The sequence below is a fragment of the Nyctereutes procyonoides genome, unplaced genomic scaffold (genome assembly GCF_905146905.1).
Source record: "Nyctereutes procyonoides isolate TBG_1078 unplaced genomic scaffold, NYPRO_anot_genome, whole genome shotgun sequence".
Classification (NCBI taxonomy): Eukaryota; Metazoa; Chordata; class Mammalia; order Carnivora; family Canidae; genus Nyctereutes; species Nyctereutes procyonoides.
The window spans coordinates 10,835,667-10,944,936 of NW_026575122.1; the positions used below are offsets into that span (position 1 = coordinate 10,835,667).

The 109,270-nt window shown below is 39.3% G+C and overlaps 1 protein-coding gene and 1 pseudogene across 1 annotated transcript; one reads left to right on the forward strand and one right to left on the reverse strand.

Moving 5' to 3' along the window:
- Window positions 1-18,342: 18,342 nt before the first annotated feature.
- On the forward strand, window positions 18,343-21,530 carry LOC129516808 (trifunctional enzyme subunit beta, mitochondrial-like; annotated as a pseudogene).
- Window positions 21,531-32,113: 10,583 nt separating this feature from the next.
- Window positions 32,114-79,183, reverse strand: GUCY1B1 (guanylate cyclase 1 soluble subunit beta 1). Its single transcript, XM_055336208.1, has 13 exons — window positions 79,113-79,183; window positions 78,556-78,629; window positions 62,440-62,540; window positions 60,847-60,965; window positions 45,037-45,267; window positions 43,481-43,597; window positions 42,409-42,542; window positions 39,061-39,258; window positions 36,793-37,030; window positions 35,637-35,777; window positions 34,935-35,089; window positions 34,480-34,606; window positions 32,114-33,292 (listed from the first exon to the last, which is right to left on the reverse strand). Exons 1-13 carry the CDS (start codon window positions 79,113-79,115, stop codon window positions 33,269-33,271), a joined length of 1,662 nt encoding a protein of 553 aa, XP_055192183.1. The 5' UTR covers window positions 79,116-79,183; the 3' UTR covers window positions 32,114-33,268.
- Window positions 79,184-109,270: the final 30,087 nt, after the last annotated feature.

Sequence of the window (109,270 nt, forward strand, 5' to 3'; positions counted from 1 at the left end):
CGCAGAATATCGACAATAGGGGGAAGGGGAAGTGCTGGGAGGAGGTGTATAGTGGAATTTTGTACTTCCCACTCAATTTTTCTGGACACATAAAACAGCTAAGAATAAATAAATAAAGTGTATTATTTTTTTAAGGGGCCATGGCTTAAGGGATGCCAGACTCAGGCTAGAGGAATGTATTTGTGGAAACACTATGTATAGACTAAAATGAGATGTGTTTCTGGTAGGTAGGAATGCACGATATATCATTGTTACTTCCTGGCCATAATGCCATGAATCAACCAAGAACTTTCCCCATGGTGCATCCAAATGCATCCAGATGTCAGGTTGGTCAGGAGGCAGAGGGTCAGCCCTTCAAAGTGTTACCTGGAATCCTATGTTGTTGAAAAGTGCTTCTTAAATTTTGCTCCCCTTATCCCAGATGGGACCTGAAGTTTAGTGAGCAGTGGCCTCTGGTATCTGTTTTTGTAATAGGAAATGCATTTTTATACAGAAAGAAATCTTTGGGGGAAGATTTGTAGAATAACATGGTAATCTTGAGGGAGATATAGTAAACAAAGCTGATTTTTAATCTCTCCACCACAGCTATATGTTACAATGAAAGATTTAGAGTTTTAATTATGGATTTAAAGCTACATGAAACTTGACAGGCAATGATCCCAGGATGAGGCTGTATTTTCAGAAGTTAACTGAAAATTCCCCAGTGATGTCATACTCATGGAAATTGAGTATTAAATGTCATTTAAATGTTTCATATGCTGACAAATCACAGTATACCATTCAGTTCAATATGAATTCTGTCGGTGACCTGGATGTGTTGAATACATTAGTACATTCTTCTAAGGCACCGGCATAGTTTCTCTCTCTATTAGAAGTAAATTAAAATCACCTTCAGGTTATTTTCTTTATTCTCCTGAACCCAAAAGGAGACTTCCTACAAAAAAATGCACTAAATCAGGGGCGCCTGAGTGGCTCAGGCAGTTAGGCATCTGCCTTTGGCTCAGACAATGATCCCAGGAGTTTGGGATCAAACCCCACATTGGGCTCCCTGCTGGCAGCCTGCTTTTCCTTCTCTCCTTGCCACTCCCTCTACACGGTCTCTCTATGTGTGTCAAATAAATAAATAAAATCTTCAAAAAATGCACGAAATCATTTGTTTTGAAAGACAGAGAAAAAATTTAGTACATGATGATATATGTACATATATATATTCTAATACTATGATTATATAGTATCTAATACATATGATTATATGCATAAATATACTAATACGTGGTTAAGTTTCAGAATGCTTACTGAAAGAAAATAGTTCAGAGAAGGTGAGAAGAAATAACTTTGCATTGTTGGTAATATCAAAACAGAGCTGAATCCTGTGGATCAGATTGGTAGAACTTGGGTAACAGAGAGAAAGCAAGGCCTTCAGCATAGAGGCTTGGAACAAAAGCTTACAGCTGCAGATTTTTACAGTGTGTTTGCCAAATATCAAGATTAGTTTAGAGAGAGTGGAAGGCAAATCAAGTTGAACTGGAGATCCTTTTGAATAAAAAAGAGTGGTTAGAGTGGTTAGGTTATAGGGCTCCTTGAATTCTTATCTAAGGTCATTGAACTTCACCCTATAGAAATTGAGAAAGAGCCACTATTGCTTCTCGAATGAAGTGGTTAGATTGTGGTTGGAGACAGAATGAGCAGAAAAAAATTGAAATCTCCATGCACTGCCAATAGTACTGTTAACAGATAAAATTCTGGAGATCAATATGCAAGTACTTAGGCAGATTAAATATACACATTATTATGACCCAACAATTTTACTCTTAGAGACATAAATATGTATTATATATAACATATATTTGATATTATGTAGCATATTATGTTTGTATTATGTATATATCATATATATCACAAATATCATATATAAAATCTCTAAAAGTAAATATATAAGTATTTCTTCCAAAAGTACATATATTAAAAAAATAAAATAAGTAGAATAAAAAATAAATAAAAAATAAAAATAAAGAAGTACATATATATCTCTATATAAGTGTTTATGTATATGTGTGTGTGTACATGCTTGCATAAAATCTCCTAAGAGAGGAATTGTCACATAAAAACATGAAGAGACATATACATCACAACAGTGGGAGTTGGGGATATTTTGGAAGTCCATTAGTAAAGAAATATTATTTTGTGGGCTCATATTCATGACCCCCAATAAACCACCCCTCAAAGTAGTCATACCCATGGATAGTGTTCTCCCACACCGCGCTTACTATATGATTTGCTTTGACTGAGTCAAAGTGTAATATAAATAGAAGTCTTTTATGTTGGGGCTTGTCCCTTTGGAACACTGAGAGTCCAGCTGCCATGTGTAGGACACACAGAGAGAAAAAAGTCGTAGAGGAGGACCAAGATACCTAATAAATGAATAAACTCTTCTTAGTGTCCAGTTAAGAGCCACATGGAGTAGGAGAAGCACAAAGATGAATATGTTGTTTTAAGCCCTAAAGTTTAAATAAAGAGGATTAAATTTATGTAGATACGTGTGAATAATCAGAAAACAAGAGAGAAGAAAGAAAGTGAGAGAGACAAAGAAAGGGAAGAAGAAGGAAAGAAGGAAGAAAGGAAGGAGGAATGAAAGGGAGGAAGGAGGAAACTAGATGGCTACCTCTACTACATGGGAACTGCATGATTGTTATTATTCAGGATTCTTTAAAAGCTGTCTACAGCACTCATTTTTTAAACATGATTTAGAGAAGGAAAGGACACGAAGTTGCATGCTGCACGGTGGGACACATGGTCTCATAAATATGATGCAGACAACTGTAGAAGAAATCCATCTCTGTGATCTGGGCATGCTGGAGACAGAGAACTGAATGTAAAATACTTCTACTACACAGAGTATGACTCTCCACAGGTCAGAGGTTGTCAGAAAATCTAAATGACAAGGAAGAAAAAATAATAATAAGAAAAAAATAAATAAGTAAAAGACAAGGAAGAGAAATCCACTTCAGGATACATACTAGTAGTAAATGCTCAACTGCAAATAAAAATTATGAAAGAAATAGAATAAAAAAAATGTCCATATTAACAGAGTACCCATATCTCTATTACGTAGTATGTCCTAAAGAGTTTGTAAAAACAAACATTCCACTCATTGGGGGCTTGTCATACCCCCGAGAAGGAATAAGAATGATCTGGAAATACATGCAAATGTACTCAGCTTCACTAATCCTCACAGAGACACAGACAATTAATGAGGGCCTTAGAGATTTAATAAATATAAAAATACTAACAACACTACTTGAAGTTACTGACAGTACAGGAACACAGACCTATTTTTAAACTACTAATTCATCTCATTATGAAGGTAATTTGGAAACACATTAAGCATTGTCAAGAAATTTCTCTTCTTGAAATTTATTCTCTGAAACCAAGAAGAAATGGGCACCAAAATTTATGATTAAGGAGGCTTATGGTAGCATTATTTGTAATGGTTAAAAAATGGAAACAAATTTAATTTTAAAAAATTTGTTAAATTAAATTTAATTAATTAAAATTAATTAATTTAAATTAATTTGTTAATTAATGATTATCCAGAGATATTTTGGATTGATATTGGAAAATTCTCACAGATTATAAATGGTATATATAATATTATTCAAATTTTATCAAAGACTATATAAAATTTGATTATATGTGAGGCTTAATTAGAAGACAAATTTCAGTATTTGTCAAAGCATATAGAATATGGAGAATAGAAAACAGGAACTGAATGGTAGTTTAGGCATACAAGCTAGAGAAGCCTCCAGAACAAATATACAGTATGCTATATTTTGATTAAATATAAGAAAAATCATCAACAAATTAATAAAATTAAAAGTATTATCACATTAATTACCTAATTAAAAGATTAATCAACTGTGGCCAAGTAGATTTTTATCTCAAGAAGGCAAGAGTAGTTTAATATGTAGTAGTTCATTGATACGGTATAAGATTTCAAAGCATATAAACAGCTGATTATCTTAATCAATGCTAAGCAAGTTATTTGATAAATGTCAACATCTTTGCCTGGATATACAAAGGGCTTAAAAAAACTAAGAAGGAAATTTTGATAACATTGTAGAAAAAAACAAACTTGAGCTGCTGGCGAGGGTTACACTTCGTGCTGAAAGTCCAGAAGCTTTGCCATTAAAATTGGGACATAACAGAGAAGCACATTAATGTTTCACCGTGTGTGGGAAGTCCTGACTAATTCAGTGAGTCACTAAAAAGATAATTATTAGATATAGCGATTGAAAACAGGAAAAAAACAATATTATTTGTAAAGGTAATGATTACCTAGAAAAAAATAATCTAGTGCAAATTATGAAAACTAACATACAGAATGTACAGAAACTAACTTCAGAAATATTCAGGATTTTTATGATGAAAGTTATGAAAATATATTGAAAGATGTAAGATAAACACATATAGAATGAGACAAAGGAATTGAAAAATTGCGTTTTGCTAAATTATTAAATAGGTTTATTATTCTAATCAATAGCCTGTTGGGCTCATGGTTTTGTTTTGTTTAGAAATTTAATAATACTAAGATTTATCTTTATCTAATAATATAAACATAGTTATATTTCAGAGGGAAAAAAAAGCAGTAAGTTTTGAGGTAAGGGGTAGTGAATCTTTCTTACCAGATGTTTAAAAGTATTTTAAGAATTTATGTAAAGAGGGGGCACCTGGGTTGCTCAGTGGTCGAGCATCTGCCTTTGGCTCAGGTCATGATTCCAGGGTCCTGCAATCGAGTCCCACAACAGGCTCCTCCCTCTGCCTAAGTCTCTGCTTCTTTGTCTCTCTTGAATAAATAATAAGATAAAATATTTTTAAAAAAGAATTTGTGGAAAGAACACCATAGTACTGTTGGAGAGATGACCAGCAGGTACATGGCAAAGCTGGATAACCCTAAAACAAAACCCAGTAAAAGTTCAGTACCTAATAAATCAGCGTTACAACACATTAGGGGAAAGAAGCATATTTGAATTTGCAGCCAGCTAATTGGATTTTACAATTTCAATTCTTATTTCTTATATACCATCATAAACTCAATATCAATCAAGATGAATACAAGAGGGAAGAGGAAAACCATAAAATGTAAAAGACTACAAATATACACTCTTCAGATGATTAAAAACTTCCTACATGTAGAGGCAAAGAAACATCATAGAGGTAAAAATGGTATATTTAACAACATAGAAATCCTGTATATGAGATATATGATGAAGTGTATTCAACAACAACCAAGCAACTGAGAAAAATATTTGCCACAACTATGACGAAGAAGCCAATGCTTTATAAGCAAGGACATCATTGTAGCGTTATTCACGATAATGTAAAAGTTGGATTTCCAATACCCAGCAAGTGACGAACTATGAATAAATTGTGGATCAGCTATATAATGAAAAAATAACTAGTCATTAAAAACCATGACCAGATATGCTATATGTTGGCAAATTGAACTCCAATAATAAACAAATAAATACATTAATTGATTAATTAATTAAAAATAAAAACCATGACCAGGAGCTAGGGGACAGGTAGTTGCCAAAAGCATGCAGTTTCCATGCCGAGGGTAGCAGTGCATGCTGGGTATCTTAAAAATCTCTTACGCTGGATCAAGGGATAATTATGAACTGTGTCAGACACCCTGGCATGTACATTCTTTCTCATACTGCTTTCTCATACTTAAGGAAACTAGAAAGACCTAGAAGGCCTGGTTGCTCCAGGTACACTATTCTTCTGATTTCTGGAATGCATGTCACTTGAACTTGCCATAGGTCAAGCACTGGGGTGTTCTTCCTTCAAAAATTTGCAATAATTACCTCATATCATTCAAGTATTTGCTCATGTGCCTCTCACGGAGGCCAATCTCAACTCCCATTTTCAAATTGCAAGCAGCCCCAGCCCCATTCCTGTACTCCTGATCTCCTTTATTCTGTTATTTTTTTTTTTTACCCATTAAACATATCACCTTCTATTCTTTAGTATACTTTTGTATTAGTAAATGCTCTACTTCTTGTCTGTCACCTTTTCCCAGAATGTAGTCTCCCAGGGTATAAGGAACGTTGCCCATTTTCCATTGATCTATCCCTTCCTCTTAGACTATAGTCTGGCTTATTGTGGGAGCTCAGTTAACATGGGCTGAGTGAGGGAGCAGGTCCCACTTCAATGTAGTAGGGTAACCCACATGCACCAGAAAAAATGGGCTGGATCTCACTACTCCCTCTGTCTCCAGTGTCTTAGTGCTGAGGCCTGGCTCTGCTAATCCAGTTGAGAAAAATCATAGTTCATCCATTAGATGAAATTTTATGTAAACATTATATAGCCACTTTATGAAAAATGTTAAAGACAAGGAAAAATGCTTGTATATAACATTGAGTAAAAAGGGTAGGTACAAATTTTTGTAATTCTTAAAAAAAATTTTTATTTATTTATTCATGAGAGACAGAGAGAGAGACACAGAGAGAGAGAGGCAGAGACACAGGCAGAGGGAGAAGCAGGCTCCATGCAGGGAGCCCGATGTGGGACACGATCCCAGGACCCCAGGATGAGGTCCTAGGCTGAAGACAGCGCTAAACCACTGATCCACCCTGTACAAGGCTCCCCCTGTAATTCTTAATACAAAAAATATAAACAGAAAAATACTGCTAATATATATATAGCAAGCGTACTTTCTGAGAAATAATTTTTTTTTACTAAACGAAGTAGAGCATAACACAGTAAGCTGTTTTTAAGTGTTTAAATTACTTTTTATAGTTAAGGGAATCTCCTAGCCAAAAATATGGAATAGTTTTGCTCCAGGTACCTGTTGGTTAATTTGATTTCATTTTATTTTTTTTTATTTCATTTTAGATCTAGTACTTAGACTCTAGATTCTTCCTTTCTCTCCCTAAGTAGTTGATCCATTAATAATTATTTCTACTGACATTACTCTGGGAGGAAGAGCTGTCTCTTCTCCCTCATTTATTTGATTTATTCAGTCATTTATTTATATGAATATGGATTCAGGAAGTTTGTTCTTATAGCCTTGCTTATAATCTAATATAATTTACTTTGCTGCTCAAGTCAGAGTCATAATATGAATCACTAAAGAAATCAGGTCCTTTCTTCACTTGGAACCTGCTCAACACCAGAAGAATGAGTAAGGATTTCATATTTCAGTGTCATAGAGATATTTGTTTTTAGTCAAGTTTGGCTGCATAAATAACTTATGCCTGGGAAATGGAACTTTTCTGTTATGGAAATATATTATTCCAGTTAATGATATTAAATTAATGTTGATACTTTTGTTTTTGTTGCTATTTAGCTTGATTCATGCTTTAATTTAATAAGGAGTAACGTTTCAAAAGTGATTTTTAACAATATGATGATTTTTGAATTATTAACATAATATAGTAGAAAATAATTGAAAAATCTACTTAAATTGTGTCATTAAAATGTGGATGAAGATATATAATCCCATGTAAACAATGTGTAATTCCTAAGTAAATTTCTGCGTAAGAACCAGGAGGACAATATGCTTCATCTTCACACTTAAAGTAGTTGTTGTTTATGGCAAACACCTGAAAAAAATTACCAGGGGAAAAAAGACAAGTGCATTGGCAAATCCAGTTTATCACATTTAAAAATTTTTGAGAAAAACCATGGGTGAATAAATTTCTGAGATAACCTAATAGATGTTTTAGTTCTAGAATGAAGGTCAGCATAATTTTGATTTTTTTTTTGACAAAAGAAAATGTTGAATACAATAAAATATTTTAAGTATACAGAATACTAATTAAAGTGCTAATCCATTAGCAAATTGTCTGTTGGGAGCTCATATATTTAAAAGTTTTAGGAACTTGTTAAGACTTGGCCTTTTTGTCCTTTGCTCTCTATGTTAAATATAGATTTATGGGAATGCCTGGTTGGCTCAGTTAAACAACTGCCTTGAGCTTGGGTCAAGATCTCAGGATCCTGGGATGGAGCCCCTCCTGGGGCTTCCTGCTGTGCAGGGAGTCTGCTTCTCCCTCTACCTCTCTTTCTGGCCCTCCTCCCCCACTCAGGTGCACATGCACTCTCTCAAATAAATAAACAAAATCTTTTAAAAAATAAAATGAAATTCAAATCTTTGTGTCTGTGATTCAATTTCTTTAGTACCTACAATTACAATTTTAAATCCAGCGGGAGGTGGGTGGAGGGATGGAGTAACTGGATGATGGGCATTAAGGAGGGCATGTGATATGATGAGCACTTAAATGCAAGTGATGAATTATGGAAAACTCTATAACTAATAATGTACTATATGTTAGCTAATTGAATTTAAATTCAAAAAATAAAGCAAATAAAAATGTGATTAATAACATCTTATAAATTTTCTAAGATACATATATTCACATATGTACACACTTGCACTAGTGGGGAAAGTGGAAGGTGTTTATAGGGAAATCTAGGTGAATTTAAATGAATAACAACAGATTGTAGAATCTGTATGTGGAGAAAAGGCTGTAATAAATAAATCCACAATCACTCAAAGAACAAAGTGCTAAGTGGAAAACACAGATGTTTTATAAATTATGCAAATATCATACCTCCTTCCCAGTGGATTCTCCAGTATTTGGAAGAAGGACACACAACAATCCGGAACTCCTACTGTGTGACAAAGCTGTAGCCTGGCTGTGGGGACTAGACTGGATACGCAGGCTTGAACCTGCATTCTCTCAGTCTATTTGACAAGAAAGCAAGTCAACAAAATTTTAGCAAATAGAAGAATGGCCATGGATTATGCCCAAGTACGATGGAAGCAAAGCCCTAAATTAAGGGATGGGAAATCAGGACAATTTCTTCTGTATTTCTGAGACACTTTGCTAGAGGACATAAGGAGGAAAATAAATATGACTTCTTCTTTTTTTTTTTTTTTTTTTTATAAATATGAGTTCTTTGGGTCAGCAACCCCTACAAATAAAACGAAAATGCTCCGGGATGTAGGCAAGGCGCGTGAGAGTGAGTTGGATGCGTTCACAGAGCATTCACTCAACATCCAAGGAGCCCGCACTCCTAGAAAGTGCCTTAATGGGGGATACAGTAAATGACTTTCTATCCCTACCTGTACGGCCCATCAGAGCGTAGTACTGGCATAAAACACTCCTACAACCTGAAAAGTCTAGGGGAAATCTGGTTTGCAGGCAAAACATAAGCCTATTGTCCTTAGATGGGCCATGGTGCTCTTCCAGCCAATCTCCTGCTGCAAAGCAGATGATCCTCTTGGTCTATATGTGTGATCATTGTCTTGTGACCTACTCGGAGTTTCATCATGTGTCCCTTCTCTGGACCTGCTTTTGCCCCTTGCCAGTGTCCCCAATGCCTCCAAATCCTGCCATTCAGTGTTAGTCTGAAGATTTGAGGCTAAAACCACCCGTCATATGTCCCTACACTCCATGCTCACTTGTCCAACGAGAACTCTATCACCTGACAGATAATAATCTAATGTTAAAACTCCCATCAGAAGCTGACCTCTCGCCAACTGCTCTGCTTCCCTATAATTTGGCAGTCACCAGAGCATGCTGGTTGGCAGCCTGGGTTCTGGCGTCTAGTTGCCATGTGTAATTATTCGCTCTTCCACTCACTTTGCTTGACTTCTGGCGAGTTATGCAAACTTGGTGTGCTGCATTTCCTTTTAAGTAAAATGGAGGTACAGCAGTGTGAAGAGCAAGAGGCAGGAATGAGCCCAGGGCAGCCAAAATGCCATGTGCCACTGCCTCCCCATGTCCAGTGCCAAGGTTCTGCTGCCACTGTCACCAATCTCAGCCCAAAGGCTGAAGAGGATGCTAAAGGACATAAAGTCAGAGTGAAGGATGAGAGATCTGCAAGGTAGCCTTAACCTGCACCTCCAAAGCCCAAGCCCAAGCCTAAAAAGGCCCCTGCAAAGAAAGGAGAGAAGGTGCTCAAGGGGAAAGAAGGTGAAAGTTGATGCTGGCAAGAGGAAATAACCGTACAGAAAATGAGGGTGGCCAAACAGACCAGACACAGAAAGCTAAGCGCGCAGGCCGTGCCACGTAAAATGTGTGCACTTTTGATAACTGTGTACCTCTGGTGACTGTATAGTTTGAAATACTGTTTTTTATCAAATTATATAAAAATGTGGGATTGTTTTAAGCTACGTGGGATTTTTTTTTTTTTTTTTTTTTTTTAGCACACAGAGCATTTCATTGCCGTTTTGGAGGAAAGGCATATGTCACTATTACCATATCCCCCAAGCTAGATTGATATGGGGGAAAACTCCTCTTCCCTTCTAGTTTTGAGAAACTTCCTTTGGGTTTCCAGGAGGAGGGATTCCTTAATATTGACACACATTAGCCACGTTGGCACAAACGTATTATAGTGTGAAAAAACAAAATTCATTATTTATGTTCTCTTCTTCTTCTCTGCCTTCACCACAGACTTGACTCCCTTAAACCCAGAGGCCTGATGGAACCTGACCCCCAGACATGGTTCCCAGTATGTCAGGCGATCTGGACTTTGCAGTGTCACCACAGAGATGTCATTCCCTCAAAGGATTTCCTTTTTTAGCTTGTGGATCTTCAAATTGGTGATTCTGCTACTTTCATTTCCCCAAAGGCAGGATTGGCTTGTGGAAAGTTGTTCAACAACATGCTAAATGTGAAACTGTGAACCCTCATTCTGATGTTCAAAGCATCCGATGAAGACTTCACTGGGCTTTCTAGTGGCTCACTGATTTCGCTAGCCCACTGAAGAAGGGAGTGCGAAAGTAGTTGTATGCTGTTAAGGATTGTCTGCTCGTGTCCTGCCTGAAGTACCATGATTGTTTATGACAAGTATCTTTAATAAAGCTGGATACCATTTGAAAAAATGAAATAAAATACACTGGAGGTGAGAATAACGGTATTGACCGATGGGTTACTGTAAGGATCAGCACATGTGTAATGTTCAAAATACTTTTGGGCTCATAAGGGAACCAGTGACAGGGATAGTAGGTGGTATTACCCCTCACTGTCATCAGTAGCATAGGTTTTTTTTATTTTATTTTTTATTTTTAGAGATATTTATTTATTTATTTATTTATTTATTATTATTTATGAGAGACAGAGACATAGGCATGAAGAAACCTCCCCCCTTGTAAGTAGGGCCAGCCCTAATCCAGAGGCAGCCCATCCAGTCTTCCTGAAATTTTAGCAACTAAAAGCATTCTGTTTACAATAAGAAAACCGTTTCCCCCCCACACACACCCTGATTGGAATGTCCCTGAATAGGTTCATGTTGACCCTCCCCAAAATCAACCTGGAGGCCATGCGACTCCCGCGGTTCTTTTGTCTTTAGGCAGTTTCTTTCCTTTTGCCTTTTAAAAGATCCCTGTAATTGCTAATCGGGGCTCTTTTCCTCCTCGGAGGCGGAGAGCCCGTTTGCCCAAACGTTCAATAAACCCTCTTGCTAATTGCATTTGTCTGTCTGGGGTCTGGGTCTCTGGGGCGTCCACCGGGCCACGTTGGCACCCGTGAGCCAGGGTCCAACAGGCAGAGGGAGGAGAAGGCTCCTCGTGGGGAGCCTGATGTGGGACTTGATCCCAGAACCCTAAGATCACAACCTGAGCCAAAGGGAGATGCTCAACCACAGAGTCCCCCAGGTGTCCCAAGGTTTGTAGCATTTATTCCACTTTTAACACTATTTTTAAAAGAACTTTTAAAAGAGATTAACATTTTAACAAATGCAATGAGTTATATATAAGAGCTGCGAATCTCCAAAAATTTGTAAATCAGGAACAACTTTTTAGCATGAGAGAGAAGAGCATGTGGTCGGTATGATAGGCACATTTTATCCCACTAATGTCTGAAGAGCTCCTACATTTCAGGGATATTTTATTGAGCCCAAGTGAAGTAAAAATTGCTTCCACAAGTGTGCAAAATGGCTAGTAGTTATCCGTTGCATAATTCATTTTCAGTCAGTACTTTGGTAATATTCTTGTCAGGTGTAAAAATAGGCTCAGTCGACAGGGAAAGAGCAACTTTTAACAGGAATACAAATGAAAAGGAGAAATGGAATGTGGGTGGTTACTCAATGAGAAACTAGGTCTTCACTGTCTTAGCTTTGTCAGAAGACAATAGGTGCTGCTTGGTGCTTTATTATTTCTTCTTGCAAACCTTGCAAGAGAATTGTCAAGTGAAAATGCAACATTCTTTATAATTTTTATAATATTAGAACATTAAGTTGCTTCTGTTAGCAACTTATGAAAAGGTCCAATTTCTCTTTCCTTAAATATTTTTCTAAGAATCTCTCAGCTAGAGCTCATTTTCCTTTATTACTCTTATCACCATTTATATTATGTTATAATACGAGGAGTGTTAAAGTTCAAAGGCTCTATTCAAAACTGAATATTATAAATTAAATTAAAAAACATAAGCATGTATATACTTTTTTTTCTTTATCCCATGACCCCTTTCTCTTTCAACAATTCAGCAATTTTTTTGTTTTGTTTTCATAAATAACAAGGTATGATTCAATGTGCTGGCAAGGAAGAAACAAAACAACCAAATATTTCAGGTGAATATTCACTTTTTACAGAAGATCCATCAATATCCTGTGTAGTTAGACCTGAATTGTGCGATAATGGCCATCAGCTTCTAGTAACCACTGAGTACTTGTGTTGGACCCTGGCTCACGGGTGCCAACGTGGCCCGGTGGACGCCCCAGAGACTCAGACCCCAGACAGGCAGATGCAATTAGCAAGAGGGTTTATTGAGCGTTTGCGCAAACGGGCTCTCCACCTCCGAAGAGGAAAAGAGCCCCGATTAGCAATTACAGGTGTCTTTTAAAGGGCAAAAGGAAAGAAACTTCCTAAAGACAAAAGAACCGCGGGAGTGGCATGGCATCCAGGTTGATTTTGGGGAGGGTCAACATGAACCTATTCAGGGACATTCCAATCAGGGTGTGGGGGGGGAAACGGTTTTCTTATTGTAAACAGAATGCTTTTAGTTGCTAAAATTTCAGGAAGAAGACTGGATGGGCTGCCTCTGGATTAGGGCTGGCCCTACTTACAAGGGGGGGAGGTTTCTTCATTCCCTCCTCTTGTTTGGGCTGATTTTAACCTTAAAATCTTAGGGAACATTTTTTTTTTTTTTTTCAGTTTGGTGGGCCCGACATTGCTGAGTTAATACCAGAGCTTGGGTAATAGACAATCTTTCTCGGATGAACTGGAGCAGCCGGTTGAGGACGCAGGGGCCGAAAGTTAGCAGCAGGAGCAGGATAACTAGAGGGCCCAGAATGGTAGAGATTAGGGTGGTCAACCAGGGAGACTGGTTAAACCAGCTTTTAAACCAGCCCTGCTGGGCCTCCCGGTCCCTTTGTCTTTTATTTAACCTTTCCCTGAGTTTGGCCATGGAGTCTCTGATGACTCCAGAATGGTCTGCATAGAAACCGCATTCCTCTCCCAGGGCCGCACACAGTCCTCCCTCTTTCAGGAATAGTCAATCCAAGCCTCTCCTGTTGTGAAGTGCTACTTCTGAAAGTGGGGTGAGGGACTGTTCTAGCTTAGAAACGGACTGCACTAGTGTCCGTAGATCCTCATCTACAGCTGTTTGGAGTTCTATATAACGTTGTGAGCCCGGATCAGAGCAGCTGCACCAGTACCCACCCCGGCAGCGACCCCTAGTCCCAACATAACGGCTAAGGTTAGGGAGACAGGTTCGCGCCGAAAACGGGTGGGATGTTTATCATACTGATTTTCTAGAGTTTCAGCAGGGTGATAGAACACCCTGGGTATGATCTGCACCAGGACACAGAAGTCGTTTGAGCTATTTAGAACCTTAGCCGACACACAGGGGGTGAGGCCTTTGTTGCATGCCCACCAAGTTCCCGGCTGGGGCTCCAGGTAAGAATCAGTCCCCAAAATCGGGGTGGTAGTGTTGCAGAGTCTCTGGTAGCCCCGGGGGGGTGTTCCTATGCAGGTTCCCTGTCCTGTAACTTCTGTAAGGGTGAATTGTGGTTGGGAGTCGGGTGTGCATCCCTGAGTGCTAGTGATGTTATTATAGGTCCCTGAAGTAGCAATTCCCTCATAATAAGGGGGAGAGGAAGCAAGGCAGAGCCAACAGGATTTAGTTACATCGGGGCTGGTTCGATGAAGGGCCAGGAATGCCCCTATGATAAGATTAAACAGTCGTTGTCCCGTCTCGGGTGACGACCGAGGGGTTGGAGTGACCGCGGAAGTTAGTGGGTGCGGCGCTCCCTGCGGCTAGGGCCAGGGCAGCTCTTTGTTCCCCGAGGACCGCGTTAGGCCCGATCGCCACGGGGTCTGGGGATTCTATTTTTAGTTTAATTCTGAATATAAAACCATCATCTGTTCTTTCTTTGTATAACCTGAGTCCCCACGTATATCCATTGGCCCAGTAAGTAGCCCTTTTTCCGGGCTCCGTGAAGGATATCCGTAGGGGATGACACCACCCTTGGCAGGGCCCATAATTAAGGGTTTTCCATTTGCTAAATGTCGGGTGAGTATAGTTAGCCTTGACAGTGATATAATCCCAGGAGGAGGAGGGCCTCCATTCTGTATCCCCCGTAGTTTCACACCCCCAATTTTTACAATAAAAATATTCCCCTCCTCCACAGGTGGGATTTAGCCTGCGATCTCTGTGGTTCCCGGGACAGACATAAAAGGGAAGAGTGCTTAGTATGGCCCTTCTGTCAGGCGTGCCACATCCTCCCCATGGGTCTAATCCCAGTCGCCCTGGAGGGCTTTCTTGGTTAGGGGCTCTAGAGGTGTCGAAGTATCCCTCTAGGTCCCATGGGCTAGGGGCCCCTATGGTTAGCTTGCATAGGTCAGGATATAGGTCAGGCCACCAGGTTCCCACGGGGGCGGTCTTAGTTATAGACCAGACCTCGTCACCCCCAGACGTTAGTACCTGCCAGGTTAACCTTTTGAGGGCATGAGGGTCACCTCTGGCGGAGGTGAAGAGCGCTAGGAGAGGTAGGAATATAACAACTGTCATTGAACAATTTTTGAAAGTCTTATCTTGAGCGGGTTTTGGGTGCGGTGGAGCTTCCATTGGAGTGGCTCGTCCGGTCCGTCCTGGCTGGCGTCAGCGGTGCTCGTTGATGGGGCGCGCTGGACGTGTGAGGCGTGGACCCAAGCAGCAATGCCGTCTACCTTTAAGGCGGTTGGGGTGGTCAGTAGTACAGTATATGGGCCCTTCCAGCGGGGCTCAAGCGTCCTGGACTGATGTCTCCTGACGTAGACGGAGTCCCCGATCTGGAACGGGTGTGGGCCGGTTGTGTCTCTGGGGCGGTAGACAGCCGCAAGGGGTTTCCAGATCTGGTGCTGGATAATCTGGGGCGCCTTTAGCCTGTCCTGTAAACCGGGAGTGTTAGCAAGAGGGTCAATAGCAGAATCTAGTAAGTCCGTTACTGGTGGGGGACCTCCATAGAGAACCTCGTAAGGAGTTAGCCCATGGCGCGCGGGAGTGTTCCGGACTCGGAACAGAACCATAGGGAGGAGTTGGACCCAGTCTCTAGTGCCAGTCTCCAATGTCAATTTAGTTAGGGTCTCTTTATTGTTCTTTTCATTCTTTCTACCTGACCTGAGCTCTGGGGTCTGTATGCACAATGTAATTTCCAATTTATCCCCAGTAATCTGGCCACCAACTGACTTACCTGGGAGACGAAGGCGGGGCCGTTGTCCGACCCTATTACCTTGGGCAGTCCAAACCGGGGGAAAATTTCTTCCAGGATTTTCTTGACAACCACCTGGGCGGTTTCTCGCTTGGTGGGGAAAGCTTCTGTCCAGCCATTTCGTAGAAAGCTACTCCCATTGGTGTACCAGGTTGCTTCAGCATCTGGCAAAGGCTGGTCCGTCAAGTCCCCTCTGGTGCCATGGACTTCAGCTAGGATCTTTTACACAATCCTGTTCTGTCCTAGCCGCCAGGAGCAAATCATCCACGTACTGCAGAAGGACAAGGTCCGGATGGCCAACTCGGAAATCTGCCAAATCCCGATGCAAGGCCTCATCGAACAAAGTGGGGGAGTTTTTGAATCCCTGCGGCAGCCTTGTCCAAGTGAATTGTCCTGAGAATCCCGTCTCAGGATCTTTCCATTCAAAAGCAAAAATAGGCTGGCTTTGAGAGCTTAACCTTAGGCAAAAGAATGCATCTTTTAGATCTAACACCGTATACCAGACATGGCTTGGGGGTAAGGTGCTGAGCAAGTTGTAGGGATTTGGCACCGTGGGATGTATGTCCTCTGTCCTCCAGTTAACCTCTCGTAAATCTTGTTCCGGCCGGTAATCTCCTGTGCCGGGTTTTTTTTACGGGTAATAGAGGAGTATTCCAGGGCGACTGGCAAGGTATTAAAATGCCCAATTGTAATAGTCTCTGTATATGTGGCCGAATGCCTTCTTTGGCCTCTTTGCTCATTGAATATTGCCGGATCGATATGGGGGTGGCCGAGGGTTTTAAGTTTATAATTATGGGCGGCTGGTTTACAGCTAGTCCCATTCCGGCCGTTTCCACCCAGGCCTGAGGGTAGTTAGTGAGCCATTCAGAATCTAGGGGCTGCACGGCCGGTGGAGAGTCCTCGTGCAGCCGGTGTTCATCCTCTAGGCGCAAGGTCAGTACCTGGAGGGGCTGCCCTGCCGCGCCAGTAATAGTGGCCCCTTTTTGCTGAAAATGTATCTGGGCCCCTACTTTTGAAAGAAGGTCTCTGCCTAGGAGAGGGTAAGGGCAGTCTGGGACCAGTAAGAAGGAATGCGTTACTTGCCCAGTGCTCAGGTGGACCTTCCGTTCGGTTGTCCATCGATATAACTTGCCTCCAGTTGCCCCCTGAACCCAAGACGTTTTAGAGCTCAAGGGTCCTTTTGCCTCAGTTAAAACTGAATGTTGAGCTCCCGTATCGACCAGGAAGGTCACCGGCTGTCCCCCCACTTTAAGGGTTATCCGAGGCTCAGGGGGGGTTCCTGGCCCTGACACCCCTAATCTTCATCTTCTAGGGACAAAACAGGAATGGGCTTCTTTTTAGGTCCCTGCGTTTGGCCCTTCCTTGGGCAATCTTTAACCCAATGTCCTTTTTCCTTGCAGTAGGCACACTGGTCTCGTTCAACCCGTGGTCCTCTTTTGTCTCCCAGGTCCCTACTCTGTCCTGACTTACTCTGCCCTGAGCCCTGTACTACGGTGGCCAGTATCCTAGTCAGCTCTTTGTTACGTCTTTTATCTCTCTTATCCTCCCGTTCCTCTTGCTCTTTACGGATCCTTTCCTCCCTTTCCTCTAGGGTTTCTCGCTTGTTAAAAACCTCTTTCACTAAGTCCTGTAAGGTGTACCCCTGAAGTCCCTCCAACCGTTGTAACTTATTACGAATATCCGAGGCCGACTGTCCAATGAAGGACATAATTACATCTGGTTGGGGGTCAAAGGGAGTATACATGCGGTAGCCTTCTATTAACCTCTGCAGAAAACCTGCCGGCGTCTCCTCTTTTCCCTGCACTATAGCACGTACCTTTGCCAAATTGGTGGGGCGACGCCCTGCCCCTTTGAGACCCGCTAGGAGTACCTGGCGATAGAGACGGAGCCGCTCCCTACCAGCAACAGTGTCGTAGTCCCAGGTCGGGCGAACCAAGGGGAAAACATCCTCAATCTCATTAGGCAGCTGGGTCGGCCTCCCGTCCGCTCCCGGGACGTTTTTCCGAGCTTCGAGGTAGACGCGCTGTCTCTCCTCCGTGGTGAGGAGAGTCTGCAGGAGCTGTTGGCGGTCATCCCAGGTCGGCTGGTGGGTCAACAGAATTGACTCAATTAATCCGGTTAGCGCCTGGGGGTCTTGGGAGAAGGAGGGGTTATGAGTTTTCCAGTTGTAAAGGTCAGAGGCAGAGAACGGCCAATATTGCATCTGGCCGCCTGCTGACCGGAGGGGAAATGCCTGGGAGGTCCAGACGTCTTCCGACTCTCCCCCGCGCTCTCGCCGAAAGCGGAGGCGACTGGCGAGCGGGGGTGAAGCGAGGGGTTGCCCCTCTGCCCCCGTAGAGTCGGGGGACGGAGCTGAGGGAGCGGAGGGAGAGGTAGGGCCTCCGAGCGGGGCGTTGGGGGTTGGGCATAAGGGGGAGGGGAGGAGTCCAAGAGAAGGAGACTGTCCTGGTCCCCTGGGAGCACAGGCGGCTCCTTAGGTTTTGATTCAGGAAATTTTAGGGGGCAAAGGGTGGATGGAGAGGAGGGACGGGGAATTGGGGGAGTGTGGCAGGGAGGGAGTGAGGGTCTCGGGCCCGGTCCCCCTTGAGAAGGGATAAAGCAATTTATCCGGGGGGGGGATTCTTAGCGAGATCCTCCCATACTATGATGTACGGCACCTGATCGAGGTGTCCATTGGGTCCTGGCTGGAAGACCAGGGCCTTCACCTGCAAGATAATATCAATATTAAAAGTTCCGTTCCTGGGCCACCCGACGTTGAAAGCCGGCCACTCTGAGGAGCAGGTGACCCATCTTCATCTTCTGACTTCGACCGAAAGATTGTGTGTCCGGCCGGCGACTTCTTTCCAGTGATCTAGAGTGAGGCTTAAAGGGGTGGTTACAGTCTGCCCCATGGGTGTAGAGAAGGGGTGAGCGGTGAGGAGGAGGACAGGAAAGGAAGAAAAACACGGAACGAACAGACGCACACGAACGACAGGACTGGCGCGGCAGATTCAGATGGGAGCGGTCGCGAACCACGACCCTTCCCGAAGAGGAGGGAGTGCCGGGGCTCCGTTCCTCTTCCAGACCACTCCGGAGTCCGACTCCGGAGGGGGACCAGGGGTCTCGGGCACGTCTGCCTCCCCCGCTGGTCCAAATACAGAATACAGAGTACAGCGTCCTGCAGGCACAATACAGACCCGGCACAACACAGACCCGGCCAGTCAGACAAACGGACGAGACAGATATGACATTTAGCGAGCTCGGTCTTACCTCCTGCCGGTTTTAGGATTGAGTCTGGGGCGTCTCAGATCCCGGACGAGCCCCCAAATGTTGGACCCTGGCTCACGGGTGCCAACGTGGCCCGGTGGACGCCCCAGAGACTCAGACCCCAGACAGGCAGATGCAATTAGCAAGAGGGTTTATTGAGCGTTTGCGCAAACGGGCTCTCCGCCTCCGAGGAGGAAAAGAGCCCCGATTAGCAATTACAGGTGTCTTTTAAAGGGCAAAAGGAAAGAAACTTCCTAAAGACAAAAGAACCGCGGGAGTGGCATGGCATCCAGGTTGATTTTGGGGAGGGTCAACATGAACCTATTCAGGGACATTCCAATCAGGGTGTGGGGGGGGAAACGGTTTTCTTATTGTAAACAGAATGCTTTTAGTTGCTAAAATTTCAGGAAGAAGACTGGATGGGCTGCCTCTGGATTAGGGCTGGCCCTACTTACAAGGGGGGGAGGTTTCTTCACTTGAAAAGTGGCTGGTGTTAAGTTAATTAAATGAGGAGGCCATAGACTGATGTGGCTAGAATGCCATAGAAGCTTGCATGAACAACCGGAGATTCTAATCCTTTAAATGCCTGTAGGTCATGAAATTGTGATTGGTTAATCACAAACAGCTATGTAGGCTTTAAACTATACCCAATCAATAATTTCCTTACTTTGCCTCCACTGTCTCTCTAGAAAAGCCTCCTATCAGTGGAGTGCTCCTAACCACTCTCAGAATGGTGCTACCCATTTGGAATAGATTTTTGTTTAAATAAATTTTCAAAATATTTAATAAACCTTAGTTTACCTTTTAACACTAGTCTGAACTGAGATGTATTGCACATATAAAATACACACTGGATTTCAAAGTTTTAGGTTGAGATAAGGAATAATATCATATATGGATTACATGTATAGATTGGGTTAAATAAAACATATTATTCAAATCACTTTCACCTGTTTCTTTCTACTTTTTAAAGTGTGGTCACCAGACATTTTCTAATTTAAAATTTCACGTATCTAATGCGACTCAAATTTACATCTGACCTTATATTTATTTTTGACTATGCTGATAGAGACCAACCCTTGCAATTTCTAAACAAACTTTAAAAATATGGTGCTTTGGATGCCTAGTTCTGGGACTTGAGGCTGAACCTTTGGTGCCTGTAGCAGGAGGAGCCTGAGAGGACAGAGCTAAGATTTCAGGGTGACTTCCGTCTTGATTTACACATTTAAAAGTCTTCCCAATGCATCAAAATGGGCCTTTGGGTTTTCTGTTAGACCCTAAACTGTTCCTCCCAGCTAGGAGCTGCCCCAGCCATCCAGACCAAATCAAAGAAAACCTTAGCCAAACCCAACATAAGGAATATAGTGGTGGGTGGTGTTTGCATTCCATTTTTTGCAGTCATGCACATCATATATGGATCTGATGCCACCTAATTTGGCTAGAGTGGGACTTTCTGGTTTGTTGCATTGGACCAATGTTCCAAAGGATGTTGCTGATTATAAGATCTTTGGCACAGTTATACAGGAAGTGAAAACTAGCAATGTGGCTAGAGAGGCTGCCCTTGGAGCTGGTTCCCCTGACAAGACTCCTGCTCTCTGCCAACCAAGCCAACATAGCTGTTGGCTTGATCATTTCTGGGCAGTGTGATGTGGTCATGGTAGGTGGTGTAGAGTTAATATGCGACATCCCTATTTATCATTCAAGGAAAATGGTACTTGAGTTCAGTAAGACCAAGACTTTGGGTCAGTGACTATCTTTAATCTCGAAATTCAGACTGAATTTCCTATCACTTGAGTTCCCCACAGTGGCTGAGTTTTCCACTAGTGAGACACGGGGTCACTCTACAGACCAACCTGTCATTGCCTTGACTGTTTCTCGACTGGACCAGGATAAGTACACACTCACGCAGGATGGCCAAGAAGGCACAGGGTGAAGGATTCCTGTCTGGTATTGTACCCTTCAAAGTACCAGGAAAAGAGACAGTTACCAAAGATAATGGTATTGGTCCTTCCTCCTGGGAACAGATGGTCAAACTAAAACCTGCATTCATCAAGCCCTCTGGCACTGGGACAACTGCAAATTCTGCTTTCTTATCTGATGGTCCACCTGCAATGCTGATGGTGGCAGAGGAAAAAGCTCTGGCCATGGGTTGTAAGCTGAAGGCGTATCTGAGGGATTTTGTGTATGCGTCTCAGAATCGAAAAGATCAACTTTTACTTGGGCCAACATATGCTGCTCCGAAAGTTCTGGAAAGGGCAGGATTAAGGATGAATGATATTGATGCCCTTGAATTTCATGAAGCATTCTCAGGTCTGATTTTGGCTAATTTTAAAGCCATGGATTCTAACTGGTCTTCACAAAACTACATTGGTAGAAAAACCAAGGTTGGATCACCTCTTCTGGAAAAGTTTAACAACTGGAGTGGATCGCTGTCCCTGCGACACCCATCTGGAGCTACCGGCTGCCAGGTGGCCATGGCAGCTGCCAAAAGATTACAGAAGGAGGGGGACCAGTATGGCTTGGTGGCTGCCTGTGTAGCTGGTGGGCAGGGCCACGGCAGGATTGTGAAAGCTTATCCAAAATAATAGACGAAGAAGAGGTGACCAGGAGTTTCTGTGCAGCTCTCGCACTAGGCAATGCCATTCCGATGCATTACTAAATGACATTCATAGTTCCTTGTTCCTCTTAGGAAAACACGATTTGTGGCCTTCTGCTAAAATACTTCACAATGAAGCCTTGCTGGTGTTCTGAGGTTGCTGAATCACAGCTTACTGCTTGAATGTCAGGGATTTCTTAGTCACCGGAATCACACAGTGATAACGTTTAGGCAATTGTTTTTGGTCTCTATTTTCATTAAATAATAAGAGTGGTTGCAATTTGGGAAACCGGCCAGCTGAGGTTTGGAATCATCTTTGCACCACTCGCAGATTATCCTCTTTCCTGTTTGTGACCTGAGGATAAGTGTTTTCTATAAAACGCAAAGCACTGGGCCTAAAGAAACTTAATTATGGAAAGATAATTCAGAATTTAAATGTCACTGAAAACTTGTAAACATTTCGATATATAAGTACCCTGTTAACCTTAATAAAGTAAGGAAGTATCCACAAAACGGTGCCTTGGTGGAAGAAATAGTTATACTAATGCATCAAGGAATTATGAACACCCTGTTATTTTGCAGCCTGCTGTATGTTTAAAATTGATGTTATAAAATCATTAAACATATATGTTTCAAAAATATCAATGCACGTACACACTGGCACAGTGCTTTTAAAAGGTTTTGATTCCAGACACAAATCTTTCCTGTCTCAAACTCTCTAGGTTGCTGGCTTCTATCTGTAAGACACTAGGCTTTCTTGTCAGATCCTAAATTTGATTTCTACATACTCCCCGACACTGATATTTTCCCCAGACCCTGTCTTCACCTGGTCCCAGATTCCAGGAAACAAACCCCTCATTCCTAGAGAAGCACCATAATCACTCCCATTCAGAATGCCAATTGCCCAGGAGCTGGCTCAGCCTTGCCTCTCACTGTAATGATTTTTACACAAAAATAACCCAAATCCCTTTGGTTATGTTTGAACTACAATACCAGATTTTAGTGCTGTGGTTGCCCAGAACTTTATAATCGTATTATATTCATGAGTGTATATAAATTATATTGAACCTTATTCATGTGACTCAGGAAACCACAATAGGGAAAGTATTTAAGAATTTTTTTAACTTATTTTTTTTAAGTTGACAAAACCATATCTCCCCAGCTTTATTGAGATATATAAATGATAAATTAAAATTGTACACCTTTAAGGCATGCAACATGACTTTTTGATGTATGTATGTATAGATTATGAAATGATTACCACAATCAAGCTAATTAACATACCTATCACTTCTAATATTTACCTTTTGTGTGTGTGTGTGTGTGTGTGTGTGTGTGTGTAGCAATCCTTAAGATCTTGGCAAATTTCAAGTATACAATACATCGTTATTGTTATTATGCTGTGCCTTAGGTCTCTAGAATTTACTCATCTTAAGTTTGTACCTTTGTGGTTTTTTTTAGTTTTTATTTATTTTAGAGAGAGAGAGAGAGACAGAAAGAGAGTGAGCGGGGATGGGGGGTAGAGAGAGAGTGAGAATCTCAAGCAGACTCCCTCCTGAGCTCAGTTACCAACACTGAGCTTGATCCCCCCAGATCTAGAGACCATAACCTAAACCAAAAATCAAAAGTGAGATGCTTAACCAACTGAGCCACCCAGGTGTCCCAAGTTTATATCTATAAACATCTCCCCATTTCCTCCAGTCCCTGTTCCCTGGTAACCAACCTTCTACTCCCTGTTTCTAGGAGTTCACCTTCCTTAGATTCTGTATGTAAGCTGAATAATGCATTATTTGCCTTTCTGTGTCTGGCTTATTTCACTTATCATAATGACCTTAATGCCTTCAAAGTCTATCCATGTTGTCACAAATGGTAGATTTCTCTTTTTTAAAGACTGATAATATTCCACTTTATATGCATATATCACATTTTATTTATCCATTCATCCACTGAGGGTCACAGATTGTTTCCATGTTTTATAGAGTTCTCCCTTTTTAGGGGAAGTGCTTCTTAAGACAAAATGAGCAATAAATTTCACTAGTAATAATTTTAAAAATCTTACATGTAAAACTGGTAGTTCCTGTTTTTAACTTTTAAGAGGTAATTTTCTATTCAAAGGATCACTGCTCAAAATAGAGGTACATTTACTCTCCTTATTTTTTAGAGAATCAAAAACACAACTCTTTATTAAAAAATGTGAACTTATGTAACATAATTAAATAACATGAGGCCAATTTTTAACAGATGCACATAGGTTAATATTTTCATACACTAATCAGGATCTAGTCATTCTGATTATAGCTTGCAGCCAAAAGTCCACAGCAGGCCTATGCCTTGGATTTGTTTATTTACCCTTAAAATCTCTCAGTGAGGGGCACCTGTGTACCTCAGTAGTTGAGCATCTGCCTTTGGCTCAGGTCATGATCCCCAGGTCCTAGGATTGAGTCCATATTGGGCTCCCTGCAGGGAGCCTACTTCTCCCTCTGCCTATGTCTCTGCCTCTCTCTGTGCGTCTCTCATGAATAAATAAAATCTTTAAAAAACAAATAATAAAATCTTTCAGCTGGTTTACTCAATATTCCTTAACTATCAAAGTGAGTACAGTTAAGGACAGATTGTGTATGTATTTTCAAAAGGACAAGGCCAAAGTTGCATCACTGCACTGGAATTTTTACCAAAGAAATAGTGGAATTTTAGAGTAATAATTAACTTTAGATATCATCTTATCCAACTTCTTTTTTTGGAGATTAGGAAAATAAATCCTAAGAAGGTAAATGATTTTTCAAGACCACAGGCTTCACCTTGCAAGAACTAGACCCAAATTCTTAACTTTCTGTCTAGTATTTTTTGTTGTTGTTGTTGTTTTTTGTTTTAAATCTACCCTAGACTATATCCTCTCTCCATTTGGTAGAGGTAGCAAGGAAGAATCACTTAAATATACCCTTAATTAATACAAAAGAAGTTTTCTAATTTTCTCCCTGTAAGTAAATAGCACTTTCTTATTTGTATTTGTTATTTAACATGAGACAAATACAGCTTAGTTTGTCTATAATAATTCTGTACAAAATTATAGCTTCTGTCATAATTGTCTGTTTTAATAAATTTGGACAGCTTCCTACAGAATTAGCAGGAAGTACTTGGGTGAAATTTTAGAACAAGATATGTGTGAATAGGTTCCATGCTACACAAATGGTTATAATGACATAGAAATGATTATTTTTATGACATTCTTTAAACCTGGGAGAGGACGGATGGGTGGAAGGGATGGATTCAAGGCTGTACACAGGAAGTGACAGTCAGGTGGGAGCCAAGGCGGTGGACTGCACTTTTGAGAGATACCCTGTGTCCCTCCCATTTTTCCAGACTTCTATTCTAAATAGCATTCTCTGCTGCCCTCTAGAGTTTCTAAGAGTCATTAGTGAGGACAGCAAAAAGAAACCTATTTAGGGGTAAGCAGATAAATGACTTTTCCCCTTTAAGAATTCTGCACTCATTCACAATCTGGGTTTTGTTTTTGCTTTTTTCCCCCCATACCACCAAGTAATTCTCAGGGAATCAACTGAGTGTCTTACAATTCAACTCAACTCTGACACTATCTACTCAGAGACAGCATCAGAATCCACAGGACAAGGGCTCAGTCCTACAAGACTGTCCCCAGAAAAGTATTTCCTTACTAGATTATCAGTTTATTATAAAAGGAGATTAACTCAGGAACAGTCAAATGGAAGAGATGAATAGGGCAAGATGGTGAAGGGGGAAGGGCAGAGCTTCCATGCCCTCTCCCAGGGCACCACTAACCCTTTATCTTCACACGTTCACCAACTCAGGAGCTCTCTGAACCCTGTCCTTTCGGGGTTTTATGGAGGCTTCATTACATAGGCATGATTGATGAAATCATTGGCCATTTGGCAATTCGATTCAACCTCCAGCCCTTCTGTCTTCCCTGGAGTTCGGAGCACAGGTGTGGTACTGAAAGTGGAACCCTTTAAGCAGTGGTTGGTTCCACTGGCAACTGGCCTTCATCTGTGGCTGTGATCTAAAAGTCACCTCATTAATGTAGAAAAGACACCTTCTTCACTCTCATCACTTAGGAAATTCAGAGATGAACTATATATTCTTATTATCGATTACAATATCTCATACTTCAATGACAAAGAAAACATAGCATGTCATTTGATGAATCATTTCATATATCTAAATGAAATAAAATAAAGAATTAGTTCTGAAAGATATTTGTGTGTGTAAAAAAATTGGCACTCTACTGTGAAAGTTTTAAAACATGTATTTACATCTTCAATTCAAAGCATGTACTTCTATCTTCAATCAAGCATTCCGCTTTAATTTTTTTGAGGTGGTTTTCATTGGATTTGTTTCACTGAACTTTGATCAGTCTTCAATAAACCTTCGGTCCTGCCACCACATTAAAGCAGACCCATACACTCCTGTATGAGAGCTTCCCCAGTTCCAATCCTGATTCTTCTTTAAATCAGCCCCTACACCAATGACATTATGGTTTCCTTCAAGTACAAATTGAAATATGGCATTTTTTGAAGTCTTTTTTGGCTTCCTTTTTTGTCCAGTCCTCATTTGTCATGCCCTTGTATTCTGGTTTTTGCCCCCACCAAAGAGACTGCTCTCTCCCTTCCTTCACTCGACAAATACTGAATGCCCATTTTGTGGTGGGCTCAAGTAATAAATCTAAGAAAGGAGGAACTATTTTAGCCTTCAAAAAACTTAAAGTCTAATATAGAAACACACATATAAACAATGTGCTAACAACCATGGTAAGTACTGTGAAGTACTAAGCTAAGGAAGAACTAAATTTGTCTAGGAAATCTCCAATGGCTGAACTGAGTGCCAAGAAAATTAGGAATTTGCTGGAAGAGTATGGGTACAAGACATTCCAGAAAGAGCTAAGTAGAAAATTACAAAGGCAGAGACTAACAGATAAATCTGGTAACGGTGATAATTGTGTATACTTTCCTAGGGTGTCTAGACAATGACTAACAATTAAGTGATTTAGGCAAGAGAGTAATTTTGATTTGAGAAAGACTGCTCTGGCAGCCTCCTGGGAGTGACGAATGGAGAGGGGAAAGACAGGAAGTAGAAAGACCTATAAAGAAGATCTTGTAATTATCCGGGTTAGAGATGATGAATGCCTGAAGTAGGATGGTAGAATAGATTTTTAAAATATTCAAGATCAAAAAACTGGAATTTAAGTGCTTCAAACACAGGGAAGATTGTTCACTGATGCATCCCCAATACCAAGAACAGTGCCTGCCACAAGTAGATGCTCTGAAAATGCATGCTGGGTTCTGGAAAGATGGCAGCTTGCTGTAGTTTTTGACTCTTCCTGAATGTCCCTTCAAAACAGGCATATCAATTAAAATTGCAAAGTCAAAAACTCACAGATGCCTAAACCAAAACAAAAACACTTAATTGCAACCCAAATATACCCCAAACCTACAGGTTGGGAACCAAAGATAGCTAAAACCATCAGATGGTGTTATTATCTATGAGGCAAGAAATAGGAGGAAGGACCTGGTGCTCCAACTCAGAGAATCTGGATATCACAAATACATACTTACTGGAAAGCCCAGTTGACCCACCTGAGGCTATAGCAACCAAAACAGAACAGCAATCTACAGACACCAATTACTGAGTTGAGTATAAGGAGACCAGGGGAAGGTCTGATGATGATGGGGTGGGACGGGAATCTATGAAACGAAAAATAACCTACAAATTCTCCTTCCCAGGACAAATACCAGTACAGAAAAGAAAGCACTAGAGACAGAATCCATACTGAGCAGGACAAAACAGTTGGGGCAAAGGAAAGAGAAGATACAGAAAACTTAAAACATGATGAAACAAGTCCTGGAACAAAAGGAAAATACCAAGTAAAATTGGAGAATTAAAAAATAATAATAATGAAAAAATACTAATAGCTAAAATATGATCTATCAGAATACTTGGTCCAAATGTTTTTATCAGAGGACATTTTATAGCATTTGATTTTGAAGACAAACATATAACTCAAGAAAGTGGTACCAAAAAAAAAAAAAACCCTGAATTAACTAAAACAGAAGAAATTAGTGATTAAAAAAGAAAATTAAAAGTTGGAAAATAGTAAAACTCACCAATCCAATAGCCAGTTGTATGAAACAGAAAAAAGTCACTAATTAACAGGCCTAAAGGACAAATGAAGTGAACAAACACTCTTCGAGGCAAAACAATCTTCAAAAGTGAGAAAAAACTTCAATATCATAAGTTCACTTTGTACATCTATGAAATACTTTTAAAAATCTGAATGAAATGGATGGGTTTTTCTTTTATAAAAAACCTAACAGTAAGTCTAATAAGTTAAAAACTTAAAGAGATCAGTTCCCAGAAAAGCGACAGAGAAAATTGTGGAGTAGAGAGCTATTCCACAGGAAACAAACAAACAAACAAACAAACTAAAACAACCAAAAAACCAAAAAACCAAAGGCACTAAATCTGAAGATGTTCACAGGAAGTTGTTTCTCAGGTAATGAAAATGTTAAACTATTCCAGAAAAAATTAAGCAAACTTTCACATTTGTTATATGGGGAAATCTATGATCTGTTCTCCAAACCTGACCAAGACAGCATCAAAACATACAAAACTACAGACTCTTCTTGCTTATAAAAATGACGTAACAATCAAAGTGAAATGTTAGCAAACAAAATACAGTGGCATAGTAAAAAATAAAACACACTTTTTTTAAACAACACTTTTATTTTTTAAAGATTTTGTTTATTTATTCATGAGAGACAAGGAGAGAGAGAGAGGGAGGCAGAGACCCAGGCCGAGGGAGAAGCAGGCCCCATGCAGGAAGCCCGATGTGGGACTCCATCCCGGGTCCCCAGGATCACGCCCTGGGCTGAAGGCGGCGCTAAACCGCTGAGCCACTCAAGCTGCCCAAACACACTTATTTATTATTTAGGTTATTAGGATCTTGGTAAAATAAACCATATAAAGTGGCAAGAATAAAATCTCGCACAAAGTCAATGTGCAACCACTGTGAGTCATGACTCTTAGTAGTCACAGATTTGACAAGTGAGTTTATTAAAGAAGATGAGGAAGAAATCAAGGAATATCAATGCTTAACCAGCCACTAGAGAACAAAGTTGGAAAATTCGTATTTCCCAACCTCAAAAGTCACTACAAAGCTACAGTAAACAAGTCTGTGTGGTACTGGCATAAGGATAGACATAAATCGATGAGAGAGAATTGAGAGTCAGAAAATGAACCCTTACATTTATGGTCAATTTACTTTCGAGAAGGATACCAAGACAATCCAATGAGGAAAGAATGTTCTTCCTGACAAATGACACTGGGAAAGGTGGACTTCCACAAGCAGAAGAAAGAAGTTGGTCCCCTAGGGCCACTATATACAAAAACCGACTCAGGATGTACCAAATACCTAAATGTAAAGAGCTAAAACTATAAAGCTTTTGGTCACAGTTTCGTGACCTTGGATCAGGCAATGGCTTCTTAAAGATATCCAAAGCATAAGCTACCAAAGAAAAAGAGAGAAATTTAACTAGGTCAAAATTTAAAAAATTGAGCTTTGAGATACCCGGGTGGTTCAGTGGTTGAGCATCTGCCTTCTGCTTGGGTCGTGATCCCCAGGTCCCGGGATGGAGTCCTGCACCCGGCTCCCTTCAAGGAGCCTGCTTCTCCCTCTGCCTATGTCTCTGCTTCTCTGTGTGTCTCTCATGAGTAAATAAGTAAAATCTTAAAAAAATAATAAAAAATAAAATACAATCGAAATAAACAAACAAAACTTGAGCTTCAAAGTGCACTACCAAGAAAGTGAAAAAACCCACATGCTAGGTGAAAATATTTGCAAACCATGATCTGTTAGGTCTAGTGTACAGAATATAAAAACGCCTACAACTCTACAATTAAAAATAATAACTCAATGTATAAAGGGGCAAATAATTTTTCCCCCAACTTCTCAATAGCCAAATATCTTTTATTGGTACTATTATCAAGCTTATAATTTGCAGAATAGACACAAGAATAGGAAAAATTCCACAAAATAGTGAGAGAAAACAATATGTCAGGACCCTCCCACCCATTCATTCTCTGTGAAAAAATCCACAGGGAGAAAATGATCCCTCCTGTACTACAGATGATGATGATGTCAAGGTCTCTCCAGGCCTTCTGATTTGGGCCCCTGCCAAGTTCCTCACCCATGGGTGCCATCCATGCTTTCCTGCCTGACCACAGTCATGATAAACTGTCACACCTCAACAAAGCCCAGCGCACTTCAGCTCCACTTTCCCCACCATCACCACCGCTCCTGTGCTCTGTGGGCCCCTCTTGCATCAGCCTCCTGTCCTGGGCACCCAGCAGCTGTGAAAGCTGTGGGAGGCCCACTATGGGTGCCAGGGTCAGAGATGTGCCCAGCAGTGGTAGGAATGTGGGGATGGAGTGAGTTGGGAAGCACATCTGGGCATCCCAGCCAGCATCTGGGCACTCCCCCTCCAGCTCTGGATCAGCCCCTTGGCTCCACACCTTCAGGGAAGAAGGTAGTGGGCAGGAGATCAACAGGGACCCCAGTGAGTGGTCTGGTGCCATCCCCCACTCACCCAAGGGGCAAATAACTTGAACAGGAGTTTCTCCAAATCAGGTCTACTGATTTGGTCTACTCCAAAATGACTACTGAGCACATGAAAAGACAGTCAACGTAATTAGTCATTAGGGATTTACCAACCCAAACCACGACGGATGGCACTTCTCGCCCACCAGAATGCCTTAGACCAAAAAGATGGGCAATAGCAAGTGCTGCGGAAGACGTAGAGAAATCTCAACCTTCATACACTGCTGGTGGGAAAGAAAGTTGGTGTAGGCATTTTGGAAAACATTTAGCAGTTCCTCACAGAGTTAAACCTAGAGTTCCATACGGCACAGAAATTAACTTTCTAGATATACACACAAGAGAACTGAAGACATATGTGCACAAAAGCCTGTACACATATGGTCACAACAGTATCATTCATATTAACCGAAGGTGGAAACAACTCAAGCGTCCAACAGCTTATGAATGGATAAACAAAATGTGGTCTAGCCGGACAACCGAATCTTATCCAACCATAATAAGTAAGGAAATACTGATCTGTTACAACATAGGCAAACCTCAAAAACATTAAGCGAAAGAAGCCAGACCCCAAAGGCCTCCTATTGTAGGATTCAGCTTATATGAAACGCCCAGAATGAGTCAATCCTTAGAAACAGAAGGTAGATCAGTGTTGCCGGGAGCTCGAGGAAGCGGTTAATTGGGATTGACTACTAATGGTTATGGGACGTCTTTGAGGGGTAATGCAAGTATTCTGGAATTAGACAGTTGTACAGTTTTGCGGATATACCAAAACCACTGAATTGTACATTTATAAAAATGGAATTTCATAGTATGTAGGTTATAGCTCAACAAAATAAATAAAATCCAGCAGACCACAAAAAGCTGGAAAAAGGATTAAAAGAGAATTGTCAAAAATTTAGTGAATTTTTAGTAACTCTAGAATCCAGGTGGTAGGTGAATGGTTGTACCCTCTACAAGTCCTTTGACCTTTTCTTTTTGTTTTAAAATTCTTACCAGAAAATGTTTGTGAAGTAATTGAACAGAAATAATAATAATAATAATAATAATAATAATAATAGAATGAAAATAAACGTGAAACTGTTCATCAGGGTCAGTGCCACAGAGAGACTTCAAGGAATTTAAAATTAGGAAGAGAACTTTTTGCAAAGCAGACTCAATGCACAGACTCTGTACTATGCATGAGGATTAGACAGGGGAGAAGCTGGAGACCCTGAGCACAGGCTGCTGAACTTGGCCTGGAGCCTTGTTTCCGTGGTATTAATTCATCTTCAAACGAGACCCCCATAAAACGGTCCCCGATCTGGTTGCTGACTCCTATTCCCATCCTACCTTCATCCTCTCCTTTCTCATTTTCTAAGTTATTCTTTCAGTATCTTAACTATGTTGTTTTTTTAAAAATTTTGTTTATTTATTCATGAGAGACACAGAGAGAGGCAGAGACATAGAGGGAGAAGCAGGCTCCTTGCAGGGAGCCCGATGCAGGACTCGATCCCAGAATCCTGGGATCGCGACCTGAGCCAAAGGCAGATGCTCAACCCCTGAGCCACCAGGTGCCCCATTAGCTATGCTTTGTATCACTACAAATATCATGTATTTTAGTGATTTGCATATGTGTCTTTCACTCCTAAAAGACAGGTCCTCAAGGGCTGATGTCATTTCCTCTTGATATGTGAATCTGTCCTTCCAGGTCTAGTCTTGCTTCTGCCACCTTGTTGGTACTAAAGAAAAACAGTGTTTGAGAATAAGCCTATCTAACAGGAGCCAATCAACGGTATTAACAAGAGTGAATCAAAATTAATTTAAAGTGCAGAATCAAAAAAAATAATAATAAAGTGCAGAATCGGGGAGATTATGCAATGTGCTTCTAAAAATGACAGTAATGATATGGCCAGTAATAACATTAATATTATTTCTGTTGAAATACAAACTGATGACAAGTGGAAAAAAATAATTTATTGAAGATTCTCTTACACATGAACGTGGAACATTTATACATATACAGATGTGCTGATACGAAATGCTAAATTTAGAGACAAACATTTTTACACAAAAGTAGTTGCACTATATTTTATAAAGGTAGGTATAAATAAATTATCAGATATATTTAAGAGCGATAGGCCAATTATTCCAATAGGAATGCAGTCTACGTCAAAATTAAAGTAACTTTTCTGAACATGATGGCCTGGTTATAATCACATTCTTCCAAGCAAAGAAAAAGAAGCTCATTACTGGAAATAAAAAGCCAGAAATGGCTCTTTCAGGAGTATCCCAGCAGTGTCTTCAATTTTATTCTTGGATGTGGTCAGAGCGCCTAACATTTATCCCAAGCTAATGTAACAGCTCAGTGTGAAACAGTACAGCTTTTTTATAACAGCTGCATGTGGTTAATAAGATTTAATACAAACAACAGAATTTTAGAGGATATTATAATGCCACATAATTTGAGTGAGCCACCAAAGATTTTAGTAACAGAAATATGCACCCTACATTTTTGAAGGAAAACTAGCACAATTCAAAATAGTCACTATTTTCTTAGTATGGTATATTCATTCTTATTTTGGGAATCTGAAAATAAATTGCATTTTTTCCTAAAACAGAATTCACTCCTGTAGAAAACGATTTCTATAATGATGTACACCAACACGATATAAATTTTGTTATGTGTCATTATAGTCATTAAAATATACATGTACATATACACCGAACACCAAACAGACTCGGTAAGCCATGATATGATATATACACAGGACCAAATACTGTTCTGTGTCATTTAATTAAATTCAACAAATACTTATTGGGTGCCTACCACTTGCAGATTACCATGCTCGGCAACGCTTGTGGTAGATCTTAAGACGCATGAAGCTCACATCATTCACATCTAAAGCCAAATTTCAGGTAACATACTAAACCTTGAAAATAATCAGAAGCAGTGCTAAGGTTGAGTAATGAATCATGAAAGGTATACCTAGGAGAAAGGCTTGGGGTAACCGCGAAGGACAAAGCAAAATCTATCCACAGGGACTAATTGCTCCCAGGCTTGGCGTGTGACAGGGGACAACTGGAGCCCATTCTGCAGTCCTCTTCGTCCCACAGTCTAACATTCAATTATCATCCTGTGTTGTTTCCTTTGAAGAGTGGAATAAACAGGGATTCATTTTCAGGGGTAATAAAGCTTGTAGTATCCCCCCAAATATTCTCTTTTTTTTTCTTTTTACACAAAAATGTGATCGGCATTCATATCTGTTTTTCTGTCTTCCCACCATAATTCTGGGTGAAACAGTGCCACCCACCTAAAATGAGCAACACTTGAGGTAGAGTTTAACTTATCCGAAGAACATCTGTAAGCATGCCAACCCCACAAGTAAACTATTTAAAAAGAGCAGAAGGAAAATAAAGATAAATATTTTAAAACTTGGCATTCCATTCCTTTTAGGACTTATGCTGTACCGGCATTTTCAGGGCATGTATACATACGGAAAAAAGAAATATAATCAGTTAGTCTCACCCCTCTAAGGAACCAGCACATCAATAGGGGGACACAGTATCAAACTGGTTCCTGAAGCAGAACACTGTGCTTGGGATCCCAGGGGGCATAACCTTGGTGTGGACAAGCCAGTGCGAGTGGGGATCCAGTGCAGAGGGCCAGTGTCTGAGGTCTACTCTAGCACATGCGTCCCAGCTGGAGCATGACCATGGCGTTAGCACGAACCGGAGGCTCCCCTATGCAATCCTTTAGGTTCGGGAACATTCTAAGTCACTCCTTTCTAGGAAAAATGCATGAGGGACTAGGGCATCTAAAAATTGCCAAACATCCCACAGGGAGCTCGCGTGGCCCTTCGGAGGATCTGAAGCTCTGTGATTAAGAAACTTCTCATAAATTGTGGTCCTGACTCTGCTCAGATGGTGATCTCGGAACAGCTTAAGGAGCTAAGGGAAAAGGCCAGGGAGGCCCTCACAGCCCTCTCGCCTCAGCTGTGTTCGAGCCAGATCATGGAGGAAGAGCAAACAACAGGTCTTCCCCATCTGGTGCTTTTGGCTTTAATTTCATTAGAGGACAAAAGCTGGCAACCATAAAGTATCCCCTAAGAACTTTTTATTGTTCTAACTGGCTCATTAATGTTTCAGTATTTCTGCTGCTTTACTGGAGAGTTCATGTTTGTAAGCAAGAATTCTTTTCAAATGAAACATATTTTCAGCGATCATAATTTAGCTTTATTTATTTATTTATTTATTTATTTATTTATTTATCTTTAGCTCTCTCTATTCATATTCTATCTTTAAAAAAGAGGAATTACATGCTGATTAGTCATACCTCTGTTCCTGTATTTTTTCTGGATAGAAACCAAACTTGCATCGGTTCTTTTTTGCCCTTCATGGACACGGGGCCTCTGTGCTCCAAATGGAACTGCGGATCTGAATTTTCTGGTGTCATAAGACATCTAAAAGACAGGGGACAGGGAACAGGGAGAGACATATGGAATATGGTTGTATGGAGAAAGTGATATGAGCATGAAATTAGAGCTCAACACAGTAATGATCGACCCACAGTAAAGTTGTATTTAAAGATAATGCAAGGTTTTAGTAAGAACAGTCATACAGGGAATTCCTAAGGTGTTCTGAAATCATTAAAAGTGGGAATAATGGTCCATTCTTCTCAAATAAGAAAGAAACAATCCTAAGAGCATAAGTGATGGCTGTTTAAAAACACTGGGAGTTAAACCACACGTAAAGACACATTTTTCTTGCAAATCAGACATGTTTTCTTACCTGTATGTATATTCAGATACATTTATTTTTCCTTTTTCTCCAGTGGTTTCCGTTCTGCTTGTGAGGTTAACGGTATTTCCGAAAAGGCAATACCGAGGCATCCTCTGCCCTATGACACCAGTAACTACCTCTCCAGTGTGTATCCCTATTGTTATCTGCAGAAATCAAAACTTTGTTTTAGTAAGTTCGATCACCAAAATAATTATTTTTGATTACTTTATATTACAGAATGTAGGGTCACCATATAAAAATCATAAGGATTCGCTAAAAGAACTCCAAGTGTATTGCAGCGTACTTATAAAATAGAATTCTAAGCATATTCGTAAAAATAAAAAAACCCTCACAAAATCTGTTTTCCAAGGAAACATTTTTCTCAGTCTGAAGACCTCAAAGATGTGGATCTGGCAACTTAAATGAGACACAGGGAACAGATTTTAAAAAATAAATCAGAAAGGACAGGAAGTTTTATCTCATCCTCATGACTTCAGTATATAGAACAGACAGGTAATTTCAAACAGGTGGACAGATTTCCCATTTCTATGAAAAAAAAAAAAGTAATACAATTGGTTTGAAAAAGATTATTGTCTTTGCCCTCAAGGTGTTTTTCCTTATACATAATTAGTGATTGCTGGATAGAAAATGTGAGTCAGTTGTCCACAGAGGTCTACTACTACTATTATAATACCTGTTTTATTTACTAACCTGAACAGATTCGCCATCTACTTGAACCTGGCCAGCAATTTCCATCATGTCCAAGGCCAGGTGGCAAATGGATCGTGCATGGTGGATGCATGGCTCTGGTAAACCACTCACTGTCATGTACTTGTCACCAACTGTCTCCACCTAACACAGCACATACAATTTACGTGTTCATTGGTTAGAATAAACATTACCATTTCATTTGCTACCCATATATATAAATAATATTCTTGCAAAGCTACAAGTAGCTTTCAACTTTCCTTCTCTGAATTCTTTTAAAATTCTAACACATTCAACTCCAACAAGGTGAAATCTTGTGATTATTTGAAATCTACACACATGGCACTTGAGGTCTTTGATTACAGGCAGGTACAGACACAGCATTATTTTCTCCCTAGTAATGCCTGGTTTCTCACCTCAGATACCCTTATCATTCAATAGAACAATTGATTATCAAAATCTCCCTAAAATAATGATGATTTACGGCACAAGAGCCACTGCCCAAAGTCCAGTGATTTGTCATGCTCATTAACCATTTATATTTTGATGTGCTCACAAAGCATTATACTGTATCTCAGAAGACCACTATAAATAGTCCTTGCGGCACGCCTGTTACTCCAGATGCCTGGAGATGGTGTAGTTAACATTCTTGCTTTTATGAAGCAAGAATGCTCTGACTCCATTTTTCCAATGTAATATTTGTTTTTTAATTGAAACAAAGAGCAGAAATGCCTTATAAATGTTTATCTTCAAGTCAGAGTTATCTAAAAGCAAATCTGAGTCCCCAGCACCCTTCTCATGCTCTCTGACTTCTTTACTATGCAAAGCATTTATATATTTCGGTAAAACTGTCTCCTGCAGAGCACTAAAATGAATACTATGTTTATATTATGTGTGATAAACAACGGGTGCAAATTCATTGATGTAAGTGCAAATAACATTTGCTGAACATCTCATTTTTACTAGGGAATCATCAGTTCTATTTCTCTTGGTTACAAGCAAGGGAAAGTTTTATAACAAGAGCTAATTACTTAAGCAAATGATAAACAGTGACTGCGTGGAGGCTGTAGGGCTACCCTCCGAGAACGGACCCTCTGAGCCTAGGATCTCAAAATTCAGACTCTGAAGAGCACCGCCTTAGGGTATGACCTGGACTTGCCTTATAAACGAATGGATTTTTCCGAGAGTCGGTCAGTGTGTCAAATCTGGTGTAGAGGTCATTGAGGAGGTTTACAATCTTCATGGCCCCTTCTCCGGATGCATGCTTGCTGCAGAAAGCATTGAAGCCCACAATGCCACTGAAGAGGATGGTCACATTGTCGTATCTTTTGGCAGGCACCGGGCGTTTGTGTCTCAGCTCATTGGCAACAGATGGAGGGAGGACAGAATAAAGCAACCTATTAGGTGGGAAGGGGGAAAAGCCACAGTAAGAAATGCTGGGCATCGCCTCAGGGCCCCTACTGCCCACTTCACAGAGCTTTGAGGTGATGCACACTGCAAAAACCTGGTTTTCGTACAGGACACCCATTATTACCCATATGTGTGAGGCAGGTATCAAAAATACCATCATTTATTTGTTTTAATGACATACAACATCTCCAAATCCAAACCAAGCCAAACCAAATGGAAATAAGCCAAACAAACAAATAGGCATTGGGGGAAGCCTGGCAATTGGAAGTCAAAGTCTTCATCTGTGGTCCTGATTCTGACCCACGATTATGGCATCACAGTAGGAAAGCTGTCATCATTAGCACCTAAAACACTGTCTGAGTAGCCTAACATCAGGACCTTGTTTATCTCTTAGGAGTAAGAAGGCTACCTGAATTTGTGTAAATTATATTAAAAGAAGTAGATTTCTCTCTAGTCTCATTCATTCTTCCATGGAAGAAATTGATAAAACGGACGAAGACTGGGCTAGGCAAGGAAAGACTGTATTTCTATAGACACTACAGAGATTACTCTGATGGCTTCAGGGATTACACTGAGGGGCAAGGGTGCTAAGCACAACAGGAAGGGCATGATGGCGGAAGGAACTGACAAGAGAGAAGCAGAAATGAGGCCGATCGATGTCTCTTGGGGTGAGGACCCAGGGGAACAAGTGATGCCTCTCTGCCCTTTTCTTCCCCACAGCCATGGTGTATACCTGTGAAGTTTAACCTTGCAGACTTCATACAATGTGTTATTTTCATGGATGAAGTTGTACCACCTACCAGTAAAACATACCATCTGAATTGTTTTGCAAGCAGAGGGAGGAATTTGAGCTGGCTGCCCTCTACGCTTTCTGAAATCTGCAAAATGCCTGGATAGATGAAGGGGTCCATTTAGGGCCACAAGGAAAGGGATGAGAGCAGCTAAACATAGCTTTGAGCTTCTTTATACAAAAGTCAAGACAAGTGAATTAAGAAGCTATGGATAAAGATAGGCATTAAACGGCCTTTTCTACGTCATCCCCATTGTTAATGAATAGTTAACTGAGGTGTTTTCTTAAAGATTTATTTATATATTTGAGAGCACGAGAGAGACCACACACCCTTCACATCTTCCCTTTCCATGAGGGAAACGTATAGGAAGAACTTCCTATGACTCAACCGAGTAAAAGGTGAGGGGCAGAAGGAGAAAGAGAGTCTTTGAAGCAGATTCCATGCTGAGCACAGAGCCTGATGCAGGGCTCCCTCTCATGAACCTGAGATCACAACCTGAGCCGAAACCATGAGTCCCAACACTTAACTGCCTGCACCAACCAGGTGCCTCAGATTTTGCTATTTTTGTTAACCTGGGTCATTACAGATGTAATTGTGATTACAGATGACATCAAAATCTGTCCGGTTCGTATCGGTCAAGCCCTAGAATAATAATAATCCAACTCCAAGATATCTTTTAAAAGGCAGTGGCCAATGTAACCCTGAGAATCCAGCCAGCCCCAGCACACAGCCTTCATATGAAGGAGGGAAGGAATGGATTGTTCAACTTTAAAGACGCTGATTTTCAGAGAGAGATATTTCAGCATCTGTTCATTCAACTTGGTTTGTAAAAACAGAAGACAGATTTCCACTATCATTAAGACTGATGTATTTCTGTAGGCATGATTTCTTTTTAAGGGATGTAGATTTTGGGATCCCTGGGTGGCGCAGCGGTTTAGCGCCTGCCTTTGGCCCAGGGCGCGATCCTGGAGACCTGGGATCGAATCCCATGTCGGGCTCCTGGTGCATGGAGCCTGCTTCTCCCTCTGCCTATGTCTCTGCCCCTCTCTCTGCGACTATCATAAATAAATAAAAACTTAAAAAAATTTAAAAAAAGGGATGTAGATTTTATTGACTACTTCAGAGCTACTACAGGCCCTGTGCCTCTTTAGTCTGCTTATCAGACTTAACTATAGTGGACACACACCACACGATGCCCTTCCTTCACCCCAAGGTTACATTCTTACGTGTCTGTCTTTTTCTTTTCATCTTCCAAGGCTCTTAACGTGAGCTGCAGCCGGTCTGTGAGGATTTCCAGTTCTTGAGTCAGTTTGTATTCCTCTCTGAATTGCTCTCCCAAAAGAACGAGGTCACGCGTGGCATCGTGCAGGGGGATGTCGCTCAGATACAGACCTCTCCTTGTCAGATCATCCAGATTCATCACACTGTTACACAGGGAAGTGAGGCAAAAATCAGTGCCAGCTTGTCTACACGATAATCCCGAGCCCAGTAACTGTCAAGGAGTATAAGCCTGTCATCTCCTACCATTCCGTTCCTACCATTCAATAGGTCAGGCTAAAGACAAGAAAATTTGGAGAGTCACATGAAAAATATTACTTTATTCTTTTATGCATTTAAAAATCTATCAAATAGCATTGAATTCGACATAGGTATTGCCTATGCCATCAAAAATCACACTTTTTGATGCCATCATCCTAAACTGAAAGATAGGATAGAAACTTGTCCTGGGCAACCTGCGTAGGTCCGTAACACAAGGCTGTTATTCACTGCTATCACATTTTCCCCTCATTATAAATATAGAGATACAGAAAAAAAAATTTTATCCTCTGTAACGGATAATAGTGCTTCTTTTGAGAAACTAGTTTATTTTTGCCTTGTGGATTCTTTGACTTTTGTAACTGGTTACTTTCCCCTTTCAGACTAAAAGTGTACAATCAGATTTATGACCTTTCTTTCACATGTATTTTATGTATTTATAACTTTTTTTAAGAATAAGATTTTATTTATTTGAAAGAGATCCTGAGAGGGCACAAGCAGGGGGAGGGGCAAAGGGAAAGGGAGAAGCAGGCTCCCCGCTGCAAGGAGCCCAAGGCAGGGCTCCATCCCAGGACCCAGGGATCATGACCTGAGCTGAAGGCAGACACCTAATCAACTGAGCCACCCAGGTGCCTTGTATTTTTGACTTTTTGAAGTGTATTGTATTTGCTACTCTTCCTTCTGGTTCTAATTTCTTCTACTACTCTTGTTTTCATTAAAACTTTTCTCATTTTTCTTTTAAAGATTTTATTTATTTATTCATGAGAGACACAGAGAGAGAGAGGCAGAGACACAGGCAGAGAGAGAAACAGGGAGCCCGATGTGGGACTCGATCCCGGGTCTCCAGGATCACACCCTGAGCCAAAGGCAGATGCTCAACCGCTGAGCCACCCAGGTGTTCCACTTTTCTCATTTTTGAAACATTATTTAACCTTGCTAGATTTTATGTGCCTCTGTAACCTATTTTTTTTTACCTAAATTATTTTTAGAATAGCACACTAATATTTATTGATTCAGCAATAATCTGGTAAGTGATTGCTTTTTAAGTTTACCTTTTGGTTAAAATGTCCTAAGGTTATGTTATTGGTTTGGATTCTTTAAATACAAGGTAATTACTTCTGGGCATGTACAATAAGAATTTCTCTAAAATGACATAATGAGTTGTGACTTCACAGAAGAGTTTTGGATTGATAAAATGTCTCCTTGTTATACGTTCTCAGTAGAAATGTCCACAAATCAAAGCAAAAATTAGCATATCAATACTGAAAAATAAAATAATCAAAGAGTTTACTAATGAACCACTATGGTCTCTTTAGATTTTGTTAAAATGCATATGTACGTTACAGCTCACTTTCAGAATAGACCCATTTGAAAAGAGGCCAAGTCCTCCGCCACATGGTACACAAGACCTGCCCTTGAGCAGAGAAAAAAAAGATCATGAGCCGAAAATGAAAGTGGCTAAAAATACTGACACTGAGTTTAGGAAATAATCAAATTATGTCTCACTTTTTAAAAATGTTACTTATGATCTTAATGAACTATTAACATATTTTTTTCTAAAGTTAAACTACTCATTTTGAAATTATTTACATTACAGGTAAAACTGCTTTTAGGAGATGTCATTTTCATGTGAGTACAAATCTTTCTATACACGTGAACAGGTACCATAGGATAAACTGTGAGTGTGTCACTACGTGACCAATTTCCACGTATGGCAATGAACAAGAAGACTCCAAATTTTCTGCTTCTGCTTCTGCTTCCAAAGAGACCTTTATTTCTATGAATAGAAATGGTCCCTACTGAAAAGCTCTCCTTCCACTAAAGCTCAACTTGAAATGAGACAGAAGAAACAAACACTATTGACAGCACGTGAAAATATAGTCAGATCAGTGCAAGTGATGAATTGGAAAATACAGAGTTTGTTTATATTCTCTAATTTTGTCTCTTCTATTTTCATGATACATATTCTCAGAAAATATTGTCTTATAGTTTTTAATAGTGCATTAAAAGAAGTTGTTACAAGGTTTATTATGTTTTTCAGAAATTTTAAGTCACTATCTTTATTTTTCTATTTTTTTTTTAAGATTCTATTCATGAGGGACACACAGAGAGAGGCAGAGACATAGAGGGACAAGCAGGCTCCCTGCGGGGTCCTGAGGTGGGACTTGATCCCAGGGTCCTGGGATCACGCCCTGAGCTGAAGGCAGAGGCTCAACCATTGAGCCACCCAGGTGCTTCGAGGCATTATCTTTAAAGGAAAACTGATCATGGTTCATGGTGGACTTTAAATTTTTAGCCAAAAGCTCACCAAAACATGCTTTATGGAGTATGTTACTAAATAACATGCATGGCTTTCAGTTATACAAAGTTATAACTATACAAAATATCACCTAACAAGTTCCAGTTACCTTTTTCTATATTTCTAAGTAAATTTAGATATATTTTTGTTATTCTGAGTTCCCCTGTGTCCTTCAGTAAAGTGTTCTGTCAAATTAGAAAAAACAGCATCCTCCAGTTTTACTTCCCTCCGATGTTTATTATAAATAACATAATCTACAGAAATTTCAATGTAATAATATGTATTGAATGGTGAATCCAGATTAAAATAGCTAAATATGTGCAATATAAAATTGTTCAAATCCAGAAATAATTTTAAAAACTAATTTCTCGGTGCCAAATATCCATGTATCCATGACATCATAGTAGATGCTCTACGGAATTGCTTTCCTACGTGACACCTCTTTGGAAGGTATCAAACTATAGAATTAGCTACCTGCAGATTAGATTTTTCCATGATCTAACGGTATAAACACTTGCAAACTGATTCAGACAGGACAAATCAAGTAGAATACCTGATTTCTTCTGAGCTTATTACAAATGTCAAATGAAATTATCCTTGTTATAGAGAAGTGTATAGACATGGGCTGTAAAATCTAATTACACTTAGAACATGTAGACATGATTAAATAGAATGTTACTGAATTTCTCTGTGAGCTGAGGGTACTTCTAACCATTGTAATTAATCTAAAAATGATTACCTTGGTGAACACAGAAAAAGGATGCTATCTGCTTCAGGTAAGTAGATCATCTGACCCTTGAGACGTAAGCAGCTGATCTCAGTTCCAGTCAGCTCATCCTCACATTCTAATTTCTCTACGTCCAACAATCCTTCCTTGAAAAGGCAAGACATAACCGTTAACTAGTACCTTTCTCCCTACCTAGCAATTCAACAACAAAAAAAAAAAAAAAACAAGGACACAAGGGCTTCCTTTCCCACCAAACCGTAAGGGAGGATAAATGCACCAAGAAGATCAGGAAAAGCATTTCACCAAAATGCTAATGGGTCATAAGCAAAGTAGCTTCTGAACCCAGAAAGACGAGAGCCATACTACTGTTTGCATATTGGTTTAAAGCCTCCAGGAATCTTATTTCTGATTTTCTAGTATGGCTGGAATATCTAATACTAATTTCTATGGAAAAATAAACCAAGCATCTCCATTCCCCACGCCTGCATTCACAGAACAGTGGGGAGTGGCTTCAAACACATAATGTATGTGTTGGTAAGACCTTTGCGAGGGCTGCAAGGAGGACAACAGGTGTACTCTAGGACACTTCTGCTGTCTCAGTCAAAAGAACAGCAAGTCTGAGGTCTGGGGACTACCTAAGTAATCAACTAAATGAATATTTTATCACTTTTATTCTCCCACAAAAATGACATTCAGAATAACAGACAGTTTATGGAAGAATTAAATTAGGGTTTCGGTTGGAGTTAAAAAAAATTTCTTTATCAGTTCTGATTTCTAAAACAGCAGGTGGTAGCTTTAGGGAGTAAAAAATGTTTGTTTTATTATGTGAAACTGAGCCGTCCCAGTAAGACGGTCTCAAAACTTATTTTTGTTAATTATGATCAGTTGCTAGGAGTTCCACTGCCCCTCAGGCAAATAAGAAACTACTAGCATTGCCTTTGAACTAGGGCTCCCTCTGAGGTTTCAGTTGGGATCTGTCTACACCTTCTCCATATCATAGAATGGTGGACTACCTAACTTTCCCACAGGGATGCTTCTAAGTAACCTTCCTGACTCACATTGAAAGGAATAATATCTTGATTACCTTGCTTCTCAATACGAAAACCGTATTGATGTGTGAAAGGATCCCATGGAAACTAATGTCGATATGAGGACGGACGAGAGAGAAGACAGACAATAGGCTGCAGTTCCCAGGCTGGAGCTACAATGCCAATGAAAGGAGAGAACATGTGATTAGCCAAAATAATTCTTAGGATTTGAGGTTAGATTCAGCTGACTCAAGAAGACTTAAAAATAGAAAAGTGTCATTTGGTAGGGCAATTGCCTCAACCATGGACTCCTACTTGACCCATGTCGCTCAGTGATGCAATGGGTGTCCCATGCTTCATGAACACAAAACCTAATATGGTCTCAGAGTATTCACACATTCAAGTATAAGCTAATGTAAGTAAGGGAAGCATTTTCAAAGAAGAAAGAATAGAAATTGATCCTTTTTTTAAAAGATTTATTTATTCATGATAGAGAGAGAGAGAGAGAGAGAGGCAGAGACACAGGCAGAGGGAGAAGCAGGCTCCATGCAGGGAGCCCGACGCGGGACTCGATCCCAGGACTCCAGGACCGTGCCTGGGGCCAAAGGCAGGCGCCAAACCGCTGAGCCACCCAGGGATCCCCAGAAATTGATCTTTTACAAATGTAGTATGAGGTATCTCAAATGCCTGTGGCTTAAAATGAGATTTAAATAGCAAAACCACCAGCAAACACTCATAGTTTGTTAAGAGACGACTAATAATAATAACAGGTAACAGTTAATAATTGCTTAGACACTGGACTGAATATTCTTTATGCACTCTGTATGCTCACATTGTAATACAGGGAAAATAGGCCAAGAAAGACGAAGTAAGGTGCTCATGGTCATATAATGAGAGAGAGGCAGAGCCAGCAGAGGAGGCACGCTGTACCCTACCCTGCTTCTGGATGTAGAGGTTTACAACAGAGCCCTTCCAGGCAAATGCTCAATGAATAAGTCTCTTTAACTACAAGTGGAAAGTATCTCAAAATGTGTTGAGTACTAGTTCAAAAGTTGGCAGGCAAGGGGAAAAGTAGAAAGGATTTTCCAAATGGGTTTGGATAATGCAAGTCAAATGTAGCTCATCATCAACCCAAATGTTGTCCTTTGATGCTTTGTCTGCTCAACCCCCTGAGAATCTATCATTTACCTCTTTAGTGTTTGTAAAATTCCCTTCCTTTCCCTGAAAATGTCAATGGCTGACTTTGGAAGCTATTCCAATCAGCATATAATGAATGAATGAATGAATGAATGAATAAGTGAAAGATGCTTATTACTAGAAAATCACCCATGTTTTCATTTAAAAAAAAAAAACAGCATTCCCACTTAGTTTTCCATCCTGTAAGTGACTAAAACAAAAATAAACAAATAAATAAATAGCCAGCCGTCCTAGGGAAAGTTGTAGTATGTTCAAATATATGTAACTCACTTTTGAAGAATTCATGTGATATATATGATGCACATTACCTAATACACAGTCAATGTGTTGAATGAATAAATGGCCATTTTTTTGGTAACAATATCCCCCCATGGCCTTTAGTTTCAGGCCTCAGGAAAGTGCGAGGTCATTTTACCTGGGGAAGCACTCTGTATATAGCGTTGCCACACTGAGTAACCACTAGGTCTCGGTCAAATATTATGTGAAAAGGAAAAGCTTTGCAGAAGGTATATGGGCTGATGCGTGATTCCTGGGTACCATTTTCTTCAAATCTATCAAGATCTTCATAAAAATCTTCTTCTTTTGACTCTTTTTCCTCAATTAGAAATTGAGTATGATCACATTCTTCATTTCTTTGCTGAATAACCTGGATTTCAAAGGGGGAGATGGTGTTGATTGTTTGCACTTCAGTTTGGTTAAGATACCTAAATACCTAAGAAACTGGGTATGAGAATTGCATTTAGAGGGTTAATTTAAAAATAGGAATATATGCAAATACTATGCATGCCTTGGACATTGTCTTATGCAGTTTGAAGACTGAATAATTATTTATAATAAAATTGCAAACCTAGTATCAGTCCCTTAGTAGCCCAGATGGCCTCTTGGGTAGAATTAGAAAAGTACCCTCTTGTCTGGGTAGGCTTAGCCTACTCAGCCAGGTACACTTGTGCAGTGAGTGACCTATAAAGCATACAAAGTGGCTCTATTTAATATGATAAAAAATGAATATTCACAGAGGGAAATGAAATAATAGAGACATATATTTTAAAATACATTCAATATCAGACTGCCTAAATGGCTCAATTGGTTTAAGTGCCTGACTCCTGATTTAGGCTCAAGTAATCATCTCTGGGTCATGAAATCAAGCCTTATGTTGGGCTCCAAGCTCAGCGAGGAGTCTGCTTGAGATTTTCTCTTCTTTGCCCTCTGCCCCCCCTTCACTAAACAAACAAATAAATAAAATCTTAAAAAAAAATACATGCACTGTCACTTTTATCCATCAAATGGCAATCTTAAAAAATACCAAATTGGGTAAAACACAGAAAAAGAGTCATCTCAAATACCACTAGTGTGAGGGGATCTTGATTAAACTTGCTGATTGTTAGGTTATTAGATTGATAATATACTAGTAACCTTTAAAAAGTTACATATACTTTGGTTTAATTACAAATCTAGGAACTCATCTAAGGAAGTAATCATAATACTGGGTTAAAGCTCTATAATTTAAAGAAATAACTACATTTCTAAAATACTCTAAATAATATATACAATAAATATAGAATACTACAAATAAATATTTATTATATACATATAAGTAAAACATTTCTAAAATATTATTCATAGGCAAATACATTACTAAGATATAGAAAAGATGTTTTTTCTTTTGATTTCAAGAAACTACAAGCAACACATCTTCTTAGAAAGGGAAGTACTATATCTCAACTGTGGGCCAAATCCAAATGGAAGTAGTTGGGGCAATAGTTCCTCAGTTAAAGCTAAATGAAAGCAGAATATTGCTCTTTCTCACTTTTTTTGTTTGTTCAGGAGTTCACTGCAGCACACCTTGAGAGTGCGGAACAAATCACAGTTAACACGGATGCTATTATATATATTCTTTCAAAAACGGTTTCCTGATGGAATTAGGGTATTACTACCATCAGTGTCATACTAATCTACTACACTGGCTAAATAGTATTCTTATTTATGATTTAAACATTGTGCCCCACTAAGGCTGATTTCTCTAAAGTTTCATCAACAAAATAAGGTCAATCTTAAAATTCAAGCCTAATTTTGATGTTCTGCTCCGATTTTAGCTATAGGAACTGAATTATATGCAACTTAAATTTACTATTTAATTCCTCAATTCTGCTCTTTTGCTTTGATTAAAATGTCAAAATGAACTGCTCTCTGATCATATTTTTAATCTCTTCTTGGTATATTACTTCTTTACCTGGTATAATATTCCTTAAGTAGTTAAATTGTCTGGCAGCTCTGGACCTGTTAAACTTACAGATCCAACTTAAGAATACTTAAGGAAATTAAAACAGTATCTTTGACAAAAATTAAATATATAAAACATAACTAAAATGAAAATATTTCAGAATTCGTAATGGAGTACTTGAATAAATAGAGACCACAAGGCAACTTAAATATTGTATAAAGTAAACCATGTAATTAAGCAAAAACTTGAATTTTATATAGAGTGTGCTAATGGCTGTCAACCTTCCATGACAAATACATTAATAACCATAGCAACTGCAGTATCTAAGTATGCCCTAATTTGAGTTTGTTTCCTAAAGTGTCTATGCACTTGTCTCTTGCTCAACATGCCTAAATAAAAAAATAAAACCAAGAGTAGATAGACACAGTGTGCAGATAGCCCCTCATAAAGGCTCACTTAGTATAGATGTAGTGTTAGTTTGGTGTCATGATCAAAGATCAGAAATGAAAGGCATATAATAGTTCGACTATTAAATTCCAGTGAGATTCCTAATCGTGGATAAATTTTGATTCTTTACTGAAGGTTTTAATTTAACTTTAAAATGTCTCTGGATTTGTTAATGCCAAGTTACATAGAATCCCACTTTGTAGTTGTAGAAAAACTAAGGTTGCACCTGGGAATCACCAACAAGTGCCACAGAAAGTATTGACATCAACTCCTGAAAAGAAAGAAAACCACAAAACCTAACATGACATTACTAGATCAAATATATGGGATGCTTTCCCAATATAATCAATTTAAATGTTACAATTTTTATTTGCCATAATGCTGTACTTAAAGTTTGGGCTTTCCTTTGTTTTTCTTAAGATTTTATTTATTTATTCATGAGAGACACAGAGAGAGAGGCAGAGACATAGGCAGAGGGAGAAGTAGGCTAGGCTCCTTGTGGGGAACCCAATGCAGGACTCGATCCCGGGATCATGACTTGAGCCAAATACAGACGCTGAACCACTGAGCCACCCAAGTGCACCAAAGTTTGGGCTTTCCATATGTGCTAGAACATAACTTTGATGCCTAAGAAATATCCACAAAGAAAAAAAAGCTGAAATAAGATATCCCTCTCGCTAATTTTCTCAGACTCAGGGCCACTGAAAAATGGCTCTTGAGGCCGAACATGTTGAGTGCACAACAAACAGCTGACCAGGAGAGACTACGTGGGTTACAAAGAGTAAAACGATGGTTCTCTTTATTGCCTGGCTGTCGTAACAGTACTCTGATATCACTCAGAGCTAAGAGCAAGTGTTATCGAGAGCAACACAACTTTTAAAGTATGAAACCTGGTTTCTTTCACCTAGTAATCTTATTAAAAAAAAAAAAAGCAAAATGTTTAGGTCACAAAGTGAGAGATTCCAACTATATTTTGGGGACAGGCAAAAAAATCTACAAAGAAATAATGAACAGCAAAACAATATCTAAGTTTATATTATCTTAGAATCTGACTACCCACATAATGAGGTTTTTTGTATTCTGGAGGCTACAACCTAGCCAGTTACATATCCTTTTGCTCCCCAGTTCTTGTGTGCTCACAGGAGATGCAAACTAGATTTCATGTGACCTTATGGAAAGGTAGAGGGGAGGGTGAAAGGCGTGGCAGTGGGTGCTACTGGAGTGAGGCAGGTGGAAATATCCATGGAAATAATGACAGTCGCGAGGGGAGTGAGCGAGGAGGAGTGAAGGAATATAGCGTCGTGAAGATCTGTTTTGGTGGAGTGCTTAGTTTAACACGATGATGAGCAATATATAAGCAGTGTGTGTAAGTTTGAGTTATATGTATAAGAGTTGCATTGTTGAGATGGATTTGATACTAGGTATGTTGGTTTAGAAGATGTGGCGCCAGTATACTGTCCAGTGGTGAGGCGCGATGGTAATTTAGATTAGGGAATGGAATGTGGGTGAGACTAGATATGGTTGTTTGTAATGTATTTTAAGAAGACAAAGAAGAGATTTTGGATGTTTGTGGAAGGTAAATGGTATATGAAGATAATTGTATTTATTAGATGTGAAGTTGGTATTTGATGGTTAAATTTGAATTGTTTTGTGTTGTTTTAGTGAGTAAAATGATGAGTTGTATGTTTTATTGTTTTGATTAATTAGTGGTAAGTTGTAGTGTGTAGAATTATAGATAAAGATAATTTTATTTAGTTGTTTAATTTTTATTTGATTTGTGTGTTGTTTTTTTGATGGATTTTTGTTATTTTTTTTTTTTGTTAGTTAAAAGGTTTATATGAAGGATATTTTGGATGAGCACTGGGTGTTATGATTTATGTTGGCAAATTGAACTCCAATAAAAAATATTTTAAAAAGAAAAAAAGAAAAATAATCTGAGGCTATATTAACAGTTAATATATTTTAAAGAAGGATAAATAAACAAGTGGGATGTAAAAAGAATGACTGAAGCAAGAAAAACATAATTATGGGCTAAAGCAAAGATATGCATATTTATAGGAGTTTGGAAAAGGTATATATATGCATGTTACGTTAGAAAAATATGAATGCCTAAAGTGATCACATATTACCCTCTGTTTACAATCCTAACAATTATTAATTCAAAACATTGTATCAGTGATAAACATACGAAAACATAAGCATATTATTTTGTGAGGTAATGTTTTAGGACTGAAAACCTTTTTATAAATTAAAGTAGCAGGATTGTTTCATATTTATTAGTAGCCGCCAATCAAGATACAGCTCCACAGCTGACATGTGAAATGATTATCTTTTGGAACCAAATCTTGGAAAACTAATAAATTTACCAATAAATATTTTCTGTACTTGTAGTTTTGTCATTAACGCAGAACATACCAAACTTTCCAGCATCCTGCATTACTCACTAATACACAAAACTTATTTGTATAAAGATCACCAGGAAAAATGGTGCAAACGATGTGTTTCATTTGGTCCAACATGGTTTTTCAAATAATAGCTCATAATGTGTTAGCGGGTGTGTGTTACACATATGCGCAGGATACACACAGCACAGCACGGTATATGAATGAAGAGTGAAGTAGCTTTAGAATTAAGCCGACTTTGATTTAAAACATGACATTGTCCTGAGCCCTGTAACAGCATGGAACTGAGCTGTCAACACCTGAATGAGCATGGGAGCAATTATCCCCTAGAGACTACATAAAGGAACATAGTCTTGCTGGCACCTTCATTATAGTCTGGAAAGACCTTAATGGACTTTGATCTAAAAAAAAAAAAATAAGATAATAAATCTGTGTTGTTCAAGGCACTTACATCTGTGGTAATTTGTTATGGTAGCAATAAAAGCTAATACGCCAAGCAAATAGTAATCTATCAATAACTGGTGATTATCACTAAAAACAAATGGATAAAATGGTTTCAGAATGCAATAGCATAAAAGAATGCATCAAAAAAAGAAGATGCTGGACATAGGCCAAAACTGAACTATGGCTCTGGTTCCAAATGTCTCAAAGAAGCCAATTTAGGGAAACAGAAGTATCCAGTAAGGTATTAGGAAGTGAGTACAAGGTGACTCCATGGGTGCCCAAATTCAAGAAATGGTCGACCAGGGCACCAATGGCACTGTGGTTTAGTTTTATGTCCCCTCCATTCAATGATTCATTCATTCTATAGCGAAGTCACATGCAATACATATTATGAGCTGTCTGTGGTATAGGCCGGGGACAGGGTAGAGGATCCGACACAAATCTGCATGACATGGAACTTGACTTTAAATAGCTCATAGTTCATACCACAAACAAATGTGTAGAGTGACTTTTGATGAATAAATATGGGAGCCAATAACTCAGACCGAAAGAATAGTGTTCAAAGGCTTCGAAGTGAAGAGAAGCCCTGAAACAAGGTCATGAAAAGTTGACTTATGATTCAGATAAATGTTTCAACAGTCTTCTTAATTGGGTGAATCTGGTTTCTTTGTTAATTGCCTTCATGCCTAGTGATTTTTGTTTTCTTCCTGAAAATTACACCTGTTAGAATCCCATCAGGCCAGCTCTTAACAAAAATTTCAATTCATCCTAATTGCCTCTAGAGGTTGCTATTGCCACATAAAAGGAATCCAATATGGCAGACAGCCAATGAAATGAAGACCTAAAACTATTTTACTTGGTTCAGGGGTAGGAAGTTCCTCCTATAAGTTTTCCTCATGTAAATTCTTCCCTGGAAAGGGAAGACATGAAGACTGTTCCTTTATAACCCGTCCAGATCCCTTGTACAACTACTGGTGTTGGAAAAAAAAAAATGATAGAAAAATCTGGTGAGAAAAATCACAAAAAAAGTTTAATACTTATTTCCATTTCTCACAAGTAAGAATTGAGCTTGTTGCAGCATTTAGGAAACTTCCTAATGTAGGTAGTCCCAGGTACTAGGCTGTGGCTGATTTCAAAGAAAAAAAGAAATTGAGTCTAACCATAACTTGAAATACGTATTTCTTCCCATTTTTCCTCTACAAAATGTTCAAATATATCATAAATCAATATGCCAACATCACTTCCATTTCCAACTATTTTCATCTCGAATCATATTGTGCCATTAGCACATTTCTATATGTAGCTACACATATGGCATGAGGCAGTAGTAACTGGTAACATTTACATTAGCAGCATCATTGATGCTAATGAAGGCCAGAGATTGGCCAGGATAGCCCAAGACCACTTTGCCACGAGTCACCCAAAGGTAGACACGGTACCTTAAATGGGGACCCATTTTAATTTAAATAAAAATAATGATAATAAGGTATTACAATTGATAATAAAGTACTGCTTAAATTGATCACTGCAAAGCAAGTGGGATACCAAAACACACCAACTCAGAATGTTTGTCTTTTAAGTTTTTGTGGTAACCAACTCTCCAGAGGCTGTTTTATTGAATTTGAATTAATTAAAAGGACAAGTAAAGCGCTTTCCTGGCATAAAAGATTTAACACCACTTAATGTAATATTGATTTTCTGTAGAGAGCATCTAACATACAAAATACTCTTGGGATTTCTTTAGTTACAGCTTTTCTTACTTGGTCTTATTCTCCTAAAATTAAAGTGATGTCCACAACTTATCTATTATTAGAAATAGACTTCATGATTCAAAATTAAGTTGATTTCATTTGAGCACATTTATATTGCTAAAAGTGTGCTTCTTCATTGTTAGACTGTGCTTGTTTGCAGCAACCTGGAAGACCACAAAAAAGATTCTCAAAAAGCCAAGGGAAGAAAACTCGGTCCACCTTTTATAACATGATCGACATAAAGCGAATTATTCATCCGCATGTGTGTGGCAATGTACCTGGAGAATAAGAATTTCATATTAAAACTGGTATTCTGTTTTATTTCTAAATATACCATGGGAATAGGTATACAAAAAAAGACCTGAATGGCCAGTTTACAAAGAAGTATACATACATAAAAGGGACGTAAAAAATGTAAACATATATATTTCAGCACAGTAGATGCCCAGCAAACAATAAAGCAAACCTTAAATATGCTTTGACTTCATTCTTCTTAGCTTTATAAAGTTAGAATACAAGAAAGGGATAGACAGCAGGTCCATTCATCTATTTTCTCTGAAGATGCCAAAAAGGGTAGTCAGGTTTTCATTTCACTTCTTATGTTCTGATATCATTTTACTGCTTTTTCTACAAGTGAAATGAATACACTTTTTCTACTCAGGAATCCTGCTATCCATAACTCCAATGCATCTTGTCACCTAGCATTTATTATTTGCAGAAGAAAAATTAGTGCTGGCATCCTGGGAAACTGTGCTGGAATTCTGGATTTAGTACAATCCACAGATTCAGGAAACAAATGAGAATTTATTATTCCTTTGAGAAATACTTTGAAGTTCCCTATTTTCAAGGATCTTGGAATGGTTCAAACTAAATGCAAGTTGTCTCTGTAATATGCACAGTAAAAATAAGTTCACACATAATTATAGAGGCAGAGTTTCCAGGAATTAACTACCTCATTCCCCTGCTTTCTCAGCATCTGATGAAAAATCTCTAAATGATGCACATGTTTCGAGGGTGGAGTCCTTGACTTGAACGTTTTAAGAGAGATTTTTCGGTCTCCAAGGACCCTTATCTTACTGAATGGGGAGAAGGGAGTTGCCTGTGTTATTGGAGAACATTACTGAAGTTTAGACTGAGAAGAAATCTTTAAAAAATTAGTCATTTCAGGGCACCTGGGTAACTAAGTGGCAAAGCATCTGCCCTTGGCTCAGGTTGTGATCCCAGGGTTCTGGGATCAAGTCCTGTATTGGGCGGGCTCCCTGCCCTGTGGGGAGCCTACTTCTCCCTCTGTTTCTGCCTCTCTCTCTCTCTCTCTCTCTCTCTTCCTCTCTCTCTCTCTCCGTCTCTCATGAATAAATAAATAAAATCTTTTAAAAAATCAGTCATTTCAAACTTCTCTTTTTTTTTAGGAAGGAGAATGAGATAAAGCATTTCCTTTCCTTTATATCTTATACTTCTGAAAAATACAACCAACACCAGCATTTGTTTACAAGCAGCATGCAATTTGAAACATATTTTGTCAAGTTTTTAAGAAGTAAGTCATTTTAGAATTTGAGGATAAAAAATTTTAAACAACTAGGATTAAATAAAGGTGGAAAACCCATATAACGGGAAGCACCAAGGTTGAGGTATGACTAGCATGAGATCAGAACAAGTAAGGTTAATGCTTTAATGATACTCCTGCCTCTTATTCCTGGAGCTACTTTGTAGGAAATAGCCTTTCAACTGAAAAGAGAATCTTTTTAGGAAGAAAAAACGTAAATATCTTATTTAAAAAGAAATTGTATCGGTGTCACTAAAATTATTTCACTTAATATTGTTAAAAACTACAATATAATTATCAACACCGTCGTCTCAAGAAAAATATTTTAATTAAAGAAAAAAAGGCAAAAAGTCATAGCATTACCTGTGTAAAATATTTTACCTACTATACTGCTTTTAAATGCATGTCTAAAAAATTTATATACTGCAACAGACAATATTTTGTAAAATTGTGAACATATATATCATTTACCCAAGCAGAAAACAATCTTACAATTCTAAAATACTCATCTTCCCTTTTAAGTCTTTCCTTGCCAATTTTAAAATTGCAGGTTATAGAAACTGGCATTTTTTTTAAAGATTTTATTTATTTATTCACGAGAGACAGAGAGAGAGAGAGAGAGAGAGAGAGAGAGAGGCAGAGACACAGGCAGAGGGAGAAGCAGGCTCCATGCGGGGAGCCCGATGTGGGACTCGATCCCGGGTCTCCAGGATCAGGCTCTGGGCTGAAGGCGGCGCTAAACCGCTGAGCCACCGGGGCTGCCCGAAACTGGCATTTTGGATGTTGAGAAAAAGTTTTCCTTTTGAAGCTCAAAAGTTAAAAATAAAATGAATGGTGCATTTTTGTCTAAGAAATATTATAAATAATTTAGAGAAGTATCAGAATTTCACAGCTGTTCAGGAAAATCCTCATATTTCCCAAAATAACACTTTGCACAAACATTTAAGAATTTTAGATCTGTCATCAATCCCAGAGGGCTCCTGGTGGGCTGGCCAAATCACTGCTGTGCTTTAAAAGCCAAAACCTCGGGTCAACCTGAATTTGAAGAAAATCCCACTGAGGTCTGCACAGCGGTGCTGGTAGAGGGACATTCACGTATGAGAACTGAATGAAGGAGTGAAACCACCACCATATCAAGGTTAGTGGAAGAAACCAGTGTTGCCAAGCAAAAGATAACAGAATATTTGCTTCATATCCAACTGAGATTCCTACGCATTAGCAGGCTCATCATTTAAATTCTAACTAACCTCTAAGATTGTGCATTGCTCACTTAGTTGTCATTATTCACCCTGGCAGCTTCCCATGCTTATTTAATTTTCACTTTACCACTATAAATTATTGAGAGGTAGAGAATACACAATGTAAAGGAATATCACACCCCTGAGAATGAATTGGTAGCTCCACTGTAGATTGACTTGGGTTTCATTCCTCGAGGCTACAAATCATTCTTATCAAACATGATCTGCCCAAAGCTCCTGACTCATCCATAAATACGTATATAAGTGTAGGTGGACACAATAACATAGACATAAAAAATGAAGAGGAAAACAATACAGAGTGCTGTTCCAATTATGTGTTACTGCATATCAAAGTGCCCCAGACTTATTGGCTTATAACAGTAAGATATTATTATCTTTTGTGATTCTGTGAATTTTCTGGACTCAGGAAATTTTTGGGTTGGAGTAGACGAAGCTGGGGATGGTGTCATCATAATGCTCTACCGGGCTGTTTTCCCAGGACAGGTCACCCAAAAGGCCAGTAGTAGTTGGCCCTTCAATGGGAGTTCAGCTAGCGCTGCTGTCTGAAAGCTTACACAAGACCTCTCCATGTGGCTTGGGCTTCTCACTTCATGATGCTGGGCTCCAGCAGGGAGCATCCCGAAGGCAACTATTCCAAGATACTCAGGTGGAGACTTGAAGACTTATTATGATCAAGCCAGGGAAGTATCAAAATGTTCCTTCCACCTGTTCTATTGTGCAGATAATCACAAAAGCCAACCCAGATTCAAGAGAAGGCAATGTCACAATGCAGAGGAGCATGGGAGATACTAATGCAATGATTTTTGGAAGATAAAATCGGCAATAATGCAAACAGGACAATGGAAGTAAGATGATCATGGATTAAGGTGGAAGTACTGTCAAGTTGGCCATTCCTTGCTAGCTAGGTTTTTTTTTCTTTTTTTTTTTAATGAAGCTTTCAAATCCTATACGTATTCAGCAGTGTTTTAATCTATACACTAGAAGCTTCAAATAGAAATTTACTACAGTGACAGCATGAAACCCCACAGTTTATTCCTAAATTTACAATTAAGAAAATGACCGAATAGAAGAAAAATTCTTGCTGAAACATGGTCTTATCTGTAAGATGATATATTCAAGTAAAATATACAAAATTCAAAACTAAAAATGTCCTTCTGTTTTTTTCTTTATCTCTTTTTTATAAATCATATTCCATTACAAACCTAACTAAAGGTTTAATTCCAAGGTTTAATATTATATATATATACACACACACACACACACATACACACATATATATATATATATATATATATATATATATATATATATATTTTTTTTTTTAAGAAAGCAAGAGTGGAGGAAGCTGGGAGGACCACAGGGAGAGGGAGAGGGAGAGAGAGAATCTGAAGCAGGCTCCATGCCCAGCACAGAGACCCACTCGGGGCTTGATGTCATGACTGTGATATTGAGACCTGAGCTGAAATCAAGAGTTGGACGCTTAACTGACTGAGCCACCCAGGCTCCCCAAGGTTTATCTGCTTTCATCAGCAGTCTACAAATTGATGGTTTCACAGGAGATTTAAGAAAAACAATCCCAAACTATGTAATGTTTAGAAGCACAATGTTTCTAAGAAGTTTCCTCTAAAAATGTTTTCCATACTCTATTAATACTTAATCTATTTAGTATTTTTAGCTACTTTTTGTTAAAGTCTTGAGGTAGATTAAAAATAAGTATAATGTGAAACTTTTTAAATTGAATTTGGAAGTACAAGAGAGTTTGGATAAGCAGGGCCCTGAATTTAATATTAGTGGCAAAGCCTCTTAAAGGGGAATTGTCCATTATTTAAACTGTTCAAATTGTTAAATTTAGATCATTAAATTGTTTACATTGACTGATCCAGGGAAATGAGAAACTTTACATGAGAAATATTTTTCTGAAACTAAACTACAGATAATTTCTATTCAGTGTGTCCTTGAATATTAGATTTCTAAAAGTGAAACAGGAATATTATCTCAATAAAATCACGTGGGCCAAATTAAGTATATATATATATATATATATATATATATATATTAAAGATATTACTAAATCAATAAAGTATCCTGGGCCAAAAATATAATATATACATATTATTATACTAGCCACATATATATACAACATATAATTCAGAATTAGCTAATTCTAACATTCAAAGATTCTCTATAGATTGTCTATTATAGGCTGTGCCTGGAACTCAGAACTTTTGGAAATTATTTCAAGAAAAACAAAAATGTATGTTTAATAGGAAGCCATTCTTGTATGTACTTATTTATTTATTAATTCATTCATCATTCATTCATTCATTTGAGAAAGAGAAATAGAGCACAGTATGCGAGGTGGAGGGCAGAAGGAGAAAGAGAGAGAATCCTAAGAGGGCTTCATGTCCCAAATGGAGCCCAATACAGGACTCGATCTCATGACCTGAGCCAAAATCAAGAATCGGATGCTTAACCAACTGAGCCACTGAGGCGCCCCCTGAGCCATTCTTAATAATGTATCCAACTGAGAGGCTGAAGAAAGACAACTTCCAAGGAATTTCTCCTTGGAAGCATGATAAGTGGTCAGAGCTGCCCAGCCTAAGGCATAATCAAATGATTTCCCACGTTATAATTCCAGTAGCTACTTTATTGTTGCCTGGAAATTCCAAATGGAGATATTAGAATGATCATTTTGAAAGTTTCTAGAAACAAATAATGTAACTTGTATATTCATTAATAAATAGTAATTTGCCATGTCCACATTAGATGTAAATTTCTAGGTGGAAATTGTCTATTATTATACATTTCAAACTATAATTCATCTCTAAATAAAGTTATATAGTTTCATCAAAAGAATAATAATAACAAAAATAAAATAAGTGTTGTTATCTTTAATAGAATTAATCTTGAGCTGTTGGTGTATTTGCTTTTTACTTTTGTACAAACAACAAATCTTCATTCTTCAGTCCTCAAAAATGGTATTTATTCATTCCCAGATATAGATTGTATCTGTGGAGATACCATCGTTAAGAGATTACACATGGTCTCTGGTTCCATGAAGTTTACATTCCAGCCCAATAAACAGGAAATGATAGTACAGTGTGAGAAATATGAGGGCTGGGGAAATAGAGTGTACTGTGAAAAAATGAGAAATGCCAATTTCTCTGACTCAGAAAGGGCAGAGATTGGAGAGGGGAGTGATGTCCTCCTGGAAGAAGTAATTTGACCAACAGGATAAATAGGATTTATTTAGCTGGAAAGTAGCAGTAACAATGTTCTAGGTAAAGGGAAGAACAGGTGCAAAAGTTCAGAGGATAGAGAGAGCAAGATAATAATAAAGACTCTAAAAGAAGTTCTCTTTGGTCAGACTTTGGTAGAGGAAGAATAAGGATGGATAGGGGATGTAAGTAGTGTCAATAATTTTAATTACTTTCTACCTTCTCCGGTGAGGAATTGGGAATCATTTAAGCAAGAAAATGTATAATGAGATACATTTGAACTTTCAGAAAAAAACAGTAGGGTTATAGAATGGAGAAGAGATTGGAAGAGTCTTGAAGGGAGGCTGGGAAACCATCCAATCTCTAGAGAATGATAGCTCCCACAAAAGTATAGAGAAAATAAAGAAAAGTGATAGAATTCTCAAAATTTAGGAAATAGACTCTAAGGATTGATGCTTGTTTGAAATCAGAATGAAAAAGAAAAGTTTTTAAATTCTCTTTAAGATAAGACCCAGCTTACCTTACTCCTTAATGAAGGATTAAAGTCTACGAAAAATAATGCTTTATTAATTTATATAATGAAAAATGTAAATTTTTATATGGGAATGAGGATCTTAAGACGATTTATGGGGTACCTGGGAGGCCCAGTGGTTAAGTGTCTGTCTTGGTTCAGGGCGGGATCCCAGGGTCCTGGGATCGAGTCCTGCATTGGGTTCCCCACAGGGACCCTGCTTCTCCCTCTTCCTATGTCTCTGCCTCTCTGTGTGTGTGTCTCTCATGAATAAATAAATAAAATCTTTTAAAAAAAAGACAATTTATGAAAATCAGTCGCTTTATTTTATAATCACTTATACAGAAAAAAAAATTCTTTTAATGTCTATGTAAATAGCCTAATCATAAGATAAATGCCTACAGTATTTTAATCCATTCAATTTGCTGGTAAGACATGCAATTTGAAAAACAGGAAAAAAGAATTGGACAAAAAATAATAATATTGGTGAAAACTTCACAAAATTCTAACTTTCTAGTTTCTTCATTGTTCAGACACTGAAAGAAAAATAAAATCATATGTGATTTAAAGATATATTAACTAAAGTTGCGTACTGACTTTGAGGAAAAAGGACTTAGAGCTACTTAAAGTAATGCTGCCCAATGGAAACAAAAGGCAATAAAAGCCACTAGAGCAAGCCACAAACGCTAGTCACATAAGTAATGCTAAATTTTCTAGTAGTGATGGTTAAAACATGAAAAAGGAAACAGGTGAAATTAATGTTCATGATACATTTTTATATAACTCAATATATCAAAAATATTATCATCTCAACAAGTAATTAATATAAAATATCAGTTATTTGTATTCTTCTTGTACTGCTTTGGAAATCTGTTGTGTATTTTACCCATAGCACATCGAATTTCAAATACTTAGTAGCCAAGGGGGCCAGTGGCTGTCCTATTGAGGATGGGGCTCAGGAACATAGAGAAACACACAGGGAGGCTGCTTGCTCTCTTCCTGTGCCATTACAAATTCAGCAAAGGGAAACAATGAGTAAAGATTGACAAAAATTTTTGTAAAAACATTTGGATGGTTATTTTGTTATGTAGACGTGGCCATTGAGAATAAAAGTTAAAATTAATACAGAGGGACTTCAAATCCCAACTTTGCCCATAAAATGATGCAAGTTAATAAAAGTATTAAAAAATGGAGTATGTATTCAAAAATCCAAAATCCCAGTAAACTTCAAATATCAAACTTTAATCCATTTAAAATAACTCATTTAAATACAGCCTGTTAAAGCTTAATTTAAAAATCGCCTGGCAGCTCCTTCATTGGGAATTGGCAGCTTTTTTTTTTTTTTTTTTTTTTTGACACCAGTAGTTCTATAAACCCACGGCAGGGCATTGCAGACCAGTTTCCATCTTGATTTAACGCTGTTTTAAGTTTATAAGAAAAATGTCACTATGTAAACAACAGACATTTTGATTAAACACTATAGTTCTTATTTTGGCTGTTAAATCAATAATGCAGCTGGATTGAAAGTAGTTTACATTCCCTCAAAACTGGGCTTGGGTTCAGCTAGTATTGCGCTGACATCATTTACCAGCAAGATCTGGCCGCTTTAAGCAGCCAGTTTAGAAATGTCCTTTACAAACAACCACATAATTTTTCAACCTTCACACATTTCAAGAAGAGGGTCTTACAAATGCCTGTGCTTAAAATAGGGCAGTCAATCCAAAAATAGTCTCTCATCTAATGTGTTATTTTCTAGTAAAAAACTTTTAAGGTAATTTAGACAAGAATAGAAGACAAGGGTGTTTGGGGGCCTTATTTCTTTTACTTCACCTGAAAATGCCTTTGGGAGGGCTCTCCGGTTTCCTTTTGTACAGCACCTTAATTAATATGGCACTGGGAGTGATGCTTCTCGAATTTGTTTTGGTGGCAGAGCACCTGAAAGCCATGGTGCTTTCCCCCAACTTTGAGCCCAGTAGAATCTCAATACTCACATATCATTTAATTACACTATACAAACTAGGAATACCTTAAAAGAGAAAATAGGACCACCTTATATAGCAAAGACATAAACCCACCACTATTAGCACATATAAACCATTAATAGGGGGGCAGTTAATCACAATAGGACATGCTGAGATGTTCAGAGGATGTTAATTTCCAACTTGGATGTTCAAGGTGGGCAACCAAAAGTTAAGGGAAAAAAAAAAGAAACAAAAAATGCTAAAATGTATTTGAGACCACCCTATAACCGTTATTTTATGTGAATTAGGAAAAGTCACCGTAAAAAAGAAAAAGAAAGTAAAAGTCACTGTGATTCCATTTCAGTAGCAAGACACTGTCGTCTAGCTGGCTGTGCAAAAGTATTCTAGAGCCTCCGTTTAAGAATTACTAATTCAGAATTTTTAACTACAGAACTTCAAATTGCTTACCTGTAGAAATTCTCTGACATTAGATCCCAGGACACGCAAGATTGTATCATAACCAGACTCTTGGCAAAAGACAAAAAACATCTTCCCGAACATTTGGAGGATTTCCCCAGCATTGAGATCTATTTATAGATTTGAGAGAACAACAACAGAACATATTATAGCTAGAATATTGTTAATGGGAAGAATGAAAATAGGTGCATAATTTAAAAAATTAAAATATCCCCAGCTTTTGCGCAAGTGGACATAGATCCACAAGAAAAAATTCACAGGGAAATCTGTGAAGACAACATAGTGACAATGTCAGCAGCATAGACTGGTACTTATATGCAAAACAATCAGTTTCTCAGCTTTCACAGCAAAGTACTTAATTAATTTTGAAACCTGTATTTAATGTACTAACTTACTTTTTCGGGAAAACACAGAAAAAATCATCAAGAATGCACATGACCATATTTTCATGAAAAATTGTTTTCTCCATGTAAATATCCATATTTAACAAGTTGGTTACATATAACGTGTACCCCAATCATGCTTTTTTACTTACTGTTCAATTATCAATATTTCCTAAAATCTTTATATTTTTTCTGTAATATCAATTTTAATAACCTCATTAACATAGGGACACAATAATTTATTTAACCAATCCACTCCTTTCAAAAATGTAGACTTTTCCAATTTTTGATAGTACAAGTAATCTTGAGATAAAAATATACATAAATCAAAAACATATATATTCAGAAATCTTAACCTAAGTAGATCTAATAATTCTTTTAGGAAAAATTCCTAAAGGTTTTGTACATTTTTTTAAGAGACTTTGATTAATGATGCAAAATTATTCTCTACAATGTTGTCTTTATTTAGCATCAGATTAACAATATTTGTGATTTCCTCTTTAACTCTACTTTTGACAACACTAGACATTTAAAAATTCGTACATTTCTATGAAAAAAATGCATATTTGTTTCAGTTTTGATTACTAATGAGGCTAAATATTTTTATTATTAACAATTTACCATTCTTTCTTTGTAATCCTTGTATTCTATCATAGATATTTAACTCATCTAATTATACTTGGCAAAGCTAAAAAGCTGCTTTCTGTTCTACCCAAACTGTAGTCTAGCTGCAAATTAAGCACATGAGATTAACTTTGAGAACAACTTTTTTTTTCCATGAAGTTGGTTTTGAACCTTGCCTACTTTGCACGAGCTCTCCCTAATGTAGACCTCCATTTCTTGTTCCTTTCACCAATAGTTAACAGAATTCGTGATTGCAAGAGAGATTCAAAAACAATAGTTTCTGCACACTACACTTTCATAATTACCGTATTGGACATCACAACTGAAGTTATTATCACATTAAGTGTCAACCATTTTTTCCCACCCTGACACATGGTTTTCTGTGAAGGAATGCTGAGAGCCTCTCCACTCTCTAAAGAGCTTGTAAAGGAAAACTAGGCCTCAGGACAGCCTGAGCCTTCCCTCCACCATCGTGCAGCGTGCACCCTGCATGACGATACAATGGGATCTTGGTTTATTATTCCTCTGGGCTTCTCTGTGTAACTTAGCCAAAGAAGGAAAGTCACATTCAACTTACTGAGGACTTTGCTTGCAGCAGCCACCAAATCATAAGTTTTGGAATCATCATATATTATTCTGACAAGAAATTGTCCTTCTTCATCTAACTGTGCCTCTTTTCTGGAAAACAAAAAACAAGAAACAGGGGGAAAATGCTGAAATAAAAGAATAGCTAGTATGGTTAAAACTACTGTATAAACAATGGTTTTACACCTGAAATGGGATGTTTTTTAAATCAATGCCATGTGCCTAAAAGTCTAATGATTAAGGAAATTTAAATCATTTCACTTTCCCCTCCTCAAGTTAAAATGATATGTTTAAGCATATTTTAGCAAGACTGACATTTATAGAGTACTCTAATGCCCAATGCAATGCCTGATATTAAATATAATCAAGAAATAACTTTGGGTTTAACAAATAATCAGCAAACATTGGTTGAGTCCCTATATGTGCCAGTCGTTGTTCCGGGCATTAGGGATGGAGCCTTTAGCAAGATAAACAAAAATACTTGACCTCTTCCAACATCCACGTTCTAGGAGGGGAGATATATCGGGAATAAAACTAATAAGTAACATATAATGGTAAGTAGTTTGAAGAAAAATAAGGACAGGTAGTGAGGTAGAGAGCTTGAGTACAAAAGCCAGGAAGCCTCCTTGAGATATGGGCATTGAATAGAATCTAAAGGAAGCTCTGGGAGTGAGCCATGAGCAGTGTGGGGAAGAGGGCTAGGCAGGAGAGGCCTGGGGCCCTGGGGCACCAGCAGAAGTCAGAGCGGAACAGAGAGGGGGCAGCGTAGCCGTAAAGGAATGGGTAAGAGTGGTAACAAGGGTCAGGTGGACTTTAGGATGAGTGTGGCATTTACTTGAAAGAGATGGATAGCTTTGGCCTTTGTGATATGAGCAGCGAGAGGAACTGACCTGGGTTAAAGGAATCAATCCTGCTGTTGCATTAAGGCTGATCTCAGGCAGAGCAAAGAGACCAGTTAGGAGGCTACCATCAACTCTCAGGTGAGGAAGCCTGGTAACTTGATTCAGAGGGAGAACTGGTCCAAAAGGAATATATTCTGCAGGCAAATTCAACATGATTTGCTGATAGATTGAATAAAGGATGTCAGAGAAGGAGAGGACACAGAGTTGGCACTGAGGTTTTGGCCTTAGAAACTGGAAGGATGTTGTCACCAATGGCTGAACTAGGAGAGGCTGTTTGAAGTGGACTGAAGCAGGGGGGTAGGGGTTGGGAGGTGGGTTAGATCAAGGGTTATGTTTTAGGAGCATCTGGGTGACTCAGTTGGGTAAGTGGCCAACTCTTGGTTTCAGCTCAGGTCTTGATCTCAGGGACGTGACTTCAGGCCCTGCATTGGGCTCCACACCCAGCATGGAGCCTACTTAAAAAAAAAAAAGTTTATGTTTTAAACATACTACGTTTGAGTTTCCAAGTGGACTGATTAAACCTCCTAATATATCATTAGCTTATTAAATACAGTAGGTCAAAATATTTACAGTATTCATAAAAGGAAATTATAGTTACCATTTTTAATAGTTGTCATGATCATATAAATATATTAATTTTGATAGGATTTGGATTATTTCTCTCAAACAAGTGTCCAAAGGAGAAATCTACTATTCAAAATATTGCCAGTTGTAGAAAAAAAAAACTGACAAGTTTGCAGAGATCTTTTCCAATGTTAAATTCACAAAAATACTTGGAGCTTGGAAATCAATCTGACTCAGTCCAATTCATCTAAATCCCCGTAGGGTGCCAGGAGAATGCAAGACAAACTAGCCACTGTCATCAGGTGAACTTGGAACACAGTAGCTGGAATAGCTACTTGTGAAATGCTGCCAAGGCAGGTCATGATCCCTTTCTCTCTCTCTGAAGCTGTGTATCACAGCTGCTGTCCATGGCTGGAATACCAGTGTCTGCTCAAGGGAAAAACTCCAAATGGTGGTATGTATTAGGTCCGGGTGGGATGAGATATTCTTAAAAAAATACCCTGTGTTCTTAAGAACATACTATTTGCCTGCAGTTACGCATAACAGTGCATTAAAAAAAAAAAAGCCTGATTATGGTAGGCACAGAGATCTGAATTTCAGAGCCCAGAATTTATCGGTTGAATGAACTTGGACAACTCACACAAAGCCCATGAGAATTAAAGCTCTACTTTTTAAAAACAAGAGCAATAATATAACCCAGCTTCCACACTGTAAGAGATACAGTGTGCCAAAGTATGTTCTAAGTTGTTGAGGAGTGTGTATATATATATATATATATATATATATATATATGAATTAATTACAAATGACTAATATATATGGATTAATTATATATATATGAATTAATTACTAATGGCCATAGTGCTTCTCATGTCTACATATTCAAAAAATTAAAGAGCTGTATATATACAGATGTGGAAGTCTCCCTTTTGGTGAACATACACAACTATTAAATGAAGGGAACACATGTTCCAGACCTCAAGTCTTTTTAATACAAGAGGTCAATGAAATATTACCAAATTATGCAGAAATAATGTACAAACACTGACTTATCTCTTGATAAATGTTGTTATGTGTCTCACACATTCTAATTTCTAATTGCATAAAAATGTAAAATATAGGAAGGGAAAACATTGAAAGAATCCTCCACTACCTTGATAACCACTGCTAATACTACAGTCAAGTATATTTAAGTAGTTCATGGTTAAATATACTCGTATGTATGACATACACCAGATTATATTGCCTTAAAAGCCTCCTTTTTTGACTTAGCATTTGAGGGGGATCTCTTCATGTCAATAAATACATTTCTATACTTTGCATAAAACTGCACTGTTATAAACATATTGAAGGTTTAGTGGATATTTAGATTGCTTTTATTTTTTTCACGTATAAACAATGTTGTGATGAGTACCTTTGTAGCTAATAATTGTATTTCTATGTAAAGACAGAATAAATTCCTAGAAATGGGATTGCTGATTTGAAGGATACGGATAGCCTATTTTTTTTTCTCATTTTGCTGCTAACATTTTATTACAAAATAGCATAGGTCAACAATTAGAATTTTGAAGCTTCTAATTTAGGGCATTCTAATAAAATATAGATACATTTTAATTAAATATATAATAAAGTGTAAATTAACTTATGTTCTCACCATACCCTATCCTCTCTCTTCTAACTGGAAGAAATCAAGTGACATAAATTCTTATAATAAACTCAGTTCCTCAGAAACACTCACCAAACCGTAACAATAGTTAAACGAGTGAAGTAGAGAGTACTCAGTCCTTCTGCATAAAATAGAAGAATGGCCATTTCCCTAGAAATCCCCTAACCATGAGTCAATGCATTCCTTCTTTCCTTTCTGCTTTAATAAAATAAGCTCCCTTATCGTTTAAGCTTTACTTCCTGAAATTATCAGCCGAACACGCTCCCTGGAGGGAGGCTGAAATATAAATTAAACAGTAGTACATGGAAGGAAATAATCATCTTCTTTGAAAAATGTCACATTAAATTCTAATGAATTATTTAAAATACTTAGGATTCCTTATTTACATTTATCTTAGAAATCTTTCGGAATTTCGAGTGGTCCTTTAATTACTCCCCCCCAACTCACCCTGGAAAGGTGGTAGTTTGCCATCAATATTTGCGTACCTTTTACGCCCCAGGCACCTTTCTAAGTACTTTTAATATATCAGTGAAGGAAATAAAGATCTCTGCCCTCAAAGAGCTTACATTTTAACTAGAAGAAACAATGAGCAATAAATATATGATCAGTTTTATAATCATTCATGAGGCGATGAATGCTACAGAACAAGGTAGATGAGGCTAAGGGATGAGATTAGGGATGTAGGCAGAAGGAGAAGGATGCAATCTTAAATATACTGATTATAGACACTGCCTTGGAGAAGTTAATTAATTTCCCAGCGAGATTTTAAGGGATACAATTGATCTCCATGACCTAATCTTTCTGGACCCATTTTCCTTTCTTCTGTAAATCATTTATCTTCTCTTTTCAAGGGAAAAGTGAACTGGAGAGATTACAGACACTTTAGTAGGAGATGGTTTAATACATTCAACTGAGCAGGGTATTTACAGTGCAAAAGGAATAGTATGCTAAAGAATTAATTTCATGAAATATGCTCAATGAAGCTACTAGAAGTGCTTTTTTACATGTGTCTCAAATCTCAATCAATACAACTCTTCTAACTTCTGGACAAATTTCTATTTGTTCAGACTTCATGCTGTCAAATAGTTTGGCCTCCAGGTGGTGCAGAGACATGATAATAATCTTTCAGATAGACCTTCAAGATATATCTGCCACTATTTTTTTGAGGGAAACTTCAGTGACATCCCTTCTGACATTACATTCTTCTTTTTCTCCATTTGGAGATTTTTTTTCACTAGTTACTTAAAAGCACAGAGGGTGATCAGCAAAGAAAAGCTGGGAAGTAAGCTGATATTCAGATTAAATAAATGATTTATATAATTCAGGCAATAGTAGCTTACTTCATAATTCTCTGTAAGCTTGTAGAGTTTTCTTTTCTTTTTTTTTTTTAAAGATTGTATTTATTCATTCATGAGAGACAGAGAGAGAGGCAGAGACATAGGCAGAGGGAGAAGCAGGCTCCCTGCGGGGAGTCTGATGCGGGACTCGATCCCAGGACCCCGGGATCACAACCTGAGCCAAAGGCAGATGCTCGACCACTGAGGCACCCTCACGTCCCTCTAGCTTTTTTCTCAAAAGCAAAAGTAAAGGATGCATCAAATGCATAGATATAACATTTCTAACAATATTTAAGGTTTATATTCTTGATAGTTTCTTTTGTGCTTAGATTATCGAATTCAGCCAAGTACACTAACCAAATTTTCCAGACTCACTCATCTTTCAGAATATATTTTCTAAGTATTAACTTTGTTTAAATTGTTGCACACACAAAGCAAGTATGTAATTCCCTATTATTGAAATCATATTTAGTTTACATGTAAAAAAAAGCCACAGGTTCCTCTAGGAAACAATTTTAAATTTTCTCAAAAATGAAAGACTTTGGACATACTTTGTTTTCCAAAAATTTCAGATGACAGCAAATATCATATGACACCAGAGGTAAATTGGATTAAAATATATTCAGTAGTGCTCAGTCTTCCATCCTTCCCAAATAGTATCCCTTGCAGTAGTCTGTGTTAGCTTTACATATACTCAAAAACTGTATTTTGGGTTAAGCATTACATTTTTCTACTTGGTGCATTACTCAATAAAAGAAGTCAGCAGACGGTAAGACATATTGAGAGATTTATTTTAAAGTGGCTTAAATGACACTGGATGAAGTGGGAAAAAAAGGCACTTTTTTGGTTAACAAGTAAACCTAGATAGAGAAAAACCCATCTGGTTTCATCTGTATCACAAGTCATAGTGTTTTCCCCCTCACTATGCCAAAGAAGCAGCTAGGCTACTTCCATATGGAGTCGCACTAAGCTTGGGCAAGTTCATCTCTAAGTGTTTCAGTTTCTTTGTCTGTAAAATAGAGGAACAGCAGTATTACCTGGAGCTATGTTGGTTGGCAGAGTGAGTCTACGTGAAGGGGTCAGAATAGTGTTCCCCACCCACTTACTGCTCAGTACATCCAACTGGCAATAGTCTAGTTGTTGAAGAAGATGAAGGAGGAGGGGCGGGCAAGAGGAGGAAGACAAAATGGCAAGTGGAAGAAGAGAAGGAAAGAAATGGCAATCAAATATTGGGAATTTTTATTCAGCATCACAAGAGTCAAACTAAAGGTGCACTTAATTTGTTGATTAAATGGTAAGTGTTCTATGTTCAAATAGCCAAAAACAAATAAAGCCTATCTCCCCTAAGGGCTTCAAGAAAACAGACCAAGCTCTCACATTCCATGTATTTGTAGCCACAATAAGTGTCTAAAAATTAAGTGGGCATACAGGAAAAATTTTCCTAGTAGCAATTCCCTACCTTCTTACTTTTAAAGACTGGCTATTTGTTAGAATTTGAATTGATCATTTAATTACACCAATTGCTTTTCCCCAAAAGAGTAGCAGGTATTTATTTATATTGTGGTAGTTTGTGGTTTTGGTTTTTGCCTTTTGCTTTTTCAGTCACTGATGCCTAACTCAAGAGCTGGAATAGAACATGTGCTCGCTCAATCAATGTATCTATGTTTTTAAAAGAAGGGAATGTATTAATTAAACATATTTCCCTCACATGTTTCTAAACTGCCTACTAAAAATCGAACAATCCAACATTGTTGTAAAAGTGGGCAGCTTGTTTTCAAACTACTATTTAATTTTTAAGGATTAGGTACATAATTTGTCACAAATATCCAGGCTACATTTCTCATAACTCCATACTTAAGGAGATATTTATTCCTTAGCTGTGAAATGTGAATGTACTGGAATGCCTGGGTGGCTCAGTGGTTGAGCATCTGCCTTCGGCCCAGGTCATGATCCTGGATCCTGAAGATTGAGTCCCTGCATCGGGCTCCCCGCAGGGAGCCTGCTTCTCCCCCACCCCCCAGCCTGTGTCTCTACCTCTCTCTGTGTGTCTCGCATGAATAAAAAAATGAAATCTTAAAAAAAAAGAAATGTGAATGCACAAAAACTGAATTCATATTCTGACACTGAATCCCTGTCATTATACAATTTTCAAAAGTTTAGTATACTAGAAGGACTTGGCTTTTAGGTAAAGAGGTTTCTTATCGAGGTATGAAAACAGGTGCTCTGTGATGCTAGATCCTGAATATAGGAATCTTAAAAATAAAGTCTCAAAATGGGGTCTGATCTCAGAAAGAAAAAGTCGGCACACGTCAAAAAAATCAACCTGACGAATTATCTTTAAAAACCATGTTTAATTAAAAGACAGAATGGTCTATTTTAGTGTACTGTAAGGACATCATAAATGCTGAGTTGTGCCCAACCAGTACTAAAATTAAAAGCCCCCACTTATAAACCACAGATAACTATATATAATATTAAAACGTTAAAAATTCCTATTTTTTTTTTCTGTGTGGTCGTGAAGTATTAATGACATCTCAATTGTCAGTAGTGGATTCCCACTAAAGTCTGAATCTGCAAAGGAGAAACTCTGCTTTGAGGCAGCTGTGGAGGGGAGAGAGGAGAGGAGACAGGCCTTTGAAATGCAGCGACAGCTTCCTGCTTGGAGTCTCCTTGGGTTACTAAAGTCCCTCCTTAAGTCAATGTGTTCACTCATCCAAGTACTGTAAACAGTAACAGTAAATGCTGTCAAGAGTGACACAGATTGAGGCAAAGTGACATCACTCTTGATTTATAATGATTTTTTTTTCCCCTTTGTACAGGTTGCCACAAGAGTCTCATCAGTAACTGCCCAAATTCTGAGGACACATCCATAAACATCTCACACGGACCATTTTCAGTAGCTTCATCAGACAAATGCATTCACTTAGACCTTTGTGGGTGCACTTCATCATGAAGTCACCTTGTGAGTGTGCCGAGTCACAGCTCTTCTAAAAATAAATAGGTTGCTCAAAATTTCTGGGGCTCTGGTTTTCTTTAGTAGATGTCTTAGTTGGTGAATATAAAACTACCTCTAAAAATGTCATAGCCAAAATCACCTGTATCAGTGCTTGAAAAGTCCAGGAAAACAAAAACAAAAAATGAGTAGTAACAATGCACACCCACGTTGCCCCAGGTCCACGCTAACCTGGCCGCCTTCGGAAGGAAGGTCATAAGTCCTTCTCTTTGAAGAAAAGCACATAATATGATCATTTGAAATCCCCACTGTTCAAATCCCTACTGTGATGATTAACAGCTGAGTGATTTGAGACAAGGTTTTAAAATCTTGAAGCCTCGGTTCTCTCACTTATAGAATGAGGACAATGAACAACCCTATTTTCAAAGGTGGCTGTGAGGACTGGGGAGACGATGGGTACAGAGCACTTAGGACTGGGACTGAGCAACCTTAAGGTCAGCGTGCAGCAGAGATGAGCTGTAACATTCAAACTGAATGACATGATGAGCATTCTCATCTGGTTTTTACATTTAATTTCAATATTACAAACACTTATCCACAGTTTATAACACTGACTTTAAGCAGTACCATATCGACCCGACTTTTAGACACTTGCTAAGGGATTTGATCTTGTCCTGAATCCAATCCAGTAACTGGCTTTTGGTATATGCAACTGGTAATCCAACAGTAGGGTTTTTTAATCCTTTTATATATCCGTCCACATACGGAGATGACGTAAATGAACTGGGGCTCCTCTAAAAGGAGATGCTATAATACAGTGCTCTATCTTCTGCCTTTGGTGATTAAAAAAAAAAAGAGAGAGAGAGAGAGGCCATCTCAACAGATCTTATAATGTGTTATATAGTGGTCGTAAATGTCATCATTCTTTTACCTGGGATAGAAACTTCTTTAACCTCAATATCTTTTGACATAAAAAAAGGTGCTCCCTTTCACTAGACACATGTCATGTCAAATGGTGACATTTTTTTTTCTGTCCTGGTTACAGAAAAAAAAAATCTGTGAATATGCATGTGTTCTACTCCCTGGAAATTAAAAATGTGAAGGATTTTACACACACACACACACACGGGAAAAAGAGAAGAAAAAGACAACAATCTAGCAGACCCTTTCCTAGGTAAGTGTTACAAAGGCTAGAATCTACTAAGACAAAACATACATTAATCAATAGTAGAAAAACATAATTATAAACTCTGGTATGGACTTTGAAGAAAAATCAGTTTTGGAGGTTTTCTTCCCTGAAGAAGTCACATTTGTTTTTCCATCTCGAAGCTGAGACCCATTTCCATTTCTGGGTAAGGGATGGGGAGAATGGAGAGAAGGAGAATGCTAAGCACAGGTGTTATCCTGACACATAAAATTCGAAGCCTTAGGGGACTGAGCATGGCCCACGAGGCTGGAGTGCAAAGAGAAAGCGGCGCAGGTGGACTGAAAGGGTCCCAGGTTGTTTGAGTGAATCTGAAAACTGATCCCAAGGAATTTCAGTAAAGTAACAATTTAATATTTCATGATTCGACAATGAATGGCAAATAGATCAGAGTATGAGATGGTGGCGCCCCTGGGTGGTTCAGGGGTTTTGAGTGTCTGCTTTTGGCTCAGGTCGTGATCCCGGGGTCCTGGGATCGAGTCCCATGTTGGGTTCCCTGCATGGAACCTGCTTCTCCCTCTGCCTGTGTCTCTGCCTCTCTTTCTCTCTGTGTCTCTCAGGAATAAAATCTTAAAAAAAAAAAAAAGAATATGAATTGGATCCAAAGTCATGGTATCAAAGAGGTACAAAAAATACTACAGAATATTTGCCTTTTACCTGGGATAGAAACTTCTTTAACCTCAATATCTTTTGACATAAAAAAAAAAAGGTGCTCCCTTTCACTAGACACAAAAACATCATTTTCCCACTGTTAATGAAAGAAGAGGCAAAGAAACAGATGGAAAAGCTGCTAGTACTCATGTCTTCTAAGTTGTCACCCTCTGAACTGGGCCAGTTATACAGATTTCTCGAAGTGTGTTTTCCCATTAATGTCTACACACTATCGGCCCATAACTATCACTTTCCAACACACTGAGGAGAAACATGTGCTCAAGCCCCTCATCCAGCAGAGAGGTGAGAGAGTCAGAAGGACATTTTTCCTTGTGAACAGTAGCAACGTCTAGTGAACATCTGCCACAGATATGTCTGAGGAGGTCAAAGGGGAGAAAACAGATTTTCGAATTTCTCCTCTGGCTCTGATTTTAATGTGCAAAGCTCCTTTGCTGAAATGGCTAATTAAATAATATGTTTCTATGATTTTTGCTTCATTCTCAAAAAGTGCAGAAAGTATTTGCAAGTACAAAGACCTAGCTTAGTTTCAGGGGGATACTTCAAAACATCAAAGAAAAACCTTGAGGTCGAGCTATGACCTGGTCTATCACCTACACATCATGCTGCTCACCAGACTTGGTTCCAGTTCCAGGACAGCCTATGTGAAGACCTCCCTGGGGGGCATGTGAAGGGGTTTACATACAGACACCTGCTTCCACCTGCAAGAATAATTTCAAATGCTGGTGAGCTTATCAGCTAACATGCTGTGCCTGCCTCCTATCTGTCAGGCTAACTGGCAGGTCTTTCTACAGGAAAAGGTCTCAATCCTAACAATTATCTAATTTACCTGATTTTTATCTTACATATTTTTTTTTAATTTTTGCTGAAGAAGTTTGTATGACAATGAATACGGTTTCATTTTTTTCAAGATCTTATTTATTTATGAGAGAGACAGGGAAAGCACATACACAAGTGATGGGGGAGGGACAAAGGGAGAAGCAGACTCTCCACCAAGCAGGCAGCCCAACGTGGGGCTCGATCCCAGGACCCTGGGATCATGACCTGAACGGAAGGCAGATGCTAAACCTACTGAGCCACCTAGGTGTCCAATACGGTTTCATTTTAATTTTTATTTTTTTTCGGTTTCATTTTTGTATGTATATTACATTAGCTCCTACTTCTATCTTAAGCATTTAACCTGGCACCAGAAGAGAAGGGTTGGAGTCCTGACCTTTCAGTTTCCTGTATATAATCCCCTAGGACAGTCATTTAATGTCTTGGAAACTGAGCTTTATCACTAAAAACAACAAACATTGTGTTCAGTTACGTGTGGAATCCACCGACGACAACCTCTGAGAAATGAGTAGAGGGGTGGTACCAGGGGGTGGGGTAGGAGGAAATGGGGAGCTGTTGTGCAAAGGGTAAGACAGCCAGTTAGAAGATTAACAAGTTGAGTATAACTAATAACAATGTATCATATACTTGAACTGTTGCTAAGTGGGTAGATCTTAAATGTGCTTACCCCCCCACACACACAAAAATGCTAACTATGTGTTAGAAGTGGTAGCCAATACTATGGTGGCAACTATTACGACAACTTAATAAATGCATCTGATCAACACATTGTACACCTTAAACTTACACAATGCTATGTGCCTATTATATCTCAATAAAGCAGAAAAAAAAAATTGAGCTGGAAGGGCCTTTTCCATTTCAAATGGGTATTGTTGCACTCAACTGAAATTGCACAGAGGAAAGGATTTTTAAAATTTTAAATAGTGTTTATAATACAGTGTACCAGTAACCTATAAAAATCTACTTGAACAAGTGTATGGAAAAGTATAGAAATTTAATTCTATAACCTCATGAATATGAAAATCTGATGAAAACATGGCCAACCATGGTGCATTACTTTGTCTTAATTTGTTTTGATAAAATGAATATGAGGAGCATATGCTACATTTTCAAATAATAAACAGGGATTAGGGGATGGGGAGCTAGAAAAATGTAAGATTGATTCCAAAGCAGAACCAGCATCAGGAGAGTAACAATCTTCCCATAATCTGCAGAATGGAGAGGGAGGAACAAGTCAGACACAGAGAAGCCAGCCACAGTGTTGTCAGATTAGCACAAAGGAAAGTGCTAGGAGCCAGAACGGAAGAAGAGGAGAATCTAAGGGGCACTTCAAATTCAAAGAACTGGTACTAGTTGCATAGAACGGACCAAAGAAAAAAAAAAGGTGAAAATGAAAAGGAAGTTACTACTTATTGTAGAGTGATGGGAGGACATTTAGTCTATGTAGACTTGAATGAGCTACTGCTGCTTAAAGCAGAATTTCGTACCTCTTAGGTGAGCTGGGGAAGAGAAAAGTAAAAAAAAAAAAATGGGATCTAGGGTAAAATTAATAATAGCTACCATTTATTAAGAGTTTCTTTAAAAAAACCTGTGTTAAACATTTTCAGACATTTTCCAACGTATTACGACAACTCTACATAATAGGTATTATGTATTCCTTACACAGGGAGGCTTAGAAAGCTTAGGCAACTTGGGGAAGTCACACAGCCAGCTTGTAGCAAAGCATTCGCCTTTTTGAACCATTAATGAGCGATTAATTTGTGACTAGCAAATTCATTTACTTCAAAACTGGATGATCAGCATATTTCCATGCTTGAGTTACAGGCAGAAATGTTTTCATGTATGAGCTACAGGGAGAAAAATCAAAGAACAATAGGACTAAAAAAAATCCTGATAACTCTGGTAACAGTAGCACGATAAGATTTTATTTGAAGGCGGAGTATATATTACTTTTCTACCCTCCGATGCCTAAAGCACTACACTATGCTCATTAAAAATAAGCTTCTAGGGACATCTGGGTGGCTCAGTCCGTTAACTCTCTTGTCTGGCTTTTCGCTACTCCTGATGTTCCCCTGCTTGTGCTAGCACACTCTCTTTCCCTCTGTCAAACAAATAAATAAAATATAATAATAACAATAATAATCATAAGCTTAACCAGAGTATGAAAAAAGGACTAAATCAATGAATGAAAAAATATGCTACCCTACTAAATAAATATGAATTCTTTATTCAAGGAAGATGATTGAATAACCTTTTAGAGGAAGGTTATGTATCAACTACCAGTGTGATTATATCATTTTCAAATCACATACTAATATTTTGATCCAAGTGTTTATCTCATACCTTTTAGTAAGACAGAGAAGGGCTAAGCCATGTACTGTATAGCACTAGGGAGTGTTAAATCTATTTTTAATCTATTCCTTGGCCTGTTCAACTCTAGGCAAAATAATTAGGTTTTAGAAAAGTATTTTGTTTCTTTTTTTATATACAATTTTAACCATCGAGGTTTCTTTTTTAGTTTTTTGAATCCATCTTTATGTTTTAGTGAAGTTAAACCAATCTAAAATTAAACCCATTATTTTGATGCAATGATTAGTTTCACCAAGGATGATAGAAGAATAATAGAGATGATTAAGTAGCAGTTAGGTGCTTTTCTAATATGTAGATCCTGACTTCATGCTTTCTCTAAAATGATGATTGATTTTGATCATCACCTTGGGACCACGGTGATGATCCCAAGAAAGGACTGTACTATCTGAAAATTGAAAAGAAGCCAACAAAACCAAGATTTAAAGTAGATTCAGAGGTCTCTTTTGCTTGTTCATATGTATTTATGGCCTAGATCAGAGGTGTTAGCAAACTACAGCCCATGGGTTAGATCCAGCCCACTGGCAGGATTGTTTGGTCTGAGAGCAAAGAATCATTTTCATTTTAGATAGTTACGTTTTAAGTTATGAGTGATTCTCCACAATATCCTCACTATTGACTTTCTGCCTGCAGCACCTGGATTATTTACTATCTAGCCCTTTAAGAGAATGTTTGCAGAGCCTCAGTCTAGACGATTTTTTTTTCTTAAAAAGAGGAATTTAAGGCTTGTGTGAAATGGTTATATGATTGGTAAGAGTGTAAGTGGATACAAAGTTTACAATGAAGCATTTTTGGCTCCTACCACTTAGAATTTTCTGTCTGGAATCTGTTACTTACGGTTTTATTTGTCATTAAATGTTTGGCATCCTTTCTCAGGAAGAATGGATGGCCATTTCCTACTAAACCGAAAAAAGCATTATATAAAGTTTTATAAACATCAATTTATATAGTTTCTCACAGATGTTTGATACTCACTAAAACTTCTGCACCCTTGCCCCTGCACTCCCCCCCCCCAAATCACACATTTGTTTTTTCATAAAAAGTTAAAACAGAAAGTATACTGTATGTTGAACCATCGGTTGCAGTGACTTTCCCTGGAGCAGAGGATGAAGTCGAGAGGAGGTATCAGAATCTTCCAAGGAACATTTTAAAATGAAGCTCCTCCAAATTCTCCTCTCCTTCCCATAGCCAGTGAGAACTGCTTGGCTGTGCTAAGCAAATGATCCTCCAGGGAGTGCGAAGTAACCCCTCAAGGGTTCTGACTGGGTTTGGAAACTAATGAATTGCATTCATCCCTCTCAACACAGAAAACTGAACAGTGTCCTCTATTCCAGATACTAAGTGGTGCCCAAGACAATACGGGCTCCGCCAAAAAGGATGCTCAGACAAAAAAAGGATCAAAGTTAACACCTACATTACAACACTAGTTTAACTAACGGTATTCCTTCTGCAGGGCTACATAATTGTTTCAGGGGTACCTTTAAAAAAGACCCATATGATTTGTTTCCTTTATCAGAAAAAAATGATTTTGAATGATTTATTAACACTTGATTAAGAACACTGTTCAGAAAAAAAAAAGAACACTGTTCAGAAATACTTAAAGATAAAATTAATGAGTTAAAAGATATTGGTGTTTAATTAAAAATTAATATATTGTTTTTAAAAATGTAACAATATTCTTAGCTTACTTCAACAGAATTAAGTTCTCATACCACTGGAATTTGAATATTTTTGTATAGTCTGACCTTCTCTGGGGAAAATATGGCCAATACAAACAGATCACTTGATGATTTAATTTTTGAAGATTTCTGATACATTTCTCTGTAAAGCATAATTTTTCATCTTTCTATTTAACTGGTTTAAGATGGTAATGCGCAGGACATACACTCTACATCTGGTCAAAACATGTATTTAGCCATCATAGGTATCTTTTGTTGTGCTCTCAAAATTTTAAACATATTGTCATAGCATATTCACCCAGAAATTTGAGGATTTCTACATTACAGATGAGAAAACATGTGGGGGGTATGCATGATGCTTTTATAAATTCTCAAAGTGGCTTAAGAATAATCCTATACTTAAATTACACTGTCTAAAATCGTGCTTTTGATGCCCGCCTTCTCTGTAACTCTAACAAGCAAAATACAAATTATGAAGGTATTAACAGATTCATGTCCTAAAGTAAGTTTTAGCGCCTCAACACTCATTTGATTCAATCCATAATTTCCAAATCCCTTCTTCCCTGTATAATATGTAGATATGCCCTGTGGGTAGCATAAATCGCTCCTGGAACATGAAATCATGCTCAACCATACCGACCCTAGGAAGGGAAAAGTCACATCCTAGTGCTTAATATTTAACCCAGGCCATCTCCATGGAAACAGATGTTTAAAAGAAATCATTATCCTGGAACTGCAGAATAAGACCAGTTAGAATTGATTGCTAATAACTGCAATATATCTGGGGGAAAAAATAGCATGAAAACATCACCCACTTGTTACAACAAAATGGAATCGGTGAGGTCAGGAAATGAAAGTAAAAAATACCAGTGTGCTCTCCTCTGCCCACCCAGGTCATCCCTCTAACTCCCTCTACCCCCATTTCAGTGTGACAGCTTGTTGTTCCAGCCTGAAAACCCATATACGTCGTTCTGGTGTAGCTAGCTGGTTGTGCTCACGTTAAATGCAAATTTCAGCATAGTAACAGGGAAGAAAAAGGGAATTTTGTTCCATCGAAATGTTCAACGCGCCGGCAGAGAGGACCCATCCATCAGTGCAGCGGCCTTAAGGTCTCAAATGACTGTGCTTATCTCCCCCTGCGTGCAAAGGACGTGGCCCCAGCGCGGGGTTGGAGCTAGGATGCTCCCCTGCGAGGCAGCCTTCGCCCCAGGGGAAGCCAAAAAAAAGGGGGGGAGGGGATAGGTTTTGAGAAAACGAAAGGGAAAAAAAAAGATAATAAACATTCCCATTTTACTATTTCACATGAGTAAATGCACTTGATCCAGATGCTCAAGGACTCCCCTCCCGAGCAGTGAGCCTGGGCACACGGACCGGCTCCAGGCTCCACTATTTTCTGCGTCCCGAGGTGCGTGGCTGACCGAGGAGCCGAGGCTTCCTGCTGGTCTCTGGGGCTGCGGCTCTTTGAACGTCGCGGAGGCCTTAGCGGTCCCCCCGGCCCCTCCGCGTGGGAGCCGCCCGGGCGGGCAGAGCGTTCCCACGCCCGGGCCGGGGCGCCAGGCCGCCGTGACCCCCGGGGATCCTGCCCCTGCCGTTCGCCCCGGCGGCCCCGCCCCGGCCCGCCCCCCCCGCCCCCCGGGCCCGCTCCGGAGCGTGGGAGCGCAGCTGCGGGGAGCGGCGGGGGGAGGCATCTCCGGGGATGCGCGCCCGGGCAGGGCGCCCCGGCAGGAAGCGGGGGAAGCGGCGCGGCGCGGGGGGCAGCGCCGGGGCCGCCCCGGGACCCCCCCACCCCCGCGTGCACACACACACACGCACTCACATGCACACACACGCGCGCACACACGCACATGCACACACACACACACGCACACACACGCGCACTCACATGCACACACGCACATGCACACACACACACACGCGCGCGCGCACTTACTTGATGTCTTCCCACACCTCGGGGCCGTAGTTGCGGATCACCAGCAGCTCCAGCGCGTGATTCACAAATCCGTACTGCAGGGACAGGGGACACCCGGGCGTCAGGGGCCGGCGGGCTGCAGCATCAGCCGCCCCTGCCCCCTGGCTCCGCTCCGTCCAGAGGGGCCTCGGGGGCGCCCCCCCCCCCCGGTAAAGGACAGACCCTCCCGGTCGCCGTCCGCCCCCTCGCCGGGCCGCCGCCTTCCCCTCCGCTCACCTGTCGCCGCTCCGAGGCAGGCCCGGCGCCCGGGAAAGTGGGGCGACCCCGCACCCCCCGCACCCCCGCGCCCCCGGGCCCCCCTCGCCTCCCACATCCCCCGGGGTCAAGCCCGCGCGCCCCCGCCGCACGTCCCCTCCCCGAGCCCGGGCGCTCGCGGGTCGGTGCAGGGCGCGGACCCCCCCCCCCACCGGGGCGCGGAGGCACCGATCGGCCCCGCGGCGCCCCCCGCGCCCCCCGGCCCGCCGGGACTCGGGCAGGCCGGCTCGGCGGCGCGGCCGGGGCCTCGGGCGGGGGCTCACCATGGTGCGTGGCCCCCACGCGAGCGCGGCCGAGGGACCGGGCGGCGGCTGCGGCGGCGGCGGCGACAGCGCCTGGGGCCGGGGGGCGGGGGCGGGGAGCGGCGCGGCGGCCCGGCCCCTGATTGCCACCTCGGCTCAGCCAATGAAGGCTCGCGCCGCCGGAGGCTGGTCGCGGCCTCGGGATTTTGAACCGGGGAATTCGGGGGCTCGCGGCGCCGCGGCGCTCCGGGCCTCCCCGCCCCCGCCCGCGCCCCCGCCCCGGGGCCGGGCTTGCACCTGAGGCCGGGGCGGGGTGCACCCCGAGCCGCGGTCCGCGGGAGGGAGACCGCAGCTGTCGCGGCCCTAACCGAATGCACTGCGGCCCGGGGGGCTGGCTGCAGGGGGAGCCGAAGCTACGAGGAGTGTGCGCGCGCGTGTGCATGTGCGTGTGTGCATGTGCGTGTGTGCATATGTGTGCGCGCGTGTTGCAACCGGACAAGTCCTAAAAAGGCGCACGCCCTCGTGGCCCGCATCCTCCTGCTCCTCGTCGCCTTCCTCCGTGGCTTGACCCTCAACAGCTCCGGGAAACTGCAAGCCAGTAGTTCCGAGCTTCACACTTAGGCCCCGCAGTTCGTGGCTGCGCGAGGGAGGCCCCTGAATCGGTGGCTACCGAGCCTCCGGCCCACCCCGACTGTCCCCGTCGCTACACTTCCCTGCAAGGTCCAGCTGGAGCCTGCTCGCCTGACCCCGCCCCATAGCCGCGAGCCGTGACTCCAGGGGGGGCTTGCACCCCGCTTCCCCGAGGTAACAGCCCACCTGGGAGGCGCCCAGCTCAAAATGAGCAACCTTTTAACTAACCTGCCTCCCAGCCTGCATCCTCCAGGCACTTGAGTTAGTGCTCTGAGCCCCACCACCTGGAGAAGGTGAGGGGAACTGGAACTTTCTGTGGATTAAGACTCTGCCCTGAGGGACATGATTAACGAAGGTTAGGTCGAAAGTGAGGAAGGAAACGCAAGCGTTGCTTCTAAGTCTCAAGTGGGCGGAGAAGCCCGGATTCTCTTCTGTAATATGAATAGTTTACTGTGACAACAATTGGCAGAGAAAACGTCAAAGCCAGAAAACTGTACTGAGGCCTAATTGTTAAAGAAATAATGGTCTAGAAAATAAAACAACGTATAACTTCTAAAAACACTGATTTTGGCAATGACAAAATGATCGAATAAATTAGATCCGTACAATGGAACGCTTTGTACAATGTATGAAAGGCTAAACCGTTATATAGTATTAACTATTAATTTTTAACCATCAAAATAGCCTGTTGCTCTATGCAGCTCTGTAAAGATAGATGCGTAACGGTACAGAAAAATTTGTTATTAAATAAGCAAATGGCACATGAATGTAATTATCCTTGATTTTTTAATGTTTTTTTTAAATGGTTTTTAATGGTTTCATAGGATAAAATGCTATATGGATGCTAAGAAGACACACACACATTGCTGTAAGCATGACCTTTGGGGAGATGCACAGGACGTCTCGATATGCCTATTGTCTCTAATTCGAACCGGTGGCTGGAGAGACCAAGACTTTTACGTTTTGAATTATGACCTTCCATACCTTTTGATATTTTTCTATGAGGATGTGATAATTCTCTGACTTGTTAAAAAGAATGTTTATCATATCTCAACCTATCTTCTTTTGACCAGCAGTAGATCCTTGCGGTGCCTCAGTCTAGGGTGCACTGTGGTGTCCTCTACTTTAGACTTTTCGTAGGAAAAGATAAGGAGAGGAAACTGCTCTCTGATGATGAAAAATGAGAAAAGTTTACCTGGAGAGAGATATGAGAGGAAGTGGAGGATGAGCGACCCTGTCAAATTGTGTTCACTCTCTCTCTCTCTCCAAAATTCAAAATGCCCCCATCACTGCTCTTTATGTCTGGTAACTTTGTGCACTGGTTCCCCTTCCGTCCAACACTTCTATTTGCAGTTGCAAGTATATTTTATTGTTCTGTTTTCTAATTGTTCCCTATTCGCTTGGAGTCCAAAAGAAGACCTCTTCACTCCATCTTTGCCAGCTTTTGTTTGGCCCAGAAGATACTACTACAAAGGATACAGATGTTTAGGGAGACAGTGGGTGCCCGCCAGCCAGGGAGGATCCCAAAAGGGGGTCACTCTGTTTCTGCAACCCCCTACCCATTGTTGCTACTGCTGTTCCTTGACCAAGTCGCATAGGAATACAGTCACAAGGAGTCTATGCAGGATTCTTAGCAGCACTGTATTACCCTGGTAGCTACCAGGGGCAGGCCAGCTCCAGATGACCCCCATTGTAAAGTGGTTTTCTTTTAAATTTTTATTTTATTCATTTTTTTCAGTAAACTCCACCCCCAACATGAGCTCAAACTCACAACCCTGAGCTTAAGAGTCTCATGCTTTTGAAAAAATAAATTAGGGATCCCTGGGTGGCGCAGCGGTTTGGCGCCCGCCTTTGGCCCGGGGCGCGATCCTGGAGACCCGGGATCGAATCCCACGTCGGGCTCCCGGTGCATGGAGCCTGCTTCTCCCTCTGCCTGTGTCTCTGCCTCTCTCTGTGTGTGTGACTATCATAAATAAACAAAAAATTAAAAAAAAAAAGAAACACACTTAAAAAAAAAAAAGAAAAAGAAAAAATAAATTAATTAATTAATTAAAAAAAAAAAAAGAGTCTCATGCTTTGCTGACTGAGCCAGCCCGGTGCCCCTGGTATGCAGGCTGTTTCAAGCCTAAGGCAGTTGAGACCCTACAAGCTCAAGAGAAATTTTCCCCTTCCCTTAACTACATAGAAGAATCTAAACTGAGAGTCTTTTTTTCAGAATAAGGGTCACCAACAGAGATAAATTGTATCTGAGTGACCCATCTGTATGGCAGGATGGACACATAGTTATGAAATATCTGCCCTTCTTCTTGTCCTGCGAATTGCATTTCTTCTGTTAAAAAACAAACTTAAACCAAGTAAATTTGAAGATCTAACTGACTTTATTAAATAATTCATGAATCAAGCAGCACCCAATCTAATAAGCAGAGAGGCTGTCCGAGAAATGTTCAAAATGGAAGGTTTTTATAGAAAAACGGTGGAGCGGGGCAGGGGGGAGGGCAAGAAGGTTATCATTAGCGAAAGAACCAATTGTTCCACGTGAGGGTGGTTTCTGGGGGGTTGGGGGGAGGGAACCAAGATGTCTCATGTCTATCACCTCATCTTTCTTTGGGAGAGAGCGAGGACCCAGGTGACATCTTCAGTGGTACAGATGGAAAAATTCTACATTTCTGAAATATACTATAGCTGCAATTATATTATGTTTTGAGCACCAGTTTGGGGACTCCAGGTAAGTAACACCATTTGGGGCCCGTGTCCATCTTTTAAGACTTTCCTCTGAAGTCTCAGACCCCTACCGCCTTCTCCTTGGCTCAGGATGCCACATGTACCTCATTTTGCCTGATAGTCTTTGTAATTTCTCTGTCGGTGTGGATTGCCTGTACATACACAATTGAATTGTATTATCTCCTGTTAATCTGTCAATCCAGGTAGAAGAGCATTTGAAGGAGACAGGAATTCTTGCTCTGGGACAGGTGGCATGATGGGAAGGATACTTGGGCTCACCAGACACCGCTTGCCCTGGACATAGGCTGCAGCTGAGAGGTCCTGGGAAATCTGACGGTCAGCCGGCAGAGGGTGAGATTTCTTACCATGTCAGACTCCCAGAATCTATCTGCGGAGTCCCAGGGAGCAAGAGTGGTGAGGATCCTTTTTGTCTCTTCCTACATTTAGATTAGCAGGAGGACATATGGGTGGAAGTCCCTCCCTGGGCTTAGCAACTCTTTGGTTACTGATCCCTTTCCGCCCAGAGATCATCTTTGTTTCCTTTTGTCTGAGTCTTTCATGTCGTTTGTCAAACAGACTGGAATATGCATGTGAGGTAAAGGCTGTTGCCAATGGACACCATGGAAGCCAAGGCTGCAGAATCGGTGGGCAGGATCGAGCTGTTAGAGCAAGTGCCACTGAACTCAGGGATTCCCATGATAGGATAAGTTGGTCACAGATGGGTTCCATGGACACTAGGCCATCCACCACCTTCAGGAAAACTTCCATGCCATCAGTTACGCTTTAAAACAGTCCCCAGCCCCATCTCTTCTAGATATTAGTGTGGCTCCAAGAGACCCAGGTCTTAGATCAAGCTGTTAATGTGCGTATTCCAGATATGAGTTTTTCTTTCATCCTGTTCTATGTCCTAAGAATTTGGTTTTTTGACCAGTGAGAATATTCTCTTTGGTCTCCACCATTCCAAGGGTGCTCTTACCAGGGTGCACTTTGATGGCCTGTTGAATGGATTGGTTGGGGTTTTGAGTCTCTCTGTCCTGCCTTGCCAGCTTTTCGGGAAGTGTTTCGTGAGAGATACAAACCCAAAGGAACCTTTGTCATCTCAACCTTCACTGTTTGTTTGTCCTGGAAAGTTTCACCTCAATAGCTCCAGCCTGATGTCACAGATTAATGGGCCTGTGACTGGAGACGTCTCATGTTTCCACCGGAGACCAGAGACACACACCAGCCTTACTACCTATGCAATGAAAGTCTTTGCTTTCTTGGACTAATTTCAAAAGTAAACTTTTGGATCGTGGGGGTTGCATCATGTAGGTCCTCTCTGGGCACTTCTTGTGGCTTTTGTTAAAAGACTAAAAAGTTTATTGGTTTCAGTTGCTATTACTAGATCTTACTTATAAACGGTCACATAGCAGATCCTTTAAATCGGTTATATTTAATATATATATGTATTTACATACAGCCAGCAGAAAATAAGATTTCTTACCATGTCAGCCTCCTGGAATCTATCTATCTGTGGAGTCCAATGAAGCAAGAGTGTATGTGTATATATACATCTATATGTATATGTATAAAATATATATATTTTATGTATAAAATACATATATATGTGTAATATACATATGTATATGCATAAAACACATACACATATATTTTATATAAATAAAATTATAATATTTTATTAAAATACTATTAAATTATCAATTAATATCATATTAAATTAAAATATTAAATTAATAATTCAAATATTAAATTAGTAATGTTATATTAAATTATATTTTACTAAAATCTTATAAAATATTTTATTTATATGAAATATATAGGTATTTTTATATATGAAATACTTATATAAATTTTATATATATTATATATTATATTACATATTTTATATATATAAAATAAAGAACTCTCAATTGTCTTATTAGTATAATGGCTAGCGTTTAAAGACTCCCTTGACAAAATAAAAAGCAGAAATTAGACTTAAGACAAAAATAAATGTCCACATCCAATGTAAAACCCCCTTCTTAAAATCCAGGCTCATTTCCCTACAAGGTTTACAGAGATCACTCAGGCCTAATCGCTAGGTACAAAGTATACATGTTGCTCATGTAAATACCGAAAGCCAGGAATGACTTTAACAAAAGCACCCAGGTTGGCAATAGGCTTGCTTTGTGGTGACCTGCCAGGGCCCTTGTAATCAGGCTCTGCCAATTTCAGACATTATTAGTACGCAATATCCTTTACAGGTGTTTCCTAGACCCCTACTACAAAAGAACTGGTGTCCCCTGGACAGCAGCAGATCTTTTCAATTATAAAGGCCTTTTACCTCTACTTTCAAAAGATTCTACCAAATTTAGAAAGACTATCTGGCTATATTCATAACCTTCCTTCACAGAGGATAGAAGGCCAAAATTTTTCATAGGCCCTCTACAAATGATCAGTGAAAGGCCAATATTCAGGAGCTGATGGAAACCAAGATTGAATAGTGTACCCAGGGAAAAAAAGGCTTCTGTTAAAATGCATTACACAGACTTTACAAAGGAGTAGATCTTTTGGTTCCTCTCTTATTTAAAAATTATCCCTGATATAAAGAAAATAATTTAGTTAAAAAGGCTAGCCTGTCCCTTGATATTTAGGCTGTAATCCAGTTATTTGGGATAGAAACAACTGTTTCTGTCTTACAAATTTCTGCAAAACCTGAAATGCAACTCTAGAAGCAAGTTAAGATCATGTATCACTAAACCTCACCTATTCCTATCAAAATGTTTGTAGATATTATAAAAGATCAGGATATTGGTACAAAGTTGTTCTATACTTAAAAGGTAAACAAGGTAAATTTTAAATAGCAATTACCTTGAAAACTCTAGGGAAAAAATTATTACATTCTTTCTCTGTCCCTTTAAATGACAAATCTTACTGTATCTTTGAAATGTAAACATAGCCCACAGTTGCCTGACTCTGAAGAAAGAAAGAAAAAAAAAAACTACAGAGTCTAGCACCTCTAATAATGGGCAGATATGTTTCAAATATCCACCTTGCAAAAATCTTGGATAGTCACCCTGTGCCTTTGTGATACGAATTCTCTACCCCCACATTCTCTAGGAACTAAGAGGCATTCTTTGAAATGCAAACTTAAGGGAGAAATTTTTCATCAGGAAAAAAAAAAGAAAATATTTGAAAATTGAGGCTATAATTTCCTCTCCACAAATATTAGTAAAAACAAAAGCTGTAAGGTTTTGTTTGCTTCCTGTTATTTCTAAAATGTATGTCCATGTATATTGTAAACTAAACGTGAGATATTTTTTTCTACCTCCAGAAGGTGTTGCTAAAATTAATTGAAAAAGGGCTCTATTTCATGGATTTGAAAGCAAAAACTTGTAAGGATTGGTATTCCAAAATTCAGAAAGATAAGAGTAACCCAGATGTTTTCAGGTTCACATGATCTGAGAAAGCATTGGTATTAAAGCTAATTTAACATTGTTGGCTTAATTAAGATCTATGTGTCTGTCTTTAGAATTATCAGCATTAAACATAAAACTTTTATTCTGCTTGTGTTGACTGGAAGTCAAATATGTCCATGATATTCCTATTGCAAATTTTGTTAGGAAGAAAAGCTTAGAATGGTTGACTGTGTGTAGGGCCTCATGAAGTTTTATTGGCAGTCTAAATATAATTGTTAAGAACAAATAAACTAGGGGATCCCTGGGTGGCGCAGCGGTTTGGCGCCTGCCTTTGGCCCAGGGCGCGATCCTGGAGACCCGGGATCGAATCCCACGTCGGGCTCCCGGTGCATGGAGCCTGCTTCTCCCTCTGCCTGTGTCTCTGCCTCTCTCTCTCTCTGTGACTATCATAAATAAAATGAAAAAAAATGTATTAAAAAAAAGAACAAATAAACTAAATAGATGTAAATAAATGAAAAGATGGGTAAGCTTTGACCAGTGAGAAATAGTTTCCAAAATATTTGGTAATCTAAAACTTTAAAGTTCTGATAAGTTAAATGATGAGTCAAGTTAAATTTATTGAATATCTAGGTCATTTCCAAATAAGATAAAATAATGACGCATTAAGTACTAAACCTGCATTTATCTACTTTTGTCTTATTACAGGAAAACTAAAGTTAAATTTGGATCTTTTCATAAGCAGGCTTTATGCTTTATTGAAAGATTGTACTGTGAAAAGTTTCTAAAAAATTTGAAATGTATTAATAGATTTGCCAGGCTAAAGAACTCTGTGTAACAGTTCACAGTTGCTCACTACTTAACTCTCACAAGACATTGAGGTTTCTAAGTATTACAAAACCTACTCAATGTAATGAAGACTACTGGAAATAATAAGGGAAACAACTTTCTATGCAAGGAAAGTATGATTTGTGATTTCAGTAAGAGAAAGTATGAAGAATAAGAGTATGGTTTTGTTTGGAGAAAAGAAAGTGGTTTTGTCTCAAAGTGAAGCTGGTTATTTGGGCAGGGAGGAGTAAGGACAAAGTCTGAATGTAAATGGGTTGCAGGTTTGTAGAAAGGGAATCTTTTTTTAAGATTTTTTAATTTAAATTCAATTAATTAACATGTAATGGAGTATTGGTTTCAGAGGTAGAGGTCAGTGATTCATCAGTCTTCTTAATACCCAGTGCTCAGTACATCAAGTGCCCTCCTTAATGCCCATCTACTCTGTTACCTCTTCCCCCCACCTACTTGCTCTCCAGCAACCCTCACTTTGTTTCCTATGGTTAAGAGTCTCATCCTTTGTGTCCCTCTGTGATTTCGTCTTGTTTTGTTTTTTTCAAGAGGGAATCTCTAGAGAGGAGTTACATGTGTGGTCAATGCTTGCTAAGATTAAGATAAATTTAAGTAAGCAAATGAGTTTTACTATCAAAAGTACACTAGTGCAGGGGCACCTGGGTGACACAGTCATTTAAGCATCTCATTCTTGGTTTTGGCCTAGTCATGATCTCAGGGTTGCAAGCTCGAGCCTCACAAGCTCTGCCTTCAGCCCTGTGTCTGCTTGGGTTTCTCTCTCCCTCTCCCTCTGCCCCCACCTCTGTAATATAAACAAATACATCGCTTAAAAAAAAAAAAGGACACTAGTGCAAAATATTTGTATTTTCTTTGTTAAAAGGACAAACATTTCTTGAATATTGGCTTGCTCTTAATAAAAAAAATAAAAGTTTTTCTTTACCTTTTAAGTTATCTACCTACCTTAAAAAAATCCATGTTTTGCCGAAATAATTTGCTGTGTTTATTATATATAATTTATTATTTGTATGCCCTTGATTACATACAAAAACTGTGTTAATATTAAAAGAGCTAAAAAAATAAAAAAATAAAAAATAAAAAAAATAAAAGAGCTAAATTTTGCTCACAATTATGTAACCTTCTGTATTTGCCTTTGATATCTTTTATTTTCACTTTGATTAAATGTATAATTCAATATTGTTTTATAATGTTTCATGTTCATATCTAATCAAATATTCAATCCTTTTGATATTTTTTGACATACTTGCCAAAATGAAATTCTAATGAAGACTTTAGATCACAATCTAACCGAAATTTTCCAGTGGGCCCCTGAAACATTTCCAAACAATAACATTGTGAGAAATTAAGCTGATTAAGCTTATTTCGTATGTTAAATTACATGGGAAGCATTGTCAAATAAGTGATATCAGACTCTCTTAGATTCTATTTCTTTTTTAAAAATATTTTATTTATTTATTCATGAGAGACACGGAGAGAGAGAGAGAGGCAGAGACATAGGCAGAGGGAGAAGCAGGCTCCATGCAGGGAGCCCAACGTGGGACTCCATCCCGGGTCTCCAGGATCAGGCCCTGGGCTGAAGGTGGTGCTAAACCACTGAGCCGCCTGGGAGGCCCTTAGATTCTATTTCTAGAGATATGTAATTAAAATAAGTGTTTTGGGACTCCTGGGTAGCTCAGCAGTTGAGTACCTACCCCTGGCATGATCCTGGAGACCCAGGATCGAGTCCCACATCAGGCTCCCTGCCTGGAGCCTGCTTCTCCCTCTGCCTACGTCTCTGCCTCTCTCTCTCTCTCTGTGTGTCTTTCATGAATAAATAAATAAAATCTTAAAAAAATAAAATAAAATAAGTGTTCTAAAAATTGTGTAAAACTCCTAGAAAGCAGGGGCGCCCGGGCGGTTCAGTTGGTTAAACATGTGCCTCCAGCTGAGGTCATGAGTTCAGGGTCCTGGGATGAAGCTTCATGCCTGGCTCCCTACTGGAATCTACTTCTCCCTCTCCCTCTCCCCCTCTCTCTTCCACTAGTCCTCTTGCCTGCTCTCTCTCTCTCAAATGAATAAATAAAATACTTAAAAAAAAAAAACCTAGAAAGCTGATGATAATAACCAGGTATGTTATTATCTTGAAGTGATATGTGTGTGTCATAAAATAATCAGATTTTCTTATCAATTGCATTGTAATGAACTCGAATCAGCTCTTTAAGCATAGCCATTTTTAAGTCTTTTCTCATTTATGGACAGTTACACTGTTACTCAGACGTTCTTATTAAAAGCTTCCTATGGACCTATTTCATCTTCAGTGAGACTCATGGGAAGAACTCTGAGTACACGTTTCTGATAGCCTTAAGATCATAAAATTGAACTAGGTTACATTTCTCATTTTACTAGAAAAACTGAATTCAAGAGGAATAAGAATTATTATCATGGGACTTGAATAAACTAAGGAAGATAATTATAAATTTTATAACTTTTTGTTTGTAACATTGTTGACTTTTCAAAAATGCTTTAGTTTTCTTGATTTAAGAAAACTTTTTGTCTTAAGCAAACTGACAGTGATTTGATAAAATATGCTTTTGTGAACAAATTGAAACATTTATGTTGCTTCCTATCTGCCCCCTCCAGAACTCAGAAATTGTTAATATTCTTACAATTTTAACGGCAAAATATTTATTTGCATAAGTTCAATAGGAATCTGTATCTCTTAGCATACAACTGAATGCATTAGTTTTGCTACCAAAGCTTGGACTGGAATGTGATATTTGAGAGAGAGAGATTAGTACAATCAGATACAATCAGATTTAGCTTTATGGAGCCAATAAAGCCCTTCAGAATTATCAGCCTGGTACCTTGCTTTTAGAGTTCCCAGAGCCTTGCCAAGTGAGTAAGAAGGTCAATTCCTGGCAAGTGTAAGAAACAATACTTTGAGGACCTTGAGAAGAAAAGAATTCACCCAAATCCATAGGTATTGCAGACATAGTCTGATGGCAAGTATTTGGCTTGGCTTCTGGCCTTGAGAGGCAGTTAAAAGTTCAGTCTAGAGGATCCTAATGAAAAGTTCCAGTAAAGAAGTTTTTAAAGAATCTATATGGTTCTTGCAGGACTTAGGGAAATAGGCCAAGTTTTGTTTTTGTTTTTGTTTTTTGAAACTAGACTTATCTTGCAAATTAGTGTTAATGTGGCTATCTTTGATAGAAATGAGAATGATTATAGAGCAAAAATTTGTTTCAGTAGCCCATTTTTGTAGATACTAGATTTTGATACTATTCATTATAAACTGAACTCCTGATTTATTCTAGTGTCCTCCAATACCTGGCTACACCTCTCTAACCTAATATTTGATTTTCCCCCCTCTTTTTGACTTGAAATCATTTGAGAGCTAAAACTACCCTTTTTCCTAAAGCTCTGCAAACTGAGTATAAACAACTAAATGTAAATTTCAGAGAAATTGCTACCATAATACATGTATAGACAATCTTTGTGTCTCTTGCTCTGTGGGCCATGCAACAAGATCCCCAGAGATATTTAAACTACAAATTGGGATAATTGGTCAGATTGCCACTGCCCGCCCTTACTCTATCTGAAGATGCTTGGAGCCTGACATCTGAAAATCTTGACTGGCTACCTTTGAGAACTCAGAAACTGGTTTATAATTTGATCTAATCATTAACTGTTGTTTTCCTTTCTTTCCATTGAAATACCTCTCATTTAATATCTGACTATTTGAACCACAGGCCTAACTTTGAGAACACAACTGCATCACTGCCTCCTGAAATGAACTTACCTGAACTGACCTATTGTCAGGAATAAAGGACTAGTTCAAGGACATGAAACAGTATACCAGGTCATCTTTCCTAAAGTTTCAGAAGAGGGAACCATAGGGGCCAAGGGCAGGCTGCCTCCAGATGAGCCACTTGGCATGCAGACTATTCCAGCTGAAGGAATTGAGACTCTAGAGATACCTGAGAAATTTTTACCCTTTCCTTAACTACATAGAAGAATCTAAATTGGGGATTTTTTTAAATTTTTTTATTTATTTATGATAGTCATACAGAGAGAGAGAGAGAGAGAGAGGCAGAGACACAGGCAGAGGGAGAAGCAGGCTCCATGCAGGAAGCCCAATGTGGGACGCGATCCCGGTCTCCAGGATCACACTAAATTGGGGATTTTTTTCCCAGATTAAGGGTTAATAGCAGACATAAATGTTATCTGTGTGATACATCTGTATGCCAGGGCAAACGTCTAATTATGAAACATCTGCTTTTCTTGTTACCCTGTCAATCACATTCCTTTCCTTTCAAGTTCCAGACCAATAACCCCCTCTCTTTAGTTTAGGATGACAAATATGCCTCATTTTCCCCACTATATTTGGGATTCCTATGTCTGTGTAGATTCCCTATATGTAAGCTATTAAATTTGATCATCTCCTGTTAATCTGTCTCCTGTCAATTTGACTCTTGGTCCAGCTAGAAGGATTCTGGAAGGGGACAGGAATACCCTCCTCTCTGTATACCCCTTGCTGAGAAGAAGAATTAGTACTGCAGGAATAGGAGGAGCTTAAGGAATCTCTTAGCCAGCCCTTAAGACAACACTATTTGAAGCTTAGTTCAATTCATGAAAGATGAATAAATAAAAAGGCAATATATGGCCTTCAGAAATATCAGCTAACATGACTTACATTTTCAGCTAATAACAATAAATTAGTCACGTAAGTTAAATATTAAATGTATTGTAACTGTTGTTTTCAAGGCTTTTCCAGAGATACAAAAATAATAAACCTTAAGTTAGTGGCAAAAAGGAACACATTTTGGAGGGTGTTTTCAGGTCTGCGCATGTGTTTTTCAAGGTTTTGATGTTTTGCCAGTTTTTTCTACCATGGAATCGGGGCTTCTATTTTTGGATCATTTCATGGAGCAACATGTTCCTTAATTTCAACAATTCTGATTTGATTTATATTTGTATGCTTCTTAACCTGCGTGGTTCAGAGCCCAATTAATATTTCTTCGTGGAGCCTTTGGTACTTGAGCTATATATGTCTATTCCAAAACAGTTCACAATTCTTAAACACCTCTAGATATTACATTAAAGTGTTGATCTTTTCTAGTCTATGTTCAGCTACATGACTGAGTATTACTGATACAAAAGGAAATAGGAGAGAATGAACCGCTGATTCATTTGTTTGAATACTTACCTTTTTATCTTTATTGAAAAAAATCAACAAAGAACAGAGCCAGCTCTGAGGACAACATGGTGTAGTAGTTAACTAGATTCTTTAGTCAGACTGCCCCCTCCCCGTGATTTAGTAGTGGTATTAACATTGGACAAGTCACTTTAGTTCTATAAATACAGTTTCATCACTTATAAAATGGGAAAAATAGTAGGTCAATACACTCCAGTGTTGAGAAGATTAAAAATAGTACCTACTTCACAAGTTTATTGTGAATAGCAAATTGTTAATACAAATGTGCTGCTTAAAACAAGAGTGGCAACCATTATGCACTGAGAAACTATCAGCAAATATTATTTTTGAGGTTTGCTGTTATTGCTGTTTTTGCAATCAACCATTAACGTGTCTAAACCCCTTAGGCCCCCCTATGGAAATGTAGGCTTAACGCGCCCTGGAGTTAACTGGCATCGACTGGCAATGAATGCATAGCAAAAAGAGCTGAAACATGGCAATTAGAAGATCTAGATCAGCCTTGTCAGTTACTACTTGGCAAGTTAACCTGAGTCCTAATTTCTCCGTTTTACAATGGTGAGAATATTGCTTGGCCCACTTTCCTAAACTAGGGTACCAGGAGAATCAAATGCGACATGTTTGAAGGCTTCTCATAAACCTTAAAGAGCGACACTGTTCTGCTACTGATTATATGGCATTAGTAATTGAATAAACCAAAGACTCACGTAAGAAGAACTGAGTGACAAGTGACAACTAGACAATCCCTTGTCTGTGTAGGGGCCAAGGGAGGCTGCCTCAAGATGGGCCACCTGGATGTAAATCTTGTTTTGAGTTAAAAGCAAATAAAACCCAGCAGATTCAGAAAAAAACATTTTAGCTTCACCCCACATACCCCCCACCAACTGCTTGCAGGTACCAGGAGGAGAACTATTAACAGAGATTTCTTGTTTAAATAAGCTACTTATCTGTATCATAGTAGGCAAACTATTTGTTTTGCCTTCCAAACATCTCCTTTCACCTTTCTCCTAATGATCTTTCTCTTCTGTATCCTCAGATTCCTACCCCTTTCCTTAGCTCTTATAAGCCTCATGTTGCCTCACAGTCTTGGAATTTCATATGTGGATTCCCTATGTGTATGAAATTCAGTTTGATTTTTTCCTGTTAATCTGTCTCATGTCAATTTGATTCTTGTCTAGCTAGAAGGATCTTGGGGGCATAGGAAATTCTTTCTTCCCAACAGTTGTGTCTGTTGACATTCATATTGGTATTCTTTTCTTTTTTGTTGAAAATGAAATGGAAATATAACTAAAAGATCCAATAACGTTATGCATTTTCTAACAAATACAACATGAATAAAAACAATGAAAAGGAAGTAGACTGTCCATTGATCCACTTATGTGAGGCATGAACTTTTTTTTCTAAATGGGAACTTTATCAGTATCATACGAAGTTAAAATAGCCCATGACAGCACTGGGTGTTATACTATATCTTGGGAAATCAAACTCCAATAAAAAATATACAAAAAAAAAACTTAGCCCATGACATTATGATAAAATATTACTCATTTCCATTGGCATTTATAGTAAAACAGTTTCATTGAATGTAATCATGAGTATGTTCACAAAACAGAGGTATTTAATAGAATGTCATTTAGAATGCATTTTGAAGGATCTTTATGATTTCTGGTGTACCTATATGATGGCTCCCCGCATGACAAAGAACATCAAACTGGAATACAGAAACAAAAAGTTCTAAACTGGTTTAACCAGATTCATAAAGCTGGTAATGATGTTTCACTTGAGAAGCATCTATACCCTATTGAAAAGATTAGAGTGTGAAACAACATTTGCTCTACTAGAATGATTTTAACACTGTTTAGTTAAAAAAAAATCTTGCCTCTAAATAACCTTTGCAGTTTACCAAGTACTTTCACACATATTTTGCCCTTGTCCATGAAGGAGATGGTTTTGATCATTTTAGATGTTGGGACCAAGGCACAGAGGAGTAAGGGACTCGTACAATGATAAAGACCATGGCTCTACTCATTGACCCCATGGTAGATCATTAGATTCCAAACCTATAGCTCTTTCCTTATGACATCATTCTTTTCCCTTAGCTATCTGGAGAAATCAACAGTTTGTGTTTGTTTATTATGATGCTTGATAGAGTAAAGAGAAATCAAAAGACAAACTATCTGCAATGAGCTATGTAAATTAGAGGGAATTGACATAAACCTCACTTTTCTTATCTTTAAAACAAAGATATTACAGATAGTAACTTTTATATCTTCTATAGCATTTTGGCAAGGATCAAATGAGTAGATACATATGAATGCTTTTTATATATAGTACAACTTAATGCACACTGGATTTGCTATTCTTATTATATGATTTTCTGTCTGAATTATATGAATTATGAATATTCTTGTGAGAAAACACCACAAAGAAGATATGAGAGTGGGCTACATAGGACTTCTGGCCTTTAGCCCTACTATGGACAAGCTACTGAACTGTCTAAACCTGTGAAGTAAGGCACTTGTGGAGATGAAATATGATAATGTATGTAAAGGAAATACTACAGCGCTTGACACACAGTAAATACCCACCAAATGTGAATTTACAATTCATTTAAGAAATGTATTCATTAAAATGTAAATAGTCCATTTTGACATGAGGTAAGATAACACTTGAATCTTAAATGACATTATATAGAGACTAGAAGCCAGGATTTCCTGATCCCTGCCTCTATCACTCCAGCCCTACAGACAGAAGCCAAAGTCAGCAGAATAAAGCAGTCTAGAGTCATTCCATTTTGTTATCCTAAGGGAATGAAAATCAAGCCAGCCAGGGCTCTGTGTTTAAATTTTATCTGCCAAAATAATGTATATTCACTTAACTGAACCCTTCCTTCCTTCCTTCCTTCCTTCCTTCCTTCCTTCCTTCCTTCCTTCCTTCCTCCCTCCCTCCCTCCCTCCCTCCCTCCTTCTCTCTCTTTCTTTCCTTCCTTTTCTTTCTTCCTTTCTTTTTCTTTCTTTCATTGTTTTCATTTTCAACTCTGCCAAAAGTCTCATTAAAAAAAAAAAAGACCACTAATAAATACCTATAATTTCCAAGACCACTCAGACCTACTCTCTTAGCCTGCTATGGAAATCTGTGGTTTCTCCAGAGTAACTTGGGTAAAGGTGATTTTAGTGAAGTCAAGAGTTGTCCCATATGAAAAGACATGGTACCATAGAGGGAACTGTGAACTGAAAAGGGAGTCCTGAGCTGTGATGTGGCCCTTCCCACATATGTAATATTTGATATGTATAGTGGGCAGAATCATACCCTCCCCTCCCCACCCTCTCCCTCTCCATAAAATGTCCATGTCCTAATCCCCAGAACCTGTGAATATGTTACCCTATATGACAAAAGGGACTTTGTACACATAATTAAGGATCTTGATATGTGGAGAGTATCTTGGATTCTCTGAATGAGCCTAATATAGTCATAAAGGTTCTTATAAGAGAGAGACAAAAGTATCAAAGTCAGAGAAGATGTGGTGATAGAGGCAGAGGTGAGAGTGATTTGAAGAAGTTGCCATGAACCAAGGAATGCAGGTGGCCTCTAGATACTGGAATAGGCAAGAAAATGGCTTTTCTTTAGAACCACTAGAAGGAATGCTGCCTTGCTGACACCTTGACTTTAGGACTTCTGACCTACAGAACTGCTAGGTAACAACCTTTTGTTTTAAGCCACTAAATTTTTGGTCATTTGTTATAGCAGCAATAAGATACTAATACAGTTTTCTCAGTATCTCTTCTGAACCAAATTCTGAGATCTCTTGAAGACTTTGTTAAGGACCGAATATTTATGTCCCTAAAATCCATATGTTGAAGCCTTTTCTAATTCTTAATGTGACAGTATTAGGGCTCTTGATAGGTGATTAGGTTTAGAGGAGGTCATAAGGGTGGGGATCCTAAAAGGGGTTAATGTCCTTATAAAAAGAGGAAGTGGCCAGCCATGTGAGGACACAACAAGGAAACAATCATCTGCTAGTCAAGAAGAGGGCCCTTTTCAGCAACTCAGTATGTCAGCAACTTAAGCTTAGACTTCCTAGCCTCTAGAGCTGTGAGAATTAAGCGTCTGATATTGAAGCCACCAGTTTATGGTATTTGTTACAATAGCCCAAGCTGACTAAGGCAGACCTATAAGTTATATTTATTTTTCTTTCTTTTTAAGTTTTTATTTAAATTCCAGCTAGTTAACATATGGTGTAATATTGGTTTCAGGGGTAGAATTTAGTGATTTATCATTTCTATACAACACCCAGTGGTCAGCATAACAAGCGCCCTCTTTAATACCATCACCCATCTAGCCCATCCCCCACTCATCTCCCTCCATCAACTCTGTTTGTTCTCTGTTGTTAAGAGTCTCATACGAGTTTGTTTCCCTCTATCTTTTTTTATGTTATATTTCTATGTTAATCCTTCAGAGGTGTCAGTAATTGTAGCAAATTTCCCACTTTATTCTATGCATCCTATTACTATATGTATCAATCTCTTCTTATCTTGTTGGCTATGTTGTGTTTCACCGAGAAAAGGAATATACTGATGTAGCTTATATATAATATAGGACCTGGGTGCCCCTCCCACGGTTAGCTGCAGCCTTATTTGAAGGAACAATATTTCCCCAGAAATAATTGACACAGGAATTGTTGGCTTGTCCATCAAAGTTCTGCACTGCAAGCAAAAGAAACTAGCTGTGACTGACTTAAACACAAGAGGAAACATATGACCCCTGAGAAATTCACAGAATCACAAAGAAGACTGGAAAAATTGTGGGAAAAACATAAGTTACATGGAATTCTATTCATTTCCTGCATGAAAAGTGATCCAAAAGATATTGATTTGAGGGCAGCCCTGGTGGCTCAGCGGCTTAGCGCCGCCTTCAGCCCAGGGCCTGATCCTGGGATCTGGGGTCGAGTCCCACGTCGAGCTCCCTGCATGGAGCCTGCTTCTCCCTCTGCCTGCATCTGTGTCTCCCATGAATAAATAAATAAAATCTTAAAAAAAAAGATATTGATTTGAGTGTACATATGACATAAGTAGGTAGATTTTGGGAAGTTTCCTTTTTACAAGATAGATCGCATTATTTAATAGTTTTTGACTTGGGGAACTAAAATTTATCTTTGCTCTTTGTGCTGGTAGGTGCCTTACAGAATCTACAGTTTCTTTCCCCGCCAGTCTTCTCAGAGCCAGAAACCTTCCTTCCACCATTACCAAAATATGTGGTCTGTTTCCCAACACTAGTTAATTTTTCTATTTTTTAACTTGCATTTGAATATCAGGGATATATAGAGGGAGATAGTTCATCCTGAGAGTTGAGAGTGGGATTTGAGAAAAAGCCAGCACTGAAACTAGAAGGCTGGGAAAAGAAAAGGGGAGCAACATATGAAACTAATTATCTTGAGGGTAGGGAGAAATTCTGGAGGAGAAGATGAGTCACATTTCAGGGATGAGTATGTGCATGAAAATCAAAAGATTATTTATCATGGATTACACTAAAGATACTGATTATGCATTTAAGAATAAATGCACTGAAACCCCTGTAAACCAATTGATTGGCTTTTCTTGGTCTAATTTTCCATTTTATCTTCTGGTTCATGGCATCCTTATTACTCCTTGGCACAGATTCTTAGTAACTGTCATTTAGTCTTGGTCCCAGATATAACCGAAGGTGTATCATCTGGCATTTTAGAGTCTCTTATCATATCCCTAACCTTGAGCCTTGGAGAGCTAGGAACAAGGAAGGTAGAAGGAATCCAAAGAAGCTGCATGTTCCCTGCCTCTAGGAATATCATTAATGGTCCAGGAAATAGGGGAACTGTGGATTGAAATGCTTACCAAGAAATCCATATGGAATCCAATCATTCTAAAGCAAGTGGTCCACATTTAGAGATCCACTGTCTGGTTCCCAGGTAAAGCCTGATGCGTGGCACTTTTGATCTCCTCCAACTTGGTATCAGGGTTGAAAAATGAATGACACCCAAGGAGCAGGGAACACCCCGTAAAAAACTACAAGAGATTCTTATGCGGGTTGTGTCAGTTGCAAGAAGGTTCTGTACAGACTATTTCCAGCTCTGGTAGTGATGAGCTCCCATTAGCAGTTGTTCTGTAAGATTCCTGCTCTTAGGGTAAAACTTGTCCTGAAAAAAAAAATTGCCCTCAGTGTGCAATTTGTTGGGTGGGAGGGAACCAGCATGCAAGGACTGATTGGCCAGAGCATCTGATTAAAGGACACTGAGCCCGTCCCAAATCCCTTCATAGCCCAAACAATAGCCAAAGTGTAGTGACACCCACTATTCACATAAACAGTCTGTGAGGAAGAGACATTTCCTTGCATTTGCCAGATTATAACAAGACCCATTATTTGGGTTTCTTTTTAGAGGTGTCCTACCTCCCTCACTTGGGAACCACCCGAGTTTATAATAGGGAGGGGTTTGTTTTTGTTTGTTTGTTTGTTTGTTTTTGCTCTTCACTCGAATGTGTTTCATCTTTCCCTAGGGATAAAGGGTTCTGGGCCCTGGTCCAGTGGGATCAGCAGATGATGGACAAAATCCAGAGAGCATCATCAATGATTGTCCTGTTCTGGGAGAGGGAAGAGAGGACATCACAGTCTTCCCTTGGAGGCTTAGATGCGCTGCCACATTAAGGTTCTACCTTCATTATCACCTACTCTCAGTCCTGCGTTGCTCCCAGACCTGAAGTTGGGTATGATTTGTCCAAAAACATTCACTTTCCTGACTATGTGGAACTGCCAGATGACGTGTGGCGCAAAGTACAGAACACGGCCTGGTACTGAGTACATCCTCAATAAATCCTTGTGCCAGGAACTGTGCCCATCACCAAGTGATCAATGTCTTCCCCTTCCTTGCAGTGAGGCTGGCCACGTCACTTAGCTTAAACTCACACCGTGAGCAGAAGGGGCATGTGTTACCCCCAGGCCTGAACATAACAACTCGCCACACAAACATTCCCATTTCCTTTTCCCATTTGCCCAATGGGTAGCTATGCTCAGGGTATAGCTGAAGATTAGAGGGTCTGTTTGGATCCTGGATGACTAGTGAAGCATCACCCCCCATTATGTAAGAGATAACGGGTTCATGTGGGCTACTAACCTTCTGGGTTTTGTTTATTTGCGGGTTAGCCTACCTTAAATAACACAGGAGTAGCTGAGGGCTTGCAGACTGGATTGCTCACCCTTGTAATATTTCTGCCTCCTGTACCACATACAGCCTTTACAGGACAGGAAGCTGAGGAAATTCTTTCCCCTATACTCTATCCATCCCAATGGGTGTGGGCCTGTGCCTTGCCCTTCTGTTAAGAATCCAGACTCCAGTTAATAGGACTACTTCTTCTGTAAACAGGAAGCAAAGGTGTAATCTGGGACTTTATCTGGTCTCAAAATCATCAGGCAAGTTTGACATGAGTCATAATATTCAAGTTATTGACACAACAACTCTCTGGGGACTGAACCCAAAACTATGTCTGTAACTACTGGACCAGCTCCAGAGTGCAAACTCACCGCCCTGTGCCACCTACAATTTGAATAAATACACACAGCTCTCTCGTATCAGAACTATGAGAGAGCAGCACTAATGTAAATCTCACGTTATAGAAACTGTATTTGTGACAGCTACATAGTTCTGAAGACCATAAATCAAATAACGTTTAAATGTATCAAGGGTAGCTATTTAATGAAATCCTAATATGAGTTATGAGTTATAAAGGAAAGACTCCTTTGACACGATGAATATTCCATTTTATCATCATTTTCATAAAGCAGGTTTGCTCTTCTAGTAAAATATGCAAGAGCCACAATCTCTAAAGCCCACTGGATTGGGTAAGTAATATAAAGTGATGAGACCGTTTGGGAACATTTAAGACAAAAGGTGATATTGGGGACTGCAGTGAGCTAGATATTTTTCCAGCCCAAATGAGGCAGCTTCCACTCAGGAACAGCCTTTCATCGAAAGGATAAATTGTGAGTCAATAATGCTAACTACACTGAGATTCCTTAGTGAGATCTATGATCTAGATTTCTATGGAGAATCATCTAATTTTTAAATTTTGGCACTCTGTCCTAACCTTTTCCTACTTGCAAGCTACCCAGTTAGCCTGAGGCAGTTCCAAGGTTACTGGCAGAAAACATCAGACTCCTGGGACAGTGACTAAGGACTGTATTACTCACAGCAATAGCAATAGCCAGTTTCTAGAGTCCCAGTTCCCACAGGATGATGCAAAATGGGCCAGGAGGCACCTGGGTTATATTATAGCATAGGAACCTTGACCTTGGGGAATGCTGAGTCTTTTATCCTGGACTGTAGGCATGCCTCCCTTTGTTCCAGAGGGAGATACTATCTGTAGCTTACAAGGGAGTTAGCTATACAAACATCCTTGAAAAAGATAGTGTGGGAAAAAGGTAGTCAGAGCCTCTGGTCATAAAAGATGCATAAATATGAAGGGCCCATGGAAAATTATCTCCCAACATTATTCATTCCTAGTTTCTATGCCATCTTGGCTTTCGGTGAATTTTATAAGTATCGCACTCTGATTTTTTTTTTTTTGATTGAAAGAACTGAGTCCAAATATGTTCAATTTGGCTCATATAACATTTAATTATAGCTAGTATCAACAATACCGTGCAGCAGAATGAGGCCACGCTGAAGTACTGACCTCAATCTTGCCCTGGAATCCTAGACCCAAACTGCTGAAAAAGCCCCATGAACCACCAGGTCTAATTTAGAAGGCCAGGTGGCTTTCTCCTTAAGTTTTTTGGTCATGTTAGAAATTGCATAGACTCCACCTTGACCTACAGGGGGAAAGGCTAGGACAATTTTATCATCATCCATAATCCTCAGCTCACTGGTCTGGGTGTGAAGCCTTCGAGGGCCTACGTGGCAACTTTGACTTCAGCTAAAGCTGGGGGAAATTTTATTGCACCATTCTACCCGTATGACTTCCATCACAGGGACAACTGCTTGCAGCGTATGCGTGAATAGTTAGTCTGTTATCCCTCCAGGAAGTTTCCCTGAGTAATCAAGAGTGGTCCTACTCTGGGGAGACCTCTGTAGTCCTCTGCAGGTGCCTACTCTTGGCACTGCATTGAACGTTTGAAAGTGTCATATTCCTTCCTTATTACTCCATACCCCTACCCCTACAGTACAATTCACTGTGTTTTCAGAATTAATGCATGAGGAGGACAGTCCCAAATCGCATGTGGTGGCCCTAGAAAGAAGATAGTGGTGTTTACCATTCTCGAGATCTCTCAAGTGGAACCTACTTTAGTCAGGGGGCACAGGTTGATAATGCCTCCTCTGTTGCTTCCCAGAAAGCTCGTAGACAGTGGGGTTCCCAGTTCAGTTTGAATACATAAGTCTAGTCTTTGTTAATGGAAGCACCGAGTGCAGTTGGCCCAACCTGTCCCATGGATCCATGCCGCCAGCCAGTGGTATTCATTCGATCCACTAAATAACTGAGCAGCAGCTACAGGAATGGAGTGGAAAAGATGGTTTATGTAGGATATGCATGTGCTGGAGCCATCCCCTGCTGTGTCTGATAGATTCAGTAAGGTTAAGGGGATGGTAATTAATTCATGTCCAGAGTTGTCTCATAGGAAATGGCAAGCCATTAGTCAGCACAATTTAAGGCATTTAAAACAGCTTGGAACCAAATGAAAGCATTTTCTTTTATGAGAAAGGATCCAGGGATGGCTCTGGATGATAAAGATCATTAATATTCCTCCCTCTGCCACATTTCCTGGGGGTCAATGTGTTCACTCACCAGGGGCCAGGGTTATAGCTTCTCCTTCATCATCATGAATCTGGGTCCTATTTTAGTAGCTATAACTTCACCTTTTAAAAACCTTCCCCTAATTTCACCTAGACCACTCATTTGGAAAGGCTAGATGGTGAATGACAAGGGCATTTTTATTTTATTTTCATTTTTTAAAAGATTTTATTTATTTATTCATGTGAGAGACACAGAGAGAGAGAGAGTGAGAGAGGGTGGCATAGACACAGGCAGAGGGAGAAGCAGGCTCCATTCAGGGAGCCCGACGTGGGACTCGATCCCAGGACTCCAGGATCAGACCCTGGGCTGAAGGTGGTGCTAAACCGTTCTGCCACCTGGGCTGCACCAACAAGGGCATTTTAAAATAAAATTTAGAGAAATTGATTGAAATCCCCCCTCTCTGGCCTACGCGAGGACTCAGTAAAAATTATACTTAATCAAGAAATCATCCTATGATTTAGAACTATGCTAACCCAACAAGGGAATCCAAGTGGCTAAACCCAAATTAAGTCTGAATTTCTAGGTCCCATGGTATCTGGGCTGCCAACCCAGAGGCTGGATAGCCATGCTGGCCTCGAATTTCTGTTAGGAACAGAAAGAAAATCATTCCCAAGAAAAGCCAGAGCAAAGTCTTGAATTTTTAAATAAGGTCTATTTAGCAGCTCCTTATACCTTTCATTCTGTTCATTACCCAAGAAGCAGCCTAGAAGAGATGATTCTTTCCTTTAGCCTACTGCATTCAGTAATCAAGCTTCCTTATTCCAAGGTGTGTAAATCAAGAGGAGGTGACGAGAGTAGAGTCAAAAAAGTTTTAGGCAATTTTTGAGAAATTCGTTCTAGTGATCAATGATACAAGTACCAGAGGGTGGTAGGAAGCATGGAGTTGAATAATTTGAGTATCAGCACATTGTTGAGTAGCTCTGGCAATAAAAAGTACACCATTGTTAGACTCTAAATGTTCCAAGAATGTTAAAACAATACAGAGCTTATTTTCAAGGGCTATAATAATATAACTGCCGCAAGCTGATCCAGCTGGAATGCTGCACTGTGGTCCAAAAAAGGTGTCAACATTGGTGATGCACCACTGATAGCTTCAAGAAGGGGTCAAAGGGCTGACGCATATTGTTGTGCCTGACCTATGATGGTGAACGCGTTGCTATGTTCACTACTGTGATGGATCCAGGGTAGGGATGGGAGAAATCTGAATGGTGCAGTTTCATTTAGTCTCTGGGTTCTATTCCATATCTTTACAGAACAGGTCCTTATCACAGGCAATTACATGAATGATTCAGCAATTATAATTTGTTTTGACTGTTCATGGCCCCAGGGAGGGGTATCTTTAGTCTGCTGATACGTAGCAGTCCAAAGAGCTAGGATGTTAGCAACTACCCAAGAATAAGTAAAAAATATACTAGGGCACCAGTGGGTTTTAGTTTAGCTGAACCATCAGTGAACCAGGCCCAGACATGTAGGAAACCTCTGTGAATCAAGGGATCCATTGAAGCAGTAGCTTTGCTGTGGGCAGCCGAATAGCTCCCCCCACAGTGACAGCTGCCACTTTTCCATGTGAGGCTGAGATGGCCCTGGGGTCAGGCCAGCTGCGTGCTGGATCATCCTGTTTCTACTTACCAAGGGAAGCTTGTGAGCCATTCCCACCTCGTTAATGATTGAGTCTGAGTCAACCTACTCTGAAGTGGAATATCAGGCTGGACACTCTCAGGATCCTGAGGGCTAAGGCTTCCGGTTTTGACAAGAGCCTAGTGGCAAACTAATAGGGGCTTGATAGTAAGAGTCATTTAGTAGCTCTTCTGGGGAGGCGACAAGTCTAAACCTCAAGGAGGGCTTCTGAGGAAGGCCTGTAATCACCAGAACTATCAGAGGAGAGCCTTGTAGCTCCGAGATGTGGTTAAAGTTGCGGGGCACCGAAGTTACTAACATTTACCTACATGCTGCTCTTACTGATCAGGAATTCTTCTGGAATTTAGGAAACAAAGACTTCCCAGCTGCTGCCGTCCTTTCTTAACAAAGCATGGTGCATCTAGCATGCTCATTCCCCAAGTGAACTAGCTGAAATTTTAATAATTCACCTGGTTTATGCTCACTGGGCATGCAGATTTTCTTCCTTTGCTCTGAATATAAATGTACCTCCCAGTAACCATTGTCTAGAGAGGGCTGGAAACATCCTTTAAGCCAGGACTGATCTTTGCCTCAGTTATGATAATGAGGTAGACTAGAGGCCAGCCCCCTGGCTGGGGAGGAAGTCTTCTCACTTTGAGGACTACAACCAACAACCAAGCCACAGTTTAGGCAACTGGCTTTGAACCTCCTTTCTGATGCTTGACATGCAAATTCCTTCCAAATTCTTCCTCACTAGCAGGCAACACAATGGAGGACCATGTATAATCCTCCATATGATCTGGTCACCATACTTGTCACTGGTTCCCATAGACTCTTCCCTCAAAACCTGTTCATCAGCCCGCAACATCTTTATACTCCCTCTTCCAGGAAACCATCTCTCTGTCAGCATCCCATCCTCATTGCTAAAACTGTCAAAAACTATGAGGAGTGAGCTTTTAGTTCAATTGCAAATTAACAATTTCAACTGCCACAGTTTCATGGAGGCTGGCAGCAGGTTCCTGGGCCAGAGATTAAAGACTTCATTTCTCACAACTATGATAGCAGACGGAGAGCCTCAGCTGTAATTTGCACTGGTTCCCTGGGCCCCAATTCCACAGGACACTGTGAAGAGAACCAAGCGCCCCTGCACACACAATGGGTTGCATTATAGGAAAGAAGCCCTGAGCTTAGGAACACAAATTTTTTTATAGTGGTCACTAAATATGCCTGCCCTTTTGCTCAAGGGAGACATCATCTTGATTTTCAAAGGCGGTTTCCTAGACAAACATCCTGAAAAGATAATGTAGACCAAAGGCAATCTGTGCTTCTGTTTCCCTACCAAATCAAAGGCAGTGATGGAAAGTTGTTTTTCAGCAGAATGTAGCTGAGACAAATTGCCCCCCAGAGCTTGTGCCACTAACCACCATTACACTTGGATAGCCAGAGTACAGTTTTATTCTTCAGTTTAGTTTTTTTTTATTTGATTTTATAGTTATTTGAAAAACTTGGATAGGAGTCTTGTTGAAAATAGGAACATTACATATCTAAGGAAATTCATTTTGGTTATGTTAGTGCCATATTTGACAGTAACTTTTTGAAAAGGGATAATAGTTGTTGGTCCTGTTTTTCCACACTGTTGTGTTGGAAGTTTCTTACATCTGTAGCAACAAGACCTACATCAGAACAAATGTGTTTGCATGGCTTGGAACAACATTGCTTTTATGTGACTCGACAGTTCACTTTTCTTTTTAAACAGCACTCATTTTTAATTTTAAAAAGTTTTTTTTTTTATTTAACACTTACATTACAATAGTTACGTGGCAGCAATATCTAACAAGCTTTTGAGATACAGGATAACTTTTTGAAAGACTTTGCAACTCGGCCAAAAGCAGAACTCAAAATAAGTGTGTTACTTAAAAAGACTGTGAAAGTAATAATAAAAGGAGTGTTGTTAGTATCAAGAAGGTTTTCAATGCAAGGTCCAACGGGGGTTCTATTTTACATAGAAGAAAAATGAAAAGTAGTACTTAAATTAGAAAAAGAAATGTATGTTTACCAAAAACTGGAGGAAAATAGGTTGATATGCTGAAAAGAAAATTTTAGTTGCCTATATGTGAAGCTCCATGAATCATTCCACAGAATAGAACCAAATAAACTAATTCTCTTTATCCCTCAAAAATCAAAAGTGGTTTCACCTAAAGCAAAAGTCACCAATTTCTCCTAGTTATACATTTATTTCAAATATTATTTACATTTTTTCCTCTCTTGATAAAAAGCTCTTAAGTCTGAGGGTTATGTTACCTTCCTGGGGTGTTCTAGGAGTAGAATGCTGGGAACCTCCAAACCTCTGGAGATACAGATAAGTCTTAGGGTACAGGTCATATGCACATTTTAGGAAGGGTGATGGTCTGTGTCTCTCCTCTTTTATCCAGTTTTCATAGTGGTATGTAACTCGGTGAAAATGAAGACCCACTAGGCTATTGCAGCAGTTTCCACTGGGGCTAAATAAAAAAACAAAAACAAAAACAAAACAAATAACAAAAAAAAAAAAAACCCTAGAATTTTAAATTGTATTCATGCTCATTTAAAAAATAAAATAAGCTTTACCACTATATCATAGTATATCAGATTGGGGACAGCATATTATATTTTTAAATCATAAATCTTAGTAATATTACATTTATGCTTATGTGTTTATAATATATTGTCAGCGTACTAAAATATTTTACTAGTAGTGTGCAGGAATCCAAAGATTGACGAACATTGCTTTAGATGAGTGAATATCAAGTTGTCATAAGATTTTGCAAGGCATCTTTAATTAACATGTGGGAGGAGGTGAAAGAACAGCACATTCTCAAATACTAATATATTTTTATTCACTTCAACTTTCCAAGACAATTTATTTGGGGAAGAACGCAGCCTACTGTGACTGAACACTGCCGAGGTGCTGCATATCCCTGCTCCACTGGGCAACAGTACTCCTGAGGGCATAGAATTCCATGACCACTGTCACTATAGCTTTCCAGAAGGCTTCAATTTTACCCTCTTATTCCCGCTGTGTAATACCTTGGATTGTCCAACTTCTGTAGCAACATTTTTTTTGTTTCGCTTTGTTTTAATTTTCTCTGAGCCTACCTCAGAGTTCTTTCCTCAATACAAATGGCTTTGGCAACATTTCAGACTAAACAACCATCTTAGCAGATACCTTACTTAAGGTTTGGACGTTATGCATAGTCACTTTTTTCTGCCAAGCACATTTCATCACAATCTGTAAGGTTTATTTGCAATGTAATATTTTGACATTAAATACTAAAAAAATTGAAAGGAAGCACAACCTTATCCAAAATCTTTTACCAGAATATCTGAGATATCCAAATCTGCCATTTAAATTTTGTCCTGATTTCTGTCCCAGTGTTTAAATCTAAAACATTAACATTTTCCTGAAATAAAGTTCATTATGATGGAGAGGAGTGTGTACTGATATTGATAAAAGAAGCCTGGCTTTCAGAATATCACTTTTTTTTCTTTTTGTTTAGTTTATTTCTATTTTTTAAAATGGGGATCTATGCATTTATGAAGCCTCTGCTATTTTTTTGAAAAAATTGTTTTATTTATTTATCTATTTATTTTTGCAGATACCATTTGAGTAGAAGAAATGGGCATAGGTAGAGGAATAATGGCTTTGGATGAAAAAGTATGTCGATTTTGTGAGCCGGTTAAAACAGATGCAGGTACAAAAGGTTAAGAGCAAAGCTGCTTCAACAAGAAATATATAGATGGCAACAAAATGTAAAACGTTTGAAGTGACTGAAAGTAAGAACACCAAATGAGTGCACATCATCAACCTACTAAAAGAAGCACTTAAAAGGAAGTTGCACTTTGTCTAGAATCTGGAAGCAAACGTGCTAACAGCAGAAGGAAACTGAGTGCAACGAAAACTATGAAGGACTAATTACTTCCACAAGCTTAGGCTTTTCAGGACAGGAGTGATTCTTCCTCTGCTCGCGAGAGAACACAAAGATGTCCCAGGCTTTGAGAAGAATCCTAACCACAAATGTACATTTTAAAACTGTAAACTTTGATTAAAGTACATTTTGGTGTTCTCGGCTCAGTACAGCAGGCAGTCCTTGCTTTTAGCTTGCATTTAAACGAGGAGGTTGCACTTCTCTATGGTCTCTGCAGCACTGAGTTCTTGCTTTGTAGAGGATGGCAAGTCCTTCAACACAGGAATTGTTAACACCCCGGCCTAGCTCTTTCCAGGATCTGCCCTCCCATCTCTCTCACCCATCATATTCCCAATCCTTCCACCCTTCAAATCTGCCTTCATTTAACTTTCCAGGGACCACCATCTAAAGAGTGCACTGACGTGCACAATCAGGCAAAATGTACTTTAAGTTTTATTGTTCAGTAAAGGTTAATGATCTCTCCAGCCATCCCGATGAGTGCGTGTGAGAGATTCCTTTTCACTCTTTAATAATGATTTATCCAGGAAAAAATATCCATGCACTTGTAACTACTATAAGAATTCATTAACCCATTCTTTTTGGGACCATTGACTGTCGTTTTAACAGGGACTTGCAAGCTGCTTAAGAGCATTATATAGACCTAGACTTCATTGGGGCTTTGCATGAAAAGCTCCAGTTGGGCATTTTCCAGCCGGGGAATCTCAGGGAGCCATGTCTATCTCCCAGACACTATGTGGAGTAGACTCTCCCCTTTGTTCACTTCTTTCACTTGCTAGACCCACCACAGAACACCCTGTTCCATCCTGTGACTGCTTCTAACATAACCATAGGACATGCTTGGAAGGGTCTGCCTTGGCATGATTGGCAAATGAGCGAGAAGTCATTTGGCAGAGAGGTTGGTGAAATGTTAAAGCAATTTTTCTTTCCTTCTGACCAAAGGATCTGAAGGACTAATGACATTTAGAGTAGTATGAAATTCCAGTACCAGACGTGCCATCTTTATGTTCACACCTGTGTGTTCATACTCAGGGAATAGCATGAATCATTTTCTTTTGAGATATAGAAGGAACAAGAAGCCACAGATGGAAACAGTAAGACTAGAACAAGGGCAGCCCAGATGGTTCAGCAGTTTAGTGCCGCCTTCAGCCCAGGGTGTGATCCTGAGGTCCCGAGATTGAGTCCTGCATTGGGCTCCCTGCATGGGGCCTGCTTCTCCCTCTGCCTGTGTCTCTGCCTCTCTCGTGCTCTGTGTCTCTCATGAATAAATTAAATAAAATCTTAAAAAAAAAAAAGGCTAGAACAAAAAGAACAGTTCCTGGAATTCGGAGACACAGGCTGATTGGGAAGCAAGCACTCTTGGGACCCACATTACTTCTTAGAATAGTTAAACTGGCAACAATATTCAAAACTCTCAGCCCCCAAACCTGTCATAGACCCTCTGTCCATTCTACCCACCATCCTTAATTCTACTCCTAACTTCAGAGCTGCTAATTTGATCCCTTACTTTTCCTGAAATCTTACCCTTTAGGGTAAGTAGTCCCTGGCTACTATCAATGGTCTGGATTTAAAAATGTCTTCATAACTGCTACCCTGCATCATGGATAAGAGAAAAAAAGGGCTCCTTAATTGTTTTTAGCATCCATGCTGTGAATTTTGAATATATCCTATCATGGAAATGTATGTTCATCTTACTTAAGATCCATAAAGTATTCCATAATTAGTGACCCTTTGTAGGCTGGCCCAGGGCATCTATCACAGAAAATTTAAATTCTTTGTGAAATTACATTTTTGGTAACTTATTATTTAAATAAATTGTCAAACTTATGGAATATTTATAAGAAAAGTACAAGGAATTCCTGTAGATCTTTTACTCACGTTGTTCACATTTTCTTCCATTGGGTGTGTGTGTGTGTGTATACAGAGAAAATATTCCTTGAATTTTATTTTATTTATTTATTTTTAATATATATATTTTTATTGGAGTTCAAGT

What these genes read in the sequence shown, in the direction of transcription:
- GUCY1B1 (XM_055336208.1), bottom strand. An exon ending in ATGTCAGAGAATTTCTACAG is followed by an intron (nt 45,268 to 60,846) that starts GTAAGCAATTTG and finishes TTTGAAATCCAG; the next exon opens with GTTATTCAGCAAAGAAATGA. An exon ending in TATACAGAGTGCTTCCCCAG is followed by an intron (nt 43,598 to 45,036) that starts GTAAAATGACCT and finishes TTGGCATTGTAG; the next exon opens with CTCCAGCCTGGGAACTGCAG.